This window comes from Melospiza georgiana, chromosome 3 (assembly GCF_028018845.1).
Source record: "Melospiza georgiana isolate bMelGeo1 chromosome 3, bMelGeo1.pri, whole genome shotgun sequence".
Classification (NCBI taxonomy): Eukaryota; Metazoa; Chordata; class Aves; order Passeriformes; family Passerellidae; genus Melospiza; species Melospiza georgiana.
Window position 1 is genome coordinate 5,862,124 of NC_080432.1, and position 111,444 is coordinate 5,973,567.

Consider the following 111,444-nt stretch of genomic DNA (forward strand, 5'->3'; position numbering starts at 1 on the left):
CAGCACTCCATGCTTGACAGCATTATAGCAAAGATGTATTTTAACTTCAGCATTTCCAAACAAGAAGAAACAAAGAAAACATTTGACATCTGTATGCTCCACAGGTCAGTAATAAACACATCATGCATCATTCTTGGTTTCCAAGTTTAAGTTAAGTTACAAGCAGTACACAGTGTACTCAAATTCCAATAAACTTGTTTGTACATCATAGAAAGTATCAGATACACAGAAACCAAATCCCACATCCCCCCCATCCATAAAGGTGTCTGAAAAAATGTCACATCAGAGAAAAAGTCACTGCTTTTCTCCAGTGGCATCATCTGTGCTTTCAATTTCATTAACTGACACCCAGTAACTTAAAACAGGGCAAATGTCCTAACAAGGAACTACCCAAGAGGTACCTGCAAATACACCTAAGAATAAAGGAAATGTTTGACCCTAATCTGAAATACCCAAATGCTACAAGATTCCCTTCATTTTTTTTACAAAGTTTTATTTTGCCCTCCTCAAAGAAAGGCCTCACAGTGCAATACAGAACAATGACATCAACAATTCTCACATTTGTGTCCTCAGCCTATTCTGGCATAATTGTTACCAAACCCTTTGTTGGGGGAAACCTACTGCTCTGTCCTTGCTGCATATCTGGGCAGGTAGATCTAAGTCCCAAATGACTGATGAACACTGACAAACTTTGCCCCCTCCTTAAAATCAAAGGTCACTTTGGCTGATGATAGAACTACACTTGCCACAATTAAAGTGGGGCTTAAGGAAAAGCTCTGAGATTACAACCCAGTTATTGTTACATCTGCCATGATCACTGCTATGAAATTACTGCAATGAGAAGAATCTCTACTAAAGCAACATGTTCCAAAGCAGAAGCAAGAGGTGAGGGTTATGGCATTGTTATGACAATTGTCACTGTTATTGCCTTATCAAAGTCTGAAGATCTTCCTTTAAACACACAATACCATTGTGCTATAACTCATTTTTAAGCTGCAAATAGGCAAGAAAAGGTGGACTCAGTGCATCAGTTTGCTGTGTGCCATCCACTTTTTGGGAGGTGGGTAGGGAAGGGATCAGTAACAACTCAGAGGTTTGGGTTTTGTGCTCAGATTTCTCTGATCTCTGAAAACTGCTGTGAACATGTTACTGGTATTGTGGTTCAGCTGGAGCCCCTGCAGCACTCAGTTTTACCTGTGCCAGTAAACTGAATTTCAGGCACAGCTAAGGGCCAGCTGCACCAAGAATCAGCCCCACAGACCTTTTCCTTCAGTGTTTCCTTAAGAAAATGGCAATTCAGGAAAACAAGGCAGTTCACAGCACTGAGTCAGCTGGAGTTCACAGGATTATCACATACACCCCCCAAATCAAGGGCTGTCTTCCAGCAGAGCTGCATTTTTCCTGCCTTCCTAAAGCTACAATTACAGCTGAACTTTCAGCACAACCCTTAAGTTGGGCTATTTCATTGCCTTCCCTCTGAAGCATTCCCTGCACCCAAATGTGGCCTCTGGAAATGCCCACATCTGTCTGCAGGACAGCTTGGTGCTAAGCAGGTGTCCCTGCCATCACAGATAACCACAACAGATCTTCATTAAGTCTGGAACTCAGCCCAGCAAGGGCAGTTTTGTACCCCAGCCCTCCCTTGCAGAACTGACTGTCGTGCCCTTGGTTTGGCAGAGCACATCCCAAGCCCAGGAGTTCCCATCCTTGCCCTCTGCTGGGGGCTGTGCATACAGACATAAACTGAATTAAAAATACTCAGTCTGCTACTTCTGCACTAATTTTGAAAGCTTCTTTCTCCTTCAGGCATCATACTCAGCAACAAAATGCTGAGAAATACTCTGTCATCTCACAGGGAGAAGAGGAGGAGTCTGACAATAGACAACTTTTCTCACTTCAGAACGTTTTTCATACAAAATTTAGTCAGCAGATTCTCACCATTTAAGTGAGCTCACAAAAAACCTCACAGCTACACTGGCAAGAAGATTTATTGCCACACACAGTGAGAATATGTACCTTTGTTGACTCAGAATTAATATTTTTCCCTGACAGAGGTTTTCCTCTGGAAAATTAAACTCCAGTCTTACACCTTTTTTTTTTTAATTAATAAAGTTTGCTTTTTCAGATTTGAGAACATTTATGGCTTAAGATTTATCCAGCTGCCCCTTAAACTGCATGTGTAATCCTGATCATCCCATTCCAGGGCCTACCCAGACAGAGCAGATAAAACACAAGTCACAAGTCAAACTCAGAATCTCCAGTAGCAGACCAGGGACAAGCCTGACAACATTCTGAAACCAGCCTGAGCAACCTTGTTCCTTAACTTATTCACCTTCCTTAGTACCACAGAAATACAAAAGACTCCATTTGGATATACAGGTGTGGTGCTTGTACATGTCTTTATCCTGCCAGCTGCATGGAGCTCCTACAAAATTTAGTGCAGTGCACAGGAAATTTAAAAAAGTAAAGATCTACATTTACCTGAAATCATATCTAAAGTGGCAAAAACCTTTATTACTTAAATAAATTTTTAAAACATTAAGCATCAAGCAGTTTAATGCTGATTGCTAAAGGCAATGCCATTTAAGATTTGTATTTTGGAGCTGCATTAAACACAGTAATTTGAAGAAATATATGTAACTCTAAACTTAGACACCTAGCACTGCATGACCTAGCTGAATAATCATGTTCTTTCCTGCAGGATTTAACCCACCAAGTTATCTGTAATGGTGATCTGTGCAAAAGCTTCCTTGGGCAGGGAAGGAAAATACTAACAAAGAAGTTTAGTACCATTCAGTGACTTGTTAAAATCAAAGAGATTCAAAAAACCCCTCAAAGAACAAAACAAAAAAGAGGGTGAGAAATGAAATCACCTTTAATAGTCTGTGAGGTGCACCCCAGTTGATGTTAGTTCCCTAAAAATAGCCATAATAAGGTACTTGAGGTCTATTGTCACTACAGGTCTACATACACACACAGCTTCCCAGGTTTACCCAGGATATCTTCAAGCCCTGGAAGTTGAAGTGGCTGCAGTGTGAAACAGGAACGTGCTCTCTCTCCATCCCTGCTTGCAATGGATCAGCATCCATCTCCTTTCACTCCACATATTCATGCTAATCCCCCTCCATTGTTTATTTTCTTTGTATAGGCTTGTTTTAAGCCTCAAAGAGGAAATAATCCCAGCTGTTATTAATCTTGCAGCAGTGGCTGGGCAGCTTCAGTGTGTCGGATTTGCATGGAATTTGCTTGGGCAAGGACAAAATGCTTAACAAAAACTGCAGTAAAAACAAAAACAAGCAAGCTGCCCAGGAAGACTCCTACCACAGTGGAGTAGGAATCTGCACCACGGCCTCCAGGAACTTTCTCAGCAAGTAGATCCTCCACAGCACTGAAGGAACCATTGTTGGGCAGTGGGCTGATGCCCAGCAGGTGGCACAGTAAGGGGTACAAGTCTGTAGCATTCATGAATTGTTTGGTGGCATTCTTTCTGAAAGCAGGCCCAACTGCCAAAAAAATGGGATGCATTTCTGGTACAGTGTTGTCATATCCATGATTACCAACTAGAAATAAAAGATAGATAAAGGTCAATATTTCTAAGTTGCAGAACAGGCATTGAACATTTTCCTAGAATTAGTAGAATGTAGAAAAGGCACAGCATCCTTAGAGAGGATTGTTTTGACAGCACAAATGTCTCCTAGCAAATACTAAATCTCAGAATTACAAAGAGAAAATACCTAAAAACCCACAACAGAGAGCACTGTTTAAGAAAGAGGGAGGAAAAAAGTGAGCTCATATGGCACTAACAGCATTGTCAATGGCACACTGTGTACACCCACACTTCCTTGATTTTCCTCAAGGAAAAAATACCAACTTTGCAACTGGTCCAGATCTCTTAGAGAAAAAACCAAACATGTAGAGTCAGACTGTCCATGTGATTCCAAGGAGACACTGAAATTTTGTCCAATTTTGTGCACCATCAACTCTTCAACAAGGAAGAACTCACTGGTGGATGTCCAGTACCCACTCCTGACAGGGGCATTAAAAACTGGGAAAATGTCAAACACACAGGCACAAGAAGGTGCTTTCAGCAGCTACTGAAAATCTTGTTCAGTCTTGCTGATAACACACTTCACGTTCACAACCAGCAGCAAAGTTCAAAAGGTTCTCAATTAGAAATGCAAGAACTGAGCATGTAACACCTGTATTTTAGGTTACCAAGAAGTTACAGTTCACTGCCTCCATGCTACCTGTAATAAATCTCAAAACTGGAAGGTGAGGAGCTTCAAAGTGTTGGGGGTTTTATTCCTCCAAATCACCTAGAATGCATTTTTTCCTCCAAGACAAATGAAAATCACCAGTGTGCAGTAACACAATATCCAAAGACTCTTTGTAGCAATAGAATGAGATTACTCCAAGTGTAGTAGGATCCAGACAAGCTGAGAACATTCAGAAAATGTTCTTGTATCTTCCAACCCAACCCTTCTCCAGTAAATAACTAAAACATGATAAAACAACCCTATTCACTCTCTATTCAACATATTAAGTTGCAACTTTCCTTTTTAATCTCTCAGGAAGTGCTTGTTGGTTTGCTACGTCCTGAAAGACCTCAAGTATGGGGCCACTAAAACACGTGTGATTGATCTTATCTCAGCAAGTTTCATGTTTAAAGAAACAGTAAGTGCAGATCCTCCTCCTCTAACAGGAGGTGCTTCCCATCCCATCAGGGAAAAAAATTATAAATTTCCCACACTTTAGTTTTCCTTCCCAGCCTTAAAAAGAAATAAAAAAATGAACATTGGTTGCTGATGCTAGGAGATAAAGTACCACATAAGGTCCCTGCCTTGGAAGATTCAGCAGAACACTATAAAGCCAGAATACTTACGTAGAAAACCATCAGTCTTGTTCTGGACAATTTCCCATCCTTTGTCAGCCACTGCTAAGATGGGCTGGATTTTACGGTTGTGTTTGTAATGAAATCTATCTGGAATCTGCTCCTTTTTATACACAGTCATGTTGGGATGAGCGTTGGCCAAAGCTTCATATACTTCATCCAGTTTGCCTTCAAACAAACAAAAGAGACAAAAGACAAAAATGAAACATATCAGTGTTTGCTGAACTCATCAGTAGTTCAAATACAGCTGAAAGAAGGGGGCAAAATGTACTTTCCCACAAGTGAATTGTAACTGTAAGAGACAACAGTGTGTGCACAGAAGTTCCTGTGAGAAACCCAGAGCCTCAGTCACAGTAAGATCCCCCTCAGCACCAGACTTCACAGCCTGTTCCCAAGCAGTAACTGCCTTGCTACTTTTAGAAAAATCCCTCATTTCACAGTTATCAGAATGTAAGCTTCTCACAGGAATTAGTTAGGAAGCATTTAGTTGTCTCCTGGAAAAGGAACCAAACCTTCCTAGCTTTGTGCAATGCCTGAAAGCAAGAAGACACCTCCTAAACCTGTTTGTGAGGTAATGGCTGCATTCAGGCCAAATTCTGTCACCTAGCTGGCTGTGACAACAAGTGACACTTTTCATCTATTTTAAAGCAGTTTGTTGCTTTCCTTTATTATTCAGTAACAGCCAACAGCATGAGCTACTCCTCTGCATTCCCAGTGCCTGCTCCTTTCCCTTCCCTAGTCACAGTGAGCACACACATTCAAGAGCTCTACTGACACTGAATAAATAGGCATTTCCCACCCCCAATTCTTTATTTGCTTACTTCCAGTTTCTGAGCTTGCCTTTCCAATAAAAGCCACTGAAGAGCCACAACCAGTTGGTCAAGCTGGCTGTTACACCAGTGCACAGAATGGAGGAACCAGAACAAACAGCCAGGAACACAAAAGCAAGTGCAGGAATTGACATCTGACCAAATTTCTTCATTCCCTGCCTCCACTGAAGGCCAGATTGCTATTGAGAGCCATGGAGTGCACACAGCAGACTCCTGTGACACACCAAATCCTCAGCTCTCTGACTTGGGTAAGTGTTTGTGTGACACATGCAGCTGAATGCACTGTGTGTCTGCAGGCCCCTTTCAGACTGCCATTCCAGTATCCATGGAGTTCTGAATGGATATCAGGGACAAAAATCTGGGACAAAGTGGCCAATGTTTCTAAAGAAACCATCTTTCTTTTCCCCCTCAGTTCCTAGAATCCAGTACAGAAATTCTGAAGGAATACACATTAATTTATATATTCTGAAGAAAACACATTATTCTTTCTTATGTCAAACTGGCACAAAAAAAATCACTAAATTAAGAAACAAAACAAAGGTCAAGATGAGACAGCAAAAGTGAAGGTATCAGTTACAGCCACAAGAAGAGGGGCTCTAATGCAGCATTTCTAGGACTATATTAGTAATAAAGTGAATTTTGCTCTGCCAGCTTTCTGTATGGGCTGGCAGGGAGGAGAAGCCCCAGATACAGCAAATTTGATTTTACCCCAATGATCTAAATTAATATATTTATATTAAATGCAAGAAAAAGGCCAGCATCACCAGCAGTGGTACAGCTTCTTTGTGAACATCTAGTTCTCCACACACACTAATGCACCAGCATGGCTAAATAATGGCTTTAATCCATCTCTTGGGGAAGCAATAGCCAAACAGTTAAAAGAAATTGCTGCATTTTTAAGCATTCAAACTCTTCCTCAATCTCACTAAGTTTCACCATTCCCTTGGTTTAAGAAAGACAATTGAATAGCAGGTGAAGAATCAGTGTTATGTACTTAAGCACATATTAGCTCATACCTGAACTGACAGTGACACTCATTGTTTTATAATAAAAATCACATCTGGTACCACTGAAGGAAAGAATTTTAGCTGTGCTCAAAACTAATTCTTGCTTATTGGTAGTGTAATAAATACCTGAATCTCTGGGCAAAATCAAATCCAAGCTGTTCCTGAAATCCACTGAAATGGCTTTTTTACTGTTCTGTCATCTAATTGCAGCAGAGATGCTGTTTCTTTTCAGCATTTAGCAGACAGGAGAATCAAGTTAAACATCTTAAAGTTCTCCTTTACTGCATTAAGGAGATGTCAGCACTGAAGTTTACTTTTACAGCTTCTTTATTTGCCAATGAGAACATCCTGGGCAACCTCTGTGGGGATGAAACTTCCAAACTTGGCTCTTTTATCCCCACAGAAAGAAACAGCACCCAGCTACAGGGCCTGACTGCTCAGGCAGCAGAGACCTCAGTTTGGACATATTCAGATTTGAATCTGGACTATTCTTCACGTTAAAAATGACAACACACATTTGTTCATGCTTTAATTAAGTGACTTACAGGTCACTTAATTCTGAAAATACTCTCCCTGCTTAGGCATTAAATACAGAGTACTATATATCCATTACTCATGCAAATGTTACAGAATTCTTAAAAAACACCTTTTCAGAAGGTCACCTTGAAATTCAGCTTCCAAATTAGCACTTTTTTGTGTGGGTAGGGGTGTTATTTTCCAGGTTTACACTTTTGCACCAAGTAGTTTAGAGTACTTGACCATCAAAATAAAAAGCAGATGCATTAGTGACACTAAACATACACCTGACACCTCAGCAACCCTTGAGTGACTGCAACCAGATTTCAGATTTTGATTCCAACATTGTTCTTGCCCACCTTTATCTAAATAAAAATGGTATAAATGTAACTGGCTGGCTGTTCAGCGTGATGGGGAAAAAAACTCAGTGAACTACAATAGCTGGCAGCCAATCAAATAGCCAACAGAGGCTTTCTTTTTATCAAAGTTTCCCATCTGTTCTCAGTTTACTGTTTGAGTTAGAAATATAATTCTTCCACTATGGCTTCAGCATCTTGATGAAAGGCAAGATATGTAACATTCAGGTGTTATCTATCTAGAGCACCATTCAGCCTTGATAATGCCATTAGACTATCTTACTTCTCACAAGGACTAAAGGATCCTTGGCAATATTAGCCAACAGCAAAGAGATTTGCTCCCTTTTATTTTCTGAAAGTTCACCCAGGCTTTTGGCAGAGCCCACAAAAAGAACAAAGGGGTCCTGCAAGTACTCCTTGTTCAAGGCTGATGTCCTACTGCCATCAGTGCTGCTACCACCAACTCAGTCTGTGAAGTTTGGGTACTCAAGCACCTCCTCAGGAAGGTTACTGTGGTAGCTCCTACCTTCTTTTGGCAAAATGGCAACTGCAGGGGAGTGGTCGATGACTGCATAGAGCTCTCTGCTCACATACTGATCAAGCTCAATGAGCCTTTCTGAGGACGACTGTGACATTCCGTGATCACTCGTGACTATGACATTGATCACACCCCACAGCTTTGCTTTCTTCAGTTCAGAAATGAGATATCCCAGCTTTGTGTCAATGTCACGGATTACTGCTCCCATAAGTGGGCTCTCTGGGCCCAGAAAGTGTCCAGACTCATCAGGCTGTTCCCAGTACAGGAGACCAAAGTTGATGGGGTCTTCTGATGTAAACCACTTGATGAGCTTCGCTACCCTGTCTTCAAAGGGAACAGACTCATTGTAGGGCATGTAATGTGTAGGCAAGACTCCACGTATCTTCACATCTGTTCCAGGCCACATAGCAGCACCAGATTTGTGTCCTTCCCTCTGGTTTGTCACCCATATTGGACTGGCCTCTTCCCAGAACTTGGAGTTGTGGGTGTTCATTTTGTTCAGGGAGAAGGTTTCGTTCAGGACAGGGTCATACATCTCGTTGGCCACGATGCCGTGGCTCTCAGCATAGAGCCCTGTCACCAGGGTGTAGTGGTTGGGGTAGGTCTTGGTGATGAACACGTTTGTCACCTGCCTGACGTGCACCCCGCTCTCCATGGCATGGTGGAAGTTGGGGGTGGGCACCCTGTAGATGTAATCCCAGCGAAAGCCATCAAAGGACACCAGCAGCACCCCGGGCTGCGCTGCCTGGAGACACGGCGCGCTCGGAACAGAGAGCAGGAAAATCCCCAGCACTTTCCAGTAACTGCTCATGGCTGCTCTGGAAGGCATCTGTCCCCTCCTCTGAGGCAACATGGCATCTGTTGAGCAGAGGCAGAAGTTGTCAAAGTTGTAACTTAGTTTTAACAATGAGTGGCTAAAATATTCCTTATGTATTTATATACTCTAAAATACATTTTACAAAAGCATGAAGTGACAGGACAAGGGGGAATGCTTCAAACTGCCAGAAGGCAGGGTCAGATTAGATTTTAGGAAGAGATTATTTACTGTGAGGGGGGTGAGACCCTGGAACACATCCAGAGAAGCTGTGGCTGCCCCATCCATGGAAGTGCTCAAGGCCAGGCTGGACAGAGCTCTGAGCAACCTGGTCTGGTGGAAGGTGTCCCTGTCCATGCCAGGGACTTGGGACAAGATGACAATTAAGGTCCCTTCCAACACAAACCATTCTGTGATTCTAATTCTGATCATAAGACTCAAGGATTTTGACTCCTCTAAGCTATGACAGGCATTCCTCATCTAAGTCCTTTTTATGTCCTTATCTGACACAATGACACATAATTTCACTTTGTATTGGCTTGTGCTCCCTTGCCCCAGTTTCCTCCTGTTCTTCTCAAACAATTTCTCGTTTAAAACTCAGATAATTATTCAAAGCAAGATCCGTGTAAGAACCCTCACACAGAACTTCCCTGTCTGTAACTGACCTAAAATTTCATGCTAATATTTCTCACTTCTTGTTCAACAGCATCATTTAACCACAAGACCAGATATTGCTCAATCCAATCCTGCATATGGCTGGTATCAATTTTGTTACAGTTCCCTTTAGGTTCCCATTTTTCAGCAATCCTCTAGGACTCAATCACCTCTGAAATTCAGCTGAAAAACAGTGAATATGCAATCAATAAACCCATCTTAATACTCAAAGTACATAAATATCCTAGTGAATATAAGAAGTTATGGTATAACAAGCATCTGAATACCACTGCAACAATAGAATGGGATCTGTGGCCGCCCCATCTCTGGAATTGTCTGAGGCCAGGTTGGACAGGGCTTGGAACAACCTGGGCTCATGAAACCCCCCTGTCCATGGCAGGGGGTTGGAATGAGATGAGCTTTAAGATCCCTTCCAACCCAACCTACTCTGTGATTATAGGATTCTGCAACTTGCAGGCAGTAAAATGTTACACCAAACTTGTGTGTCTTTCAAAATTGAAATCCAGGCCTTGAGTTCTGCTAAGAACAATCTGACATTCCAGAGAATGTCCTAATTTCCCATTCAGCAAACAACACAGACCCAAAGGCTACGGATTACCTCAAATCCACCTGATGGGGGATTTCTTCCAGCTGAACCTGAAGGACGAAGGGACAACACAACGTTGTGTTCATCAGAATCCCAGCTGCCAAATTAGACATAGCCCATAAATTCCCCTTCTGGGGAGGGACATGTATAGATTGAAGTGAAATTAAGTCTCTACTTCTGAATTTTACACTACTAATGAACTCATCATGATCTATAATTCTTTTATTCTAATTCCTTCACTGCATGCTCTCAATAAATAATAAATGACGGCTGGTTTGGGTTTTTTCCAAGGCCTTCTCATACTGCTCTTCTGCAGATACAGCCTAAGCACATCCCCTGACCCGGGTCTCTGCAGAGCTCGGCACCACAAAACTCTGGGGACCCGAGGGGCTTCGTGGGGACGAACCCACCGCACTGCCAAGGGCAGGAGCTGCCACACGGACACACGGACGGACAAGACAGACAGAGAAGCGCCCCGGGACCCGCTCGGCGGCCGCCGGAGCCCAGCCCACGCGAATGCCGAGCCCAGGCCGCCATTCCCCACACGCAGCGCCCACACACCCACCAGCCCGGGCCGGAGGAGGCCGCGCACCCCCCGAGCCCCGGAGCCGCCGCCGTTACCTGAGGGGCCGCGGAGCAGCGGCTCCGGCCCGGCCCGGCCCCGCCCCGCCCGGGAGCGGCCCCGGCGCCGTCACTCAGAGCGTGCGGGGCGGAACGGCGCGGGGCGGGCCCGGCGGGAGGGGGCACGGAATTACGGAATTAATTGCGGAATTACGGAGGCACGGCGTCTTTTGGGTCGGGAGAGAGCTCTGAGAGCACAGATCCAGCCTGTGGCCGAGCACCACCGCGTCAGCTGAACCGCGGCCCTCAGGGCCGTGTCCAGTCTTTCCTTGAACGCCTCCAGGGACGGTGACTCCACGGCCTTCCTTGGCAGCCTGTTCCAGTGCCGAATCATCATTTCTGTGAAGACATTGTTCTTAATGTCCAGCCGAAGCTTCCTCTGGCTCAGCTTGAGGCCGTGTCCTCTTGTCCTGTCCTTGTTCCCTGGGAGCAGAGCCCGACCCCCCCTGGCTGTCCCCTCCTGTCAGGAGCTGTGCAGAGCCACAAGGTCCCCCCTGAGCCTCCTTTTCTCCAGGCTGAGCCCCTTTCCACCTCCCTCAGCTGCTCCTCCTCAGACCTGTGCTCCCGACTCTTCCCCAGCTCCCTGCACACGCTCCAGCCCCTCAATGTCCCTCTGGAACTGAGGGGCCCAGAACTGAACACAGCCCTGGAGGTGACCTGAGCAGCGCCCAGCACAGGGGACAGTCACTGCCCTGGCCCTGCTGCCATACCATGGCTGGTACAGCCCAGGCGCCTTTGGCCTTCTTGCCCATCTGGGCACAGCTGGGCCATGTCCAGCTGCTGTCCCCAGCACCCCGGGTCACAGGTGCGGTGACCTCGGGTGGTGTTCCCTGGTACAGCCCGGGCACAGGTGTCCCAAGGGTTGTAAGGGCGTTGCTGCATGTCATAGAGCTTGGGCAGGGCTGGCTCTGCTGACTGGAAAACAAAGAGTAAAATTCATTCTTTGGATATCTGGAAGTGCTTCTTCAGTTAGAAATAATAATAATTTTAAAATTGCTGTTTTTCTATCAACCTTTTTTCTCCTCTTGTGTTCTGAAGCTCTAAATTTTCCATTTGCTTCCCAGAAGATGCTTTTCCCCACCTTTTGATGTCCAGACTCACAGCTATGTCCTGGAATGAAAATGAATTTATCCTTCCCCATCTCACTAGAATCTAACCTGCTGAACTGGACAAAAATCCAAGCTAGGTTTCCACCTTTCCTAGTTGAGGATCTGTGTTATGTATGAGTCCAAAGTCTGTGTCCTGTGTATGTACACAAACCCCACCCCAATTCATGGCAGTGTACAAAACTCTCTTCTTACTGGTGCGTGGGAACACAGAATCATAGAATTGTTGCACAAGCACTGCCTATCTACTAAATAAATAAATATTTATATATATATTTATATTTCTAAATTTCTATTTTTATATGTATATCTATATACATATATGTGATACCTTTCTCCCTTTCACCATACCACCAGGGATTGTACTAGGGAACAAGGCTCTTCTAATTGTTTTCTTAATGTCCTTTTCCCCCCTCCTTCATTACTGCTGTCCTGTTACAGGTGTGAGGCTGAGCTAGTCCAAGCCCAGAGAATCACATTGCTGCTGTGCCTGGTAGAACCTGCGTGGATGTCGCTGTTCTGCTCCTGTAGGACAAAGTCCACTATGGGATTCCTGGCTGTGAACCCCACCAGAAACTTTGGAGAAATGGAAAAAAGGAAAGTTGTTATAAAACTGCACCTGTGTGTATTGAAATCTCTTGCTGGGTGTCCCTCAACAGCAATGTGCTGTCCTACATTGTTACTCATTAGCTAGAACACACTGTGCTCACATTTACTGTTGTTTCAGGTTTGATTTTCTGGGATCTAGAAGTGTTGGGAGCTGCCTCTGCAGTGGCTGGGATCAGTCACTAGAGGGTACAGGTGCACCTGGATTTAAGGAACAACATGAATAGCTGGAAATTTTAATATTTGCCTTGGATGCCAGAAATGGCTCAGCTGCTTAACACTGATATAAAATGAAAGTAAAGCACGGACAAGGAGTTTGCTAATTCCACCAAAATGTTTAATACCATAATAGATTTTCATTGAAGTACAGCGCTAATGTGAATATTTGTACAAAATATGTGGTTAAAAATAGTATTGATTTATAATATATACAGATATGTCACATCCGTGTCAGAAATGCAGACACTCGAATGAAACCATGAGCAATGCTTTTAAATCTACAACAACATACACGAAATATTTCTGCAGCTACCCACAGTAGGACAACTTGCCAAACTGACACTTAAGGATCCACCAGTCCTTACAGATGGCATTTCTGTCAGAAGTTTCTGTACAAGAACTCTGCTCTAAAATGGATTCAAAACATTTACCTTCATTAACCCAACAGTGAAGAGAACACATCTGTGTGACACTAATGTAGACACAACTTTCTCGCACTAGATATATGATCAGTTACAATAATTTGTTAAAAGAAGGCTGATTTTCTGGTGAGAACAATAGAGAGGTTTAATCTTTCTTGCTGGATACTCTTAATGTTGTGAGTGAGCCCCTGATTCAAATGGGCTCTTAGTACAGCTCTCAGGTACATGACTCTGCATCCTGAAGTCTGTTTTAAGGTTCTGAATATCTTAATTTTTCATTAACTTCAAGGCTGCTCACACTTCACAGCTTTCCCAGCCTTACTCCAGCAAGAACCTCCCTAAAAAAAGTCCCTATTTAAGCTTTGTAGCTGCAGCATCAGGACACAATCCTATATTAAGGTGACTCTTGCTGCAGCCCCAGAATCTGTGTAGTTACTGAACAAACTGACAGAAGGGGAGAGACAATTCAGGCTGGTTTTTTTAAGCTTTCTGAGCATCTCTGCAGTAGGGACTTTCTTGGTTCCTGCTATTCCATCCAGAGTGCTGCTCCTGTTCTGCCTCTAACAGTGCTGGCTCCTCTCCCCTCCAAGCCAAAGCAAATATACTCCACACTTCAAATAGACCTGTGGGAAAGAGCTTTTACAACACTTCCTGCCTTGTCCTTTTACCCTTGAATGCTGCAGTCTACATGTATTCAAAAAAAAGAGCACAGCTACTTTATAAAAACATCTCTTTTTAAGAGGAGCCTGGAATATTGAAATGTGCTGTACTCCCCCAGAAGATGGGTTAAACCAGGAAAAGCAGTGTTTGGGGTTTTTGCTAGTGTAACTCACTAGTCAAGAGCATTGCATGATGCTGAGCATAAATGAGGGTCTGGCTTTAATCCATAGCTGGTTTTGTTTTTTGATAAACCAGAATTAAAAGTGATCTCTTAGGCAAAAGGGAATCAAGGACATGCAAAAGTATTTCGTTCGCACTAGTATGTGAGAGAAAGCCTGAAACTGCAAAAGTTGAGTGCTGAGGTGTTTGCCACTAAAGGACCAAAAATAAATTCAGTGAATATTTTTCAGAGGATCTGAAAGTGCTGTGACTGTGATCAGTCTGGTCCTCTGGGACACAGCTCTCTGCCATCCCCAGCTGAAGCCCTGAATCTCATTTCCCAGTGCTGTGTCCAGTGCCAGGCACGGTGGAGGAGCCACAGCCAGCATGTCACAAACACAGCATTTCAGTTGGGTGGATGAAGAAACTCATGGTGGTGGGGGAAGCTCTTCTGGTGCTCAAAATGAAGAATAAACCAGGCTTCCTGCCTTTCACCTCTAAAAGAGGTGGTAAGAACCCCAGAAGAAGTTCACTATTACTTGTTTTTCTGATTAAAACACAGAGGTTAAGGCCTGTCCTTTTCAAAGGAATTAAAGAGCTCAGATTTTACTTCTCCGTTGAGGCTCCTTAAGTGGATCTAATTTTCAGAATGATGAACAATCATCCTTTGAGAAATGAAGATTTCTGTGTGCCAGGCACACAGAAAAACAAATCATTTTTTCAAATCCAGATTTGAGCAATTCAATATCAGAATTTCACAGGACAGTTATCAGCAAACTCATCTCCCAGTTTCCAGTCTTTTGCAAGACCCAGCACAACCTGATGCAAGAGACAACAATTAGTTTAAATTTTTATAAAAATGAATGCTGACAGACCTCTTACCCCAGCCTGGCTGGCAGCTGGATGCCATGTTCCTTGTCCAAGCACTCGTGGCCACAGCATCACCCATGATTATAAAAGCACAGTGAGAACCACATCAGGGGGCTGGGACGTGTTGGGCTTTTGCTCACCAGGGACTGCACTGCAGCTTTTTTTGTGTACACTGAGCCAAATCCACAGCAAGCCAGAGCAAGTTCACATGACTGTGAAACTGCAGCAGCTTAAAATGGAACATGGCATAGCCTGCCAACAAGAAGGCTGCTTCCCCCTTAATTGCTACTGAAACAGAGTTTGGCCTATGTCACACGTTTAAGCATTTTCAGTTCTAGCAGGGGTATACACCACACTACTCAGTTTATTGATATAGTTTAACTCTTTGAATGTTGCTTTTCCAAACACCAGTGCAAGCAGAACACAAAAATACTGTTTGCCATATTTATTATTTTAAACTAAGCTCTGAATTATACAAGTGTAAAAGTGATTAATTAGCCAGTAGCTTTTTAATACTCCTATAAAATATGACTAAATAGAATATTTCAAAAGTTATGTACAATACAATGGAAAAGCTCATGGCATCTGTGACAGTGCTCAGACAAACCACTGGAATTGCATCCTTCCAGGAGTTCATTCCATTCCTCAATATAAACAACAATCTGTATTTTTGCTGAAAGCTTTTACAGTGTTGCTGAATGGGACAGAGCAGGGGGAAAGACCAAAAAAAACCAACCCACCCTTCTCACCCAATTTAGAATCAAATTAGTGCTACAAAATTTATGCATGGGGAGAATTTTTTACAACCTAAAACACTTTACCGTGGCTATGGCTGTGGTCTTGCTATGGTTGAGGAAGGGATGCTCTTGCCATATTTTCTTGGCTGAAAACAAAGTTTACTGGAGTGTGTCTGTGTATGTTAGGAAGGGGGGAGTTTGCACACTTGTCTTAATTACAAAAATCAAGGCCACAAAAATTACTTGTTTTGTTCCAAAAGAGCAGATTCTAAAACACTCTTTTCTCCATGCACTGGAAATGTTTTCATGCTTTAAACTGTAGTGAGGAAGTCATTAAAATGTCAGTTTCATTTCTGAAGAGGTCAGAAAGGACAAGTAGGCAGCAGGCAACAGAAGCAGCAGCTGTACTCCCCTGATTTTCTTCTTTTAATTTCCAAAGAGCAGCAGGAGCCATGTCCACCCTTCAGAGGCCCCAGGGCATCACCTCCAGCTGCTCCCTCCAGTTCCTGCTTTGGGGAGGAAATTAAAAGGAGGTAGGCTGTGCCACTGTGCCTCAGGAGTCACAGTGTAACACTGAGGCTCCATTCTTCCAGGGCTCCAGCAGGAGAGAACCCCTGACACCCTGTGCGAAGTGCAAATCAGAGTGGCTGACCTCAGAAAAGCAAATTCCCACTCAAATTAGTAGGGGCTCTGCCTGTGATTTACTGAACAGGACAACTCCCCTTCCAGATAGTCAGCATTTTTTGGAAGAAGCATTCTTTCCATGTCAGGCAAGAACCAGCCTTTAGTAAAACACTAGCTTCTCTCAAGAGTCACAAATGCTTATAGTTTGATAATACGGATATTATTCCAATAATACATGAAACACTTCCTTTTTTTTTGTTTTAGGAAAATGATCATTATTTTATCACATACAGGTGATATATAAGCTTTGACCATAGAGACTGCTTTGAATTTTCAGGTTTGTAATTGTGTTTCTATTTCAATGCTCCAAGCAATGAGCCATGTCCTGCTGCCTCCTGGGTAGCACCACACAGCTTTCCAAAGCACGGAGTACTCACTGAATGAGGCCTCGTTTTAAATCTGCTTGAAAATGCACTTTGAGGAAAGAACATTTAAGGTCCAGTGCTTTAATTTGCAGTGTAGTTTTATATCATTTGAGGCCAAAGTACTTAGTTCAGAACCATGTCTCTCCAAAGTTTGAGGACATGGATACAAGGACAAGACTTGGCCTCCTACAGTCTTGCCTGTAAAAAAATCCATTAGCAATGATATCTGATCATCTTACTGGGCTAAACTAAACCCTATGGACATCAGTGCTGGGTGTGTTCTCAAAAAGCCAGTGGTGTTACTGCTGGAATATCCTTTGTGGCCTAAGATGGTGTTTTAAACAAGATACATTCCTAGGCTGTGACTAACAATTTGTTTCCTTAAATCAATTTTAAATGTATCACTGGGAAAATAATTGACGTGGCACCTCTAAGGAGTTACTTTAAGAAAACTTCACACCTATATCATGAAGATACTAAAGCCCCATTTTCTGTTCAGTCTCTGCTGTATTTAATGAGTAGTATTCCATCAGTGTAACAGCACACAACAATGCCCATAATGCAGTAACAACTATCACATTATGGAAATAAAGAACTGCATCTCATCAGAAATACCAGGAGGGGCTGTGGTGGTCAGAGGCTGAACTCTGTGAGAATGACAAGTCCTCATTCCCAGATGTCCTCACCTTGCAGGCTGGGAATGCCATCTCCTGTCCTCACTGGCAGAGCAACACGCCTGTTGTCCTGGAAGTGCTGCCAAGCCAAGACCCTGCAAAGGGGACCTGACTCTGCTGAAGCTTTGTAGCATTGCTGCTAATTAAGGGTGTGATGGAACTCTCCCTCAGAAACCAGATCTTTAGGTTTTATGACAAAAATCTTGATTGCAGAACCTAAGCTGACTTTTCAGATCCTAGAATAAGCTTCCAAGATGTACTTATTTTAAGCTGTAAAGGATTTTAAACCATGGAGGCTAGCTGTGCCATTTTATAGTCACTTTGGGGAGTACAGCTGCAGCTAATTAGCTTAAAAATCCCACCATACCTTACACATACACTCAGTTTCTGCAGTATTAATTTCAGTGGAACTACTCATGTGCATAAATTAAGCGCATGCTTAAATATATGCAAAATCTGAGCTCAAATGTCTAGAAAATATGTTCTCCAAATGACAAGTATGCCTTAAAAAAATAAATCATCATGGAAGGTCTGCCAGACAGGGAATCAGGGACCTGTCTGCTGTCAGCCATGATGCAAACACAGAACAGTTTTTGTAACCCAGTATATATTGCAAGTGAAAGAAACATGCAGGATGGGGTGAAAAAAGGGGATTCAGTTGCATGCAGTCTAATTTCAAGTGTGTAATTATGGTCCTGTTTTCTTTGGCCTAAAAAAGAAAAAAAAAATCAACTAACCTCTGCTCACCTCCACAAACCCAAACTGCATACAGCTCAAAAACGGTTTTGAAGCACAGGACACGGGAAGGGAAAAGGGCTGAATATTAGAGATGTGCAAGTAATTACTGAAAATCTCAGGGCTATTCACCACACCACTAGGAAAGCATTCAGCCTGTAATGTTACTGGAACGTTCAGCTATGACAGAGAGTAAGGAATCCCATCTTACATGAGCAGTCAGTCACCTCCTCTCCCTCAGACCCGAAGAGAAGCACCACTCATCCCTTGGTAGAAGACGAATTGACAATCCCTACTGATATTCTGGCTCCCTTCTCTCAGAGAGAGGAACTGACCAGACCCCCCCAGCAGCTGCTGCCTCTCCCCTCAGCCCAGAGAGCTCCATCTCACATCCCTGCCACCATTTCAGACCACCATTCTCTACAGCTATTGCTGGAAGAGGGTTCTTTTCTGTTGTTTCTGAAAATGTTGCAAAGATGGTATTCCTTACAGAAAATTCCAGGGGGGGTGCAAAGGCCACCAAGCTGCTAGGAGAGTAAAAACAACTCACCTACCCCCCTTAAAAAAAAAAAGGAAAAAGGGAAAAAGACTGTTGGGAAGTGAGGAGGGCAGAGGAGCAGGCTGCTGGATGAAGGGCAGTAGCAATCCTGGGAGTTTGAATATCAAGACTGATATTGGCCTAATTCCTACCCAAACGATCTCTGGTAGTGGTGTTTCAGTATGCAAATTACAGCTGTGAAAAGATCCTCAGACTGAAACCAACCCTTGTTTCCTCAGCCTTTTGTCCTTTCCAGCTAGATCTATCAGTTGGTGTGTGATATGGTTACAGGTACAAAGATCTTTTTCCTAGCCCTTTTGTTACAGAGGCTTGATTATTGTGAAGGGGCTTCAATGACCTTAATGTCCCGGTGCTCAGAAGGCAAAGGCTGCCTTTCAACAGAACAAAGCAAACAAAAACCAAGAGCTGTGCTGGAGGAGAGAGAAGTGCTGCTTCTGCCGGAGAGGCTCAGTTAGATACAGGCGGCGGCACACCAGGGCGTCGAGTTTGAATGATTTTTGGCTTTGGAGAATTCTTTGGGTCCTCATCTTCTTCCATGTCGCTGTCACAAACGTGCACTACCACACTGGGAGTGGACTCTGTTCCTGCGTGCAGCTCGTATTTCTCTCCTGGAAGCAGAGAAAAGCAATCACATCAAACGATGGCAATCTGAGTAGCAACACAGCCCGTGGCACTCCTGGACTGCAGAACACTCCACACCCGGGTAGGGAGCTGAGTGTGTGCTAAATACAGGAGAGCACCAGCACGGCTGGACTCTGTCAGCTGCCACAACACATCCTGGGAATCCTGCCCCTGGAGGCAGTTTGATCCCAGGTCTGTAAGGCATCATAAAATACACACATCCTTGTGTCTGTAATGGGTTTTGGTACTAATATTGGTAGCCAATGGCACTGAAATAAACCCCCAAAGTAGGCAGAGGAAGGAGAAAGAAAACAAAATTTCATGTTTAAAAAATGAACTGGAACCCAACCTATCCAACCTGTGGTCTGAAGTTATTTCACACCTGTTAGGTTGGGGTTATTCTTTATTTTTGCTGTGGCTTTCCTTCAGTCCCATTTAAAGCCCATTTGTTGCTCTTAGACAGATTTCAACACTTAATCTAATTTCTCCAGAAATAAATTCTCCCATATCTTTGCTGCAGACAGATTTTGAGTTTCAAAGCTCTTTAGCTAGGGCTGTAACAAATTTTGTCTCTACAGATGAGATTACAGAGCAGTCTATAAATGCTCACTAGAGAAGGCTGAATGCCTAAACAGTACATATATTTTCTAACTATCTACATTCCTTATTTAAGTCTCAACACAGTACTCCTCTGAGGAAGATGAACATGGCTTTTTTTTTCCACAGAAAATACTCTGAATTGGAAGGGACCCACAAGGATCACGGAGTCCAACTACTAAGAGACCCATATGGGCTTGGGTGGTTACCTACAAAAGTCCATAGGCAAACAAAGGATCAGACATAGGGCTTTGAGTCCTGAATTCAGCCTGCTGGCACTACATGTATTCTGGATTTTACATGGGATACAAGTAGGCACTGGTAATTAAATTGCTATAAATGAATTTAAGACTTTAAAAAAACCAACTTTGCCTGCAAAATCTTCTGAGATGAGGGAGGTGAGGCCCCAGCAAACCCAGCTGGCCTCTGGTGGCAGAGTGGCTCCTAAATGCTGCACCACTGGCAGAAGCCCGCAGTGCCACATGTTGTACCATGGAAGCAAACAGCAGTCCCTGCCTCAAAGCACTTATGGCTTGCTTGTGGCACTAATTTGGAGTTTTATTTGTCTGCCACTTTGTGGCTGAGTAATTCATGTGAAGAGGGGGTTTTAGGTTTGGCTCTGCATTAGCACATACAGTTCTGGGACTGTGCTCCCATGCTGTTTGTGCTGACAAATTCCTGGTCCAAATAAGCTTGGGTGGCTTGAGACTAGAGGACACACTGTATTTTTGCGTAAAAACAAGAAGGCAACTAGTGAATAATAGCTATAAGCCAGGCATCTTGCTGTGAGAAATATTTTACTGCTGTGATACCATTAATGTTGACATTTAACTGCTCTATTTTTGGCAACCTTTCCTCTGAATCCAAATAGAGCAAAGCATTACAGGTCTTGCTGATAGGCTAAAATATAAAAAGAGAAATAGCTTGGTTGTGCTGCATTGAGGAATTATATGGTTTTTCTGTGCCCATTTTCCCTGCGGGCCTCAGCTAATTTCTCAGCTCTGGGCTGACGTCAATGCCGCCAGGCAGCACCAGGGCTGTGTTGGTCACTGTCACCACAGGCAGCGTTGGTCACTGTCACCAAGGGCTGTGTTGGTCACTGTCACCGAGGGCTGTGTTGGTCACTGTCACCACAGGCAGCGTTGGTCACTGTCACCAAGGGCTGCGTTGGTCACTGTCACTGAGGGCTGTGTTGGTCATTGTCACCGCGGGCTGTGTTGGTCACTGTCACCACGGGCTGCGTTGGTCACTGTCACCGCAGGCAGCGTTGGTCACTGTCACTGAGGGCTGCATTGGTCACTGTCACCGAGGGCTGTGTTGGTCACTGTCACTGAGAGCTGTGTTGGTCACTGTCACCAAGGGCTGCATTGGTCACTGTCACCAAGGGCAGCGTTGGTCACTGTCACCATGGGCTGTGTTGGTCACTGTCACCGAGGGCTGTGTTGGTCACTGTCACCATGGGCTGTGTTGGTCACTGTCACCGAGGGCTGTGTTGGTCACTGTCACTGAGGGCTGTGTTGGTCACTGTCACCAAGGGCTGCGTTGGTCACTGTCACCAAGGGCTGCGTTGGTCACTGTCACCGCGGGCAGCGTTGGTCACTGTCACCAAGGGCTGCGTTGGTCACTGTCACCGCGGGCAGCGTTGGTCACTGTCACCGAGGGCTGTGTTGGTCACTGTCACCGAGGGCTGTGTTGGTCGCTGTCACCAAGGGCTGTGTTGGTCACTGTCACCGCGGGCAGCGTTGGTCACTGTCACCGAGGGCAGCGTTGGTCGCTGTCACCAAGGGCTGTGTTGGTCACTGTCACCGAGGGCAGCGTTGGTCACTGTCACCGAGGGCTGTGTTGGTCACTGTCACCGAGGGCTGTGTTGGTCACTGTCACCAAGGGCTGTGTTGGTCACTGTCACCATGGGCTATGTTGGTCACTGTCACCGCGGGCAGCATTGGTCACTGTCACTGAGGGCTGTGTTGGTCACTGTCACCGAGGGCTGTGTTGGTCACTGTCACCGCGGGCAGCATTGGTCACTGTCACCGAGGGCTGTGTTGGTCACTGTCACCAAGGGCTGCATTGGTCACTGTCACCATGGGCTGTGTTGGTCACTGTCACCGCGGGCTGTGTTGGTCACTGTCACCGCGGGCTGTGTTGGTCACTGTCACCAAGGGCTGCGTTGGTCACTGTCACCGCGGGCAGCGTTGGTCGCTGTCACCAAGGGCTGTGTTGGTCACTGTCACCGAGGGCAGCGTTGGTCACTGTCACCGAGGGCTGTGTTGGTCACTGTCACCAAGGGCTGTGTTGGTCACTGTCACCAAGGGCAGCGTTGGTCACTGTCACCGAGGGCTGTGTTGGTCACTGTCACCGCGGGCTGTGTTGGTCATTGTCACCGCGGGCTGTGTTGGTCACTGTCACCATGGGCTGTGTTGGTCACTGTCACCGAGGGCAGCCCCTCCGCAGTGCCCTCCTCCTACAGCAGCACCGCCCAGCAAATCACACCCACTGCCCTCCTAAAAGGTAATAATGCCACTTCAAATGCCACATTCTTTTACTGCTCAAATCCCTCCCAGAAGGACTCACTCCTTCTGCTGAAAAAGAACAGTGAAAAAAGTACAGACGCAAGGAAAAATATTCAGATGCCTCTGGCACAAGGAACTGCAGCAGCAATTAATGTCACTTTGCAAACGAAAATGTGATGCACTCATGAATTAGGTTTTTAAGGCATAAAGTTATTTCTGAGCATAAATGAGCTGCAGACTCTGTTCTGTAAGCAAACAGCACAAAACCTTTTCATGACTGAGTTAGGAACAGGACAGCAATAACTCTGGGACTTTTGTACAGCCATATCTTGTTCCAAAGTTCCACTGTTTGCAGAAAAACACTAAGGTGATAAGAACAAAATAATCCAATAGGTACAGCCAGATTAGCCCTTCCCTTCTGCTGCTTCCCTGTTTCTTTTTTTTCTTTTCTCTTAAACACCATTTGCAGCATAAAAAAAATAAAAATTAATGAGCTAAGCCTGCAGCTGTTCAGCTACTGAAGCAATGGTTGAGTCACTGGAGTGACAAGACCTAGGTTTTCCCAAGCTATGAGTAGCAAGTTGAATTAACATAGGTAAGATTCTTCTATTTCTGTACTGCCACCCAAGCATTTGTCCAGTGACCTCCTTCATCTGTCTCTGACATGGCCTTCTCTGTGTTCCCAGGCCCTACACTGATCCATGCTCCTGCTTCTCCTGCTTGGCTGGAGAATTCTTACAGGCTAGCTTAGCCAAAGGATTCTTGGGGACAGGGGTCTTTCTCCTCCAGCTGTCTTTGGCCTATCTCTTTCCTGTAATAATAAATTTAAACCTTTATATAAGCTAACAGTGGCAACTCACATAAATTTACTAAAAAAATTATCATAAAATTTATCAAATACACTCTGCCCTTCAGGAAGAATTCAGCTGTGGCACATCCACTATATCAATTTGTCAATAAAACTTACTGATAAGCCCCTGAAAACAGCAGTGATGTTCCTCTCTAACCATTTGCTTTGCATAAGAAAAACAGTAAGAATTTGAAGTTTTCTCCCTTAACAATGAGAACAGCTGCGTTTATGTCACTGGGCCCTACTTTTTGTGACCTCATGAGCCAGGAGTAAACCCACAGCCTTGGGTGATGCAAGACAGATGAGCACAGAAGTAACTTATGATATTTCAGAATTAAAAATAATGGTATAGGATTTTCTATCCCTCTGTGAGTCAATACTGTGACCTTTCCTTGAAGGTGCAGTTCCTGTCTAACAGGGCCCTTTTGTCCAGCAAAGATCAGGCTCACATACATAAAGAATAATGTAAAAATGCTAATGATAATGTGTAGCTACTTCATCCCCAATTCAGACTCATGAACAAAGGTTAATGAGTTCACAGCTGCCCATTTCATGTAAATGCAGCATAAGCATCATGAAAATACCTTCCACTTACAGTCCCTTCATCCAAGTGCTTTACAAATAACAGGAGGTCCTTTGTATGGGTGCATGTTTGTGACAGAAGAGCTACAGCCCATCCCACAAAACACCTCCATAAAACACCTCTGCAGCATGAATCTGCCATAGCAAAGTGGAGGAGCTGTTCCCTGGAAGCCCATTACTGATGTTGTAGGAGCTGGGCACCCTCCTCTTCCAACCAGAGGGAAAGTTTTCTCTTACCAGGGGCAGGGTACAGCTCTCCTGTACTATGCCCCTGGTAAGAGAAGGGAAGGGCAAAAGTACCCACAGAACAGCAGGGAGAGGAAGACAGAGATGAAAAGTTTTATCTATCACCATTTGTTTGCCCCTCCATCCCCTTTTAATCCTCCCTGGGAGTCATATGAAGTATTTAGTATTTCCTTTGACACAGTGATGACAAACACAAGAGTTTGAAAACATTTGGACACAGAAAATCTGCCTTGTGAGATGGTTTGAAATCCCTCTGTAGAGCATTTCCTGGGCAGGGTCCTGCTCTCATCTGTTTTCCCCTTCCCTAGGGAAGGGTGAGCCAAACTTAGGGCAGAGCAGGGGCTGAGGCTGGCAAGGGGAAGTCAGGGTGGCATCTGGGATCCTGGGGAAAGGCACTCTGGAGTGCAGAATTAGAAATGAGGGGATACAGGGCAATCTGTTGTGCAGAATGAGGCAGTGGGGGAAGGAGAGCAGATACAGGCAGGCTGGGGAGTGGACAGGGACAGGGAGGGACTGCTTTCCAAAAAAGAAGGAGCATATTCTAGTGCCAAGAGGATAGTTAGCAAATCACTGCACTAATAAATGGCAAACAGCTGCCTGTCCTTTGAGAGGAGCAGCTCTGCTGTAGACACATGCTGGACCTGGAGACTCCCTCTCCATCCTCTTTGCAAAGGTTTCTCACATAAAATATGTCTGCAACGTGGGGTGGTTGTTTGATTGTTTGCCTGTCAGGTCCAGGTTGTATCCTCACCTGGCCTAACCTGGAGCTAGCTTTTTCCTACAGGAATGCTTGCAACCTGCCAGGCTGTTCTGTAGTCCAGGCCCTGATGTCTGCACATCTTCATCAACATATTGAACTACTGGAAGTTGTCTTGACAGTGGAAGTGTTTTCCATCAAACTGATTAACAACTGCACTCCTTTATTTGCAATATATTGAAAAGATTGTAGGCTGGTGGTCAGCACCAGGCACAGTCATGCTTCCTGGCTCTGACTGATCTACAGCACTCTGTTCATGCCTCATTTAAAGCCTAATTTCTGCATCTGTAGAAAGTGAGAATATACATCAATCATCCAGGAACTTAATTAAATATGCCACGACCTTCCCTAAGGAGTAAATGCACCCTCACCGATCTCAATTCCATGTGAAGGGGTCAAAACCAGCTTCCTTTTGAGCACAGAAAGAAATCTGTTCCATCAGACCCCCAAGATGCCAGCCTGTCACTGCTGCAGCTAAAACACCTGTCCAAAACTGCTGGCACACAGCAAATCTGTTACCTCACTTCCAGCATACTCCTTACACTCTGGAGCAGATCTCCCAACATTTTGCAACCAGGGACTATTTTGGTGTCTAATTTTATGGCTATGATGATTATGGCACCATACTGTGGCAGGAGGTGACCTGGATTCAGGGAATGGGAAAGGAGCATGGGTCTGTGTCCAGGTGGTACATCTTGCATTTCCAGTGAAGTAGGACAATAAAACTCATCTTATGCTGAGGGCATACAAAGACAGTGTTCACTATTTAGAAGCACTAAGGAGTTTTCCTGGTCCTCAGATGTTTATTATAACAAATCACTGCATTTAATACAGCAAAGATTCCTCACAAGTTAAAGACATGGAAGTCAGATTCTACACTCTCAGCTCTGTAAACAACTGTGCCCAGTGAGTATTTTTCGACAGCTGATATGCCGTAGTTACATTTTTAAATTGTGCTTCTCAATGAAAAAAACATCTCTTCTCTGAGGCTACCAATGCTGTTTGATGTCCAGCAGTGTTTTACTGCTGCAATACTGAGAAACGAGTGTTAGTGGGATTTGTTTTTCAATGAAATTCTAAACATAGTAAATGCACAACTGAGAACAGCAACACTATTTTAAACCTGCCGCTGCAGTTAACTAAAATTGATCCCTCTAACAAGTGCTAAAAATAGAAAGAAGAGAGCACACAATGGCTTTTCATATTGCTCCCTGCAGGCTCCTTAAATCCGGGTGAATTTGACCTTCACGCAAAGCTGTCCCAGAGTGTGGGACAATGAGTGATATTTCACATTCCACTGCTCCGGAACAGGAATTGATTTATTACCCAGCTAGCTCGGGAATTCGTTTACATGTTTCCATTTATAACACTGCTGCATCAAAGGGGAAAAAAAAAAAAAAAAAGGAGGTTTTTGGTTTTTCTTTTATTCAGCATTTTAGAAGCAAAGTATCACTCCTGGAAATAATAATATGCAATATCGTATGAAGTCTTCCCCCTGACTGCTTTCTTCTACTGCCTACAAACCATAGGAATCTCCTGATGTATATTTTCCTCTTGAGAGAGATCCCATCTGAAAAAGACAGGAGATAATCCTGCAAACCTTGTGAATCATGAAACATCCTTCTGCTCCCCATGCACTCCAGCTCTGAGCTCCTTTGGTGCAGTTGCACAAAAGCCCCAATGATTAGATGTCTGCAATTAGAAGCTGCTCTCAGAGCGAGCAAGCAGCATTCCCAGTACAGCTGGGGAGAAAACAATTCTCTCATCCCACAAGAATTTCAAAAATAAACTGCTAAATTTTCATGAGCTCACCCCCACAATTGTTATTAGATTGGATATGAAATATTTTATTTCGGTATGAAGATAATTTAATAGGCTATTTTTTCCTTGTGGCTTATGAATGTAAATTAGATTAATTTGTAAATGATACTGCTTGGACCTGAAACTGGAACCTTTCTCATTTTGAAAATTCTAAACCAGGATGCTTTAACAGCTTTGAGAGGAAACTATTTGTAAAGATGACTTAATTAAATCAAAAGTAACCCTTTCCTATATAAAGTTTTGGTTTTATCAGATGTGCGTTTTCCACGGAAAGCATTGCTTGAAAATCCCAGCTAGCTTCAACTCCTGGCGTTAGCTGAAGATGGGAAGACAGAAGAAAGCCTGGATGCATTATCCATTGACATTTATCTTGTGCTAAGGGAGCCTACAACTTATCCCATTCCTCCTGCATTGGTTTTCAGCAGGAAATGAGCATTCCTAACAGAGCAATCCCACCGGGACTGGGGAACAGTAGTTCTCTCTCAATGAACAATGTGAGAGATTCTCCACTCCAGTGAATGTGCACTTTTTCAAGTGAGAAATCTGCACCTTGGAATGCAGAACTGAGCAGATGTCGTGTACAGCAAAAACTCCTCACATCCACAGCCAAACATTTGTCCAGTCCCCACCTAAACCATCAGCTGTGTCATCTAGGCACAAACCCCAGCACAATAAATGGTGTAAGCAAAGCTTTGATCAGCTCTCACAAGCTGCAGATAACACACAATTCTGTGCCTACACATGGCAAAACTCATTCTGAAGGAAAGAACCAGGTGACATCCATCAACTGAAATCCAAATTTTAATGCAACTTCCAGCTCTATGCCAACTCCCTCTACAGTTATTATCTACACTGGAATTTCTTGTCTGCTTTTCCTGCCACATTTTCACCCAAGGACCACAAGCTTACCTGGTCCAAGCTTAGAAACTGCATAAAGGAGGTCGTAGTTGATGACAGGTGTTGCATCATCTATTGGTTGCCACCCTACAGGTGGGGAGGCTGGAGGCGAGATGAGAAACTGTTTTGCAGGCTGTGGTGGTGCCAAATGAAGCTTGTCTCCATCTGTCTCAGAGGTTTGAATCTTTAAGGCATAACAAAGACACTGTTTAGTACAGGAAAGAACCACACAACGCTTTGAGTTGGAAAGGACCTTTAAAGGTCATCTCCTCCAACCCTCCTGCCTTGCTCAGAGCCCCATCCAGCCTGGCCTTGAATATTTCTATGCATAAGGCATCCAGAACTCCTCAGGGAAATGTGAGCCAGTGTTTCACCACTCCTACTGTAAAAGATGTCATCCTTGCATCCAGCCTAAAACAACCTTCTTTTAGTTTAAACTATTTTCCCCGTGCCCTATTGCAACAGGCCCTGCTAAAAGGTCCATTCCCACCTTTCTTGTAAGTACTGAAAAGCCACAGTGAGGTTTCCTTGGAGCCTTCTCTTCTCCAGGGTGAACACCCCCAGTTCTCAGCCTGTCTCCACAGCAGAGGGCTCCTGCCCTCTGAGCATCTTTGTGGCTTCCTCTGGCCTGATTCCAACAGGTCCATGCCCTTCCTGCATCTGGGACCCCAGTGCTGGACCCAGCACCCCAGGTGGGATCTCACCAGATCAGAGTCACGTCCCTCAGCCTGCTGGTCACACTGTGGGTGATGCAGCCCAGGATATTTGGGGTGCCAGGGCACATTGTCCAGCTTCTCACCCCCACAGGATGGCTAAATTGAATGACTGCTCAAATCATACCCTTCTCACCCCAAATGCCACCCAGGCAGGGTTTCAGCACCAGTCTCAGAAGAGAAGGCCTGGAGCTGAATTTCATCTCAGCCTTACAGATGGTGCCTCTGCAGTAAATGCACAGTGTGGGGCTGTGACATCAGCAAAGCTACAATGTCTGTGCCTCTTGTGTAAACTCTTTCAGGATAAATGCAAAGCTTTGGTAGCCCCAGCTGCTAGCTCAGAGATTTCTGAGGCTGTAAAGGCACTGTTGAGATCTGGTCTAAATGCCTAAATAAAAAGTGACATCACACAAGTAACGCCTGCACCAAGGCCTCATAAGTAACTTCAGAAAGGTTTCTACAGATTTTATTTCTTTAGTTGAAGTGAAAAAGCAATCTATGATGTTCCTTAGTCATTTGCAACTGAGTGCCCTTATATTATATCCATATTGAATTATCTACTTTAATTCCTGCTCTTTTCTAGTATGTTAAAGAAGCCTTGATATAAATTAATTGTAGTGCAGCCACACCTAAGCAAGGTTACAACCAGCTCAAGCACAATAAACTCTATTTCCAGGACAGCAAACATGGGGTTTGCAAAGAACCAGTCTGAATCACTCAACTCCATGTTCCCCAGAACTTGTAGGTCTGGAAGTGGTTATTCAGCCTGGCTGAGGCCAGACACTGCTCCAGACACTGCTGCTGCCACATCTTCACTCCCTGAACACGACTAATAAGCTCTTGTAAGACTCAGTGTACTGGAGAGCATAGTGCAGGTATCAGAATGGCTCTGCAGGAAATCAGCTTAGATAGGGAGACTAATCACTGTTGTGCACATTTTTCTTTTTGTTGTTATCTCAAGTTTTCAATTAGCCTCCTGAATGGACAATTAGAATGAAACCATTCTCAGTTCTGCCTAAAAAAAAAATGCAGGTTTTGAAACCTTTCAGAAAATTCAGAGCTAGATTTAGGAGATCAGGGCATAGAAAATAGGATTGAGGCAGATTCTTAACACCTAAATCCAGCTGTAAGATCTTCTGAGCTCATCTAACTCGTTAAGCACATTGTTTTTTTTCACAGCTGTAGCTTCCCATCTTCCTGTGGTTCTGCTCCTGCCTAGGCTCAAATCAGCTCCTATTCTGACCAGGAGGAAGAGGCTCATAATTCAACACTGTGTGTTTGTTTGATACCTTGAAGTGAGCCAGCCCTTATCCTCAGACCTCTGAAGGGCCAAGCTGGCAGCTCAAAGCACACCTACATTACTTATTAACACCAGTGGTTATCTCACAAGCCACAGTGACCACATCAATTTATTAAACTGCATTCAGAAGAGGTGGTGGTTGGGTTCTCAACCTCCTTCAACTTTATCCTGGCTGGGGCCCAGCCTGCTGTGGGAGATCTATGTTCTTTCTCCCTTGGCCAAGGAGAACTAAACACCCACCTGAACAGTTCCAATAGATGGATATAATCACCTACAGCCCAGGCTGGGAGTGTTTTTCTTCCCCTACCTTCTTCCTTTCACTTGGACTCAATAAACTCCTTTTAGAGAATTCAGTATTTGTAATTCATGTATTCAGAAAGGAAAAGCCAAAAAAGGCAGGAGGAAGCCCGACTGTGGCTCAGGGTGGCAGCCAAATGTGTAATCCAGCCCCACCTTTTTTATTCACTTGGATTCTTTACATTAGCACTTTCTTGTGGTTAGTTAAGAGAGTTACCCACAGACAACACTCAGTGTTGTAAATCACCTCTGAGATACATAATTCTGTGTGTTGAATAAGCAACTTTAGTCCTAAGTGGACTAAATTTACTGCAGACCCTCAGGGCAGAAAAGCTCAGTCAACACAAGCAGGTTTAAGCAATCTTCTATCAGAGAGACTGGGCATGGGAGAAACCTTTATTACTTTTATTCAGTGTAAGTGCATAGCTTTTAAAGAAATATTGTGCAGTAACACAGAAACAGATTCCAGATTTCATTACCTGTGCAAAATACAACTTTAACTTCTTCCCTCTGAACTGTGTTTCATGCAGCTCTATTCTGGCACGAGCAGCTGATTTGGGACTGCTGAAATTTATCCGCACACGCCTGAAGCTTTTGAACAGCTGGAATGTCACGCAGTCATCATAGACACGGAACAAACCTTCAAATTTCTCCTGCAAAGCAAAAAGAAATAATGCTGAAGATTCACTTTGTGCTCTGTCACATCAGTCTGAGTCAAACAACAATCTGAAACTTGACAGTTGTTTTAGGAGGAGGTTTCAGCCTGTGGCCTTTGGGGACAGGTGTCCACAGACAAATAAAGGCTCTGTGAAAAGAAATTAAGGAAAGCAGTGGTCTGATAGTGCTGAACTCTGCAAAGGGTTTAGGGGAAGAGGTCTTCAAACTGAGAACCCAGCAGCTACTGAACTTCTCTTAAAAGTTGAGCAAACCTATGACAGTGATATGAAATGAAGCTGAAAGGGCACATGACTGAAAACACCAGACAGCAGCGGGCTCATCTGCACAGAAGCAGCCATTGTGCTGAATTACAGTGGAGTCAGCAGACAAAGGCTGCAGCTGAGGCTTACATCCACATCAGCACTGCAGGGTCATTTTGTATTGCATGATATGTTTTTCTGGATGTTTTGTCATTTGGATACTTAAGAGAATACACACTTGTTCTTTGAGAGGTCCTGCAGCATCTGGTAACAAACTGGACAACTGAAAACAGTGATCTGTCTGAAAGAGACACTTCAGGCTTCAAAATGTTTAGCTGTAGAAATACGTTCAAAAGCTCACAACAAAATAGGGATATTTTAGCATTGTAAAAGGAAGGTCTGAAGTTCAGCACACCCATGGACTTGGAGATAAACAAGAAATTCAAGGCACTTTGGCAGCCTTGGAAGCTCAGACTCCATGATTTCTCTGCAAGCTGTGAGCACACAGAGGACTAAGTTCCACATCATCAAATAAACCCAAAGTCCTTAAATCAATTCTGACACTTGCACAGGTCTTTTCATTCACACAAGCACAGATTCATAAAATGCCAAAGCATAAGGAGGCACTTATTATTTAGTCCAGCCTTCATGTTTACTCAGATTTCAGACTGCTATCCAGTGAGTCACACATCAAATCTGAGCATTTTAGCTACTGCAATCAAGACCTGAAGTTTTGTAAGATGGAGAATCAGCCAGACCAAAGCCCCTGCTTTTAGGAGTGTTTTATTCTGAAAAAAAAAATCACTGGTAAGATGATTTGCCACACCATCTCATATACACCAAGGGCTGTTATGTCAGGGTTTGTATAATAACCTAATGTATATTGACAATAACCTGATGTGGATGCCTCAAATGTTCAAGGCAAAGTTGGATGGGGCTTTGAATGAGCTGGTCTAGTGGAAGGTGTCCCTCCCCATGGAGGGGAATTGGAATGAGATTAAGGTTCTTTACAATTCAAACCATTTCAGGATTCTGTTTTCTTGCTATCTCTGCAAGTCCTCACATTCTTACATGTTTTAAAAGACTTCTTTGCTTCTCATCCAGAAAAACAATTTCTTTTCCCTTACAGTAGATAACTGGTACAGACTACAGAAGACAAAGAAAATGCAATTTGTGTAATCTCATCAATACTTCAGTTCTCATCTATTGAGCTTACCAGCAAAACAAAGAATTCAGAACTTCTCAGAAAAATTCATCCAGAAGCACAGTGCAGCTGCATCAGGGAGCACTAACAGCACTGTGGGAGTCACTACTGTGAGAGTGGGGCATTTATTAAGGAGTTAACAGGGGAGCAGCCCAGTTCCACAGCCAGGGCTGTGACACTACAGCGCATGTGCCCGATCTCCTTTCATTCACTGCCAGCTCTGTGGTCTTCCTCCCCATAACTGATATTCCATGCTGGCACCCTTTCAAAGGAACCTCCCTATGGTCTATTAAGCTTTCATGATTTTCATTTCATTCTGCCTGACCTCACTCACCTCTTCCTTTCACTGCAGGAGATACTCTGGAGGAATGAAAAAAGAAAAAGAAAAAAGGGAGGTGAGAGCTCCGTGTTTTGGCAGAGGCTGACTAAAGGCATGCAGCAATCCCCAAAACAGTTGAAGTGCATAGGTTTGTACAAGCAGGTCTAGTCTTATCACCCAATGTCCAAATTGTTACACTTCAGTTATGCTTTTCATCTGCTTTGCTTATATTTTTGAAAAATTCCATTTTCCTGAACAGAAGCCTACATCCAGTGGCATTTGTATAAAGGTCAGCCAAAAGCAGCAGTCATCTCAGTCCTGTCCTGATTAGAATTTTGATGCTACAACTTTCACAATGACCACGGAAAAAGGGCTGGGGGAAGGGAGAGAAAGGGACAGGGGCCCAGTGTCTGTGTAAAGCAGGACTCACACAGCATTCAGAAACATGGCTAATTAAAGCTTATGTCTTCATGCTGGCTTTATTACCTACTTCAGACCTCTTCAGTACATTTTTTAAATTAAATAAAGAAATTTAAATACATATTAGTGAGGGACTTGGAAGTGCTGATTTAACAGTTAATCCTAAAGGTCTTTAACCTAAACTACTCTGTGACTCTGTGAGAGATAGAAAGATAATTTTTTATTTATATATATATATATGTATGTATGTATATATGTATGTAGGTATGTATGTATGTATGTATGTATGTATAGAATGATCAAGACATTATAACAGAAGTCTCATAAGTCAAAAAATAGCAGCAAGGTGAACATTTCCCAGTAGTAGCTCTCAGTTCTTCTAAAAGTCAGCAATAAAATTCATCATATAAAAAAATAGTTTCACCAAGAGAGGAAGGAACCATGCATGGACTTGTGTGGGCACTGGGAAGTATCTATTCCTACTGACTGTTTATTACCAAAGAGATGCTCCCTGTCTGTATTCAGCAGTCAGGGCTGTGTGTCTGCCCCCTCTGTAACACAAGCCAGAGCCCAGATCTTGGTGAGGGACCTAACACAACATTAGGGCAGACACAATTTCAAACGTGGGTCCAAGAACAGTGAGCACAAGGAATGTGCTGGGCACATTCCTGGCCTACATTGAGACTCACTCTGATTAGGCACTGAAAGGGATAAATGGAGAACTGCAAAAAAGCTGATTAAGTCCTGGATGCTGTTGCCACTCTGGGAGAACTTTAAAGCACTATAGACTTTATTCTGCTTGCTTTCCAATTTTATACTGGCACAGCTTTAGAGACCCAGCCTTGATTAACGCTCCTGAAAACGCTGTGGGGAGGAGGGAAATCAAGCCCTGCATTTGATATTATTAAAGGGCAGTCTGTCCACAGTGGGGGCACTTCCACTGCACTGACTGAAACTGCAACTCCCATTAAAAAGATTCATACATCGGGATTTTTTTACGTTTTCAGCTGATAATAATAATGACCTCAGCAGAGGTCATTAATCATCAAGTGAAGTTAATGGCCCTCAGCTGCATTTTGAGCCATCCCCACTCCTCCGAGCTTGATATCAATTCCCAGGAAAAGCCTTGTGCCTTAATTGCTATTGCCTGTGACTTCTAATATCAGCTGAATGCACTTATCTGGATAAAAGTCTTTCAGAGTCATTCCAATCTATAAGAAAATTTATCATATACATTATAAAGACCTAAGCAAATTCTTTCCCTTTCAAGTTTTGTGGATAAATTATTCAAGACTCATAATCCTCTCAATTCGAAACTTTTAAAGTGCTTTTAGGATTCAGTACTTTTAAATGCTTTTAAAAAGTAAATCTTTGAACTTTCAGAGCACTTTGAAACTTGTGGGGAAAAAAAGGAAACATCCAAAATTAAGCAGCAGTGTTGCTATTCTTAAAAAGTCAAAATGTAGAAAGTCATGAGTTACACATTTATTTCTGGGATTTTGGAGTGTCTTCATCCATCCCAAGTATGTCTCAATGAGGCCAAATTAATGCTCTGTAAGATGTGAGCAACCTTCACTTCTTCCTGCCAGGCCTCGTGCCCTCTCTTCACTTCATCATTCCTTTGCCCAACACTGGGCACCTTTCCCCAGTTCTTTCCTGTCACCTTCTGTCAGCTCCCATCACTCAGTGCCTCTAGCAGTTTCCAAACTTATTTTCTGTTTGTTTTCTAAATTAATGAAATTAGCACAAAGTAGGACCATACTAATTAAAGCTGCTGATTACTCCAGCTTGATGGTTATCATTTAGGACAGCCAATGCTGAGAACAAACAGAGCAGCATGCAAGGAAGAAATGAGCACTGGAGTGACAGACAGGAGCTAAAAGCCTCTGAGGACAAGGGCAAACCTATGCCCTTCTTGAATCAAAACTATTTCTAGCACTAAATGGGAGCTCATCTGGGACCAAGACCCTGCAAGTCACATGGTGACAGATCAGTGAAATGCAGCCATAGGGAGGCAAACAAGATGCTGGGTACATTTGGAAAAGTATTTCCAGTAAAGCAAGGAGAGTATTAACAGCATTGTATGGAGCACTAGAGCAGCTCATTAAAAATGCAGGGTTTGTTGCCTGTATCCTAAGCAGATTAATGGGAATAGATCCAGATAAAGGTTACAGGGAGGTGCTGGAATGAGTCCAGAGAAGGACAACAGAGCTGGGGAAGGCTCTGGAGCACAGGTCTGAGGAGGAGCAGCTGAGGGAGCTGGAAAGGGGCTCAGCCTGGAGAAAAGGAGGCTCAGGGGGGACCTTCTGGCTCTGCACAGCTCCTGACAGGAGGGGGACAGCCAGGTGGGGGTCGGGCTCTGCTCCCAGGGAACAAGGACAGGACAAGAGGACACGGCCTCAAGCTGAGCCAGGGGAGGTTTAGGCTGGACAATTGGAACAATTTCTTCACTGAAAAGGTTGACAGGCATTGGAACAGATTGCTCAGGCAATTGGTGGAATCACCATCCCTGGGAATGCTCAAAAGGCAGGTGGATGTGGCACCTGGGGACATGGATTAGTGGTCATCACAGCAGTGCTGGGTTAATGGTTGAATTTGATGATCTTACAGGTCTTTTCCATCTTTAACCATTCCATAATTCTATGAATTAACAACTTACTAAATAAGAAATTTAAATGCTTGGCTTATTTAGCAAAACAAAACAAAGCCTGAGAGGAGATAGGACATTCATCAGTAATTTACCAGCACTGTTCAGAGCAAGGACAAATCACACTGTATGGTGTAAATCTAGAAGACTACATTGGCATAAAATGAGTGGAAACAATTGGCATAAATAGGTTTAGTCTAGAAGTTAAAGAAGGTTTCAAACATCAGAGTAATGATCCAGAAACAACGTTCCAATTACAGCAGTGGCAGCAAATTATTTTTTTAAGATTGAATTTGGTTAGTTCATGTGAGGGACTATGACAAAGTATCAACACAATGAGCATTGTAAAACATGACAGCCATAATTAGCAAGTGAATTGGGTTCTGACACAGCAAGTTCCTGTGATTTATTTCCAAACATTTCTTTCATGAATAGCTCCACTGGTATTGTGTTCATTCAGGACAAAAGCCAAGGCCTAATTCAAATCAATGGAAGCCTTTCCACAGACATCAGCAAGCTTTGGATTAGAGCCCTAGAACTCAGAACCCAAATTACATTTTATTATTCAGTGTGTTTACACTCATTATCACCCTTGCTACACATTTGATTTAGGATATGGTCATGATTTAGAACTTTAGCCAAATGCTTTTCCTAGAGTTTTGCAAGCAAATAAAGAAAGTATTTTTCCTATTTTAATTTTTCACATTCATTCATGTAAAAGATACTCCAAGGAACTAACCACAATAGGGAAAGGGATATAATTCACAATTATGAAATTAGTTTTTCCTGAAATTAGTTCTGTAGTGGATATAAATATCCCTGTAAGACATAAACTCCTATCTCAGAGTTGAATGCATTCTGTTTCCAGACAAGCCATGCTGGTTGCAATCCTACACAGCTCTTATGAGGCACAAGAAAAGAGACAGAATCTGGTAAAACTGTGGAAGTTGTGCACCGAGGAGTCTTGTAGAAAAAACAATCTAAGAACAGATTAATTCCCTGTTTATACCAAAGAGGATGGGCACACCAGTTACTTCTAGAGGGATAAAGGCGTCACTAAGGTGACACACCTTTAACAAAAATACTAAAACAGAAGGCTAGAAAATATGACCTGAATTGATTTCAGCATTGAGACATGTCAATGCCACGTGAAGGGTATTGTAATGACCTAGCCTGGATATTGTGTGTGGCCCTTCTCATCCTCGATTAAGGAAGATGGAGGCAAGATGGAAGAGCAACAAAAGACTGCAAGGATGATCAGAGAAGGTGATGGTAGATGATATCCTTGATATCTACCTTCACAGGAGGTGAAGGTAGATGATATCCATGCCTGGAAGTGTTCAAGGCCAGGCTGGACAGGGACCTGAGCAACCTGGTGTAGTGGAAGGTGTCCCTGCCCATGGCAGAGGCTGGAATGGGATGGTCCCTTCCAGGTCAAACTGTTCTGGGATTCTGGGATCTCTCCTTCAGAAACAGAACCCAAAGTAGGAGGTGTTTCCTGCTGCATCTGTCTGTAAGGAAATCAATAAATAATGTAAAGGGAAAGAGATTAGCAGAATTAAAATAACCAACAGTGCTGGTATTAAACAAAGACTGCCTGTTAAAAGATTTAGACTTAAATTGAGGCAGTTACTTAGCACTAGAACAGTAGCATATCAAAATGCCACTGGCCCAGAAATAGAAAAAAGCCAAATTGCTTTGATGAAAAGGGTAAGAAGGAAAGATTAGAGAAGAGCACTATGCATTTCTGTGGTTCTCAAAGACCAAAGGAGAGGAAAGACTAGAGGAAAACAAAAAGGGATCCTGATTTGTCTAATGAAAACTTAAAATAACTGGGTTCATCTGAAGTACTTTTAACAATTGTTTAACGATCCACACAAAACAAGGAAACAGCTTGATACAACTCACACTTGAAAATTCCTTAAAAGCAAGAACTCCCACAAGTAGCCAGTGTAAGCAACAGCCTCTTCAAATTCTCTGCTTCTAAAAAGATGAAATTCATTGGGAAATCCTGGTAGTGCATATGAAAAACCACTATTGACTCTCAGCTAAAATTCCAGGAGTGCTATAAATAGAGGCAAATGTTTTAAACCTGTGATGATAAATAGAGAATTCCTATGGGCTTGTCCTGTTGCCTTTAAGTAACGGTAGGAGAATAAAGCACAAATTTACGATTTAGAGAGCCCCTTAAGGCAAAGGTCTCCAGGTTGTAGATTTTTATTTCACCTTGCACTGTAGGTAGCTGTAGCTGAGAGTGTGGGATCTTCCTACTCCCTCTTTACAAGTGGGGGAAGGCGTTATTTGAATATTTACCCTGAGTATTACTGTCTGAATGTTGGTTTGCAGAAAGTTTCTTCTGTCACCAAAGGAAATCTCTCAGCTGGCAACAGGAGTGGAAACATGTGTCTTTCCACCTGTCATTCACCAGGGTACATTTTAAAAGGACATTTCTTCATGTAAGACATTTTGAAAGGGGGGAAAACCAGGGAACAGTGGATATTTTGTCAGATAATCAGAATCACAAAGTACTCTGCAATGACCTTCTGGTTACTGTTCTGTCTAAAATGTGTCCCTTACCTTGGAACTCAGTGCACAGCCCTGCTCATTTCTTCATGAAGTTGGATTAGAGCATTAAGATAGGGCTAAAAAGAGCTTGGGTTTATTTACATGAAACATGGCAGTAATTAGCATATCCCAAAATTGAACAATTCTCTCAGTACATGAACAAACCAATCCAGTTTGCTACCCCAGTCCATTCAGTTTGTTGTTCTACGCTTGGCTTTCTCCCGTTTTCAAGAGCTGAAGGTCAGGTAAATTGTGAGTCAGAGATGAAATAAAACAGTAAACCAAAACAAATTTTAAGGCTGGGCTTCAAGATGGGGGGCATTACAAAAAGCATTAAATCTTGCTCTCTCCAGTAAAATAAATGTTGATTTGCCTGCACTAATGCAATCCTTTTAAAGGGGAGCCTAATATCTTTAGGCTTTACTATGTAAAGAATGCACAGTTTGTATTTCAGAAGTGATGCTCAGTGGCCTCCTTGCCCTGCAATGTGCAGTGAAGCAACCCCAAACAGGAGCACACTGGCAACAAAACACAGCCCTGGCCCATGGCTCACACATCCTGCTCTGTTATCCCTACACACTGGGGCTCTTCACAGGCATCTGCATAGAACTTTTAGATCCTAAAGGATGCGTTGAGAGTTCTGCCCTCCACGTTGTGCCAAAATCATTCTGACAGCAGAAATATTTGATGTAATGTTTACTGTTTATAGATCCAGTGTCTTGGTCCAGAGAGGGACTTTGAGAAAGTCTAACAGACATTACACTATGTTGTAGAGACATTTGTAACTCATAATCTCTCAAAGAGCCCTGGTGGCAAAAGTAGGTCAGGAGCTGGAAGAAGTTTGCTGGTCCCACCTCATGCTGGCAGGGGGAGGCATCCATCCCTCACAGCCCTCCTGCATCACGTGCCCACCACGGCATGAGAGCACTGCAAACATCCTGGTGAACAGAACAACAGACATGTCCCTCTTGAAAAATCAGCTGAACCAAATAAATTTTCCTTCCTCTTCCAGCTCATCAGCACAACAAAAGGTACAGAGATAATATCTGCCCCAAAGCTTAATGGGAATGCATTCACATTTCGGAAGAGGCTGACAAATGTCAGGGGCACAGAATTCTGCTGCGTTGCCTTTTCTGTTTTTAACCAGCTCACATCCCTGTTTACCTCAATGTGACGCACATTCCTCCTGCTTAGCTCCACTGATCTGGAAACCAAAGGCTCCTTCAAGATGAAATAAATTGTTCCTGTGGCAATGCCAAGGGGCTGATTTAATATAGTTTGGAGAGTTCTCAATTCAATTTCACACCCAACGATTGAGCTAAAAGAAAAATCCACACTTTACATTTCTTCTTTATAGGAACACTGTTATTTTACTGTATCATCAGCCACAGCTTTTCTGAGCACACCATATTTGAAGTACTCCAGTTCCAGATGCTGTTTGAGCTCCCTGAAATGCTGGAAGTGCTCTTTCAAACCAGCTGGCAAAGTGCACATTCTATGACCAGATCCATTAGTTTCAACCCCAGTGCTGGGGAGTGTTCTGTAGAAACATCATTCTTTGTTCCCTGAAAAGCTACATTTGATTCCAGTGCTGGCTACCATCATTGTGCAACATCACATAATAGTTGCCTTTTATTTTTCTCTTTTGCATTATATTTGTCTGTGGGAAAAGAAATCAAAGCCTGAACAGATTTGTGGAAGATTTAATGCATTTGTTTTCCAAATAGCAGCCTAACGTTTTGGCTTGAGAATGGTAAAAATAATGCTAAGAACAAAGACATGAAAAAAATATTCAGACTGTCCTGAAAGAACTGCCTATTTCTGTTTGCTTTAAGATTTCAAACAATAACTGAGTAGATAATGTATGTAGTGAACTCCAAGGGACTCATCTGCATTGGATTTAAGAATGTTCACAGTACAATACCAGCTATTGCTTTTGTTTTGTTCCTGTTGTTAAGCCCAACAATTAATTGGTAGCAAAAGAACAAATTACTGTGTATATGTTTCTAAAGTTCTTATTATCTTAATTTAGCACACAAAATAAGGAAGAAAAGCAACCTTAATTAGTTTTTACCAAAAGCTGCTACATTTATGTTAATAAGGAATGTTCCAGGAGCAGATCTCTGCAGCAAAACAGTTGGTGCTGACTTTCTGATCAGGTGCCACAGACTGAATGCCCATTAGCAGTTGGAGCAGATCAGGCATGCTGCTAGACTGCATCTTCTATATGAATTTCATCTGAAAGGCATCCAGTTCATGAACTGCTCTGTGATGTGAACAAAAAGCACAGTTAATGAAGAGCAACAGGAAAGTTGCCTCATGAGAATGCCCAGCTCAGACTCAAAATGCTAATGTAGACACAAGCCTGTATCTCTCATAAAAATAGTTAGCTGGCACTCCAGGAGAAGAATAAAACAACTCCACAACCAAACTGAAGTGCTAGAGAAAATAATAAATAAAGGACTGGTAGTCAAACCTGTGCACAAATCTAGGACTGAAATTATTTATTGTGTGAAAATTATTAATATTCATAGAACTACAGAATGGAATGAGTTGGAAGGGACCTTAAAGCTCACCTAGTTCCAAACCCATGGGCAGGGACACCCTGCACTAAACCAGATTGCTCCAAGCCCTGTCCCACCTGGCCTTTGACACTTCCAGGGATGGGGCAGCCACAGCTTCTGAGGACAACCTGTGCCTGGACCTCACCACCCTCACACCAAAGAATTTCTTCCTATTAACTGTATAAACTTTGATACTGTAAGAAAAGCTGCAGAAATATCCATCTTATTATGACCCCAATTTTCACTGATCTTTGGCATCTGCAATTTCATGTCCTCCAGCCTCCTGAGGCCACCCCACTGTCCTGTTCATGTGGTGACACTGAGGCCAGGATGGACCCACAGCCACAGGGGGAAACCACAGGCTCATGGGAAACCATGAGAGTAGAACCAGAGTTTTCCTAACTCATTCTGAATCACTTCATTTTTACACAATCCCCAACTAGAGTACAGAAACCTCAGCCTCTTAAAAAACTGTTACTGAGGCTGTGGAAGTGTCAGGGGACACCTCTGTGGGTGTGATGCAGAATCAGGATGTCAGTGTGCAAAATGCTAAATGCAAGGATGAACTACAATAAAGGCACCACCAAGAGCTGAGAAACTGCGTCTTATTTATAGTCTTGGAGATGCAATGTTGTAAAACAACCATAAAATGCACACTACTTATTCCCTGACACTGTCAACCCAGTTAAACTAGAAAAATAAACAAAACAAGCCATGGGACAGTTTAAACTAATAAAATGCTTGCATTGCCCATTCCTGATTTACTGTTTTGCCTACAGTGATCAACATTTATAGCATTTCAGCTGTTCTCATCATTCATGGGGAATGCTTTCTCCCTCTCCTCTCCTCTAACACTGCAAACTGCACGAATAGGACTAAAAATACAGTTTCAACTTGTCTGGATTTGGAAAGGACACTGACAATTTTGAAAGTGACTATGAAGCAAAAAAAAAAAAAAAAAGTAGGAGAGCAGAATAGAATCTAATATCATGCAGCTCCACAAATGTTACTTAACTGATGAAAAAAGGTTCAAGGGGAACTCCTGACCCACCAATGCACATCCTCTCATCATCATCATCCTCTGCAGCCCACAGTCAGTGACGCCCCCAGTCACAACCAGCAGCACTGTGACCACTGTCTAAGGCTCTGTTTGTGCTGTTTGACTGTTCCTTGCTCTTCCCAGTCTGTCCCAACCATCTGTCATTCCCTGTCTTACACTTCATTTGCAAATTACTCGAGCAGGTCTGTTGTCTGTACTCTGAGCAGCTCCTGGGAGCTGCAGCCTCCGAGACTGGAGGCTCTTTGTACAGGGAACATAAACCAAGGATGGGAATACTTTGCCTCCAGTCAAATGGCTGAGTGGAGTCTTTAGCAAACCTACATCAACTACAAGAAAATGGTGTTTCTGAATTAATGGGATAAACAGAAATATCAGAGATAAACGTGCAAGGAAGTTGTAAAAAGAAAACTAAAGAAAATATAATCAGTGAGCTGGAAGAGCAAGAAATGTCCTGTTTCCAAATGTGATAAATTGGGGGATATTGACATCACATTCATATATATCATCTATATTTTTGGCTGGACCAAAGACGAGGAGTGCAGGAGGTGAGGGAGAAGATTCTGCCCCTCTTCAGCATCCAGCATTGAGGACCCCACTGCAAAGAGGAGATGGACCTGATGGAGCAGGTCCAGAGGAGGCCACATGCTCAGAGGAAGGGAGCATATCTCCTTCTGTAGCTTGCCAGTGAAAATCCATGTTCATCATCAATTCTTTATGCACATTTTCTTTGTAACCTAATTTGCTCCTTGTAGTCCTTCCTTCACTAATTGTTTATAAGAGAACAATTGTACTTGAAGCATTTATTTGAACTGATTTATTTTTCTTTTTTTTTTATTATTACATAGGATAGACTTTCCCCATAACAGGAACTGTGCTAAAATATAAAGACAGCAGTATAAATAAATAAATATGTATGTATATATGTATATATATATATATATATAAAATTTCAGTTCAGAAAAAGGAATAACTAAAGATAACAGTGTGTTCCTCCTGATTTCAAAGAGCAGAACTTCCACAGATTAAAATGTTAATGTTCACACATTGCATTGAAAGAGTTATAAAAGACTGTGAGTTTCTCATTCTCCCACATCCACTGATTTGGTGCCCTCAGAGGAGGCTCAAATGAGCTGTAATCTGCTGGGTATAATTCTTCTTAATGCTGTTATCAGTCTGAAAAGTTTAACTGTGAATTTGATTTTGCAGATCATGGCAGAAAATGAATGGAAAGCATCCGCATAAACAGAGATGATACACTCCTCCCTCCATGCTGCTTCTAGATTGTCACTGGAAACCCCAGTTCAGCACTGACCTACAAAAAAACTTTCAGTGGGAAAAAAAATTGCTTGAAACATTTTTACACTTGGAGAGGCTGTTTTCTTCCCCATCAGAGGTCCCAGTTTTTAGAGGATGCCAGGATCTCAATCTGCACAGATGCTGAAATACCAAGGGAACGCCAAACAATGCTTTACCTGCCTATTAAAAAATATTTCAACAGCATATTTTAATTTCCAGTATACATCACAATACTTCATTAGCCTCTAGAACTTTACAGTGTTACAGTACCTCATGACATCAAGAATTTTGCACACATCAGAAAACTGGGCTTGTGCAGGCTAGGAAAGAGGATTTGTGTGGATTTAGTAAGCAGATTCCAGCAAGCAAAAAGGCTGAGATGACAGATACAGGTTCTGTACTGGGTACAGAAGGGTAGAAAAATAAGCAGAGCTTTCCATCTGACTCAACAGCCACTAGTACCATCCACTTCCAGACAGAACAGGGAATTTCAGTCTTACAGTGATATAATTGCTTTATTAGGCAGACAGAAGGAACCCCAGGGTGAAAAAGCAAATATTCCTGACCAAACTGCTCCCGTGTCATTTTTCAACCAACTGGAAAATTTCCAGTTGGCATGAATTCTGTTTAGAAACAAGAATTGGAAAGTAGACTAATCCTATCTTAGAGCTAAAACTAGCACTGCTCTTCATCAAAATCATTTTCATTTCCTGATGTGAAAAATATATCAGTAACAGCATGATAATAAAAAGATACTGGACTGGGATTATGAAACTGAAGCTGCTGTACACAGATCCAGAGCAAATGGGGAGAAGGAACGAGCCCTGAGACTGGCAAGCAGAGTGGTAACAAATGGAGATTTTTTTCCTTTCTATGAACAAGTTTTTTACAAATAAGTAGGACACAAAAATAATCAGTATCCCATAGTTTCTTGCCCTGTGGCACTGTTTCACACTGGCTCTGTGTTGCATTTACCCTGCAAATGCCCTTGTGCCAGTCTGGAATGCTGGACACAAACGTGCAGAACCAGAGAACATCCAGAGCTGGAAGGGACCCACAAGGATGACCAAAGTCCAACTCTGGGCCCTGCACAGGACACCCCAAGAATCCCACCCTGTGCCTGAGAGTATTTTCCAAACACTCCTTGAGCTCTGTCAGCCTTGGGCTGTGACCATTCTGTGGGGAGCCCCCTCAGTGCCCAATCCCCCTCTGGGGAATCCCACCTAAGCCTCCCATGACACAGTGCAGGCTCAAGGAGTCTGGCTTTGAGGTCAAGGAGATTTTTTGGAGCAAACAGATTCTAAATTACAGGAGAAGAAGTGGGATGCCAAATGTGGTGGAAGCAGTTGCTCAAAATAAAGGGAAGCCACCTGTTCCCTGTGGAGGTTTCATCTTCAGAGTTCAGAGGGTGTCCCTGACCACTCAGCTTGATGCATGGACTGTGCCTGCATCCAGCTGCAATCACTGCACTGCAGAAGCAGCACCAGCTGTAGCCCCAAGAACAGAATTTACACTTTTGAATTGAAATTGAAAATGTGTATTTAATCAGTATGAGATATTAGCATTAAATTAAGAAGGGCAAATTATGAATTAAAAGTGAATATATTCATGCTCAGCATAGACCAGACTTTCTCCAAGGGATACTCAAACCAGAAACACAATAGAACTGGATTTTCTACATATAAACTTCAAATTTAATGGGAAACATTAGTGGGGAATAAACCAATGAGGGTACCTTCATATAAATAAGTGGCCTCAACTGAAAGAGCTCGGGTTTAGATTGAGTATCAGGAAGAAATTCTTCTTGGTGAGGGTGGTGACGCCCTGGCACAGGTTGCCCAGAGATGCTGTGGCTGCCCCATCCCTGGGCATGTTCAAGACCAGGTGGGACAGGGCTTGGAGCAAGCAGCTCTGTGCAAGTGTCCCTACCATGGCAGGAGGTGGGAGTGGATAATCTTTAAGGTCTGTTGCAATTCAAACCAGGCTGTGATTTGGTAGTTTTAGGATTCTAAAACAGAGTAATTAAATAGGTACCAACCTGCAGCATTATCATCCACACCTCATTTTACAAACAAGTGTACACTCCCATTACACCATCTTTTTACCATTCTTATACCAACTACTTATTCCCAAAGTAAATTCCCCTTATCCAAGATCTTTTCTTTATGGAATTGCTACTCCTTTGCTCTGCTTCTATTTCACTACACAACACATAAACTATGAAACTATAAGTAGCAATTTTACACTGAATGACATGAAAAAATATTCTATACTGTATTCTAGGATGAAGTATGCATTGAGTAAACTCTTGTTTTGTGATTATTACTGTATGCCATCCAGTGGAATACTGTATGTATACTCCTTGCCAAAAAATATCACCACTTTGGGAGTTAGGCTTGCAAGCAGCCTGCTTACATCACTACAGTTTTTCAACAGTGTCAGTCTAATAATTTGCTACAAAAGCATGAAGCAGATAGCTAAACATCTTTCCCCTTTATTCACTTATTAAAAAAAAAAAAAAAAAAACAGGCAAAACCACATCAGCTTCCAAGCCTCTAAAATTTTAAGTACACTAATAATTTACTTTTGTCTAACATAAGCAGCATGTTCATTTCTGCTATGGCCCAGCATTTGGCTTTGCTCCCAGCTGTCTTGATTAATAAGAATTTTTTTTTAGCTCAACAACTCTCAAATTGTGGTTCAAGGACTGGCAGCAGCCTGCAGAAAGCTGGCTGGTCACACAGCCTGCAGTTCCTCTCATGGAATCAGCTGTTTCTAAAGATAAAGGTACTACTTTTCACACCTCAGTGGTTTTCTACTTAGGCTCTGTAAACAAGGTAGCAACATGAAATCTCCTTTCTAGACAAGAAAATGTGCATCTAAAAATTCTAACAAGTCTCACCAGAGACAAACAGCACAGCTGCAACAGCAAACCTGGGCAGAAGCACCTCTCCTGTGAGGAAAGGCTGAGAGAGTTGGGGCTGGAGAAAAAAAGGCTTTTAGGAGTTCTGAGGTTTATGGCAGCCTTGGGATACTTAAAAAAGATAAGATGGAGAGATACTTATAAGAAAGACAGAGACAGACTTTTACCAGGGCCTGTATGATGGAAAAGAAGCAATGAGTTTAAACTAAAGAGGGCAGGTTAAGATTGGATTTAAGGTAGAAATTCTTCCCTGGAAGTGCTCAAGGCCAGGCTGGATGGGGCTTGGAGCAACCTGGGATAGTGGAAGGTGTCCTTGCCCAGGGCAGGGGTGGAACCAGATGATATTTGAAGGTCCCTTCTAAGCCAATCCTTTCAGTGATTCCACATTTGTTTTGCTGACAGAAGTGTGATACTGCTGCTAATTATCCACTGCAGCTCACTAGAACTCAAGAGATTTGCATCACACAACGGTTTAGTCACGAGAATGTCTTTATACAGCTGTGACTGATTTATTTCTTCTTGCACTACATTTCATCCTGTTGTTTAAACAAGGGCTGTTCAGAATTTTGACCCTGCCCCACCAAGACAGTGTCATTCACACTTTTTTTGAGGCTTTTCCCTTTTGACTACTGCCATTATTCTCAACCTGTTTTCAGGAAGGAACATGTGAGCTCATCCACTTAAATGGCTTCACCATTTGAGAATGAACTGGTTCTGGTTTTGACATTCTGTAAACAACTATGCACCCACCTTATGGAAATTATATTTGGAGTGTAGATTACTTATGGAAATGACTTGAACAGTGTGAAAGCTTTAGTCAAAATATCTACACTCCACATCTCCTTTATCCCACTTATCCCATTGCCCTGTCAAACAAGGAAGGCGCATTGATTTGATATGACTTGGTCTACACAACCCAGGCCTAGTTACTTCCAAAGTACTTCCAAATTATTTCCAAAATTCGAGTCAGGTAAAAATATCTGTAATTGTTCAGATCTTTCTCCTCTCTCCCTTTTAAACACAAATGTTATTTTTTTTTATCTCTCATCCTCACCAGTCTCTCTGTAACCTATGAATTCATAAAAGATAATTTCAAATAGTAAAAAATTATTTCAGCTGCATCCTTAAGCATACCTAGGTAGATTTTTACAGCTTTTGTACACTTAAATATCTGTCTTACTCCTGCATTTTTAGCAGTTTTTTTGCTGTGGCCACTACTAGGGTTGCTTTCTCTAATTATTTAGGTGATTATCTGTGTTATCATATAACATAAATGAAATCAGTTACACCATAACCCTCCCCACATTATGCATCTTGCTATTAATGGATTTACACATTGTTTTCCTCTTAACTTTTATATATCACAAGACTTCCTTTGTTCTTACTTAAAACCTCTGATAATGGAAACCTATTTAGTGATTTTGCACACTTGATTTTCACATTATAATTAAATCTTTAAACTGCTCTAAAGCAAAAGGAGAATCTGATGTAGCCCTAACAGTCTCTCATTGTATGTCCCATCTGTCCTTTGCATCAGGACAGATAATCTCCATTATGCATTAAAAAGTGCCTCCTTAGCTGCTAATTCTCATGTTCTTGGTCTCTCAGATAATCTTCTTAGGAGACACTATTTACCAGCTCCATAAGCTCACTGAAAATGACTTTTCAGAAAAATTACTTTCCTCTGACTTCAGTCTTTATTTCAAAAGCTAACTTCAAAATAATTTTCACCAACAGTACTTGCCATTATTAATTTCTTCAATTGCTAAAATCAAACCTGAAAACCAAATAAAATTACCTACCTCCATTTGCTAAAAAACTGCAACCAGAACAGTCTCATAATTTGATACCTGTCTTACTGTTTCACCTACTGGTTGGTTATTTCCAACAGTTTAAAAATTACTGTTATTTGTTTCTAGTATCATCTACCACACTGAACAAAACCAAGGGAAAACACAAAATTCCTTCTTGCATTCCAGGAGGATGAAGCAGAAAGACAGAGGAGGTGGGAACAGAATATATAGAAAGAGAATTTTTTTTTTTAAGGTTTCCAAATTATTTTCTGTCCCGTGTGTGCATATGTAGCTTAGTCTAGTTATGTTCAATCATTTAATTCCTTGTGAGACATTTAACAGCAAAAAGTTTTGAGGAAGGAGCTGAAAGCAGAGTGGCAGCAGCCCAGAGTACCCATTCACACAGGGATTTTGTTACCTGGAGGTGAGATGGAAGCCTGTGGAAGATGAAGTAAAGCAGAAAGCTGTCAAGATTAATTTAACTAAGGTTTCAATGATGCTTAACACGTGCTTGATGAAAGCTTTGTCATAAAATCCTCCTTTTTTTAGACTATCAATGGGTTTTTCCAGCATCTTGTATCATCTTCTGCCCTTAAATCATTCCACTACAGCACAAGAAGCCAAACTCACCTGTTCTCACCTTGGTCTTTCATTATTACTCTTGTTTTCATGAGCTCTCCTTCCATCCCAACTCCCCTGCTGCTGTCACCCCCACAGACACCAGGTCTGCTGCCACCTGCCACAACCTGCCCCAGCCTCCACAGGAGCTTTCCCCACTCTTGGTCCTTCCCAACAGAGGAATTTCACCAGAGTGACTTCCCTCCTCTCAATCCCCATGCACCCCTTCCTCATTTTGGCCACATTTTGAATAACAACTGATTTCCTCCTCCCTCATCTCAGAACAGTTCCACCTATGATCTGCCCCTTAGAGATACTTGCTTCTCTAAAAAAAAATGTCCTCTGAGGGAGAAAAGCCATTTCTGCTGGTTGCTTTTGGTTCTGTTTTTCTATCAGTAGTAAGAAATAAAACAATAATCCTCCAAACAAAACAAAATATACACCACCACAACCAACATTTGCTTTGTGGTTAATGTGCACCTGTTTGTTTGGTAACACTGAGGCCAGGACCAAATTTGTCAGTACAGGTGTAATTATTCAGACAATTCAAAAGTTTTTATTCTTAGTGGTTTAGTTAAAGGTTTTCTCTAAGAAATGCGGACAAATAGCCAAAACTGAATGAACCTTGTCACCAGGCACAAAGATACACAGCAAAGGATGATGAAACTTGAGGATGGCAATGTTTGAGTAAAATTAATACAGCAAATAAAACAATCATCTTATCTTCTCCATATATGGAACTTATTTTATTGAGAGGATTAGCAGGTTTTTTACCATTATTTGTTCATCTGCCTCACACCAGCACATCTGACCTACATGAATAAAAGGACAAGATTTCAGCAAAGAGACTTCTCTGTGCCTGTGCAGCTGCTGCATGATTCAGCCCTCTGGATGCCTCCACCTTTTAACAGCAAACATATCCCTAACTGCAACAGATGAAGCAGAGAGATTCTTCTGCAAGTGACAAATTGTGCTGCAGAAATTCCCCTGCACAGCTGCTTGTTGTTGCTGCTCAGAGCTCAATGGGTTCATTGGGTTTCTCAGCTCAGGGACTATTATTTCAACAGGTGGAACTACCTGGTGCTGCAAAACTGGAGGCTCTTCCATGCTCTTGATCAATATGAATCCATCCTGTAAAATAAAGTCAGTCTTTCTGTCTGCCAGAATTTAATGCAGATTCTGAAAAGCAGCAAGTTTGGGCTAATTAAAAACAAGAAAACAAACAAACACACACACCCCAACAAAAAAAAAACCACAAAAACCCCCACCAAAAACCAACCAAAATCAGCTCTAACTCAGCACAGCCCCTTGGTCTCTGGAAAATGCCTAGAGCTCAATGACATTTGAGACTGAACATCTACAGATCATGATTAATAAAAACAAGAATTATTCATTACACCACCTCTGCATGCCAAATCCAGTTTCCTAGTCAGAGAACTTACGTTCTGGTTTCTTAGTTTTCCACGTGCAAATGAGAGCACTTGGAACTTTTTACCAATAACATCACTGAGGTGTTCCAGCAACTGCAGGTGTACAGAAGAGAAGGTGCCATGGAGATGCTGCTGCAGCATCCAGCTCTACACAGACCCATCCAGGTGTTTTCCCACCCTGCAAGGACAGCAGAGCTCTTTGCTCCATCACAACTGCTACAACCAAAGGCTTCTCCTTAATTCAGCATCCACAGAAATTCCATGTGGGGACAGTTAAAGGCATCACAAGGACACTGATGTTGTGAGAAGGCAGTCTGTGCTTCAAGGAATGGACATGGACAAAGCAGAAATCAACCAGAATCCCAGATGGAAAACACAGGCTGGAGCCAAACTCCATGGCTGCACATGCTTTTTACAGGCATTGGCAATAAGGAAAAGAAAGGGGAGAAGTCTCCCCTGGGGGAAATTTTAATTCTTTTGGCCTTTAGAAGGAGAAATTGCTTATTGAAAATCATATTAGAGGGGGAAATCTTCAGGAGAGGCTCATGCACTCAATGCTGGTGCCACTGTAAATATGTGCATGGAGAACACACAGTCTTCCAGCAGTGGCCACTGACTGGAGCTTGGCTTGGGCAGTTTCTGGTCCCTGGCAGCCTGTGTGTCAGCCAAGTGTTTGACAAACTGTGCTACAATTTCCTCTGTGTCTTTTTGCCAAGGAAGAATTCTCTGCTCAAGACCACACTGTCACAGTTGTTTGCACTCTAGCATATGATTAGGCAGCATCTTCCAAAGCAAACAGGCTGTTTAGCACTTGAATAATCAAAAATGAGTAGATTATTTAAGGCCTCTGGTAGAATCACCCCTAGAAAATATTAAAGGAAGATCTCTCCAACCACAAAGCATGTACATTAGTCAATTAGCAAAAAAAAAAAAAAAAAAAAAAATTGCTATAAATTATTAAAAAATTACTAAAGATACATAAAAGGTTGGTGCAGACCTCTGCCTCAGAACCTGCAACACTGCTCAGTATCAAATCTTAGTCATGCTAAGCAGCAGCAAACAGCATCAGTAAAATTTGAGACAAAAGAGTGCACATTTACAGCACCTTCAGAGGAAAATGAGACTGGATCACTGCAGACCTGAAGATATTGTGCCCTTGATATTTCTTTTTTTGAGAAGAAGAGAAAGAACTTGAATACTTTATCTCTCTAGGTTCTTCTGAGAATTTTAATTTTATTCTAAAATTTTAATAATTTAAGTAATTATTTAATGAAAAATCAGTATCACACATGTCCCCATATTACAGGTACATCAATCCACAGCTGCACTGATTAATTCTTCAAATCTGCTTAAGCAAATCACCATCTCTTCAGTGCTCCTCATACAGGCTGGGCCATTTGTCAGTAGAATCCTCTAAGCTCCATCTTACCTTACTACCTGCCTTGGATTAATTCTGCACCTTCTACCAACACATTCTAGTTGCTATTTATTTTCATTTGACAAATTACTCATTGTCTAGCCATCCTTATGAAAGGGAAATATTTTCATGTGACTTCCAACAGAAAGGAGGATCAGAGACAATACAAAGCTCTCTGACTTGCTGTGCCATTCCCTGTTAGCATTAAAAGGGTGAAGAAGGAGAAGCAGAAGCTTTGCCATATTCAGAGGTGTGTAAACACCTGCAGCTGCCACCAACCTCTGGTGAAAGAGCAGCACCCCTTCTTCTGAGGCAGGGGAAAAGCAAGTACAAATAAGTGAAGATCAGCCTGAAGAGCACATTAGGACCTTTAGAAGTCTTATCATTCTATTATTTCTTTGGGAACTTCCCTAAAGAGTCCAGCTGGCTTCCCATAAGGGTGTTAGAAGGACAGAGACAAAGCCCAGCCTGTGACTGGAACTGGGAGCACCTCAGTGTGCAGCAGCACTGGCTGCACAAGCCCCAGCTTTGCTGTCAGAGTCTCTCTGTGCTGATCCTGAAGCCAAGAGCAGGGTCAGTGTCCTGCAAACAGCACTGCAGCATTTGGAAAGCTCCTCTCCATTACTTGCTCCAGATCAACACAGACAGTAAGCAGAGATCAAAAGACACACAAGTCTATTTCTCCAGCAGAACTCTTGGATCATGCAGATTTCCCAGAGTCAACCTTATTTGCAATTAGGAAGAACTACCAACTATGGAAAATACCAAGAGAAGGTACAGAGCAGGCCTTTGAGCCATCAGGGTATTTTTGGCAGTCATGCTGTTGTTTGGTTCCCTCCTTAGAGCCCGTCTGTGAAGTCTTATGACTGCAACAGACTCTTCCCACGGATCAAGCTCACATGGCTAAGGAGAAGGATGTAAAGGCAGAAACCCAGAAACTCTCCCAGCAAGTCATGCGTGCTGCCACTGGACAGCTGGCACCATCCAGGGGGCAGCAACACTTCTCCCCTTTCTCCAGTTTTCTTCACTTGACTCTGGCCTTAGAGCACTTAAACTTTAAACCTCAGAACATCTTTGTGAATGAGCCACTTAGACAAGAGGAGAATTGAAGTGGAGAGCAAAAACCACAAGCATCTTGTGTGCTTCTGCCCTTTAGACCTCAGAAGTTTAGACTGCTAAACCTCTGATAGGCAGCTGCAGGACAGTGACTGAACCTCCAAGCCATCCATCCCAAACAATTCCCATTAGCAGGGTACCCACTGGAGCATCTGAACTGAGTAATGAGTTCACAGATTGACAGAGATCCTGTTCCAATGGGGATTAATCCTCCAACAGTCCAAACAGTGAAACTATTCCTACTATGCTCTTTGCTGCCTGGCTCATGTACACATTGAGTTTTTTCCCTGTGTTAAGATAATGGCCCCATCCACATTACATTACTGCCTTCAGGATGTGATCCATCTGGACCATTAGTGTTTCTTCTCTCTTACAGTAATGCCAAATCACCCCAGTCCTACCTTGCTTCTGAATGGAATGGTCTGTGTGAACAAAAATGAGAAGAGAATATGCAGAATAAATCACATAAAAACACATTGCTCAGAGTAAGAAACACAAGTTTAAATTCTCTTCCACTGTTTCAGTGATGTCTGGGATTCCTCTATTAGAAATAAACAAGATATTCATTAACTAATTGCTTATGTAACAAAGATCATTACATGAAATTATCATCTAGAGGCACTGAAAGAATCTTAATTATCCAGATGAACTTCAAAGCAGAACTGCACTTTGTGATTTCTCTGGTTGCCTTCTCAACTCTTCTAGTTCCTGATCTACAGTCAGTAGCATGTTGATTAGCCTGACCCAATTTCTGGATTAAAAAAGCCAACTCAAAGCAGCAGCTGATCAGAAGTGATGGGCTTGTTGGATGGTTTGTGGTGTCAGTGCTATGGGGCCAGCTGTCACTGCCAAGGTACCCATACAAGCCTCTGTTCATCAAAAGGATGAGCAGCCCCAAATGCAGCAACCAAAAAGCTTTGCCTTCAGTACTAAATAACTGCTCCCCTGCTGCAGAGGCCAAATGGAAGCAGAGTGTTTCTAAGCCTGACTGCCAGATGCTAAGAGCATAATGGCTACAGAATAAGGTCTCCAGAGGTGGAAAAGCAGCTGGAGAACTCCCTCTGCTCCAAGTTCTGTGCCCAAAGTCAGCTTTGTATGAGAATTCTGCAGCTCTGAGGGACCGATGCTCTTGAGAAGTGGCAACTTCCAGGAGTCCCCATGGCCACCTGCTGTGGGAACTGCTGCTCCAGAGCCCCAACACTCCAAGCTCTGCTACTGCAGTCCTGGCAAGCTCCTCACACCCCTAGCCTGCAGCTGTGGCCAACACATGCTGCAAAGTGCAGAGCAACGGCTCCGCGTTGCCAGCATCCTCCTCCCAAACCTCCAGGGAGAACAATGGCTCAGTAACACCAGCATCCTCCTCCCAAACCTCCTGGGAGAACAATGGCTCAGTAACACCAGCATCCTCCTCCCAAGCCTCATGTCAGTTCTAAACCTGAACTGAAATAAAAGCGAGATATGCTGTAAGCATATCCTAAATCCAGAACACAACCCTTACTGACATCAGAGAACTATTCTACAGGACTAACAGCTCATCTTAGCAAATCTCACCAAGCACCACACGTATTCTAAGATCTTCAGGATCTGTTCTACCACTGAGGGAACATTCCCTTCACACAGGGAGAAGATCCCCTGCAATAAACCCTTCTACTGGAGAAGTGACAATAGCCTGGACTTCAGTTGTCAATGCCACCTGTGCCTTCAGGCTGACCAACAAAAGGGCTGGGCAGAGGGCTACTAACAGGATGGGTGGAAGGTGGAGAAGACAGGAATTCTGCACTTGCTTTTGCTCTTCAACTTCCACACCCATCTCTTCTCAGCAACAGCCTCCTTCCTTTTTAACCCTAAATCTGTTCCTCATCCTATCAAAGTCAACATAAACTTTTCTATGCTGCGACCACACTTTCACCAAAAAACCTCACTTTGAAGTGAACCCTTTTGCATACAAAAAGAAAAGAAGAAAAAAAAAATGTCATACTGTATTTTTCCCTGCAATTCTCCTGGAAGTGAGCAAAGAGCAGTAAGTATCTCCAGCTTTAAATTATCAGCAGCAGTGAAACTTTCACAAGGAGGATGCCCACACTGCAGGCTGCTGCATGGGGAGCCTGGGGATGAGCACAGAGCTGGCCACAGCCTCCAGAGGAGAATTTGGGGACAAACCCATTGGAAAGGAGCTGCAGTGAGCTTGGGTCATGGAGCACAAGCTGCTCACCCAGGCAACTTCCAAGCAGACTTTGTGTTTCTAAGCTGCAGTGCAGTCTGCAGTGCAGTCCCCACTGTAAATATACCCAAAGTCTTTGCAATCAACATTTTAATTCTAACATAAGGGAAAAAAAAAAGCAAAACAGGGCAATTTCAACCAAAGCAAATAAGATACAGAAAGTCCAAGTAACACAAAAGGGTTACAATTCCTGTAATGTCTCTGTAACCCTTTTGTTCTCTTATCTCATACTCCTGGCCCACACTTTATAGATGCTGCAGCTTAAATCAGGCTAATCTAAATCTTACCTAAGTCACGGAATGCTTTCTGCTGATTTATGTTAGTCAGAATTTTGCTTTTGCACTGCTACTGACATATGAGCAGCATGAGGATACAAGAAGCTCACTACTACTTTAATTTCTTGCGTGCTCTTACATCTAAGATGGACCAGACACAAAAAGACCAAGGTACAAGACCATGTCAATGCAGGTGTAAATCCTACATGTTAAAAGAAAATGCTCTCAAGTGAAAAAAAAAAAAAGAGAAAAAAAAGAAAATAAAAGAAAAACGAATAAGCAGATAAGCATTTCATTTTACTACGTCAAAATAATACAAGAAACAAGTCCCAGTGCAGGCAAGACTCCTCACCTGAATCATTCCTCTGAATTACTCACTTTTTCATCTCTAAATTCACTATTAAACTGTTAAGAAAAAGCTTCTTGAATTAAGAAGAATCTCTTGATGCCAACACAAAAGCATGTGTATAAAGTATAAATGATCTCACACATTAACAGACTAACAGGCAAATAAAAATCATCAGAGCTTCTTGCAAATCAAAGCAGTTTTATTTCCAGTGGCTTCAATGTTTGACTCAGAACCAAACAGAGCAGAGGTTCAAAATTTGACCTCCAATTTGCAAATCCTTTTTACCCTATTCCAGTCTTTCAATACTAAGAACCATCAGATTAGAAACTAATTTTGTCCGTACCTTTGTCCTTTATAAACTGCTGAATATCACTGTATTACATCTGTGAGCTCTTTCAGATGATCTGTGAAATACTTAGAATTCCTCTTTCAAACTTAATTTGCAGTGATTTTCTTGCAATAATATGAGAATAAATGGAAAAGATAATTGATTTCAACAGTAAGCAATTACACACAATGACTTTTCTACAGCAGTTGTCTAATTAAGAGACTATAAGCCCTGAATATCAAGCCTTAGATTTAAGCATTGTTTTTCAGGTATGCATATGATATGCAAGATGCATAACTTTTTGTGTTCTGTTACACTGCAGATGCACAAAGATACTTACTACAAACTTTTAGCCCTTCACAAAAAATTTATGTTTGCATACTTGATTTGAATGTGAAGGAAAGAAACAGCTACTGTTCAACTGAGTAAAGATATCTGAAGGTTATCAACAACAATAAATAACATTTATGGCAAGGCTGATCTAAAAAGTGACACTGGACTAAAAATAACTTGACAAAATTATCAATGAAAGATTTTTATATGAATATGAAACATGCATATGCACAGATGTCAGTTATATAACCCATTTCTTACATCATTAAAGAGTAAACACCAGGCTATTCTTTCAGCTTATCAAAACACAGTAAAAAGCAGACACATTTCCTTTCCCATATTTCTCTCCCTTAATTAACAGATTTTTTAAACTGCGTTTCTTTTACCACCGCAGCAGAATCTCATCTGCCCCCTTATTGTCAATTGCTACATACAAATGCTTATTGCTCCCAAAGGCTTTTCTAAGAAGCAACAAAAGGACTGCAGGCGCATACCTTAACCTCTTGGCTGGCAAAAACCTCCACATCAACCCCACAGGCAACCAGAGTGGAAACATCACAGTCCATGCTACGCGCTGGCATCCCCCGCCTTTGTACACTGAGTTAGGCAAGCTCAGAGTCACAAACGATGCAAGAAAACAACAAAAGAATTAAAAAAAATCTTCAGTACTGCAATTGAACAGTCCAAGATTCAGTTTCAGCGCTGGCAATGCCTGCAAGCCTCCAACACGAGCTCTGTGCACTTAAAGTGAGTTGCTGGTTGCCTGTCCCCCGTACACCCACCAACTGAGCAGGCACAGCATAGTAACAGCGCTATTCCATCTCTCATGGCAATGACATCACCACAAAGACTGACATAAGCTAAATCTATTTTTTCAACCCTTTTATCTCTAGGCAGCACAGTGGATCAAATTGAACATGATTATGTGCTAAATCTGAACTCGGACTAAATCAATTCAAGCAGCGTTCACTGTCAACTGAGTCATAGCTGTTGTTTCAGCTGAGTGCTTATGGTGGCAAAAAAATAAAAAAATAAAAGAGATCGCCTGACACTGAAAGCTCCGCTCTGTGTGTAAATTAACCCAGCATTTAAAGCCACTAATCTCAAGGTAACATTTGACTTCACTGTACTTGAAAATCTACGGCAGAGCACTAATAAAAAAACCCTCAAATCAACAAAATCTCAGCCCTCTGGTTTTAATAGCTCAAAGTCCTCTTTTTTAATAAAGCACACTCTACAACCCCACACACGGGATTAGAGAACATCTTGTCCTGTCACCAGCAGCGATCAACACACTGCAAATTTGATGCCAGTGCTTTGCATCCACGTTGCACTGTGACTCATCCCCAGGAAGATCAGAGGCATGTCTGTGTGTGATTTGGAAGTCAATACCCTTTCAAAGAACAGAACATGAAAATTTCCTTGAAATTAGGACTTCACACTGGGCAAACTTTACACCATCCATCCTAAGGGTTAACCCTTCACAAATAGAACAGAATTCAACAAAAGAAACAAGTAGAAGTGAAAATGCTTTACACCTGCTGACTCAGTGATCAGTTTATTCTTTGCAAGTTTTATCATTTTTTTAATGACAGAAATAAAATATCTACATGTCTGGGACTTCTAAAATGATCTTTATCCCAGACTGGCACCATTATTTTTCCTCTACCATTTCATTCTCATGAGACATAAATTACTATTAATTGTTGTAGGCCTAGAATTGGCATTTATGGATACGTCAGATTAATAAGGAGAATTAAATATTTAACTACTGGTATGAACCTAGGAGCTGCTTATGGCTCAGTGTAAGAGACTGCTCTGCTTACTTCCACTTCACCCACAGATAAACTCCTAATTATACTAACATTAGGTGTTAGGAGGAAATTCTTTACTGTGACAGGGCAGTGACATTAGATGCTGAGACAGATAAGCCAGTATCTCTTACCAGAGTATTCTTTTTCAAGTTCTATTAAATAATTTTCCCACTTTTCTACTTGCATTTATAGCAACCTCCCCAGCAGTAATCACAAACTAAGATCCACAGCCAGGACAAAATCCTATCCCAGCACTAAATATTTTACAAACCCAGACTATAGAGACCAACAGAAATGGATAGGGCAGCAGAAGGCAGAAAATGAATCAATATTGTTTGTCACAATTATCAATTCCTTTGTGCACTGGTCACTTATCACTGTCAAGATTTTTCATAAACCACGGGAAACCACTTTTTAGAAATATTTTGAAGTTAATATTTATGGGAGTGTTTATAGGACCTTTTATTTGTATATCTGAATATAATATGTATGTGCTAAAAGAGAAAAAAAGCCATGAAGGCCTGATTGAAGTTGCAGGCAGACAGCAAGGGAAAAATCAGAGCATCAGAAAAGCGAGAAGCCAGTAAGTGCTACCAAAGAGCTGGAAGGAAACATTGAAAGCAAAGATGAGTCATGTGTCTGAGTCTTATGAAAGTTATAACAGTGATGGACCAACAGGATGAAAACAAAACAAGCATTTGGGAAAGGAAAAGATCAAGAACCAGATGATGATGGTCTCTGAGGTCCATAAAGGCATCCAGAGTGAGGGTGATGCCTGGCCTGAGTGTGGTTCCACGGCAGAGATGGAAAAATTATCTTACATTATAGAGCTACACTGGATAGTTCTGCAATTATTTTCTTCCTTTCTTCTTTAAAAACTTCCACCTATCAATTTCAATAGCCTGAGTGTTCTTATGAAAACTGGCACCTGATGTGCAAACTGATCTGTTCCACTTCATGATTATTCCTGCACATCCACTGTTAATCTCCTTTCAAAAGAGAATCACTGCAATTTTTCCACTTCATCTGAATATGGCAACCTTACTGAGATCACAATTTCTTTCATTTCTTGCTTTTTCTTGCCTATTCCAAAGTATAACCTAATTTTTCCCCTTAAAAATCACTCTAGCCCACTAGGGTATTTTAGTGAGCTCTTTACAAAGATAACCTAGTTGGTTTTGCCTCTTGAAAACAAAGATTACCTAACAGAAGAACTCTATAAAGCTTTTGAGTACCCCAGCTAATATCTTTGAATATATGTCATATTCTATTTGCTCCTGCTCATTTCTCATTTGAAATCAAGACATATTACTGTGTGAATGGTTTTTTTTCAGGGCACTCCACAATTCCTTGTAGTCTCACCTAATGTTAATGAAAAATTTATTATTGAATACTTTAAAATTGGTTAATATTGACTTATTTCTCCAGTTCAGGAGACTTGCTTTTCATCCAAAATAAAGAAAAAAGTATTTCAATTTCTTTCAAAAAATTTCTTAACTCTGTCTCTAGATGGTCTTGTTAATTGCAGTTCTCCATACTCCCAAGAAAAAATGAAGCCATGTTTCATGAATATTTAAAATATTATATTTAGTAAACAGAAATTGATATAGATAGACTTGCACTTCAGCATTGTACAGAAGGTTCTCTGGATCACAAACTGGTACCAGTATGTAACTCTACTGCCATCCCTCACCAATTTTATATGGGGTTTAAGACCATGACCATAAATTCTGAGAACAGAAAGTGGAGAGTTTTGAACAGTTACTCAAAGCTTCTTAGTTTGTTTTAATGTTTGTCCATAGCAACAGTTTTGCATGGAATTCAAGGGGCACTACTCACTACTGTGAATATCTCAGGGGGCTGAATTTGGGAGCAGCTGAGGCTCATTTGTACAATCAGGCTGAGCATGGAAATACCAAATTTTCACAGTTACACAGATAGACATCAGACAGGTTCTAGAACTCAGAGCAATATTCCATTGTTCCTTCACAAGCACCACAGTAACCCCATAGCATCACTAGACTCTGATGATTAACACTTAAAGATCAGGTCTCATATTTTCATCAGCTTTTATATTTTCATTTCCTCAACCAGAAGGAAAATAAAAGCCATGCCATTCCAGCCAGGAATCTTCCATTCTGGATCTGGACAGCTCCTGGAACAGCACAGCCTTTACTCTTGTGTGAGGAGTTGTTTTCCTCCTGTAGTTCCAGCTGTGCCTCAGCTTAACACACATGAGCAGCACCACAGATTAAAGATTTTCAAGCTCAACTCTCAAGTGATTAAAATAACTACTGCAAAATCTTGACCCTCCTTTTGCAAGCAAACTACAACTGATTTCGCCTTAGGGCAACTTCACTGGCTCTGGACCTCACAGTAACATCAGCCACGTGGTTACCAAACCCAGCAGCCAAATTCAGATCCTGACTGTTCTGCTCTACGCTGAAGCTTGTGCTTGTTATCACTGGTACTAGAGGGGTTATTTCTGCAGCAGCTCTGCTTGCAGGTGCAAACCTTTCTAGGTCAATGTACAAATCCAGAAAAATAAAAAGGAGGCCTCCATCAATGACCCATTGAGGGCTGAATGGAACACTGGGAATGGATTCACATTATGGCTGATTGAAGTGCTTTTAATGATGTGCATCTCTATCGATCTCATTCAGCCTACTACACAAGTAAACAGCATTTAAACCATGCTCCTACCTGTCAGTAGGAACATACTTTTACAAATATAATCTCATTGTTAACGGGAATATAAATTATAAATAGTTTCAAAACCACATAAACATTTAGAAATGTAAGACGGCCCTGGAAAAAAAAATCCAGAAAAAGAAGACGGTTCTTCCAATTTCTTTGTCTACAGCAGAAGATAAAAAGGCCAACCACAAACATTCTTCAGGGGGAAAGTTAGCTCCTTCAAAGAGGTGTTTCACAAGGACATAAAGAAAACAGAACACTGAAGACTGGGCAGGGTTCAGCTCACCCATAGAAAGAATTTATTTTTTTTTAAATGCAGTGAGCATTGGCTTGTGCTAAGGTCAATTACCTCCAAAACAATGGAAGCACCAGACAAATCCAGCCAGACGAACACACCAGCAGACTGAATAGCTATCAAACTGCTTGGAAGTGTATATTTTAAAGAGAATATTTAGCTGTCATTTGCAGTGAATAAGGAACACTGAATGATCCAACAGCTACAAACCCACTGATTTTCCCACAATGAGTCTGACCCCCAAGCTAAAGTTTCTACAAATCTTAAACTGGCATCAATTGTGGCAAAAAAAAGGACTCCAATTCACCACTTCTCTTCTCATAATAAATAATCATTCCTATGAACATTTTTAAAGACACAGAATCTTGACCAGACAAATAAAAGTTCAATTTAGAATAATCCTAAATCAGTAAGTTCCTCTTACATGCAGAGACTTTTGATTTTAGAAAATGCCTTGGCTGGCTTTGCTTCATGAAAGGCAGCTTTTCTGCATTTTAAGTGATATTTTGCTTTTCTGTAGGCAATAATTTTCTGTCAGTCATGTTTCTAGGTCTCGGGATCTGAGGGCATCCAAGAAAATAAAACAAATCATCAGCATTATGAAGGATTTCTCCCTCTTTAATAAAGATAATACCAAACAACTCAAAGGCCTGCACACGGTGGGAGAACACTTCAGTGACTGCATAAACAAGTGTGTCAGTCAGGCAGCATCACTCTGCTGTCTCATTTAGCTCCACACAAGCTGCAACTGTGAGTCAGAGCTGCTCAATTATTTTAACGTGGCTGTACCATTCATAGTCCTTCGCTTCCAAGTAAATTCAGGGAGGTGTGAGGGGGTGGAAATCTGTGCGTGTGTCTTCTGTCAACTCAGAACGGTTACAAATCCTTTTCTGTGCCAGATCCACACAGGAAAACAACTGTTATGGTCCCAAATTGCAATCCTCTCTCTCTCTGGTAAAATAAACTGCTGCAGTTCAGGAGTCAAGACATCCTTGATTCATCTGGTGAACCCATGACCACCTACAGAATACATAACACACACATGAATCCCTGGCAACAGAAGATGATCATAACTCTGCAGTGTAAGCTGAATTTATTTGCAGCCTAGCTACACAAGATCATTGATAAATTGCACAGGTTTCAAATTAAGAGAACTAAACATAGATCCCCACATGCTGGTACACACATTGCCAGTATAAGCAACAGATTTGGGAATTAATTTCATTGCTCCAGCATGGATAGCTAATGCAATGGGAGATACCTAAGTGTATCCAAGACACACATACAGGCTTGACAGACATGATCCAGGACCTCTGGAAATCACCCTCCTCTGAACCATCAGCCAGAGGCCCCAAGAGATTCTTTAAGTTATTTAAATTGGCACTTATTATTTGGGCAACTGTTCAACACACTGCCTGTTCAACGTACTCCACGGACTATTAGAGTGGGATTTTGCTGATCAATCACTTGCTGTGTAGTTTAGGATGGACTGAATTTCTCTCCAGCCTCTGACTGCTAATGAGATTTCCAGCAACTACAACAGAAACATAAGCATCTAGCACATATGTACAGATGTATAAAGTGATGCTGTATTTTAAGTGCTAATCTATAACTGAATCCTACACATAAAGTTATCACTGTTCCTCAGTTTCTCCAACAGCAAGATAGGAATGGTGATACCTGCTCTATTAATGCACCCAATATTAATGAGCACATGTAAAACAGATTTTTATTCTGTCTTTAATTTTATAAAAGTTATAATGACTGAAGACTACAAAACAGGTGAAGTTCTTACATATGTTTATTCTTGCAGTACTTGAAAACAGAATTAAACTCAGGTCCCATAAGGATTCTGTACAAGATTCACACACAGAGGATGCCAGGCCAGTGCTCTGACAGCTGCAGGAAACTGAAATCCCAAGTATCTCCCCCAGTTCCCAGTGGGAAGATGGAGGTGCTCAGGGGCTGTCACAGGAATAACACACTGAAGAAATGGATTCAATTCTTCACAAGAACTACCTTTGTGACCTTGGGTGAAGAGCATGCAGGAACACACATTCAGAATGGCTCAGAGCTTTGTGTTTTATTTAGATTTTAAGTGTAATCTGGGCAGGACAAGGACTCTCCAATACTATTTGTTATTTAATGGATGATGCCAGTTGGAATTGGTCTGTAATGCTCCTGCCTAAAACTGTGATTTGCTGTTATCCACAAGCTCTGTTAACAACTTCAAAATGTATTTTAAAATAATTTCCATTTACCTTTACTTGTCTCAGAGTAGCAAGGGTATTTAACATGCCTGTATGTTTTCCTTGTCATTTCAGACGCTTCATCACAGCAAAATGCCCTTGAAAGAAGAGCCTGGAATACCAATGCTCACTGCTGTGAGAGAGACCAACCTTATCTCTCAACTGCAGCTCTGCACAGGACACGCAGGTGAGAGATTTAATGGCAGTGCTGAGAGAAAACAGCCTTTACTGCCAAGCCAGCAAAAGCAGCCCAGTTCAAAGGGGGGAAAAAAAGGAGAGAGAGAAAAAAGCCCACTGTCAAACAGCATGCAGTCAGACAGCAAATGATGAAGCAATGAATAATAGATTTCTTACGTAATTGCTATTTTATCCTGATATTATAGGGTGGGATTTATTTTACTGCAACACTTTAAAACAAATAGTCTCTTCTAGTAATCCACAGATTAAACTGCAGACAAAAACAAGGTGTTGATACTTAAAATTTGCCATATACAAATAGTGCTTCTTGTCTTCATTACAAGTGACTCTATTTTCTATTTCCATAAATCCTCTGCTATTATTGTTTTATTTATGTTCGAAAGACAGATGGAGATTAGATACAATGAGACCTAAATGTCAGGTATAAAGATTCCAGTGGCTCTAAAGTGAATAAGAAAAAAAGAAAGAAACCTGAGTAATTCTAAGATATTAGTGCACTTGTAATGTATTTATAAAATAGATTTATCCTAGTTTCTCCTTACAAGACTGATTTCATTGATTTCACAAACAGAAGAAAGAGACCACGATGGGCCATTTCAGAGCCTGTATCTTATTTGAAGACAGATCAGATTTAGTTTCCCCCTCTTCCCCTCCCTAAAACCCAAACTTATTTTCCTAACTAGAACTCAGGAAACAGTCTTCCATTGACCCAGCCCAGAAAAGGACCAGAATCAGTTCTGTTCCTATGTTTTGAACTCTCAGTTTACTCAGTATCTCCATATTTTTGTGTGATACAGCTCTAAAGAGATATCAACAAAATAAAACAATTTAAAAATTGAAGCAGAACTAGTTCCTATACAGGTATTTCATATATATATATCAGTGTGGTTTCAGAAGATATTTAAAACAGTTCCAAACCATTTAGTTATTCTAGAATGTTGGTCCACTCTCTAATATAAAAGAGCTTGACACTGCATTGTCAATATTAAATTGACAATAATTAAATATCAAATACATTAAAGTACAAGTGAGTGACAGAAAATTGATCTTATTTCAAAGCAACTGATCTATATTTAAACAGACAGCTTCCTTCTGAAACATGGAGCTTCAAACAAGAAACCCAGATGCATGATACTCCCCAAACCAAAGCATCTTCCAGCAGCAGAACATTTCCATACAAAAATTCCAACTCCTTCTACTTTTGATAGGAAAGTAGAAAAGGATAAAAGGTTTAGGAAAGCCAAAGGCAGAAGGGGGAGAACATAAATATTGGCTCCAACTAACCTACAGCAACTTCAGCTGTTACCTTAGAGTAGGGTTTATTTGTAGGTTGTTTGGTTGTTTTTGGGGGGGTTTTGTTCATTTTACTTGAAGTACTTCAGTTTTAATCAGAAGCCCCTATCAAAACCAGAGAAATCAGAAATAACTGCTTCTGTGAAGTTCTGTGAAGTTTCTTGTTTTCTTAGAAACAAGACTTTCTCATCCTCTAGTTTTTTATTCTTCCATAGCTTCTTATAATCTTCTGGTCACTTCACACCTATGCAAACCCAGCTTATGAACTTGTTGAACTTTAGGAATATGCTGGTTAATTATCTGCAGATTTCACATTAAGTGGCTGCACACATTTGGGACCTAGCACTGATTCCTAAACCACACCTGCAGTTACTCCAGGTCTTTCAGGAATACTCTAAGCTTGGCTTTGAGACCCAGCAGCATGCAACAGTCCCACATCTGTGCTGGTACTGTTGATCATGTTTAAGATCTTTTAGTTGCCTCCACTCCCAGCCACGCTTCATCAATCAATACTTTCTAGAGCCTAATGGACCTGTTCAATCTGTTGGGTTTTTTTTTAACTGTATTAAAACATTCCAAATGCAAAGGTCAAAGCCCCATATAATCACTGGAACTCAGAAACTGTAAAGTAAAACTTTTATGAAGTCATAACTTTAGTCCCACAGCAACTGCCTTTGACTTGTGCATGTCCAGATACACAGATGCAGACCTGATAATCTGCTGGGAGCTGTACTCTGCAGCCCAGTCCATCTATCACATTGTCCAACACAGATTTAAACATCCAAATGAGGGAAGTCTTCAACATAAATGGTAGTTCAGATTATCTGTTAGTACACAGTCACTTTACCTCCTACTCAGTTCTGCATTCCTATTCATGACCACTTGTGCCCAGTTATCCTGCTCTGACTTTTGCTCACAACCTTATCACAGCTGCCTTCACCTCAGCACCAAGTAATGCATATTTAGTTGTTTGTACTTCTTCACAAGTAAGCTCATTAAATTACCTGAGAATATTTATTGGTGATTTATCTTACATTTGCTAATTATTTTTGCACTCTATTAACACAATTTCATAGTATTATTCCATTTTGGTCACATGAATAAATTCACAGAATTATGGATACAACTCCAATTAAAAGCTTATCACCTAGCTATGGACCACTTAATTTTCTCTTCATTCAATTAAATTAGAACAATGCAAATAAGCTATGGACAATGAATGGACAATGAAGCACTAAAGCACTCAAAAATTTCAACCATGAAAGAGTTAATTCAATAGCCTCATTTTTATACAGTGCAGAGTATCTCAGTTAAGGGGGAAAAAGTATCTGACTAAAAAACTCCAGTCCTCTCCACCTTGTGCTCTTTGATGTGAGGTGTTCCATACTAATGTTTACCACAAAATACGAATTTGTTTGAACACTTTCTTTTTCCTTGCAGCAAGCAGAGCTTACTATAGAGAGTTGATTGCTTCTTCATTGTTGAAAAGACAAAAAAGATTCAAGTATTAATTTGTAATTTATTATGAATTTCTAAGGTAGTATCTATGCATTTTAGTCATAAACTGAGATTTTACAGTCAGAACTTCATATTCATCCTTCAACTTCAGATGGACAAGCAAAATCCTACTTCAGCTCACTGGAGATCCCACCAACTATATTACAATTTTCTCAGGCCACAGAGATAAATTTAGGCTCAGATTTTACAACACACAGCAAGAGGCACCTTGGCTGTACCACCTGCTCCCTCAAAGGAACACTTGGAACTGCTTTGTTTCACTCCATGATTTCATCAAGTCAAACAACACGAAATTCATTCTCCAAAATGTGTGTAACACAGGAAGGTCACAACTCTTTAAATTAGCATTAAAGCATGCTAAAGAGAGTTCTAACATTGGATGATATCCAGTGATAGCAACCCCTTCCCATGGCAAGGATAAGCCCTGCAGCTGAAGCAGGAATTTAGATTAGGAACAAATCTGAGTGTGTCTCAAGCACGTTTGTGTTTCTGGGACACAAGGAGCCAACTGCAGACAGCCATGAACCAAGAGACATTCCTTGAAGGCAACTGAATTACAACTTAAACAAAGAAAATAGTGCCTTATCTTTTGGACAGAGCAACTGAAAGAGCTACTGATTTCTGTTATGTCAATGTCCTTATAAATCTTAAAATGTGATGGCAATGTCTGGTTGCCATTTACAAAGTATTTTACATACATACACAAGGCAGCCAAATTTCTGAAGGGACAGGGACCAGGCCATATACAGTGATCAGATTTTTAAAAGAACCCAATTTCCCAATAAAACAATTCACATAGCAAGTTTCAGATTGTCTCAGGGCAGTCTGCTGTGTTAGACTGTACTAAGTTGCCTTCAAGGCATGACATTCACTGCAGTGATGGACATAATATATGAAATTTGCACACAAAAAGCCCCTTGCTCAGCACCAGAAGCCTCCCATCAGCCTGCCAAGGCTACGAGCCAAGGGAGTGCAGTGGTCACAGAGCAGGGGCACTGTGCAGCCACAGGGGCTCACACTGAGCCCACCCTGGCAGCAACACAAACCCACAGGGACTGAAACCACACTCACTGATAAAGACACATATCCGGGCATCCCTAAAGCCAGCCCCAACCTGCTGCCTTGTTTCTGTAAAGCAAAGGGGGATGACAGACAGACAGGTTTCTATATTAACATCCACTTACATGCAGAGTTAGTTACAAAGCTGTAAAATAAATGCTCAAAAGCTACTAAATATCACAGGAGGGACCTTTAAAGGTCATCTTCTCCAACCCCCCTGCAATGAGCAATCTGTCGAATCTGACCTTGGCTATTTCCAGGAATGGGGCATTTTGAAAGTACAGATTACAAAAGCTTTTCTGGAAGACAGAGTAGTTACCAATACAAAATCATGCCACAGAGACTCTTCAAGGCACTGCTAGGATTTTTTTAAACATCAATTTAAGTCTAGAAAAAAATTAGTTAAATTTTAATGGCCCACATCTTTGACTTTTCCTCTAATGTCTTTGAGCCATTCCCCAGTTACAACTGCTGTATTTCAATTTGCCAATTAAATTCTTCCATTTATCAGGATAAACACAAAATAATTATTTTTGCTGGATTATTTACTACTATACAAATTTCTGAAGTAAAACATTTATGCAAGCTTAATGCTCAAAACCAACAGCAGTTCCTAAAATGTAGGCAGAATTACAGGTTAAGAAATATTTTAGCAGTACTTCTGGAGAAAAAGGTGATGAAAGGAACATTTTTTCAAAGCAAAATTTTAAAAGGCAGAAAAAGAACACAAAGGTATTTTTTCTATTGTTTAAAAGTCATTCTCAAAGAGTGATTGTATAATCCACAGGACAGCTGCATGCAGCAATAATAGAATATTTTTTTAATATGCAATAATTTTCTGTCCATAATTCTTTATGTGTACTAATGATGGAGAATTCAGTTGTACAGAATTTGCTTTGTCTGGAATTGAAGTATTACTTCCTTTGGTGAATGGGAAGCCAAAGTCACTGGTATTTACAACAAGAATTTGTTAAGTAACAGAACACTGCAGAACTTACATAAATAAAAGTGGCCTGAAGTCCATGCAGTTTTAAATTCAAAGGAAAAGAACAAACAGATCCCAGACAGAGATTTTAGTCTTCAAAATGGCAGATAACAGAGAAGCAAACCCAAGCTTCTTTCTTTCCACTATCTCAGACCTCCATTTATCAATGTACGGAATCTGCTGCAATCTGGAAAGCCACTCAAAGTGGCTGAACTAGAAAAAGAGACTCCTGTGTTCTCTCTACATCCTGTTTTTGCAGAATAAAGTTTTCTAACCATTTAACCTTGTCTCTTAAATAATTTTGGGATCTCGCTATTTGGGTGCTTTCTTGCTTTAGTGCATTGTTTACAAATTCTAATAATAAGCATCTGAAACTTTCATCTCAAATCAAAAGCAGGGGGTTAGGACAACCCTAAATTTCAACCTGGGGTTGTCACCAACTCATAAAACCCCACAACTGGACAAACATAAACACAGCTTTCTTAAATACAGGCAGAAATGTGGTAGGTGAGCACAAGCCTGCATTAATTCAACAGATGTTTGGAAGGTGTTTGAAAGAGATCATTGCAATCCATACACCCACATGCTAAAATAAAGCAGCAGAAGTTTAAAGTTGGACCCTTTTTGAAGAGAATTTTTAATAGATTTTTGTCTAGTATGGTTTATCTCAGATAAATGAAGGGGGGATCACGTATAATAAATAATTTCAAACAGAAAATTGCTAATGCAGAGAATGCAGGATTGGTGCAGAACAAAGTGCAGAAGAGAACACTCCCTTCAGTGCCAACAGCAGAAGTACCAATCCATGGGATGGTTGTGAATATCTCCTATTGAATTGTATTTTTAGCAGCAATTTAATCTGTCACGTTCATGACAACCCACGCATGACCCTTGACAACTCATGAACAGGTCAGCACTCACAAATCCACCAATGGCTCTAAGTCTTCAAAGCATGAAAGATCAAGACTTGGACCAAAAACTGACCAGGACCAACAACCCACATAGGATAACATGATTTGCATTTGGAAAAACCCATTGCTTTCCCAGGTTTCAGGAGGAGAACACTTCCAGGTAAAGAAAGAGAAGTGATTATGTCACTTCACCACACTTCAGCACAATGTAAGGAGAGTGAGAGAGGAAAGATGACTGTGGCATAGGAAGTGAATAACTCCTGTGATTGAAGAACAAGCTCCAAGATGTCTGTGGGAATGTTAACAGGACAGGATGATTGGCACTGCTGTGGGAAAGAAAAAGAGAGGAGTGATTTGAAGGATTTTTAAGTGTGGGAGGGAATAAATGCAGAGCAAAGAAGGCGATAAATTTGAAACGGAAATGTAAAACAGCAGCATGAATGCGTAAGAGCGATTGCGTTGGAGAAGGGAAAAAAGAACCCTGAGCACATTCCTATCTCACACCATTTTACATCTTCCAATACATCAGAATCATGGGCACAATGATTCACAGGGAATATGCTTAACAGCAATGCTGAATAATGAAATAGCCTGGGAGAAAGCGTGGGAGTCGTGATACCCAAGTGCATGGTCAGCTTAGCTCAGAGGCTCTGCTGGTCAAACACATTCCTGCAGCCACAGAATCAGGGAAAGAACAGTTCTTGAAGTTTGCTGAGTACAGATAAAGTTTGATTGATTGTTTGGGCCTGCCACCTGGAACCACAGCAGAGGTGTTTGCGACACACTCAGCATAAAAGAACAAAAAAGGCATCAGAAAAGGAACAAGTGTTTGGTTGAAGTCATTCAAGTCCTTACACTGCCAGCAAAGCACACGTAAATGAACACTAAACCAGGCCAACTGGATGTAAGCAGCCAGGTAAGAAATGGGAAGCTGAATCAACTCCAGCTTTTTATACTGATGACTCAAGTCAGCAAAAAAAAAGCAATGATCCAGGACAACTCAAAGAAGATTCCTACCAAAAGAGCCAGTGAAGCACAAACTGGGTTATGTCTACCATTAAACTGGGAATGCAGTCTCAAACCCAGATCCAACAGGAGCTTGTTATAACCTAAACTAAGAACATGCTAGAAGGTATTTTACTTCCACCAAGTTTGATTTTAATTTGGGTAAAAACTTCAACAAGTGTCAGTCAAGAAAGTGCCCAAATTTGTGTAATAAAGTCTGTGATGAAATTATTCTAAAGAGTGCTAAATCAGTACGAGCAATTGATCATTTTAAGTTAAGTGGTCTTCAATGTGAGGTCAAATAGGAACCAGGAGTAGTCTGATACCAGCACATCAACAGTCCTGAATGTACCATGAATGTACCAGAAAATTCTGCTTTATAAAGAGCTTTTATAGAAATGTGTTGCATGAAGCTGTGACTTTTTTATTAGGGAAGGAAGATGAGTAAGAATCAGGGAATAGCTGCAGCTGAAGGGCAAGTCTGGAGATCATTTAGTCCAACACCCTGCTCTGTGCAGGGTCAAACCCGAGCAGGTTGCTCAGGGTCATGCCCAGTCAGGATTTGAATATTTCCAAAGACTGAGTTCACAGTCTATCGAGGCAAACTGTGCTAACACTTGATCATCTTACCATAAAAAATAAAGCTTTATTGTAATTTTTTCTAATGTTTAAATTAATTTTCCTTTTTTTCAGTTTGTATCCAGTGTATTTCTTTTCACTGAACACCACTGAAAAGAGTGTGGATTCAGCATATTCACCCTTCTACAGGAGATGCTTACACTCAGCACTGGCCCTAGCAGCAATCCTAGGGATGCACCACCAATGTCTGACCTCCAGCTGGACTTTGCGCTGCTGATCTCAACCCTTTTATCTCAGCAGCTAAGCCGCTTTTCAATCGTCCTGTTGTGGTTTAATGTAGTTTAGTTTTCAGTTAAGGAAAAAAAATTACAGAAGTGGTTCCATGTAAGGACCTTGGCAGCTTCCTTTGAACCTGACAGAACCAATCAGCTGGCAAGTTTTGAAACTTGACACCCTGTTCAACCACTTAAGAGAGCTGAATACCCCTTTGTGGAATCACATTTAAAGACAAACAAACCCCAGGAAAAACTCTCTTGCTTCCTGCCTTTCTCTCGAGTGGGAGAAATGGAAAGGGTGAAGACACATAAAGAAAACAACATGGAGGCACCAAGGTCAGTGAAGGAGTCAAATCCCAGATGGGAGACGAATGAGGAGATGCCTCAGTCTTGGGCTGAGATTCCCTTGTAAGGCTATGGTGAGGACAGAATTGATCCATCAGATATTTTTTCCCTGTAACTCACGGAATGCACTGGGGGGCTGTAGTGTTCTAACCACAGCCATGAGCAGAGGTACCAGTGATGAAGCAAGCAGGTGCTGAAGTAGCTGTGATCCAATGAGAAGCTTGAACTGAGAGAGATGAGAAACCTTGCCCCAGGGATAAAAGAAGAAAACCTCTGTTCCCAGAGAAAAAAGAAGAGGACTTTTGTTTCTATACTAGAGCAGTTCATCTGTAAAACTGCACCCCAATAAGCTGAAATGACCCATAGTGATAGCTGTGGGAAGATACCAAAGCATGGGAGAGACATCATGATTGCAGATTTCCAGGTGGTTGCTATTTGTGAAAATTTAAACCACGAGAGAACTGGTTCTTGTGGAAAAGAGACTCCATGGCATGGCAAGGGAGACTCCTCTCCCTAAGTGAACTTCAGAAAAATTATTTTAGAAGTGGTAAACTGACTGAAAATACCAAATTTTGTCTCTTTATGTTATCAGAGAAGAAAGGAAGAGGCGCTGGGGGGAGGAGAAGTATTCTGACAGTTTATTCTGATTTCTTATTATTTTTCTTTTAGTTCTGTTAATAAAGTTTTCTTTATACCCTTTAAAGTTTTGAGCCTGCTTTGCTCTCCTCCTAATCCTTATCTTGCAGCAGAAAAGGAGTAAATAATTCTAGTGGGTGCACTGGCATTTGGCCAGCACTAGACCCACTACACCTCCTGTGTACTCATCCAGTACCTACTTCAGTAGTTTGTGCATGGGGATGGTACAGGGGCAGTGCCAAAAGACCTAAAATCAGGATAGAGAGTATCTACTGCTTTGCCCTCATCCATTGAGGTCATCACTTCAGCACAGACTATCATCAGGTTCATCAGGCATGACTTGCCACATATTTAACATTTCACACTATAATTTAAGGAATGAAACAAACCCTACATTTAACATTTTTTCCATTATTTGCCCCTCTGTTTCCTCTGCTCTTCATTGTCCCTCTCCAGCTAAGCACACCCTGGTACAACCACAGATGGCTGTTCAGTAGCTTCACAACACAGACTTGTAAAGATCAGAATACAATCCATGGTAACGTGGTAGTCACTCATTATCAAAAATGTATTTTTCTTTTAAAATGTTTGAGAGAGTTTACATCACTAAGGCTCATGCAATATATAGCCCCAGGAATAAATTCTAAGTCTCCATAATCAGGTAAGAAAAATCTCAACTACCATACATTTCACACACACAACAGTATTTTATAGGTGCAACTATATTTGCATTTAGTTCAGACCAGGATTGTGCTTTTGAAGCAAACCTCCTGACAACCCTCACCTATCACACTTTGTTCCACACCACTGCTCAGGCTGAGTGTGCAAATTGGATTTCTTGGAACAAAACTGAAGTGGAAGAGGCATTCCAGGCATGCTCACTCCAGAGAACACAAATTAGGTTAAAAAGTATTCTGAAATACCACATCCACACACAAATACAACAAACCCACTCTGGCAAGATCTCAGCCCAGAGACAGCTTCCTTTAGCAGAGGTTGTCAGGAAGTAAGAACTTCAGCACAGGGTATTTGGCCACTGTGTGGAAAAAAATTAAATGTAATCAATGCAAGAAAGATAAGCTTGGTGTCAGAATGCTGATCTAATTTCCACTTCTCCCCAGTCATGCAGGAAAGAACACTGAGTATGAAAACTTCTGATTTGTAGTAACAACAATGCACAGAAGGGCCAGGAATATGTCCAAATAAAAGCAGGATTCTGCTTTTATTTGGACATATTATAAGATGCCTGCAACCACCCATACTCCATCTATGGCAGGTTATACACAAAGAAACTCTACATTTGCCAATCCGATAGGAAAAAGGCTGACACCAGACTCAGTGAAATGAGTTTTCTTCAGCAGGTGTCAGTCCTCACATGGAAGGATTAAATGCTTTACAAAACCCTAAGAAAAACACAGCACAAAGAAATGACTGACTTTGCTGAATGACCTTCAAAAGTCAAAGAACAAAAAACCAGACATGTACCTAAACCCACATTACTTTCCAGGATACTCCAATTATCTGCCATGTAAACATATGTGTTATAGGCCAGCAGAACAATCTACCTTGGAAGAGACCTCTGAGGTCATCTGGTACAACCTCCTACTCAAGGCACAGAGAGCTGCAAGATCAAATGAGATTGCTCAGGGCCTTGTTCAGTCCAAGAAAATCTTCCAAGGATGGAGGTTCCTCAGCCTCCCTTAGCAGCTCAATTCAGTGCTTACCCATTGTGAAAACTGGTTTTTCCTTGTAAGTTTTGAGGTGAGAAATTCTGACAGGGTTCATTTGCTGCCTTCTCTCCTCTCATGGTGCACATGCAAGAAAAGTCTGGCTGTCTCTTCTCCACACTCACTTGGTGGCAGAGGACAATTAGGTCCCTCCAGAGTCTTATTCTTCTCCTTTAGGCTGAACAAGCCCAGCCCCACACACAGGCTGTCCTCATTATATGCACCCCTTCAGAACCCCTCTCCAGCTTGTCTACACCTTTTATTTGTGTACAGAAGCCCAGCACAGGACATGCTATCCCAGATGCTGCTTCACCAGTAACTAAAATAAATCAACCCTTCAGCTGCTGGCTCTGCTCCTGCTGACACAGCACACGAGGCAGTTACCTGGGACTGACGACTGGAATCTTAACATGTTAAAATACAGAAGCCTCACAGTGAGAAAATAGAAAAATAGAAATGAAACACAGCTGGAAGCAAATTTAGCCCTGTCTGCTGCATCCTCAGAGATAGAAGGGCTGCCCTGTGGGGGGCTTTCCATCCAGCAAGGAAGTGGCTTCCTGCACTGCAGGAAACTCAACATGTTCTCTGATTCCCTGGGAAGTCCCTCTGCAGTTTGTGCTTCTGTCTTACCAAAACTGTTACACTGCAGGTCTCTTCCTCTTCTCCTTTCTTCTCCCCGGCTACTTCCTGCTCTGGAAGCTTTTCCCAGGGCTCAGCTGCTTCCAAGGAAGAAACATCTCTTTGGCTGTTCAGCAGCTCAGGTTTCAAGGTCCAGTAGCTCATAGAAGGCAAACTGAGCTCTGTAAATCACTCTCAGACATTAAAAAAAGAAAGAAAAAAAAAAACAAAAAAACAAAAAACCCAAAAAACCAAAAAAAAAAAAAAAAACCCCAAAAAACAAAAACCAAACCACAAACAGAAGAAATAATACACTAATACTAAGCATTCAGATATTATGCAAATATCACCTGTTTCTTAAGCACTTTAAAGAGCTTTGACTAAGACCAACATCTAAATGCTGACCCAATGATCTCGTTTGTGAGCTGAGGAAGTATGGGCTGCATGAGCAGACTGCTAAAATGAGTTGAGAACTTGCTGAACTGACAGGCTGGGACACTAATTATCAAGTGCTCAACATCCATTTGACAAAAAATAACGGGTGAATATCACAAGGGTCAGTATCAGGCTGCTCAGTATCTTCCTAAACTCTTTGGGCAACAAGGCAAATTGCAAATGTGCTGAAAAAAATTCACTTGAAGGATAATACAGACGTCATCTCCCCAGAGAGGCTGTGGAGCTGCACAGAGGTTTTCAAGAGCTGATGAAAAAGTCAGAGTTGACCCCAACTAGAGTTGGCAACAGTCCTAAACTTGGAGGTAGAGGCTGGACCAGATGGCCTCCAGAGATCCCTTCCAACCCATGTCTCTGTGATCCTGTGAAGACACAATGCAGGAACTTAACTGCTCAGGACAGCAATAGTAATTTGGGGAACAAACACTCCTAATGAGGAAAAAGCATATCTTAGCCTGACACACAGATGCACCAAATAAAATACTTCCCATTCTACTCAGGGACATGTTACCACTCTCAGACTCAAAAAGGAATGTGTTGGTTTCAGACCTCCTCATTACAGATTTTTAATTATAATGTACATAAGGAAATGCAGGGAGATCTGCTACTTGTAGACTCAAAAAGCCTGAAGTAGAGAGAGAAGTTAAATTCAAAGTCAAATAATACAATATACTTTGTATTGCCAAGAGCTTAGAGAAGGGTCTCTCTTTTGTCTGACAAATCTCTGTCAACTCCTCCTTGACTGCCACTTAAATATCACTTTCAGCACATTTTAAATACCTCACTACATTTACCCAAACTTTCAATTACAATATAATTCATCACAATGACTTCTGAGCATATAAAGCCATCCTTTACCTAGCTGGTCTATAGGATCTTCCACCACTGAGAAGAGAAATAAGACGTATACAGGGTTGAATTGCAGTTTGAGAAAACTGTTTTGCAAATAAAACAGTAACTCTTACAGTGACAAGTTGTCTCTCTACCTAAAAAATTTCTCGTGCCCAGTCTGAGCTGCTTAAACTGCTCCAGTAACACATTTGTTTGAAATCTGGTGAGCAGACTTCCTACTGCTGTTCTTAAAATTACCTGGCTGTTCTACTAGTCCAAGAAAATCAGTGAGCTTCCATATCAGAATTATCTTCCTGAAGGTTGTACACACACTATGTGCATATGCACATACGACACAGAAAAACAAACAGCAAAATAAATTCATCTGGTAGGTAGGTTTAATATCTGCTCTTATATATTCAAAATACAGAAAAAAGTAATAATCACACTCAGTTCATGCAAACATATTATGCTATTTTTTTTCTACACACAGCAGAAGCATTTTTTCTTATTACCTTAGAGCAGGAAGTTCATAATTAAATGTTCTGACTTAGGACTAATTGAAAAGTCCAAGTTGCATAAATGACATGATATCACCAAGATTACTTAAGGTATTAGAGGGACATGAGTCATATCTACCTAAAAAAAACTGTTCCTGGCATCTCTAGTGTTACATTATTCATTTTGGTTGTGTTTATTCCTCTAGAGTCTAGGACATTATATTAGGTGCTGAACTAACAGGCATCACAGTCCTAACTCAGTTAAGATAACCAATAACCACATCAAAGAGATCAGTCCTCATCACAGGACTTGAAATTTTTTTTCCTTCTTTTCCTTATGTTTTATGCATTTAAAACTACTGATGTATTCAAATATTTCAGGAAGCATTCTCTTCAGTCCATTCATTAACTACCTTTTCATATTAGACAGTGACTGTACCCATTAGGCACCAATTAGCTCTGCTAAGTATTTCTCTGCATATCTGGAGGACATTCTACCTCCCCCACAAAGATAAGAATACCAAAGATTTCTCCCCACCCCTTAGCAGTCAAGTGGAGAAGGCACAAGCCATATATTCTTAAATTAGAAGATTCAAAGTTAAAAGTAGAGCTTTTTATCAAGTTATTTTTTGCCAAAAACAGCCTCCTTAGCAAGGCTGTGCTATGAAAAGCACAAGTACTCAATCTTCTCATTTAGCTCAAAAAAACACTGTAAATGTATTTAAATAATTTACTACTACATATTTCAGCTGATCCCATTCATCTAAACCAGGATGAAACTTTATCCATCTTATGCATTACCTTGCTTTCAAATAATCCTATACTTCAATAGGGTTTTGCCAAATAAGACAATAAATATGCATAAACATGGATCAGATTTTAATCTTCTTAATGCAACAGTACTTCTCCTCCTCTACTTTACTAAAAAGAAAAAAAAATTATGAGGGTTTCCCTGTAAGAGCCAGGCTTAAGTGCCTTAAATCATTCTTGGGATACGTTTGCCCTGTACAAGTGCTGTATTCAGGTGGTCTCTTCTCCTGGGTAAGAAACAAAAGGATGAATGAAAATGGCCTCAAGTTGCTCCAGAAAAGGTTTGGATTGGATATTAGGAAACATTTCTTCACTGGAAGGGTTGCCAGGCATTGGAACAGGCTGCCCAGGGAACTGGTGAAATCATCTTCTCTGGAAGGGCTCAAAAGGAAGGCAGATGTGGCATTTGGGGACATGGATTAGAGGTGCCCATGGTTGGACTCCATGAACCCAGAGATCTTTCCCAACATAAGGACTCTGTGACTGCATTTATCCCAACAACATCCAGCTGCAGTAGGTGGAATTGTGATGGTGTCCTTGTCAGGAGAGAAAGATAAACCTGTACACAATTTGGGTCCCAAGCCCTAAATAGACCAATAATCATTTGGTTATGCCTCCTCCCCACAGCACAGAGAGCAAAGCTGCTCCATGACAGGATTAGCTGGAATCTCACGTTATACTTATGGAGCCCTTGCCAGAATGAGATTTGATTTACAGCAGCCCATGAAAACAGCATTAAATATGCCATATTTATTAGGATTGAATTCCTTCTCAGTGGATGCTCACCAACATTCAGTTGAGTGACTCAAAGCAATTAATCTATTTTAGGTTTTAAAGAAAACTATGACAAGCAAGACAAAAGAGAAGTTGCCTTTAAAACCAATTTAATCAGTGGGCTCTAAACTACTCTAGGATTTAGCTAAACTGTTCTCCTCCAGTTTGCCCCTTCTCTCAGCTTTGTTACTAAATCAGGTGTAAACATCTATTTCCACCACTTTACCTGGTAGTGCTGCTGGTATGGTCACAAAGGACAACAGAACCTATTTTAGCAGGTTTCCAAGCAAGCACAACACAGAAATTATTTCAGTCTGACTCCCTACCTATATACAGGATACCACAGATGGAATAAATGCATAGAATAAGAAAAGACTTCAAAAACGTTGAAGATAAAATGCTAGAAGCTGAGTTCGGGTGCTGAGCCACAATACAATCAGGCAATTAAGATCTAGGTCCACCACTGGAAAAAACACTGCAAAAGAAATCTGATAGTAATAATAATTCCTCTGTAAAACTATTTTGCATGGCTGAAATGAAACCAAAACACATTTAGGGTGAACACTGTTGTCCTAACTCCACAAAACTAGCAAGGATTAAAAACTGCATTTTGTATTTAATATTCCAATGGTGGGGTATTTAAAACTCCATTCCTTAGCATATATTATCTTACCCTCTTCCAACAGCAAGTGCTGTGTGGTGCAGGGAGGAGTCAGCAGATGGCACCCATGAACCAGAGCACACACACCCGGATGGCCCTCAGCTCACACTCATGGGCTGGCTTATTCACAAAAACCTGGCATTTCTCTCTGTACCAGCCAGGATTTTCCCTTATACCCTGTAAATGCTCTAAGTGTGTATAAATGAAGTTCACCTTCACTACCAAGGTGACTTGCTGCATGATACTCAGACATCAGAAAGAAGTGGAATGGTGCTTTTCACTTTCATAATTTTAATCTCAAACTCCACAGTATCAGTGTTTTTACCCCAGTTTAGATCAGTTTCTGTGCAAGAATGCCAATTGCAAATGCTCCCTTTCACCTTGCCAAACATACACCTAAGATACAACCTCAGAAAATAAAAAAGAAAAAAAACAACATACAGGTTGATGCAATCAAATTAGGCAACTTAGGTCAAAAGCCAGAAGGCATTAAAAATAACCTAAAATTCTCTTAAAAATCAGTATCACAATACTGACACAACTCATGTTTTTTGAGTCTGGGGTTAACAGCAGTCCTTATGCTACAAGAATGTGGATAAAGGGTAGCTGAAGGTCCTCAATAACAAAATAAGGTAGAGAGGGCATTAACTGCCAATGTAAAGAAAAAGCAAGACAGGTACTAAATATTTCAAGGAGACTGGACTACCCAGAAATCCTATACTGCATATTTGCAGTATGTAAACCACATAAAATTCTAAAAAAGTCACTGTATTCACATGATTTTCACCTTATAAAGAATTCTCTGAAAATCCAGTGCTTGTTATTGTTCTCATTCGGACTCCACCATCCCTTCTGCCCTTTAGTTATACCACTAGAAAGTAGTTGGTTTTTACACAAAACTAATTCTCATACCAAATGCAGATCTCTGCAACATTTTTTTTCTTCTTCCTCCTGTTAGTTAGAGAAAGAACAGGCTGGAAAAATACAGGGTTGTGCTGAGAATGGAAGACATGGAAAAATCTCATCTTCACTCAGGCTACTGATAAGGTGTACATCCATCTCTTTCTGTTTCAAGACTGACAAATATCAGATAAGGATTTAATTCTTAGGCCTGAGGTAAACACATGGAATTCAGACACGTAGCTTGGACCAGCTATTTTAAGCAGCTGCTTGTGCTGTCGCCACACGGCATCAATCACATCATACATTTCAGATCAACAGAAAGACTGGGATGCAGCAAGGTTCTGAATAGATAATCAGAACTGTGCTTCCCTACATGACAGCTCCACCAAAAAAAATTCTTAAAATCTAAATACATGCACAGGACAAACTGCATCTGCTATATATAGGTCAAAAACCAGCAGGGAGTCAGAAAAACTTCCATTCAGAATTGTAAGAGCGATTGATTAAAACAACAAAACAATTTCTTTGGGAAATACTTATTAAAAGATATAAGCTTTTTCATTTAAATCATTTGAAATTGGAATATAAAAACAGGAAGACAGATTATATTCCTAAGAAACACTTTGATACCATTTGGGCTTTGTGTTTCTCCCTCTTAACTGTGAGCAAATCACAGGAGCAGCTGCATCACAGAGCACACAGCAGGTAGAATGGACAGCAGGTAAAGAAATACCCAAAAGGAAGATTTGTAGTTCAAGATGCAAAAGATAAAGGGATTTCCAGAAAGGAAGGACAACATAACAGAATTCAGTGATGTATTTCCACAGCTCCTGTTGGCAGCAGCAGACTTTAAAGGAATTTGGAAGTGTCTGTGACCAAATCCCTCAAGTCCAACAGTTTGAAGCAGCTCTGCACGTTTATTCAGAGGAACAGGATCACCATATGTAAGAACTGAATGGGTCCAGAAGTTGCTCATTTAAGTATCTAATATTATAGATCCCAAATTGGGTCTCTGCTTGTTAAGGAAACATTCCTGGGAGAATCCACACAGAAGCTTTGCAAAGACAAAAAAGTGAAAGCAAGCAGTGCCAGCTTGTTGACGTACATTAGAAATGTTTGATATCACACAGGAGGCAGCCTCTGGGCTCTGTCAGTGCTCTCAGTCTGTACATGGCCCTGTCCCAGGAACTCAAAGAAAACCATGTAAAAATAACTTCAGTCCCCAAACTGGCAGAAGGCTGATTCAGATGGCCCTGTGGCTCAATGCAACACAACCTCAGCCATGTGAAATACCCATTCCCTTCTCTTCAAGACTGCTGGTACTCCAGTCTGAATGAACTGGCTTTGCTTTCAGTCAGGGATATCACAAAATCCAGCTGCTCAACAATAAACAAAACAAAGGAAAAGGAAAAAAAAGCTATCACCAAAAGCTTAGAAGAAGAAATAGAAAAAACAATGAGTTTTTTTCCAAAAGAGCAATGAAGAATAAAAAGGAAAGAAGCATGGGTTTCTTGACTTCATCATGGCTTTTGTAAGTCAGCCCATGGTACATGTCAGTCTGATATGGAGTCAGGGGATATCTCCCCCCCCCACTGAGGGCTGGCACCTCATTTCCTCAGCATCTTCTGAAGTTCCCAGCTTGTTCTTCCCTTGTAAGGCAGCCACACACTGGAAACACCGGGATGAAACCATCTGATTTCTCCCCAGTGCTGGTTCCAGTAAAATGAAATGGAACATTTCTATATTCTGCATGCTGCAGTCTTACAATGTCTTTATGCTTTTTTAGCTCACCACAAGGCCAGGTAAAGCCAACACACAGAGATTTGAGTCCACCCTGCTGCAGCACAAGAGTTGTTTCATTATTCTCTTGCCAGAGATATTGAATTTTTCTCCCCATTTTACTGTCATCTTAACTTCCAGCTCATCAGTCCCTATCACATGGAAGGCTTCTCTTATCCCTCTGAGACAAACACTTTACATCTATCATATCTGCAATGTCTCTGCCTCTGGATTAAGTTTCAAAGCCCAGTACAAAAGTTATGTAACTTTAGCAGGGTAGAGCATCCAGAAAATGGAATCGAATTAGAAGAAAACAACCTAAAAGTAATCACATTAAACCAAGACAATTTTAAAAAGTACATTCACACACACTACACAGGAGCCTGAGAATTTGAGCAAAATCCTCACTGGTGGAATGGCATCAGCAGATCTTGTTGCTCTGGGATTGTACTAGAGAAAATCATGGAGAAATTTTTGCACTACTGCAGCAAATGCTAAAATTTCCATCAGCTGGAAAAGTATCAGGAATTCATCTGGCACAGAAGAAAACATGTTTTCAAATGCACAGAACTAAATGATAATTTGTATCACCTTGATCAACTATGATCAGATTGACCTTTGTGCTCAAATCTGCTGCATATTCTTAATTAATGCCACAATTTTAAAGCTGCCATCTCTCCCTTCCCCATCCTGTATTTTCTCACACCACCTCCCCATACCCCTCATTTTCTAACATAATATTCCTCTCCAAGCAGTATTGTTTTATCCACCTCTATTAACCATTAGTTTATTACTTGCATTTAACTCTTGCAGTGTTAACACATATTTTGAATGAAATATTTGAGAAATTCCCTTAAATAAGTGAAAATTACAGTTGTAAATTTACTGTTTTGAATGTGATTAAACTATAAGGTTGCTTCTGTAAATGCAGTGTCTTTGTGCACTGCTAATGAAGGCTGACCTTCACTTAGCAGCCTTTTCCTTGGGCCAGAAAACTGATATCAGAACTTGTGGTTGGATTAGGACCTGTGATGCTATTAAAATAAAGAACAGCTGTTGCCCTAACCACATTAGAATGGCTTTACTGCACTTTTTGATTACTATCAGCTAGAAAAACAGGATTTTTGTTGATTTCAGAGTGACAGTTTGCTGGAGAGAGAAGGGCAAAACTGTGTTTGATTATTAGCAGATATTTGCTGATAAGAACTACTTAGTGGGACAAACCAAGACTCTTCTATAAATTACATAAAGGCAGCTTTTCCCTTTGGGAGCTGTAGCTCTTGCTCATGTCAGCAGATACAGAAGGGTTGACTTCTTCCTTTAACATACAATGTGTTCAATGAGGCCCAAGGAAGTTCCTGCAGAGTTCATGGCTGTGCTTTATTCCAAGTGTGACCTGCTATCTTATCATCTTGGCTTTTATTGCTTTATAAAAACATGCCATGACTTAGATTGCCAGGCAAGAAAAGAAAAGGGGAAAAAACCCAAACAGGAGTAACACTGCTCAAGAACAGCAAGTATCCCCAGTTACAATAAATTTTATCATCCCAGAAAACAACATATCCTGCTATCATCCTGGAGAAGAAAGGCTCAATATTCTGTGCCCATGCAGTCAAACTCCAGTATTTTCAAGAAGGCTAACTCAGGAGTTATCAGAAGGATAAATCAGAAGGAAAACTCAACCAACACCAAAACTCAGTCAGCAGAAGTCCCTGGCTGAACCCCCATTCCAGCTAACCCTGGTGGAGCTCAGAGAAAGCCACAGCAGCCTCAGTGTTCCAGGCCAGATCCAACTTCCTCAAAGATCAAAAGGCATTTGAGTCCAGGAATTTAGTTCAACCTATTACAGGAGACAGACAACTGCCAAGTGGAATCTTAACCTAAATTTGTACAGTGTTTAGGAATATCTAAATCAGACCTACCCACAGTTAATCCTACAGTGACCATTGTGCTGGAGAAAGGAGTAATTAAGAGGATGATTTTTTACTGACTTACACACAAGACTTTGCAATTCCCTGTGGCTCCCAGAGCCTGTTTACTCATGTCCTAACTGAAGGCCCTCAGAAACCTTGGCATAGATTTAGCAACATCTTTGTTAAAATGTCTCATTATTCAAAAGTCTGTATTTTAGTAGAACTACTAAGAAAATTATATTCCAAAAAAAAAAAAAAGAAAAAAAGGAAATACCCTGAATGGTCCTTTCCCAGGAAAGATTTCCCACCCATCCTGGTTTGAGATAACACATTCCCTCTAGACTGCAGAGTAGAACACAGCCACGGAAAGCCAACACTGGAAGAATTTTTCCATAGTTGCTCTTAAGGAAAAAAGTTCATTTCCAAATTTAAAAAGCAGACAGTCACTGCTGTCTTGTGTGTTCTGGAAAGAACATTAATCAGGTTATTTTTGTAATTTACAAACAACTAGTATAGTTAAATGCTTTGAAGCACTACTTCAGATTTCAGCTGCAAGGAATACTGGCCTACCTTTAACCCAGTTGGTTTTTTGCCAGGCACGTTCTCCCACTGAAAAAGGGGCATTTGTGCTACCAAGAACACTGTGCATGGATGGGAAAGTAACCTCAAGGACTGGAACAATTATTACACAGCATCCACATGACAGACAGAGGCCTTTCAGACCCAGAGATACTTGTTACTAACTTCTTGGTTGGTTGAGGAGTTTTTTTGTTTAAAGAGAAGACAACACCAGCAGCACCACAGAAACACCAAATCACATTTTCAGAGCAGAATATTGATGTAATTGAGGAATATTCAGAGATGAGTAATTCCTGCATGCTAACAGCATCATCTCCAGAACAACCCAAGAGAAGATGGAAGGAATGCCTAAACTACACTGACAAGTCCTTACAGCTCCTTTGGAAATTCTGCAGATCACCTCAGAGGAAATTACCATCAGAGCCTATATACATACATAAATGCAAGTTGTCTTGTTAAGAGCTACAAGAACAGCCTTAAATCATCTCCTTATAAATATGCATTGACATTCTGAATATGCAAAACACACCAATCAAAATTAACTCATTTTCTGCCTCTGAACCACAATGAATACTCAACAGATCCCAAATGTCAGTGAAGGTGAACTTCCCTACTTCCCCTTCTCCAGTAAAACCTCAGCTCCTTATGGTTACTGTGGCTTGAGACCTAAGGAGTTCCAGACACTGAGATGCTTTGTGGATCTTACTGCCAGTCATGTTTAGAGTTCACATGCCACAGGACATCCACCTTCATGAAGTTACTGCTTTTCTTATGGAGCTCCTCAACAGAACTCACACCTGACCTGTGGGCAAAGCACAGGAACAGCAGCTACAGGGAGGAGCTGTGACACCACATCCCATTCCAGGTGCCAACACAGAGCTGGATTACAAGGTCCAGCAGCTACACCATGGGGTAAAAGGCAAGTTTATGAAGGACAAATGCAGAATTGTAGAATAACTTGAGTTGGAAGGGATCTAAAAAGATGATCTATTCCCAGTCCCTGCCATGGGCAGGGACCCCTTCCACTAGACAAGGATGCTGCAAGCTCCAACCAAGCTGGCCTTGAACACTTCCAGGGGTGGGATATTCACATCTCTCAGCAACCTGTGCCAGGGTCTCAACACTCACAGTAAAGAATTTCTTCTTAATATCTAATGTCAACCTACCCTCCCTTTGGTTTAAGGCCATTTTAAGGCTAAATATCAACAGTTTCTTTCAGCTGGAGAGAGAATGTGCATAATGAGGCTGAAAAAATCAGGCTTACCACTCCAGCAGCCAGATGGAATATCAGATGCAGAGCATGGAAGGTCACAGGTGTTTTCAGACAAAACACTGTATTGCTCAGAGATGGTTCATAGGAAAAGTTTTTGAAATTAGTTACAGAAAAAAGTGCAATAGAAAATGAACTTCAGAGTGCATATTTCTTAATGCAAGAACAGCCTCCTAAAGCTTTATTTTAGTGCTTCCAAAAGTGCATACAAAAAAAGCAGTGCTTGGCTGTCTGCAAACAAGCACGCAGGGAAAAGTGCAAAATAGGATTCCCAGGGGGCAGCTGTGATTCATGAAGGACACTGCTCCTGCAGCCACTCTTTGCAAGCTCTCTGTATTTTCATTTTATTGGATGCACAGACAGAGCATAGTAAAGAAACACTTCCATTTTCACAGAATGACAGGGAATAACACTCATCCCATTTATAAACTGGACAAAGAAAAGTAGGTGGATTCCACTGCATGAGGCACAGTCTGCTTCAAGCAGCAGCTTCTGATAATGTTATCATATCAACCAACACCAACCTTAAAAGGTAGAAAAACTGAAAGTAAAACAAAGCAACAGCAAGTGTACGAGGAAGGCAAAGTGAAGCCTGCATTCCTTTCCAGCCTTGGAGCCTGACTTCATCTTTGCTAGGGTGACCTTCCACTGGGTCCAGGCTTGAATACTAATATTAGACTAAAAAGAAGTGTGCCACCCTCTAAATATAATGATGACTCAACACCTAGAGGCTTCAGTGACGTAATATGAACAAAGAGATTCTGACTTCACAATCTAGATGCTTAAAACTCAAGTCAAAAGGAACAGATTTTCATTCCCCTGCAGACACACATCCTGCCTTGAGCCTCCCAGAGCATCATCTTGAATTAGCCTGTATGAAAAGGGAACTGGAGAAACATTTCACACATGGCAGCAGACACACTGGCTCCACTTTGTTTAAAAGGAGCACTGAACAGACACATTTCAATTATCTGCTTCAGTCAAAGCATCAGCAGGAACTTTCAGTTCCAGAATTAACATATAAAAGTTAAAGACAACACAGCACACCAGTGAGCAGTCCAGTGTCTTTCACTGAATCTTAAAAATAAAAATAGCAGCATGAAAATGGACCTTGTTGAGAAATCTGAATGCAAGTTCAAAGGGAAAAAAGCCTTTACAAGTAAGGCTACAAAGAGTTCTTAAAGCATCACTCTTGGACAAATATTTCAGCACCCACCTGAGGGAGCATGAAATATTTTTCAGGATCCAAGTTCAATAATGCATCTTAAAAAATAAAGTCAGAGGAAGTTTAACAGAGGCTTCTGCAGTAAGAGCAAGCAATCATCCAATATATGTAAATAAAGTTGTAATGTGAAAGAATCCCTCATGAAAATAGTAATTGTTTTCATAGTAAAGTCCTTCTATTAAAATAGGATTATCTTTTCCATTGGCTTGTTAGTTTGACTTTTCTCCTTCCTGCCCCACCCCACCTCCATTAAGCTCATGGTTCAGAAAATGCATTTTTAATCACCTTCACTCCCCATCTTGCATTCCCACACTGGCCCTCTGCATCAGAAGAATTAGTAGACACTTCAAGAAGTGCTCACAGAATCACAGATTGGAGCAGGTTGGAAAGGACCTCTGAGGGTCAACCTTTCCAACACACCCCTGGCTCAAGCAGGGTCAGCTTGAGCTCAGCTCCCCAGGACCATGTCCAGACAGCTTGGAGTATCTCCATGGGGAGAGAGAGAGACTGCACCACCTCCCTGGGCACCCTGTGCTAGGACTGCCACAGCACAAAATGTTTCCTGATGTTCAGAAGGAACCTCCTGCGTTTCAGCTGATGCCCATGGCCTCTGCTGCTGGCACCTGGCACCCCTGAAGAGAGTCTGGATGAGCCCTGTTTGCACCCTGCCTTCAGGGGTTCACACACACTGCTCAGATCCACCCGAGCCTGCTCCAGCTCAACAGGCACAGCTCCCTTGGCCTTTCTTCAGAGCAGACAGACTCCCATCTCTTTATCTCTGTGACCTCCCTCCAGTATGTCTACATCTTCCTCATGCTGGAAATTCCAGAACTGGAAATATTTGATCAGTATTTTCTCAAGCAGAAATAACAATATATCTCCTATTTGCTTAGATTACATTGGCAAGAAAAAGCACTTGGTGGACTTTGGCTATCACTGCCTAGGCACTTTCACCATAACTAAAATGCTCAGAAACTGATGAATCATTCTTTATCTGAAATAAAACCATAAAGTTTAACTGGTTCTCCTTCCAATTTCAGCCAAAAGAATGATAAAAAAAGGAGCATGCAGCTTCTAAAATGCTCGAGGAAACACATCCTTCCCTCATGAAAACATATTCTAATAATGAATATTATTAGCTTTGTCTAAGTGTCTCCTGAGGCACTACAGCATCTAAAGAAACCATCCTAAGAGACAAAGATGCTTCACTTTGACAGTGTGTTTACCAGCCCCAGCCTGAAGGAAGCTGGAGTCACAGAACAGAAAGGTTGGTTTTACAAACAGGGATACATGCATGACAAAAGCACAACAAAAGAGTTACCAGCAGAGTTTAAGGGCTATGGGTAGCAATTAATTCCTGAAACACTCAAATGCCCACCCTCAGGAGTTATCAGAGCCATGGCCTTTGGCTCACCAACACACTTGCTTTATCAGGAAAGCTAAAAGGAGCAGCACCTCCCATTCAGTCACACTACCAGCCAAAAATAAGTCTCAATTTTGCCAACTCTTGCTCACACATAAATAGCCCCATCAATGTGACAAAACCCAGGGTTAAGGCGTAATTTTATTTTTTGCTTCTTTACAATACGATTTCCATGACCCAACCAAGTCAGTGCTGTACAGTCCAAAACACCAAATTAATCTGCCCCTACCAAATGATCAGAACACAGGACAGTGACAGGGGCACAACCAAATGTGATCCCAGCTTAGCAACAGATTATCCTGTTGGATAATCTTCTCCACACCTTTGCTGGATTTTAGGAACTAAAAAGCTCTGTATTTTGAGCACACTGTAAAGAAGGTACAATTTCGTTTTCCATAGGAGGAAGGCTGTCCATGATGGGAGTGGAGATAGGCAAAGCCACCTCCCCTCAGCTATAGCAAGCTGCCATCCTTCTCAAGCTGCCAAAACATCCTGCACAAATCCTTAAATGCCCACAGTATGGACCCAGTTATCTGGGGCAGTCTCCTGATCCAAGCACACATTTCTTTCCAGGAACACAGCATGGAAGGTAGGGAAATAGTTTTTGACCAGATGCTCTGTTACTGAAGCAAGATCAGCTGTAGGGAGCATTAATCTATATTCCCCTTTTCTTCAGTGTTTCAGGGCAGTCAGTTCCTACCAGCTTCCTTGAAGCCTGATGGCAAACTCATCTTCAGATCCCAGAGTCCACAACTCTTGAGGCTCAGCATAGTAAGACCTCAGGGTGCCAGCCAGGAGAAAATCCAAGCTGTGTCTTTCCCTGCAAAGGACACGGCCTTCAGCTGCCAGAATTCCTCACCTTCAGAGAATGAACATCCAAACTCAAGCTCCCTGCAGGTGCCATCATTGCTTTTGACAGGAGACTGAATCCTTTCTAAGAGGGATTGTAGATGCACAGCACTGGTGAGAGGGTATTTCTGACACAGGACTCAGAACAAACCAAATCAACTTATCCCCAGCACAGGTGTACGTGCTGCCAGGAGCTGCTGCAAGGCCACATTCCAGCACAACCTGGAATTTACCCTGTATCTGATACAAAGGAGTTAAATGTCTTCCAATTAAAACCTGTCTTCAGTGAGTGCATTGCTTAGATATCAGTGTGTTAGAAGTTTGAACTTGACATTTCAGCCCCTGGACACCTCAGATAATGCAACTTTAGAACTGACAGGGTAACTTCTTTACTTTAATGCTGTTCCAGGCTAAAGCCACTCAGAACTTTCCACACCAATTCAAACCAGCCATTCACAATGAGGGGCTTCTCTGGCTTCCTTTACTACTAACTTGTAACTTCCAATCATATATTCACTTTACTCCTAAAAGTGCAGATCAAGAGAAGTAGTTAAAAATACATTACAAAAAGCTTTACTTTCTGCAGAATGAATGCCATAATAAAATAATTTTAGATATAGCCATTACTGTAGTACATACTTTTTAGAAGCTTAGTGTACCATTACATATAGTTTGGGTGAATATATAATTGAAGATATGATTGTTAGCATCATTTATGAACATGATCATGTGAGATTTTAAAATTTAGCTTAGCAACTTGACAATATTTTTATTTTGAATTTGTGTGTGCTCTTATCTTGCAGCAACAGTTATTAATAGAAAGGATTATGGATATTAATCAACTGGAAACACAAGACCATGTTCTACAGGAATAATAAAAACCATCACCAACTCCCCAGGTTCTTGGATTTAATGAGAAATCTGAGGGTAATCCCATCTTGTTAAATAGAGACTTAGAGGAGTAAGCACTTACCTGCAAACAGCTTGAACCCTCAGCAGGCACAGGGCACTCACAGCCCCACGTGGCACAGAACATCCACCTCCACAACCCAGCTGCTATTCTTGAGACACATCCCTAAGTCCTGCAAGTCTTTGGGGATTGCTATCCCACATACTTACATAATCAGCCATTCCATTTTCTAACTAAGCCAGCAGCTAAATACCAGAATGCAGCTCTCAAAAGGGAAAGCTCAAGAGCAAGTGGGGATAGAATCTCTGCAGGGTAAACAGAGATTCTCTACTTCCAGGTGGGCTTCTGTTTTCTCCCTTTAAAACTGGACTTTCAGACCCCTTAACTTTAGTCAAGCTCATTACCAGATGGTGAGGAAATTTTGGAAAATGGCAGAATGTAATTGCAAGATGCTTATTAGCAAAAGGCCTGTTCAATAAAATAGGGAACTGGTTTTCAAAATTGCAATTTAGAGTGCAGAATTTGTAATATATAATTGCCCATTTTAAAGCTCATATTGCAGCACTAATCTATATTACTCAAACATACACAGGACATTATTACAGAAGATAAAAATGCCTAAAAAACTAAACCTGAATAATTCCACTTGTACAGCCTCACCAGACATCACTTTCAGTACCTTTAACAGGGAGCCTGTATCCTTAGAAATCTTGTTTTATTCCCCTTTTGTCTGGAAATCTCCCCATTAAAAAGTCCTTGTCCATTCTGGCCTGCTCTGGTCCCAGTGATTTTGTAGTTTTATCTGGGTACCTCAGGCAGTTTCAGGCAAAACCCACTGTACCACTGCCAGCTTGTTTCTGAATTGAAAATTCTGAACAGGACACTCAAGTAGCTTGAGATGTGCCTATAACAATTAGCTCAGACTCATTTCATCAGACAATAAAGCCCCAAGCTATCAGTTTTATATTCTTGCAGTCTCAGTCAGAAATAACACTAGACTAAGAAATGGGAACTGAATGCTTCCTACAAGAGTTGTTTTTTTGTTATTATTATTATCTTAAGACCGTGTTGTTCTCAGCATTGTTTTAGATTAATTGCAGAGTCCAAAATATTTTCATGAAGTTTCTCATGTGCTTTTATCTAGAAAATCTGAAGTGAATGACAGTGAGAACACAGTATTACAGATAACTTAAAACACACCAGACCTTATCTCTCTTCTCTACAAGTGCATGGAAGGAGGCTGGAGTGAGGCAGGTGGTGGTCTCTTATCCAAATCAGCAATCAGTAAGACATAAGAAAAAGGTCTCAAGGCATGCCAGGGGAGGTTTAGCCTGGATATTAGGAAAAAATTATCCACCAAAAGGGCTGTCAAGCATTGGAACAGGCTGCCCAGAGAAGGGGTTGAGTCACCAGCCCTGGAGGGGTTTAAAAGATGTGTACATGTGGCACTTGGGGACACAGTTTAGTGGTGGGCTTGGCAGTGCTGGGCTAATGGTTGGATTCAATCTTAAAGGTCTTTGCCAACCTAAGGATTCTCTAATTCTGTGAGAAAATATAGAAAGACAGCCTCTCATCTCAGTGATCTGTGATCAGCAAGCAGGAGCAGCCATCACATGTTTGACTTTGCTGTTCCCACCATCCCTGCAGCCAAGGTTGCCATGAAAACACAAACCTTCATTTCAGTATTCTGCAAATCTCAACAAAAGAAAAACATTTTTGTTGACCTCAGCTGACAAAAAGGCTTTTAAGCTCTTGAAATAAACGTCAAAGCAGAATGCTGCAGTCACCTAAGAAAGAAGACATATTTGTGATCAAGTTTCTTTGCATGAAACCGATGAAACTCTTTCACTGACAGCAATAAACAGATATAAAGCATGGGTTTCTCTTACAGGGAAATCTGGAAACAGACACTGTACCTTACTGTCCTCATGCTCAAACACGGACTGGTGAACATTACAGGCAAAGAGAGAATTTGGGAGATCGTTGAAATCGATTATTTCATGGAAGTCTTCCTCTGCAAAACATCTCTTGAGGCCGTTGTCTCCATTGATAGAGTAGAGCAGGAGCTGTCCTCCATCCTCTGGGATGCAGCCATACTGGCCAAGGCCCCTCATTCCAAAGAAGTAAGAATCTCCTCTCATCCCTGCAGCACAGAGAAGAGAACATCACACAGTTACACAATGTATTTAAATGTTCATATCCACAAGGTAACGCTGAGATTCTAAAGTCTGGGGGCTCTGTTGGTACAACATAAATTTCACACAATTCCAAGGCAACAGCTGGCCTCTGACACAGGGCAATGAGACCAGTCTCACCAAGGTTCAAACAGGGGCTTTAACTTCATTTATTAGCACAGAAAACGCCTAAACATACCAGTGCAAGCTTCTGAACACAAGCAAATAGACATTACTTAAGGGCCCCTTGCCCTGTGAGAAAACACTGCTGTATTTGGGTTTAAAAGAACCATCTTTGTTACTGGGAAGGCTGCTGGTGCTTCTGAGTCTGCAGCCAACTCAGGAAGCATGATGCTCAGGATAAGAAGAACTTTGAAAATAACTTTGCAATTTAAACCAGGCTTCAAGGAAAAAAAAACTAAATAAAAGACCCTTATGGAAAGGAGCATGAACACAGCATCACCAAAAATCAGTACAACCAAGACACATCTCTGCCACACAGAACACAGCCAATTTCTTCTACAGTTTAGGCTGGTTTTCAAAGCCCATTAGCAATTTCTTTGCATCTTAATCACACCAGGTAGCAAATAAAGTTAAGAGAAGAGTGGACTCAAGATGACTTTCAGCACTTTTAGGAGCTGATTTTGGAGCCTTTATCCCAAATGCATCAGTAGATAAAAGTAATTTTAAAGCACACAAATTGATGGGCACACATAATGAGCCCATACATAAAATGGTATCACTACTGATGAGAGAGAGCTTCATGCCAGCCAAGGGGAGTAAGTCAAGGTCCAATTAATGATCAGTGTGTTAATTAGTATTTAATCAGCTATTTACCAGTCCTTAGTAGACATCAACTTATTGCATCTAGAGAGCCCCAGTGAGTTAACTAGAAGTTTACTGGATAATAATCTATTCCTTTTTATTTCTTTCAATAACAATATGCAATCATTAGCTGCTTTTCCTCCTAGCACAAGCATTTAGAGAGTTACATAAACTCAGTGTGCTCATCTGTTCTGCTCTGCCCTTGCTCTCTTGCATACTTGCTATTCTCTATAAATAGCTGTAAATATTAGCTCAAACACATTATATAGAACTGCTGTCCAAAATTAAACCATATGGGTTTATTACACTTAATCTCAGTAAAGCTAAATTATGGAGCTAATTTGCTATGGCTGTGCCTTTCATATAACCTCTGCTCTGAAATGAGATTTGGATGATGACAGAGCACATCATTCCATAACATAAGGTTATGGAAATATCAGTAATTGTTATTGCTGGAGTCTCAGGGCTAATCACAGAAGTTCTCAAGTACACAAGCTGAAGCCATGCTCAAAAGTACTGTGTTAACCTGAGGATGGGTTTTCAGGCTGTCAAACACACACTTTGCTTTCAGCAGCTCAGCCCAATACTAGCACAACTACCTCCAACTAATTGCAGTTTAGAAATTAAATTCTAAATTCTGATTGGAAAGAGGAAGCCTGAACAACTGGCAGAAGAGATGGCTACAAGTTCAGCAGAACATGTTAGTGTAGGAGAGCTCACCCTCACAGCAACATTGCCTCTGGTATTTGCACCAACTCACTTAAGCTTTGTGTTACTGCACATTTCATGGAAAACACATCCAGGGAAATACTGGAAAGAAATCCTCATGGCAGCCAGAAACTTCACATCAGAATGCAGTATTTTCTCTAGTAAAAAGCTTTAATAAATCATCTCCTCCAAGAACAATCATCTCTAAGCATGTTTGTCATTGTGTCTAGCTTGTGTCATTAGGTTTATGGAAATGAACCTCAAGCCCAGTGTTACAAAACACAATTTACATGGCAGAGCAGACTGGTGCCAGGCTGTGGGAAGAATTTCATTCACAACAGACAAAAAAATTTGCAGCCAGGGAAGACACTGACCATCTGAGAGTTACACACTGGACATGCTAAAGTTGTAGAAATCTGGATTATAATGTTAAAGTTAACAAGTTTCATACCTCCTTTCCCAAGGCATAACAAGGCTAATTGTGCAGAGAAGCAAAGAATCTCAATTAAGAAACAAGTCAGAAGTCTGCAGGCTTCCTCACTAAACAGTTGTTTATTTTTCTCTCCTGGGAGAGCCATATTATAAGTACTACATAGGAAAGCTTTTAAGTTAGGAATTCAGCAAAACCACAAAGACAACAAAACAGAACAGGATTTTAAGTTATAACCATGAAGCTCAGGTTTTTAACCAACAACAAAATGATCATATGCTGCAGCAGCCAGGATGAGAAATTAATAAATATTTAAATCCTGTGGCAGTATTCTTGCTCTGCTAGAGCTCTTGGATAGGAAAAACTTGATTCCTTTTTTTTTTCCAGCCAATTATTGAGACATTTTTGCCCAGTGGGACTTGGGTATTGGCCAAGCCTTTTGAAGAAAGTCACTGTCTCACAGGCTTGTGGCCAGCTCTTATCCCAGACCTGCAGGTGTCTGTGCCTGCAGAGGCATCTTCTACTCTTAAGATACACCCAGAGTTCAGATTAGTGTTCCCTCCACTAGCAAATTAACTTATACCTGATTCCTAAATCCTCTGCCCAATTTATGATGGATGGTTAGGAACACCTGTATGGGGTAACTGTTGTTCCACAGGTTCTCCTTTGCCATGCACTGCACCATGGAAAGCACAGCACCACAGTTAAAACAGAAACCTCACTAAGAAAATACACACATGTTCCCCAAGAGAAATAAACTGCCCATGAGCCTGAGCTCAATGATAATCAGAGGGGACAAACACACTTGAATCAACATTTGTTAGCAGACTTCAATCAGAAGTTATCCCTAGGCATAAGATGGAAATCTTCCATTTTTCCATATTATGAATAGTGTTACACATACAAACATTTACATATATATATATATATATTTATATATGTAAAAAATCATAACTTCATATCCTTTATTATGTCTGTCAAACCTGAAGGCTCAGCTATCATGTTGTTGGTAGTGGTTTTGCAGTTTCTTTGAAATTATTTAGCCACTTCAGGCAGTCCTCTGACAAAAAAAATTCTCTTTCCAATTATTTAACTAATTTAGAACAAAAGAATTTATATTTCAAATCTCTTAAAACAATTAAGTCTAAGTCATGTACCATCCATGAACTGGATTTCCATATCAAATAAGCCCAATTAAAAGTAATCTTTTATGTTACAATAATACAATCACTGGATCACATTCCAATTTATGTTAAAGCTCCTTTCCACAGCTTCTGACAAGATGAGTTAATTTCATCCCCTTAGGATACTTTTTATATTAAAAAAAAAAAAAAACAAAAAAACCCAAATAAGAGTAAACTGTACTTACCTTCCTTTTAAAATGCAATGAATTCAAATCAAGTTATGCATTTGTTTCTCCCCTCCCAAATCAGATTTTACAAATACTTGAGATACCAGAAGTTGCCATACAGAGTTTCAAAAAAGGGGCAATGCCATTAAAAAAATAAATATATACACTAATATAGGCTCTATCCAGAACCAATATTGATGCTAAATTATCCAAAATCTTACCTGGGATCATGACAGCAAACTCTGTCAGGATTGTTCCCCTGAAAAGTCTGAGGCAGATTCAAACCTGAGCCAAACAACTTCATGGAACCTCCAGCTACAGCTGAGCACTTGCCACATCCATTTATTCCCTTTATTTAAAGCCCACCTGAATGTTATTTCTGAATTTGGTGTAAGGTTTGGACCCCCAACTTTAATACACCCCACAGAATGAGAAGCTCAAGAGTGCTGCACTTTTAACCCTTGGAGAACCACAGCAGCCACTTCCCTCCCAGCCCCTACCCATCACTTCACTCTGATGTGGGTTACCTTAAATTTCTCCCCCTGTGGTCCAGGTGTGCAAAGTTTCTAATTTGGGATGGCTCCAAACAGAAACACCTTCCCACTGGCACAGGTCATGTCAGTGCTCAGCACTGGAGAGGCTGTGACCAAAATCTCTGCAGAGATTCCAAGCGGGAGCTCTGTGTTCATTCTGTTACCTCACTATTTTTAGACACAGTACACCTCTAATTGAAATTAACAGAGGCCAGCAGAAAATTATACTCACTGGAAAACAGCAGCAGCTCACTGAAGTTTCTCTTTGAAAAATTACACTTATTTAGTATAAAAATGAAAGGGTAAAAATGTACATCTTCTCATGAAGTCAGACCTCTGCAGAGCCAAGAATTCAGCAGAAATTGTATTGAATTAAGATAATTTGAGGACATGAAGTGTCTGAACGGACCAATGTCTTCTATATCACTGAGCATTTATAGATTTATCCACTGTTTTTATGGAAACTAATAAGGCATTTCCTTGGTGAACATTTCCCTGTCTTTAGAGTTTTTAAAAAGAATCCCTGAGGGACATCAAGAAACAGGCACATATCTCTTGAAATCACTAGGAAACTTAACTTTTTTTATTAAACACTGCTTGCCATGACAAACAACATGACTAAAAATAGAATAAAGCAAACAAAACATTACAAATAGAAGCTTTAAATATAATCACTATAAACTAGAAGTATTATTGAGCTCTGAGTGCAAACCTGGAAACCGTAATCTGCAGGAGGAAAAAACAAAGAAAGAAAAGTTGCAGTTGTTTTTGTAGAAGGGGTCCAGGAGAAGTGTAGGGATTCCATCTTGGTTCCTACTGAAAAAAAAAGCCCCAAAAAAGCAATTTTTACCATAATTCAAAGGCAGGGGAGAGGCAGGAGGGAGGAAATCAAACCCAGCGAATAAGATCTTACTGCAAGAATAATTTTTTACTTAAAATATTCACTGACTTTACAGTAGCAGAGCCACCAATTTCAGTGGTGTCAGCCTAGGGCTGCATCTCCTGCTGAATCCAACTGGCCCCACACAAAAGGCTCTGTCAGAAAGCACAAATGTATCAGGGAAGGTCACAGAGTAACTTACTGGAATTTCATTCCACTCTGCACAATGAACACTGGAGATGAGCATTACTTTTAATGGTGCTAATTCTTCACTGTGGAAAGCTCCTATGGACTTAAATAGAGGCTTTTTACTTAATTAGAAAGAGCAGAACTGGACCTCACATGACAGGATTAATGAACCTTTGCAGCCTCAAAAGCAGCAAGGACTACAGTGACCCCCTCCCACAGCCTTCACCCTGATCTCCCACCTGGGCAAATTCCCTCACAGGAATCAAAATTATCAGTACAGGGAAGTCCATTAACATTTGAGCTCCAGATTGGTTAGCACACACAAAAATAGTGCCAATCTCTACTTCTCCTCTCACAAAAGTGGCAGATATGAGGAAGAGGATTTTAGTCTATTTTTTTTTTCTAAATGCTAACTGGTGCAAATCCCAAATGTTCTAATCCTTTCCATTGACATTCTAGCCGCATTAAATTTAGCTGAGACTTGGGAACTATTTTTGGAAGCTTTTAACATCCAAAGGGACTATTCAGTTTTATTCCTCTAAAGCAGGACTGGTCAGCTCAAGCAGTCCAAGACATGCACATCACACTGAAGGTTCAGCTGTGCCTCCCACACCAGGGATGTGTCCTGAGAGCACAGAGGGACTCTGGCATTGCCTTGCTGAGCATCTGCATCTCCAGCACTGGAGAAAACAATGCAGGAGGCACTGGTGAACCCAACCAAGCCAAAATTCCAGTGCCACTGCACAAAAGGAAGGGGATACCTTGGAGCAGCCAGTGCCAGGTGTGAAGATTCCATGTGCTGTTCTTAAAGTCAAGAAGCTGAGCTTCAATCAGTTGGGCACTACAGTAACCATGGCAACATTAAGGTATTCAAAGAACCAAAACAAAAAAAAAAAAAAAAACCAAGAAAACCCTCCCCAAACACAAAGAAACCAGAACAAGCCTCCTGATCACCTTCACTTGGCCTCTATGCTAATCTATTTAAAGCAAGCCCGTTTCATAAGGGGCACACAGCATTAGAGCGTCACCGGCCTTCAGCCAGAGCTGTCACCTCACACGGGGGTCACTGGAACACTCGTTCAGCCTGGAACCTGAAATTCACTACTGTGCAGGAATCTCACCCAGAGCTACCTGCAGCAGGAGCCATCACAGGGTTTCACTCCTAGAAAACACACAATGATAACTTGGAATGACATTTCAAAGTTTCCTCCTCTAAAAGGATTTCCTGCTAGCACAGTCAAGTAATTTATAAATTATTTAATTAATTACTCCAATGCAATGACAACGTTTTCAACACAAACAAAGACAAACCAAGCTACTGAATCTGAACACAAGCTACAATACTTGGAAGGGGACAGACAAACTGAATCACACACCTGACAACTTCTCAGAAGTTTAAGGAGGATAGGAGAGATCCTGCTGTGAAAGGCACCAAAGACAGTTAACAGAGATGATCATCTACACAAAAATCTTCTTCTTCTGTCCTTGTTTACTGAGATGTGTTAGCAGTTTTCTGTAATGTTTGACATTCTCACAGTATTCAGACTTCCATCTGTACAAGCATGATGGGCAACCATATAATTTAGCTTCACTGCCAAGATGAATGCAGCAGTTTCTTTACACTAATCATGTTTTTTCATAGAATAGCAGTTTTCCTTTTCATCAGGGACGGGTCTTTTAGCTAGTTACACATACTCTAACTAGCTAAAAGACCAAACCATTTCCAAGGGCAAAACGTGAAAGCTAAAGACAGAGGCTGGTGTAAAGTATAACCCCTGATTAAACTACAATTCTCATTTAATATGATTTCTTTCAGCTGTATAAACTTATCATACATTTGTTTTTAGGAACCTTCATTAAAGTCTAAACTCAAGAAATAAAGGAACAGAATATTTTAAAGAGGTACAAAAGAATATAGGAGAGGTGAGGGGGAAAAAACCCAAACCAGCAAGTTTGGAGAGCTATCTATTACATAAGCATTAAACGATATTGGCTTGGGATCACGGAATCACAGAATGGTTTTGGTTGGAAGGGACGTTAAAAACCATCTTGTTCCAACCTCCTGCCATGGGCAGGAACACCTTCCACTATCCCAGGCTGCTCCAAGCCCCATGCAGCCTGGCCTTGGGCACTTCAGGGATGGGATATTCACATCTTCTCTGGGCACCCTGTGCCAGTGCCTCACCGGCCCCACAGTAAAGAACTTATTCCTAATATCTAACCTAAACCAACCTTCCTTCACTTCAAAGCCCCTTCATTGCCCGTCGGCTACAGCAGCCAAGTTTAAAGCATCCCGAGAAAAGCCTCCCTCTCTCAGGGCTCCCAGCGCTGCCCTGCCCGGAGCTGCCCGAGCGCCCGGTCCGGGTCTGCATCGCTGCGACCCCGACCTGCTCCCAGCACGGCCGCAAACCCCTTCCCACTTCCCCATCCCTCCCCGCAAGCTCCTCCGCACCCCACCGCAGGAGACACCGGCCCCGGCCCCAATCCCTCCCGAGGGGCGGCCGCCGCCTCGCCGCGCATCCCCCGAGAGCCGCGGGTGGAAGGAACCCCGAGGGCAGCGCGGCGCCGGGGCAGGACCGCGGGGCGGTTGCGTAACCCAGGTCTGCCGGACAGCGCTGCGGCCCCGGCGGGGAAGGAGCCCCTGGGGAGGCGGCCGTGCCCTTACCTGCGGCTCGCTCGCCCTTCCCTTCCCTGCCCGCCCGGAGTCCGCCTCACTCCGCGCCCAACGCTCCCTCAGAGCGCCCCGCGCCCGCCCGCGCCGCGCCCGCCAAGGTGGAGGACGGGGCGGCCCAATCAGCAACGCCCCCGCCTAAACAGGCAGGAGGCGCCGCCAATGAGAACGCGAGGAGTGCTCTGGTCCCGCCTCCCACAACCCTGGCCACGCCCCCAGCTCCCACGGCGACCCTCCGGGAATCGGTGACCGGCGGAGCCCGTGAGGGGACGGGGGACAGAGGAGAGGGCACGGGGATGTACGGGGACAGATGAGCAGGGCCATGCGAGCCGGGCAGGGATGTGTGGGGACAAGGGATGACCGAGGACAAGTGGCAGGTGTGTGGGGACAGGCGGGAGGAACACAGGACAGGTGAGAGGGACACAGGGCAGTGAGGGGACACAGGTGAGCCAGGGCGCGAGCTCCTGACACCCGAGCACACGGAGCGGTAGAAACCGGACCGTGTTTGTTGTGTTCTCCTGGCAAAGCTGCTCTCCCTCAAGGTGTCCGTGCCCCCACCCTGAGGGTGAGGTGGGATTGGGTGAAGTCAGGTGGGGTGGAATGGGATGGGATGGCTTAGGGTAGGGGAGAGATGGGATAAGATGGGATGGGGTAGGGACATAAAGGATAGATTGGAATGGGAGTGACGAGGGGTGGGATGGGTGGAGTAAGGTAAGGTAGGGAAGAGATGGTGTGGGATGGAATGGGAAGGGGTGGAAAGGAATGAAATGGAATGGAAGTGAGGAGAGATGGGTAGGAGAGAGGTGGGATGGGATAGAACAGGAGTGAGAAGGGATGATGGGATAAGGTAGGGGAGAGGTGGGGTGGATGGACATCCTCACAGTGCCAGGGCACTTCGCCATGGTTTTAGTGACAGCTCCTCAGGCCCTCCTGTGGTGATGTTGCAGGGGTCTTAATTACTTTGGAGGATGAAGCTCCCAAGACTGGGTTCCCCTCGAACCATCCTTTGGAGTGAGTTCCATCTGAGACAGAGCCAGATCTTCAGGCTCACAGGTGAATCAGGGGTATCTCCCCACTACAGATGATGCCAGACCAGAAGAAGCATCTGTAGGGCTCTAAAAGAAAGTCACGTTTGCAATAGAAAAAGGCTGATGCTGGTCATGATTTTAAAAAGAAGAGAAAGCCCTCAGATGCCCCCAAGGCATGTTTTATTAAAAGAAGGGCTATTTTCTCTCTTCCAGCTGCACATCTGAGCCTAGCAGTGATTTTCTGTGGTCTCTTTTCTTTGGAATGTAATACAAAGGGATTTAATCAATAGGGTGCTACAGAAACGTAAATAGGTTTTTGTAAAGATGGCTTTGAAAATCTATAGAATGTAATGAAGAACGAGAAGACTCCCATGTAATTATTAAATACCCTATAAAAATCTATGTTAGGAATAATTCTCCATTAGTTAAAAGATATATAAATAGATGTGTGCCATTTATAGCAGCACTTTCCAATAATAGCAGAAAATAAATAGTGTGAAGAATGAAATCAATAGTGTATCCCACCTCATCTCTAGAGACAGCAAAGAGCAATGCACTGGAGATTGCTGTATTTGCAACAGAGGAGTTTCTTCCTGGTCCCTTAACTAAAGATTGATTTATGCCTTGATACCTTTCAGAGTTTCTGCTTCAGTTCTACTTTTATTTTTAAATGTATAATAGGTAACTTATAATAGTAATTATTATTTTCATTGATTTGTCCTTGTGTCTAAAATATTGATCCCTGACCATGATCTTACTGCTTTAGGCATTATGCAGAACAGTAAGCTGTGGAACCACAGATGTCACTATATAAACTAATCAGGTTTTGAATCAAATTATCTGCTTGTTGGTTTTTGTTTTGGGAATTAAACCTGGTAGGATATTTTCCTTGTCTCTATTTATGTGTGTTCCCTTTGCATGATGTGTTATTTTAATATTCTGAGTAGGAAGAGCATCCACTGGGCTTTTTCTGTCCTGCATTTTATATTATACAATTTCCTTGTGTCTTCTTATCTCCATCCTCTTAACTGTACCTTGTGTCTCAATTTTTATTAATTTTCATATTGGGAAGGATGTTTCCATTGCGATGAAGTTGCCCTAGCATATGTTTTCCTTGTGGTAAAATAGGAATCTCTGCAGTTTTGAAAGCAAGTTAACCAACCCATGTTCAGGAAAAATCAGGAAAGCCAAGGTGAGCCCTTTGGGTTTATATGCATCCTGGCACTATTGCTAAGATGAAGGGGGAAAAACCTTAAATTCCCCTGATTGCAGTGAAATGTCCTTCAAAGCAGATAATTGTAAGAATGGCAGCAGTTGCAGGATTTTAGTATCCCCTGTTATAAGCATTAAAGATTTCTGTTAGGAAAGGTCACACAACAATATATTATTTAGACATGGAAAAATGCTGTTGCAAAAATAATAGGACAAGAGCAATTGAGAGAAGGTCCTTTGTGGAGTCCCACCCTTCAGGCCATGAACCCTGTGCCCCTTGAAGGCTGTGGCCATCTTCCCACAGCCCAAGCAGTTGCAGGGTGCCAAAACCTGGAGGAAGCTGTAATTCTGGAAAGGATACCAAAGGAGGTGATAAAACAGCTGCTGCTTGCAGGATCCACAAGCAGAGCTGTGAGCTCATCCCACAGAACCGAGTGGGAGTTTGTTACTGATATCCCAGAGCACAGGCTTAGCCCGTCTCCTCCAAACCCTGAGCTGCTCATTATCTTCAGCCTGCACCTGCTTCCCATCTCCAGATTTAATCTGTAAGCAAAAGTGGCCTCTCAAGTGTGCTGAAGCAGACGCTGAGAGTTTCAACATTACTGAAGCACTGGAACCAAAAGGTTTTGCCCCCTTACAGTGTTACCTTGATTTCTGATCACCAGAATACAAACCCTGGCTAAGGCCTGCAGCCCTTGCAAATGTTCTGGTGACAAATTTCCCTTTTTTAGAAGAAACAAATAAGTAATGCCTGAAAATCTGTAGATGCTCAAGAAGTTATTGCTTCATCTTTTACATTTCTGCTTACTGGGATAATCCCAAATTCTTTGGCCAGATATGGATTATGATTTCTTGCAAATGGCTGAGTCTGGAGATTAGAAGGGATAAAGCAAGTAAAATTAATGTTGACTCTGTCAGCATTATAATCTCGATTGTTTCTGTTACTTTTTTAGAACATAAAAAATACAGTTGGATCCATCTAGCTTTGTCTTTTGTCTCCAGCAGCCAAGACTGGATGCTTAGTAAATCAGTGTAAAAATAGGCTCTATGTTCTCCTGTTTACCTTCTAATATTCCAGCAGCTAGGGAGGTAGGGATTTCTGGAATTCATGGTTGAATACAAGTTACTCCACATAGTACCTGCCAGTGGTCCTGTTCTCTGGGAGTTTTTGACTCTTTTTGAGCCCATTTGTGGTTTTGCTTTCCACAATGTGCTGTGACAGGATAGTTCTTCACTATTGTGTGAAAACTATTTCAAGTCTTACCCCTGTTCAAGTGTTCCTTTGTTTCAGAGGCAGTAAATTTATTGTTTATACCTTCTCACCATCATCAGAGGACAAGGTGGATTGACTTGAGATGAAGGAAGAGGGCAGGTTTAGATTAGATATTAGGAAGAAATTCTTCCCTGTGAAGCTGTAGAAGCCTTGGCACAGGCTGCTCAGAGAAGCTGTGGATTCTCCATCCCTGGAAGTGTTCAAGGCCAGACTGGAGCAACCTGGTCTAGTGGAAGGTGTCCCTGCCCATGGCAGGGGTTGGAACAAGATGATCTTATGGGTTCCTTCCAAGCTATTCTGTGATTACTTTCTAGCCTTTAATTGGATTTTCCTTCAGCTCTCCCTTTTTAAATTTTATGTGGTTTTCTCTGTTTTCACTGGGAGACTTTATCACCATCCTCTCTAGCCTGTCTAATTTTACAAGAAAACACTATTTTGAAACTTTGATTCTGCTAAAATGACTGTTGAATTTTGCTGGGTCTGGAATAGACAAGAGCTGTCTGGCCAAGGGACTTGGAATAACTCTGAGCATCTGGGCTAAAGAGTCCTGTGACTCTGGGGGTCTCCTCATCATCTAAGGGGGAAACTACTGATTTTCAACATTCAGTTTCCCTTTTTGACCAATTCCTAGCCCCACACTGACATTTCCAGAGGGCTTTCCACTCCTGTCTCCAGATCTCCTGCAGTGCTGGAACCAGTGTCTCTGTGTGTGTGTGTGTGGTTGGGGTTATTTTTCCCCTGTGCATTGCTTTGCACTTATCAATGCTGAACTTCATGTGCTGGTTTATCACCCAGTCACTCAGGGCAGTGAGACAGCATTGCCTCAACACCTCTCCAGTGTTTGTGTGTGCTCAGCAACTGCACAGCGGCTTAGCTGCAACACATTACAGAGAAAAGCAAAACTGTGCAAAGCAAACACTGTCTCTTCTTGCTTTTTATCTACAGAGCATTTTACACCATTCTGAGTACAGGAATAATAATTACACAATTGAAAAATTCCTGCTGGAAAGGAGGCTATCCTCTACCTGCTGTAAAATTCAGTGCCTGTAGTGCCCTTGTGCACATTACTCCATGAGCAGGTTATCATGGAGCAGAGCTGTTTCCTTTGGGGGCTTGGATATGCAGGGAAGCACGTGCTCCAGTGGGATGTCTGTTCTCTCCACATCTGGTACATGTGGGTCAGGCAAGTGTGGAGCCCTAGAGAGAGCTTCCAGCAGCTAAAGGGGCTACAAGAGAGCTGGAGAAGGACTTTTAGTAGGGGCATGGAGTAGTAGAACAAGGAAAAGGACCTTAAGCTGAAGGAAGGCAGGGTTAAATTAGGTATTGGGAAGAAATTTTTCCCTATGAGGGTGGTGAGGCCCTGGCACAGATTACCCAGAGAAGCTGTGGATGCCTCATCCCTGGAAGTGCTCAAGTTTGGGTAGGATGGGGCTTGGAACAATGTTGTCTAGTGGAAGGTGTCCTTGCCCATGGCAGGAGATGGAATGGAATGGGATGATCCTTAAGGTCCCTTCCAATCCAAACCAGTCTGCGATTCCATAGGAACCTGTGGCACTCCTCTGGAACCCCTGAGCTCCCATATTTGCAGTGGGACACCCCCTGCATTTTGGCTCTGTTGCTCCCTAAATCTCCTCTCTGGCATATCCCTGTTGTTTCTGAGCATCTTCAGGAGCAGACAGAGGTCAGACAAGGAGCTTGTGTCTTTTAAGGCAACCAGAACAGGAACAAAAAAAATCTTTCCATTTAACATCTACTTCAGAGAGTGAGAGCTGTTGGAAAAAAAATGAAGGGCTTTTTGATTTCACATTGCAAAAATTCCCTATCTAACAAAGTCCCACAAAACAGAACTTTACTATCTTATAGCTAACCCTCTGCTTTAAAGACAACAAAAATGGCACGTCCCCATTTCTGTGGAAGGAATATTTTTAACCAAGAGATGTTTTTTCAGCCTAGATGCATGATAGATCAAGAGGAAAAACAGGTTTCATTGACTTTTAAAACAACCTCCATTTGAAGAAAGAAAAACAAACCTTTTGTACTGTAACAAACAACATCCTTACAGTACAAGTGCAACCCTCAGATCTGAAATATTATGGCCAGATGCAAATTGTCACATTTGAATGAGGATGCTGAAATAGAAGGTTTTCATTTTGTTCCTTGTTTCTTTAAAATTTCTTTTAAAACTCCTTATGTCCTTTTCCAAGTGCTCTCAGCAGAGTCCTGGACTGTTTATTGCATAATTGGTTCATTAAGGTCAAGGCCTGTAGAAGCTACTGTGCACATTCCAAAGCAATCTTGGAGGTGTAGCCACAATTCATGAGCATGACTGATGATGTCAGCCCAAATTCCTCAAGGATAAACTGTGGTTTGCTGCCATGTGTTAGCAAACAGAAACACTTGGTTTCTAGGATTTACCCAGTCAAACTACAGGAAGCTGAAACATCTGGCTTGTCAGAATGGTCACAAGGTTACAGAGGCAACAACAAAGATGTCAGAAAATTCAATCCAGGAAATGAGTACAGTTAACCACAAGATAAATTTAGTCTCTAAACACACTGTCTTACCTTGCTGATGCACTGATTTTGATCTTTTTTAGAATTTAATTCTCCATGGATGAAACTCCATGTATTTTCAGGAAGTGCTAAACATCATGATGGTTTTTAGTAAATAATTCTTACTACCTCTCCTGCTATTTCTTACATCTGTGATAAGAATTATTAGAAGTGACTTGCCCATTGTGACCCAAATGGAAATAAAAAAATGCAATGAGCCATAGCTATGTGACCTCAAGCCAAACACTTCCAACTCATGTACCTAAATATAGACACCTAAATAAATGGCCTGGTTTTCAGGAGCACTGTGTGACTCTCAGAGTTGTAGGTGCTCTTAAAAATCAAGATGCTTATTTAGGTATCTAAATACAGACTGAGCTTATGAATATATTATTTAATTTGCTTCAGAATGTAAACAACTAAGAAAAAAACCAAAAAAGCTACGAGAAGTTTTATTTTTATATGTACTAATTAGAAGGCCACAGAGTGTAATTCACTGCAAGACACAATTTACTCCTCTAAAGCAAATATTGTGGTAATAAATGTTTATTAATTGTTGAGAAGTAGAATTTAGGAGCCCTAGTTCTGAAGCAATGCTAGACAGGTTTGATGGAGAAGTCCACTGTATGAGATTTATTTCCTTTTTATTAATCTTTATCCTTAATTATGGAGATTGACACAGGAAGGCTTTCCAAAATGTCATTTAAAGGAGCTTTTTTAATATTGAGAGATCATTAAAAAAATTTTGAATGTTTCAGTCTCCTTAAGCATGATCCATAATCTTCAGGCTTCTTGTGTTTTTCTTTTTCCTCTGAAATTTTCATTCATTATTCTGGCACTTTCAAGTGACTACTGAAGGCATAATTGGAGTATCATGGGAAGCAGAAGGCTGTGTTATTAGTCAGCATGACACCACATACACATCCAGTTAATGGAAAATAAGCAGGTAAGTAACAATTGAGACTCTATTTTTGAACCTGAATTGTGCCTAGAAGTGAAAACTTAATTTTTCAACACTTCTACTAAGACATAGTTTGCTTACACACTTTATCTTTGGGTATGCTTGCATTTATATCATTGCATTATATATTTTACACTGATTTTCTAGAGATCACATCAGTGACTGAGAGTGATGATGCCAGTGCCCCTGTCCTGCCAGCCCTTGTGCAAGGGGAGCACTGGGGCTGGCAAAATGGAAACAGTCTTGGTGACACAGACATTTTTGGGCAGTCACAGCTTCCACAGCACTGAGTCACTGCAGCAGAGCAACCTCCAAGGAGTGTCCTCCTTGCACATCAGCCAGAGGGAAGGCTCTGCCCCCTCCTCCTGCTCTCCCAGCAGTGTGACACAGCTCCAGAAGGGACAGCCAGTGCATTCAGGAGTTATCTCCTACTGAGGCACTCATCTGCCAGGCTTACCCTTGCAGTGCTGCACTGCAACTTGAAGCTTTTCAGGCATTTGGCAGCCTGGATGTCTTAAAAAACCTGAAGGAAAATGTAAGCTCAGTTTACAGCTGAGCTGGGAAAGGGGAACAAGAGAACTATGGAAGTTCCTAGGGAGGATGGAAACAGTAAATGGAAGATTAAAAGGAAAGATGAAGCAAGGCCTCTCGTCTGATTGTGCCCTTTGACTGCTCCAGGGCCACCTTGGGGAGCAGCCTGCTGTGCCATCAATGTCCTGCTCAGCCAGCCCACCCAGATATCCAGTGGCGTGGCACCTTCCCAGGCTGTGACATCCAGTGGCATGGCACCTTCCCGGGCTGTGACATCCAGTGGCATGGCACCTTCCTGGGCTGTGACATCCAGTGGCATGGCACCTTCCTGGGCTGTGACATCCAGATGCATGGCACCTTCCCGGGCTGTGACATCCAGTGGCATGGCACCTTCTCAGGCTGTGACATCCAGTGGCGTGGCACCTTCCCAGGCTGTGAGAGCTCAGAGCCCAGCAGGCAGGACAGCAGGACAGCCCAGCAGGCAGGACACCCTCAGCTTCCAGCTCCTTTGCCCAGCTTCCCCCCTTGACCCCTGTACAAAGATGCCAATGCTGGAACATCTCTGTGTGGAGGGATAAATGTTCCTTCCCATGGTGTGGCAGCTCAGGGCAGAAGGGATTGCAACAAATCACCTGGATTTGTCCTGGCTTGTGGATGTGTAGAGAACTCATTTCCTACAGACCCATATGCCTGAATGTACAAACTGTGCATGTGCCCAAAACCTCTGAACCAGGCTGCAAGGCCAGAATCCACTGGAAAAATTTAGCTGGATATATTGATTTATACCCAAAGGACAGAATAAAACCATCTCCTGCTGATTCAGGCCTCTTTATTATTTTAAGGAACAACTAGATCATTGTGCTGAACCTGGCTTTTAACCAAGTGGTGCTTGATTTTACTTCATGGTAAGCAAAGACCAGTTGCCAGGTTTTCAGATAGTAAAACATTCCTTGGTTTATTTTCTCAGAAAAAGGAACTCCAAACCTCAGCTTTAATGCCTGAAAACGCCCTAGTAATTATCCCCTTTTTATCTGCATATTATTCCAGCTCTATAAACAAGCTTAAAATAGTAAATTGTAATATTAAATTTGGGCAAAAGAGTATCAAAGGCAGTATCTTCAGCTCTAGTGAATTACTTAGAGAGCAGAACTCTTTGAGTATCTCAAGCTGCTTATCTATTTTAACCTGGGAATCACATTCAGGGGGCCATGGCCTAATACTGCAAATCACTTGATTTTCTTCTGGTGTCAAGCAAACAGAAGGACACAATGCTTTTCTGATCTTTGATGGTCTTCAGAACCAAGGTCAGATAAAAGGCCAGTGCCTTGAAACTGCCTTTGCATCTGTTGTCAGCAGTTACAAAGACCAACACTATGAACCCAGAGTGTTTAATTCAAATGAGTCCAGTCTGGCTACAACTGAGACCTTTGAGGGGAAGGTGTGACAGAGCCCCATCTTCAGCTTGGATCCTGCTTTACCAGTGCAAGACCCCACAACAAGAGTGGTTTGGACATGCAGTGCTGAGGGACCACATCCACAGAGCCTCTCTTGGCTCTTGTTTGGGTCAGGTCTTCACAGAACTCACTGGTAATTGCCTCTGAGCAAGGACACAGGAAAAAGGGAATACCACTCTTTCCATTCCATAATTATGCTTTGTAAGGAACATGATCCTCCTTAGGTTTAGATTTCTCTGCCCAGCTGCGATTACATGATCTGAGAAATGCACTCAGAGAAAGATGTTTTCTGCCTTGTGGACTACCTGGAAGTTGCTTTATGGAAGCAGAATGCCCATATAGATAATTTAGATCTCCCGACTCTCCTGGTTTATGTTGTGCAGATTCCTGAAAAGTAATGAGGTTGTCTTTTCCTCCTTCCTTCACCCCAGGAATGCTCACACTCTAGAGCAAGAGCTTCTGTTTTCGAGAAATGGGCAATTTTATTGTCAGGACTATTCATACAGAAATATAATTTCAGTGCTTGGTAAAACAATTCCATTTCCTCATCTGCAGTTCTACCTCATTCCAGGTAGGAAGCTGCTCATTTTCCTTTCAGTCCACTGCAAAAAGGCACACAAAGCTCCAAAGGCCCATCCACTATTGGAGAGCTCTGATCTCTCTCAAATTTATCAGGAGCTGTTTGCAATCCCAGCCAGGGCTGTTGCAGTGCTATTGATGGGACATGTAGGATCTCCTCTCCAGGACTGAAGTTCGTGTTTTTGTAACCAAAATCCATGTTAGGGCTTTCAAGCAAAGTATCCCATGTGACAATCATTTGCCCATTTGCTATCACTCTTTCCTCACTTGCCTTTTTCAAAGCTGGAAAGATAATATATGGTGTCTCTAGAGCAGGGAGAGTGCAGCTAGGAATGTTGGAGTATAAATGTAGTTCCTACTCACAGGCAGCTGCTACTCAGCCTTCTAGACAATGCTCCTCCATTGGGGTTGGTTTTATGAAAGGAAGTTATCTTTCCACTCAACAAGAAACTTGTCCATAGTCTTTAAATGCCAAGCTTTGCATTAAACACAAATTATTTCTGAAGACTGTGGGTTACAGCTGTTCCATCATCCTCTTAAAAACTGTGAATTAAGAGATTTAAAATGCTTCTCCTGAGTGTTTTGACTGTAACTCTACAAGCAGTGTAATTTACCAGTAGCACACATCAGGAAGACATGTAGCTCATCCAAAGCCTTCCAGCCAGCCATTGCTATCAATAACCAGGCAGGAGTGCTCTGATGAGTGGGAGCAACAGCTTTTAAGCCATACAGACTTTGCAGCAGTAGGTAATTGTCATTATTACCCCAGAGTGAGGAAAACAGGGATGAAGTGATTCACCCAAAGAGCACTGTGAGTCAATAGGGGAGCTGGGAATAGAGTGCAGAATTCCCTGCATTATCCATTGGAGGCCTCAGATAATATCATTTCATAAATGCTCTATCTTTGTAAAGACTTTAGTGCTATAATTATCTTCCCAGGACTCTCATGGAAACAAGATATTTATAACTCCATTAAGCCTTTCCTGGTAATTTTATGATCAAAGTGAAAAACCCAAATAATGCTGTGCCAATCAGTCGCATGCCCAATGTCATCCAGAATGGCCACATGATGAAAGCCTCTCCTTGGCTGTTGCAATTAAGTGCTTGCTATCTTCTGACTGCCTTTTCTGTGTCCAATTCCCCTTCTACCACATGGTGGACAGGGAGTATTTTTTGCAGTGTGATGAGCCACACATTTAGAATGTACCAAATAACTGGGAAAGATGCTTGTTGCCAACAAAGCCTACTGGTTTGGGCTATAAATGCTTCCTAAAATCCTTCCATGTGTGCCAGGTTCACCTAAAATGAGCAAAGCCATCTCAGTATTTCCACTAACCTTTGTATCTCCTTAAAATTGCAATGCAGATGCCAAGACTAACTGTAAACAACAGGTTAGGGACTGAGGCTTTTGGACCCTGGTTCAGCAAAGCACTTAAGCCTGTGCTTAAATCAAAATCCATTCTTATTCCCCAGATCCATTTTAAGTGTTTGTTTAAGGCAAAACACATGCTTAAGTTGAGTTTTGCTTGGCAAAGTGCCTAACTCCAGCACAGAGCAAGGGCCTTAAAATTAATTTCTTTTTGAGGGAAAGTCATTATTTTTAGCCCACCTCTCAATGGCCACAGCACTATCTTTTAGTCCCCAGACAGCTATTTTGAGGAGGGTTATGTGCCAAGCTGAAAGATCTGGGTTCTGTGACAATCAGTGGCACAGAAAAAAGAAAGACCACTTGAAATACTTGGCTTGAGAGGGGCCTTTGGGGAGGCTCATTAGAGGGAAGACATGAAAGAAGTTGTGATTATTCTGGGAGGTGGCTGCTGATACTATGGGTGATCTTTTCACTGTGCTGACTGGAGAAGATTCACTTACAGGAGGTCAACAATTTTAACTTGAAATGTTTTCAGAAGTTTTGTATTTCCACAGGAAATTCATTATTTCAGTGAAAATGTTTATATCCTCTTCAAAAGTATATAAAAGAATTGTCTGGAATGTGTTAGTTTCCTTCTTTTTTTTCCCTGAAACACTTCTCTGAAGTACAATTATTAAAGGAAAATTCATGTAACAGAGTTTTATTTCTCATTCCTTGTAACACTACATTTCCTGTCCCATTAAGACAATTCTGACCATTGTTTCAATGACTTTGACACTGGAATTTATCAGGTAGATCTGGCCTTTGCCACGTCTGGAGGAGGAACAGTTACATTTTCTAAGATTTTTTTTTGAGGGATGCTCTACTACTTTCCCTTTAACCTCCAGACTTCATATAGAAGGTAGAAATAAAAAAGGTAGCTTGAAATATATTTTATTTCTCTGTGGGCTTAAAAATCTTTGGCTTCTTACAGTCTTGTGGTAATGGCATGGATAAAACCTTACTCTGATTCCTGCTATGCCCTGATATGTAGGACAGCCTTCTAACAGCAGGGAGAGTCAGGTGAGAGGACAGATTTCCCATGGAAATTTGGCACTGCTGTATTTAAAAGCTGATTGAACAAGCACTTGAAGAGGAATAATTTAGATACTCTTAATCCACTCCTGCACAGGGTATCTCAATGACCTTTTAATGCCCTGTCCCATGGGAAAGTCTTTCCCTCCTCCAGAAGCTTCTGGATTATTTCCAGGCAGAAGACCCCTTTTAGCTCTATCACTTGACCATCACATTGCTTTACTAATCCACCTCCCTTGTTTTTTTCCACCTTGGAAAATACAGTGAGTGCCTGGAGCTGTGATCCACAACAGGGCAGTGATGGGAATCCACAGTCAGGCCCATTTTTCTTCACCTCTCCCATGAACAGGTATTTCTTTCCTGCCAAAAGCCTGCACTTGCAATGAAAACATGTCCTGCCTTTCAGGACCAATATTTTCATGGCTGATTCACAACTGATGGGGAGTTGCTAAATGCAGCAGCCCCAGAGAGGTGAGGCTGCTGCACCTCCACGCCCCTGCATCCAGCAGACACATCTACAGATGTGTAAAATGTGTGTACCCACTGATGGTTCCAGTGGCCAGCTCAGACAGAAACACTCAGCACTCAAACAGCACCAGTGGCCTCAGCCTGCCCCCTGCTCTTGCAGATCAGGGTGGAGGTCTGTGAGTGCAAAGTATTTATAAAAATCGTCACAGAACCACAGAATGGTTTGGGTTGGAAGGGACCTTAAGGATCACCCAGTTCCAATCCCTTGCCATGGGCAGGAACACCTTCCTCTAGATCAGGTTGCTCAGAGGCCCATCCAGCCTGGCCTTACAAATATTATGGTCATTTCCAAATTTTAAAAATAAAATATACACTTCCAGATAATACCATGCATGAAATCCAAGGGAATGGCTTTCAGTTATGGAATAGACAGTGGAACAGCAATTAAGATTGCAACTCATACACAGTTAACCATTATGAGC

At 41.8% G+C, this 111,444-nt stretch overlaps 2 protein-coding genes across 3 annotated transcripts; both read right to left on the reverse strand.

Moving 5' to 3' along the window:
• Window positions 1-13: 13 nt before the first annotated feature.
• Window positions 14-10,914, reverse strand: ENPP5 (ectonucleotide pyrophosphatase/phosphodiesterase family member 5). The gene is made up of 4 exons (XM_058020898.1): window positions 10,835-10,914; window positions 8,127-8,996; window positions 4,883-5,059; window positions 14-3,560 (listed from the first exon to the last, which is right to left on the reverse strand). Exons 2-4 carry the CDS (start codon window positions 8,989-8,991, stop codon window positions 3,190-3,192), a joined length of 1,413 nt encoding a protein of 470 aa, XP_057876881.1. The 5' UTR covers window positions 8,992-8,996; window positions 10,835-10,914; the 3' UTR covers window positions 14-3,189.
• Window positions 10,915-12,861: 1,947 nt separating this feature from the next.
• On the reverse strand, window positions 12,862-98,525 carry RCAN2 (regulator of calcineurin 2). 2 transcript variants are annotated; one of them, XM_058020137.1, is made up of 5 exons: window positions 98,456-98,525; window positions 90,617-90,843; window positions 30,301-30,474; window positions 27,524-27,695; window positions 12,862-19,238 (listed from the first exon to the last, which is right to left on the reverse strand). In XM_058020137.1, exons 2-5 carry the CDS (start codon window positions 90,839-90,841, stop codon window positions 19,078-19,080), a joined length of 732 nt encoding a protein of 243 aa, XP_057876120.1. In that variant the 5' UTR covers window positions 90,842-90,843; window positions 98,456-98,525; the 3' UTR covers window positions 12,862-19,077. The 2 variants fall into 2 exon arrangements, with proteins under 2 accessions (XP_057876120.1, XP_057876121.1); XM_058020138.1 differs by lacking the exons at window positions 90,617-90,843; window positions 98,456-98,525 and adding an exon at window positions 56,111-56,409.
• Between the last annotated feature and the right edge of the window lie 12,919 nt (window positions 98,526-111,444).

What these genes read in the sequence shown, in the direction of transcription:
- ENPP5 (XM_058020898.1), bottom strand. Translation starts at nt 8,991, where the DNA reads ATGTTGCCTCAGAGGAGGGGACAGATGCCTTCCAGAGCAGCCATGAGC. An exon ending in TGCCATTTTGCCAAAAGAAG is followed by an intron (nt 5,060 to 8,126) that starts GTAGGAGCTACC and finishes GTTTGTTTGAAG; the next exon opens with GCAAACTGGATGAAGTATAT. An exon ending in CAAGACTGATGGTTTTCTAC is followed by an intron (nt 3,561 to 4,882) that starts GTAAGTATTCTG and finishes TTTTATTTCTAG; the next exon opens with TTGGTAATCATGGATATGAC.
- RCAN2 (XM_058020137.1), bottom strand. Translation starts at nt 90,841, where the DNA reads ATGAGAGGAGATTCTTACTTCTTTGGAATGAGGGGCCTTGGCCAGTAT. An exon ending in TAAAGTTGTATTTTGCACAG is followed by an intron (nt 27,696 to 30,300) that starts GTAATGAAATCT and finishes TATGCCTTAAAG; the next exon opens with ATTCAAACCTCTGAGACAGA. An exon ending in AGTTTCTAAGCTTGGACCAG is followed by an intron (nt 19,239 to 27,523) that starts GTAAGCTTGTGG and finishes CTCTGCTTCCAG; the next exon opens with GAGAGAAATACGAGCTGCAC.